Below are 103208 nucleotides of genomic sequence, written 5' to 3'. Positions count from 1 at the left end.
CTCTACAACAATTTTATCTCAAAATATGTTTTACTTCATATCATAATACTCATCATTAATATGACTTGTTAGGTTTGGGCCTTTATTTTATGTGGCTTAGCTGACTTGGGCTTTAGGTGAGCTAATATTAATAATATTATATATTTTTTGGGCTGGGCTAAAAATACCATAGTAATTAAAAAAAAAACTTGGGATGGGCTGGAGCCCAGCCCAGCCCTACACTGGATCCACCAGTGGTCTTAATCGAACTTTTTAATGTCTCGATCTATCAAACCCATGCAATATTCAATTGACATAGTTGCCAACCGTCCGAAGAAGAAAAAGCTCAAGGGCATCGATTGAAGGAACTAAGAGTTAGATCAACTGAAACATTTTTAACTCATAATTCAATTTCCTATTTGAGTTTAATTTATTTTCTTATAATATTATTATAGTCAATATTAAAATGTTTTTCAATAGAAAATACACCAATATATTTTATTATAGAATAGTTTTCTCATATTATTTTAGTTTACTTGGAAACAAGTTCTCAACTCGGATAATAAGTTTACTTGGAGACCAAAAACTTAATGTGGAATGTTCTCTATAAATATAAAGTCCGAAAATACAAGCCTAGAGTGCTTACGTTTCCGCGCGCAATCATTCTTGTTTTACGTATTTATTTATTTTTCCATAAGTGTTATGTGTGAGTGTTCGATTTGTGTGTATCATAAGAGAACCCGTGTAAGATATTATCTTCTGAGATTGAGTGCACCACACTAGATATATCATATCGTGTTCTTATATTATTCATTCATATCATTATACATTAGATATGGTGAATATGATGTTATTTTTGCGTTAATATTATTATTGTGGTATGTGTCATACAATGTCAATAATTCAAAGAAATACCTGGTAACTTTATATTGATGAAAATGATTTGAGAGTGATAAAAAACATGTCAACCATTTTAATGAAACTTTCGAAATAACAAACATGTCTTTTATATCTGAGAGAAAAAAAAAATGTCAACCGTGTTTTAAAAACAAACCGTTGAAAAAATCTCGAGTGATTCTCTCTCTTCTGAGATCTAAAGATGTTAAAAAATACAGTTCTCAAACGCTAACACATAAAGCCAAATGGAAATGATACTTTTCTTTTTCACTTATATAAAAGTGAAAGCAAAAGCTATGACTTACTTTTCTTTAATTTCTTTTCCTTCCATTTATTTCCAACCAGTTTGGACCTAGGTGTGAGAGAGAAATAAAAGAAAGTGATGAGAGAAAAGAAAAGAAGAAAATGATAGTGTTAACTTATAAGTGTGTTAGTTGATTAGCTAAAGCAAAGAAAGAAAAATATAATTACCATATAAGCTTCTATCATGCATGAAAAAGTTAACGAAAAGAAAAGAAATAATTGGTTTATTTGTAAAATTATAAATATATAATGTAAAATTAGAATTCACTTGTTATCAACTAGAACTTTTGTTTACTAATTTTTTGGACATCAAAATACAGGCGAGAAAAAAAAAAAAAAAAAAAATGGGTTGGGCTTAGCGTTTCAAATCAGATTGGGTTTGCCAACTTGAAAAGTTGGATTTTACAACCCATATAAATTGCTATTACTTGACCCAAGCCTCTTATTCCAACTCCAATGGTAAATTCAAACGAATTTATTTTCCGCCTTTGAGAGAGATAACTGAGAAGCGAGGAGAGATATAATAAGGCAAAGGACGAGAGAGAGAGAGAGAGAGAGAGAGAGAGAGAGAGAGAGAATGGAAATGAAGAGTCCTCCACCGTGCCCAAACACAGTGACTGTCCGGCGAAACCCTCCCCGGAAAGCGAGGGCCACACCGTCGACCTGTGTTCCCCTTCCGATACCACTCTCTTCTCCCTCAATCCCACAAGACATCCCTTCCTTTCCCATTCAAGATATTCTCTCAATCCAAGTCCCTCAAAACCCTAACATTCTCTCAATCCAAGTCCCTCAAAACCCTAATTCAGACCTCTCTACCGCCTCACAATCATCATTGTCCGAAGCTCCACTTTCCGAGAATTTCAAAGTTTTCTTGAGAATTCGACCCCTCACATCGAATCTGAGTTCTGAAAAGCATAGCAAGAAAGGAGCTCAAACTTGCAAGTCGCGTACTAAGAACGCTTGGCCTCAAAACCCTACAACGAGAAACGCCTCGAAGACGAAGATTAAGAAAAAAAGCGAAATTTGTGTCACAGTGAATGATTCCAACTCTGTGACACTTCGTCCTCCACCGGCTATGCAAGATGTTAAACGCATTAAATCTGAGGTTTATGAAGGGTTTTCTCATGTCTTCACAGCCAATTCGTCTCAGGTTATTGGCCTTTCTCTTCCGCCTTCCTTCATTGGAATTTGATTTAACAAAAGAATTATAATTTAAGTTTGATTGCAGGGTGAAGTGTACGTGAAAATGGTGAATCCGTTGGTTGAAGACTTTATGAGGGGTAAGAGTGGGATGTTGGCTGCAATGGGGCCAAGTGGCTCCGGCAAGACGCATACGGTTTTTGGGTGTCCGAGGGAGCCTGGTATGGTACCTCTGGCACTTCGTCGGATTTTTTCGCTGGCCCAGGACAGTGGAATTCAGTCGTCGAGGTAGTTGATGATATTTTGAACTCCTTCAAACTATTTTTGTTCCATTTGAAAGTCCTCAATGGCATTGTTAGGAATCGTTCATTGTGTAAATAAGGAAATGTAAAGAGTAGGAAAATTAAAGACTAGTAGCATAACTTATTTTGTTTTTGAATGAATGAAGTGCTCTCCTCATAATGTTATATATACAGGTCATTCTACCTATCAATGTTTGAAATATATTCGGAGGGAGGAAAAGCGGAGAGAATGGTCGATTTATCTCAGGACGGAGGTGATCTATGCTTGCAGCAATCGATGATCAAAGGGCTCCAAGAGGTTGACAATTGTTTCTTTTTTAGTCCTAAGTTTTTAGTTGTAATAGCATGCTTCTTCTTTTGATGTATATCTGAATGAGATACTGATGATTGTGCATGTACTTGGTACATTTATGCAGGTCATCATTTTTGATGTTCAGCAGGCTGAATCTTTAATTGCTCGTGGAATGTTAAAACGTGCCACAGCTATGACGAATTCAAACAACCAGTCCAGGTATATTGCAGCTAAACTACCATTTGTGTTTCCATAGCTATGATATTTATCAGTGATATAAAATATACACACACATTACTTATCAAAAAAATAAATAAATAAATAAAAACGCATACAAAATTTTTATTAGGGCATTCAACCATTAATTTAATGGATTTTGCAGGTTCCATTACGGGGTTAAGATTTATTTTGACGAGTGAGGATGTTTAAATCCGTTTAGCGAAGGCTTTTCTCTTGATAACGGCTTAGATGTTTTGAAGGATCTTAGTTTCATTGAATCATGGGTTTTCCCCCCTTCTCTTGATAACAACTTCTGCTTGTCATTGAATATTTTAAATGTCAGTTTGAAATTTGAATGGAAATATGAACTGCAAAATATGGCATTTATTTCTACACAGAATTAATTCAAACTCAACTATTACGGAAGTAGCAGCTCTGAACAGGACGTTGATTTAATTTATTTTGGCAAACCTGCCTAAGCTATCGATGCTTTGGGTTTTTTGGCTTTGCAATAAGTTTTCTTTTAGCTATACTTTTGTAACATTAGCCACTAGTTGAAGCCTGAACTTTGAACTAAGGGAAGAGTTGGTTGATTTTGCTATCATGTCTTGGCTTATTATTAAACAGTGAACTCTGTCCTAGGGGTTCATATTATATGTTCTGCACAATTTCTTTTTGAATTGATCTTCTATTATGAGATTGAGTGTAATAATATCTTATTATCTTTGACTTATAACTTTCATCTTCATAGAGTTTGAGAATACCTCTTGAAGGGGAAATCTTCTTAGTTTCCCAGACATTTTTTGATGCTGTTAACAGTTGTTAGAATTTTACATGTTGAAAGCAACGTCACAAAATGAAAAGTTTCTATGATTTTTTTTTTAATGTGCATAATCTACTGTTAGAATAAGTGGCTTTTCTTGCCATCCTCAAGGGAGAGGTGCAGGTTTCAAGTCTCTCTTGGGACAAGATATACGTGTCTTACTTACAAAAAATAATCTTAAATTATCATACTGGCTAAGTAAGTTAATCAATATTTCTCTGTTGGTTGTCATAAGTAGCACATCATACTTCATAAATGTCAATACTAATAATTAAGCTTGTAGTGGTGAACTTGAATAAAAAAGTTTAAAGCTTGTTTGGTTCAGTTAACTGAAAACAACCACAAAACACTGTTCTCTGACATTAGACTTTTTTTTAATGCAATTTTCAGAAAACAATTTAAAAAACTATCAACTACATGAATTCTTTACGGTTTTTTGTTATTTGGGAACAAAAAGCTATTCTCAGTAAATTGAACGAAGCAGGCCCTTAAGTGTACATCTACTCTTCAATTTATTATTATTATTAATTTTTTTTTTTTTTTTTTTAATGTTGCTATTAAGAAGTACATATAAATATTACTTATCAAAAAAAAAAGAAGTACATATAAATATCATATCTTTCTGTTTCTGTAAAAATTCTAGATACAATTTGTTTATCTTTAATGAACCATAGAGTTGTTTTTAATGGAAGTTGGATATATGTTCTTTTCTTTTCCTTTCTTGTTCGCTGCCTACATGATTCACTGCCCTTTAATGATGATTGATTTCCATGCAGTCGTTCACAATGCATCATTAACATCCACAGTTCTCCCAACAAGATGGATGGAGAAGTTGATGTTCAATCCCGAAGTGCTGTGTTGACTATTGTTGACCTTGCTGGAGCTGAAAGAGAAAAGAGAACTGGGAATCAGGTACGCGTCTTTTCTGTAATTTAACTGAATTGCGTTAATACTGTTAGTACTTGGAATATTCGTGGTTCATCAGCTTGGCACCTGAATTTTCTACAAGCGAAATGGATGCAAATATTTCATCAATATGTACTTTATGGCATTTGTGCAATGGACCGTGTCAATATGAAAAATTCTCATATATGCAGCTGTCCAAAAATTCATGTTCGAGGAAAGAACGTCATTTGAGGGTCAATGATTGGCATTTGTCCTCATGGGTTGTGCCTGATTTTTATCCCTATTGATGATAAATTTTTTTGATGTTGTTCTATGCTAATCTGAATTATGTAGCCTTAGTTTGAGTTGATTCTATTTCAGTGTGCCAAATCACATATAGGATTTAAATGAATTTATGTTGATTACTCAAAAAGACCTAATAGATTCTTTTCCAGCACATTATGAGAGAAACTTAAGATAGTCATATTTTTTTTATTGGGAAAATTACACTTACCTCTGACGATTAGTAAAGATACAGCTACCTCCCCCTTGTTTTTAGAAATTACGCTGAGATCCCCTGTTAGACTTGTCAGTTGACGATTTTAACAGATTCTGGGAATTTACTACTATAACCTCAAATTAAAATATAATATTTTGTTTGACTGTTCTGCTGTATACTGTTTGACTGTTATATCTATCATTCTGTATATACATGTATACATTCCCTATACCACACGCACACACACACATACATATATGTGCCTACATGCAAAGCATGTTGAACTCTGGTCCACAGCGAACCCTTCAGACCTTCCATGATTACCATGAGAGAGAGAGAGAGGCTGATTGCTGTAGTTTTTTGACACTCACATTAAGCTTACACTGTCATGATATTATTGTCCTTAAATGCTAAGCTGAATGTCATCATCAATGGCAAATATAAGGCCCAATCTATTCCTCTCTGCGAACATCGCCATTTTTTCTTCTTTGTCAAAATCTAATCTGTATGTACATAATTACGTCACCCTCTTCACTTTCCCCTTCTTGTACTTGTATGTTTCACAATATACTAATTGCAGAGGAGAATATAACAATTTCTACTGGAGAGACAATCGAAGGTTTGGACCATGTGGGGATTGTCGTGTGTGTTGTACTTCAGCTCACCCAAGATTTTGGAGCAGATCGGACCGCCCAGAGAGAAAATAGCTGAAGAAGGGAGAGACTGGGGTTTGGATTAGTATTATAGTCAATAGCAATTGGATAGAACAATGATCTATCCAGGTAGTCATCATTGGATGGATAATGTGAATGAAAGTCTCACTCTCCATTAATTCTCGTAAATTAAGTGCAATGGAGTGTTTGTATATCATTTGAAGGCTCTATTTAGATAGGCAGAAATTTTATTGGACTTTTTAATTAGAGAGTTCTGGAGAGAGTCTCAGACAAGTTTTAGAAAGTGCAAGTAGCTTGTTTGGGAAAATTTGCAGTCAATGGAAGGGTATAATAGTCTTTTTACTTTTTTGAAGGGAAAAATAGGTCTTTTAAAATGTTTGGATGCTGGTGTCATCCGTTTTAGATGGTAAAACCGTTTTACCATCATGGCAAGGGGTTCAATGTAATGCAAAAGTAAACGTTAGGGGGTTGTGGTGTAAATTTTGAAAACACAGGGAAACACAGTGTAATTTTCACTTTCGTGAGGGTTGGTGAGTGTAATTTTCCCTTCTTTATTTATATCGATTTCATTGTGGAATTAAGGTATCATTGAATATAATCCAGTCATTTTATTTTTACTTGAGTGAAGTTGTCAAAATAAATTGTTCTATCTTGTTTGAGTTATGTAAAGCTCTTAAACTTTGGAGATATTGTGTTTAGGAATCAAGCAATGAAGCAGAACTGCAAAGCAGAGGGATACAATTTGTGTTTCCGCTTTCCACTTTTCTCTTTTGGTTCTCCATTTCTCTTTTTGTTTCTTGGCTCTTCATCTCAGAATGTCCTTTTTTAGTTTCTGCTTGCTTGTAAGGATTCTTCTTGAAACTATGTAATGGACATCAATTTGTTTACAATTATATTGAAATACTAATATTAAAACCTCTAGAAATTTTATCGTTGAGATCCCTACCTTCTATAGGTTTTAGCATGATATATTGGCATGTATTTGCCAAAAACTTTAAAAAACTGAATTCATGATCTTGAAACAGTTAAAGACCATTAATTAAGGAAGTATGGCCATGTTCTAGGTGGTTGTTTTTTGACCTCAGGTGGCCCTTATTTGTGTGGTGCTTTTGCTTTCTCACATCTGGAACTGTCTGGTGAACATTTGACCCTTTTCTCCAAATCTTTATTGTTTCTGTAGTTGTGGTGTTATCTGAAAGTTGTGTTTTTCTAGTGCACTGACTCCATTTTATTGCATCAAATAATGTATTAGAGGAGTGTAGCACATTGCAAGGGAACATGCACATTCTTGCCTGTGTATGGTCACATTGCGATTTGCGATGGGTGTACAAGGTAACGTTGAAACAGTTTTGCTCTATGGTTTTTGTCTAATTTGGGCCAAACATGGACTGAAAATGTTTTATGGATATTCAAGAAGTTCAAGGAAGTTCCAATATGAATTAACTAATGTGATGTATTTAGTTTGCCAATTATCTTTGCTCGTATTGCTAGAATAGCCGTTCCAAAAGTTCTTCTCATTTTTTTTTTCCTTTCATTTATATCTTATATTGTAGATTCAATGAAATGAAAATTTTATACCTTGTTCATTTTGATGGAGGTTGTAATCTCTCACCTTTGAAATATACCTTTGATTTGTTTATTATTAATTTTTCCAAGTTGTGTTTCGTTTAAACTTTCCAGGATGAATGGGTGAAGAATTATCACAATTTTCCTAATTTATCGTTTGTAATCGAAGAAATCTTCTTTTCATGTTGCACATATCAAGGATGGTTTCATTGTTTTACAGGGGGCTAGATTGCTTGAGAGTAATTTCATCAACAACACATCAATGGTTTTCGGTCTGTGCTTGAGGGTATGTAGCTTAAAAATTGTATATGGATTCTGTAATGTTTGAGCAAAAAAAATATTTTCTTTATTTCTCACTTATGTTTCCTTTAGGTTAAGTCTCTCTCTCTCTCTCTCACTCTCTCTCTCTCACACACACACACACACGCACATTTGCATCTGTCTTTATGTTTTGATGTCCCACTGATTACTCTCTCCATTTTCAGTCATTGTTGGAGCACCAGAAGAACCCCAAGAAGCCATTGCAGAAGCACTTCCAAAGTTCCTTGGTGATGATGCCTTTCGTTTGGTCTTCTTGTTACTAGTCCTTTCTATTTTTCCTTTTCATTTCTCCCCCCCCCCCCTTGAGTATGTGGTACCCGTTGGTTGTTTCTTAGTACTGAGTTAATGCAACAATTCTTTTTAGATTATATATGTTCTTTTGAACTGATGTATTTTGTAGCGTATGTGGAAGAAAGACTTGACTTCAAATTTTTTGTTTGAACAGTTAACCAGATACTTACGAGACTATATGGAGGGCAAGAAGCGGATGTCTTTGGTATGCAGTTTTATTTCCTGTATAAATTTACTCATGATCAATATTTTACTCTCCGATTTGATGTCGAAATGAAACTCATATGAATCTTTGTGTTATTCCTACTCTCAACCATTTTACATTTTCTTTAATTTGTATAATATAATGAACATGTCATATTGGTTATTTACAATTTTTTTTTTTCCAGATCTTAACTGTTAAATCAGGAGAAGATGACTATGTTGATACATCCTTTTTGCTAAGACAGGCTTCACCTTATATGCAAATTAAGTATAGCATTCTTTTTTTCTTCTCTCTCCTTTCTTTTTCTTTTTCATTTTAACAGCCACTCAGCCAATATCCTTTAATTTCTGAGCATTATATACGACTTTCTGACAACATTATTCACTCATGTAGGTTTAATAATGTTGAAATGCTCGATTCACTTTGTAATAAGAGGCGCTTTCATACGTCTAAAAGGGAGCAGCTCAAAAGAATGAAGTTTAGTAGCCTCGAAGCGTGTGTGGTATTTTATTGTGCCCTTTTTTTAATACAAAATTTTTGTATGCTCCATCTCTTAGATCAAATATTCGGCTTTTTCGGCAGCAGTATTCTACTACGAGTAACTGAATTAGGAAATTTTTGTGTTGTCATTTTGTGTCATGTAACACTGCAAGTAACTGAATTAGGAAATTGTCTACTCAAATTTATGGTCACATACTGATACCGTTTAAGTTTTAACCAAAATAACAATCTATTAATTTTAAAAGTTTAGGAGGCGGAGCTCTTCAGTTTTTTAATGATCTTATATCATGTCATGTTTTGCAACAATTAAATTAGGTGAGTACCAAAACGATAATAAAGTTCTGTTCTAATGATTTGAGATTGGTCACAAAAGTCCTATTTCACCATTTCACACTGGCCATAACTTCAGTTAAACCATAGGTTGCTTATCTTTCTATACAATCTCAGATTTTCAGCGCCTATTACTTTTATCTTTCGCTTCCCCTGGAGTTACCCTCGACCTAGTGCTACTTCTTCTACAGGGGGAAGAATAGAGATAGACCTAACCTTCGATGTTATTTTTGAATGAAGTGGCCACTCAGACTCAAGTCAGTGTTCCGACAGTTGCCAGTTCAAGCTTTTCTTGCAGACTTGCACTAAGCAATACTGGTGGCTACTGAATAATCTCACTCTTTTTAATGGGTATTCATTATTATAGATAATATACCATTGTTAAGTCAATACAATTCACAATATTGTTCCTATCTTCAGATTCGTCTCCAACAGGCACCATCTCTTGCGTACCTATATGATTACTAAAGTTTCCTTAAATAACTTTTTAATTTTGCGGTGTTGTAATAAATCATCCATGTGTGTTCAAAGTGGTGTTCTAGACTTCTAGTGTGATCATCTAATCCTATTTGGGATGTATAAGCGCCAATCATATGTACTATATTTTCTTCCAATACAAATGTTATTAATATTATCTTATAAAGTCTCCTGTAGAAAATAAATGATCATTTGGTGGCCTTGAAATGTTTCATCCACGTGTTTCCAAAACCGTGCTTTAGCGTGTTCATCTAGTCTTTTTATTTTTTTATTTTATGTGTTAGTGCCAGTATTATGTAATATATTTTCTTCCAATATAAGTTTTATTAATGCTATGTTACACCCACCCCCCCTTCTTTTGTTATGATTAGAATTTGTTCTTTTAAATTCTTCTTAACTATTACACACACGTCCTTTCTATATCTATCTGTGTGTAGTAGAGTTTGTATCCTGTATTTATAATATTTTACTTTTGTTCTTGCTTAGTTTCTTGTAGGCATTACTATATTAACTCTCCTTATGATCAGTCTCTACCAACTATAATCCTTTACCCAACAATGTTAGTATATTTCATGGTTCCAACCTAAGTCTACTTTTTTGGACTACCTTCTTTACCTGTGCCTCTCTAGCATAGAGGAGAAATTGTTGTCTTCCATTGACTTGCCCATTTATCAAATCACCTGAAAGTTGATGCAACTTGTTGCTCAAGAGGAGTATTATTTAAACCCAAGCAACCCTCCTTTTTTTGAGGTTGGACGTGTTTGTTTTATAAGACTACATGTTGTAAAAATAACCTTTTATTTCTAAAAATAGGAGGTAAAGACAAGTTCAAAGCATAATGGTGTTTAATAAGAGGGGGAAATTATCTAATAGCTTATGCTGTTCCCCACATCCTGTGATGTTGTCCTCAAGGAGCCTTGTTAGTAGTGTAGACTTCCAATTCTTAAATTTAGTCCCCTGGTTGTGTTTCTGAGTGGATACATGTCATTACCCGAGCCAGACTGCCTTAATTTACTCCCCATCAGTGGTAGATACGCTTTCTTCTTTGTGAAAAGTTGAACTGGTTTGGTGAAAAACCTGCTATTCTGCAGTCCTTTTGGGCTGTCAAAATTTCTATGGACCACTTTAATCTCATCATTTTATCTAACCTAGTCAAAGGTACTCAACAAATTTGTATCTCAACAATTTCACCTTTCTATTGCCATGTTGCTTTATTTGAAGTTGCATTTTAACACTGAATTTTATCAATGCAAGTACTATTAAAATTTTTTGCCCTGCATTTGTTCCAAGCTGTACCGAGCAAGTGGCATTAGAATGTTTTTCTATAGACTAGTGCCAATACAAATAATGTTGCAATTTGTTAATATTGCGGACAACAGTTTATTTTCTTAGTCCTCTTTTTGTATATAATAGCTGCATCTTCCTCTAAAAATTTTATGTGCGCTCATGCACTATGTCTGGAATGGAAGTTATATGAAAGAACTATTTATTTCACTTATATGAAACAAGTGTTTAATTTTTATTATCCAGCTCTGTCATATGATATAAATTTGAAGTTTAATAATATATTTTAATCAATCTTGTGGTAAGCCGATGCGCTTCTAATTGTTAGTACAACAATGCTAAGCTGTAGACATATTTTCTCTGGTTTCAACTTTTTTATGCTAGTTGGCGATGCCATCTTGGCTATAATATGTATCTAATATGCTAGGTGGATTTTCCATTATGTATTCTCGTAGTAGCGTGTAAATGGGGAAAACATGTTTCATGTCTTATCATGACTTGTTCCCTTTGTCAAGTCAATTCTTTAACAACTGAATGGATTTCCCGCCATCTTAGAATACCACAGACTGCAATCTTTTACTCTGGTAATCTGTGTGACTCAAAATTGTTGGTTTTCGGTTTTGCAGATATCATTTTTGGTCGCTACAGTAGTTTTATGTGCATTCTTTCTCATTCATATTAATTTTATTCTTTTTCTTCAGATTGATGAAGGGAAGGATGCTGGAGACAAAAGCCAACTTCATGAAGAAGGTATTTAAAATTGTACCTATAGTTTTTGCCACATGCTTCTTCAGCTTTTACCACTTAGTCATTCTTTTACTTCTTTGGTTTCCAATAAGGGGAACACATCATATACTTTGCTTGATTGAAACAGAGCTAATTCCAGTTCAGATTAAGGAGGTTGAGCCTTCGAAAGTTTTGGATTATTTGCCAAGAGTTATTAATTTGGAAACAACTGATGGGGCATCCCTAGCGGAAGACTGTATTGAATTTGCAAAGAGGGATAGGGAAAATCAGATTATGCAAGGTTTTGCTAAAGCTTTGTGGAATGTCTTGAAGCAATATAAGAACAAACTCGAGGTAATGATTGGTGCTCATAGCCTCATACATATCTTGAGTTAAACCTTGTCATAAATTGACATTTTTTTTCCTTGCTGTATTTAAGTTTGTGTAAGGTGCCTTTCCTGATGCTTTGATATGGTTATGGACGTACTAGAAAATCAGAGAAATATATTAGATAACTTCGCATTTAAACAGGTGTCTGAAAATGAAATCCAGTCTCTCAGAAAAAGCCTTGCCAATGAAAAGGACAGGTGTTCTGATTTGGAAAATCAAATGAGGAATTTGAAGCCCTGCTGTTCACGTGGGAAGGAAGTTTCAGTGGAGGTGCCACTGGTTAAAGTTGATTCTAGAACTTATGCAACCCCAGAACTGGAACACTGCCAATCTACTGATGTGAATGAGGTATTGAAATGGCAATTTTCTCCAACAATAGGTTCCTGATCTTTTTCTTCTTCTTTTTATTTTATTTTATTTTTATAAATGGAAACATTCCTTTTTTTAATTGTTTGCTTCTTGTTACATTTAACTTACTTGTTTAGCTTATAATACTTGTATAGTTTTGTTCTATGAATTTGCTTATATTTTGGGATATTTATTTCTCACGCTTAGTAAATTGTGGGTGTTTTATGTCTCGACCTTCTGATATCTGCATGCAAGGTCAGCCTTGGAAAACATGATTCCATTATGGGCAGGAACTAAAGAAATTGTTTTTGCTGGTTCACATTTTAACCCAGAAAATTTCTTCTACTCTTACTCCCATTTATTCGAGTCCTTTCAATGCTATTACGGAAGGTTCTCCCAGTCAGTATGTTAAGTCAATTCTTCCTACTGCTATTATAAAAAATATGCAATGAGGTTGATTTTTCATGATTGTACATCAAAATAGACATTTAGACTATTATGTAATGAAGTATGATTTATACGTGGATGTGGTGATTAAAGTGCATAATTACAATAATGTCTCCTATTTGCTGCGTATGTGTAGTTTTTTGTTTGGATCTCTGTGCTCAATTCCTCTTTTAGTGGTATGTTAAATTGTACATTTTTTTAAGTTAGATTTCTGTTCAGGTAGGAGCAGGAGTATCTTCTATAAACCTTAAGAAATCAGAGTTCATTGACAGTGACCAAATATGTGATACCGCTGTAAGGCAGATACCTTCTTTCCTCTTCTGTTGGTTTGGAAGTACCCGTTATGAAAGTGCTGAGGATTTTTTTCCCTTAATGGTCAGGCAAGTAATTCTGATGTGGTTGCTGCTTCATGCCTTGGTGTTGAAAAGTTCGGGCAGGCCTATCAGGTACTTCATGAGGCTTGAACTCAGGAAATGGTTTATATTAATTAGATATATGTTTATGTAGAATTTGATGATTTAGGGTAAAAGTTGACTGAATGATTTCATTACCCAGAGTAGAGTATTTATCATTTTACAGAGTATGTACAAGTAAAGAATCACAAAAAAAGGTAAGAATTGTCCTAACTAAATTAATGCAGAGAATCAAGCCATGAATCAATCAGTAACGTCCTCCTTGAAATCTTCCTTCAAATCTGTTTGATTTTGAATACTTTCCTTTTCATTCCCCCGCAAAATTTTGGTGGGAAAACACAACAGTTTGGAGCAATGACGAAAGAAGGAAGTTTGTGGAAGTCCTTTGGTGATGATGTCAGCCACTTGTGAAGGGGAACGAACAAATTTAACTTGAAGCTCACGAGCAACAACTAAGTCACGAACAAAGTGGTAGTCAACTTCAATGTGCTTTGGACGCGCATGAAAAACTGGATTTGCAGCCATGTGAGTAGTGCTAAGGTTGTCGCAATGTAACACCATAGGAGATGTGTTGTCAGGGGCTTATTTGTAATTTCTGAAACTTGTTATTATAAATAGAATGTGGTGGAAGGATGAAAGGATTCTGAAGGAAAAAAAGGGTAAAGTAATCCCTTATTTCATTCATTCTGGAAACCGTAGGGTACAAAGAATTTATAGGAGAAAAATACAACTAACCTATAATTAAATCTCCTTAATTCTAGCAGCTAATTACAGGAAAGTAGATCAAATCTAATAACTAACAGATTTGAAAAGAAAAAAACCAAGTAACCAAATCTCCTACTTTCTATATTCACAAATTCAACTTAACTAAAATAAAAATCTCTTCCCTAGAAAATAGGGATCTAAATCCGGAAGTCAACAGATTCTTTCTCTCTTTCCCCATCTCTCTCTCTTTTTCTCTCATCCACTTTCTTATCTTTTTCTTCTTCTTCTTCTTTATCACTTACTCTTGATTTGATTATATCTTAAAGTCAACATGGTATCAGAGCATGGTTTGTAAAGCTGTAGGTGTGCACTTGAAACCCTAGGGCAAGTTTGTGTAGACCCTAGTGGGTGTGAAGGGTTTTGAAGAGATTATAAGATGGGATTTGTTTGCAAGGAAGTAGTGTTAATCACATCTACACGTACCACGGATCCAACTCTGCGGTGAGTTGGCTAGGGGGCAGCGTGCCGCTGCTCTGGGGCGAGGCCCCGAAATATTTTTTTTGGACCTATTTTTTTATCTATTGCAGTCTTGATTGGTGTTTCTTTTGTGTTTGCGAGGTTCTACAACATCGGCTTTTTCTTTGTCGTTCACGATTCTGGTACAGTCTACTTTTTTGCTTTCTAGGGTTTGTGTGGCGACTGTGTGGTCGCTTTTTTATGCGTCTCAGAAGACGGTAATCTTTCTAGTTAAAGTTTGTGTATTAGAGAGGTGGTTCTCTACGTATTTTGTTGCTGCTTTTGTTTCTGAGGATTATATACCTAGAAACTGTTTGATAAAATGTCTCGCTCAGAGGTGACTTCAAAAGAAGCTGGGTCTTCTCCCAGTCTGACTCCAGTATTGGGAGGTAGTAGTGATCACCATCCAAGCCTTTGTATTACGACTGTTAGGCTAGATGAGACAAACTATATGGAGTTGGCTCAATCTGCTCGTATGCATATCATTGGTCGTTGGATGATTGACTATATCGAAGGGACTGCCACGTATCCCTCCAAGAGTGATCCTGAATTCAAAGAGTGGAGTGCAAATAATGCACTAGTTATGACATGGTTGTTGCAGTCAATGCAGCCACAGATCAGCAAAGGGTTTCTGTTTGTGAAAACAGCTAAAGAGTTATGGACGGTTGTGGAAGAGACATATTCCTCGGTTGGTAATTTTGCAAAACTATATGAACTTTAACAATAGATTTCAAGATTCAAGCAGGAAAGCCAAACTCTTGCTACATATTACCATACTCTACGTGGTAAATGGGAAGAGCTAGATCACGACCAAGACTACATACCTGTGTGTGCAGCTGATGTTAAAGCATTTCATGCTATGGTAGAAAGGAATCGAATCTATGAGTTCTTGGGTGGTCTGCATCCGAGATACGAGCATGCCAGGGTTCAAGTGTTAGGCAGGTATCTTGCCCCTACTTTTGTTAGAGATGTGTTTTTCGTATATCCAGGCTGAGGAGAGTAGAATGAAGGCTATGTCTGCACCTATATACACTAAGCTTGAGCCAGAAGTACCATTGTCTGAGAGGTCTGCTCTTGCCACACAACAATGGAACAAGCCTAATCCTCTAAAAGGAGGGAAGCAGGATGATAAGAGCAAGTTGAGGTGTGATCACTGTGGGTGTACATGCCACACTAGGGAAACATGCTGGAATCTACACGGTCGCCCTACTCCAGCTCCTACTCATGCGAATGCTAGGCCATGGCCTGGTCTATTTAGGGGGTTATCTACGGCACATACTGTAGAGTGTGAGACTGCTTCTACTGGTCATGCCTCCTCAGGGCCACCAAGTTCTTTGTCTGGGGCTGAACTTAATGCTCTCCGACATCTATTAGTACAACATTCCTCCATTTCCACCTCTAACTTCGCTCAGACAGGTACCTCTCATTCGGTATATCAGGTTTCCACATTATCTGGTGGGCCACCCTAGATCATTGATTCAGGAGCCACTGATCACATGACTGGTATGACATCTGATTTTTCTTCGTGCAGTTTATGTTCTGGTAAGGATAAAGTTAGAGTGGCTGATGGCGCCTTCACCTCCATTGTGGGGAAGGGCACTGTTTTTGCCTCTCCTAATCTTACCTTATCCTCTGTTCTTCATGTCCCAAAGTTTACCAATAACCTTCTTTCTGTCAGTCACATTACAAAAGGCTTGAATTGTAGTGTAACATTTTTTCCATCTCACTGTGTGTGTCAGGACTTGGACACGAGGAAGATGATTGGATGTCGACGTGAGGATAATGGCTTGTATTTGCTGAACGCGAGGCCAACTTCTTTTTATGTTGCAAATCAATCTAGTGTTAGGAATAGTAATGTCAATAAAGATCTGTTAATGCGATGGCATAACAGACTAGGTCATTTACCTCTTCCTGTTTTGAAGCATGTGCTTCCCCAGTTTGTTCTGTTGAATTTTTTGAGTTAAATTGTGAAACATGTGTTCTTGCCAAACAATGTCGTGTTTCTTATCCTACTAGTATTAATAAAAGAACAGCTTCTTTGCAGCTTGTTCATTCTAATGTGTGGGGTCTTGAATCTACTACTTCGTTACTTGGTTTTCGCTACTTTGTTATGTTTGTTGATGACTTTAGTCGATATACTTGGTTTTATCTTATGAAAACCAAAGATGAAGTTCATTCCATTTTTAAAACCTTTTACAGGATGGTATGTACTCAGTTTGGTTGTCCCCTCAAAATCCTTCGATCTAATAATGGAGGAGAGTTTATGTATGGTGGTCTTGCCTCATTTTTTGTTGATAACGGGATTGTCCATCAAACCTCTTGTGTCGATACACCACAACAGAATAGTGTAGCTAAAAGAAAACACCGTCATATTACGGAGGTGATCCGTTTTCTACTAATTGGGATGGGAGTGCCTAAAAGTTATTGGGCTGATGCAACCTTAATAGCTACATACTTTATCAATCGCATGCCTTCTAAGGTTCTTGGCTATCAATCCCCCTTCTCTGTCTTACACCATGACATTGCTTTGTTTATTGTCCCTCCGAAATTGTTTGGTTGTGTTTGTTATGTTCACATTCATAATCGTAAGGACAAAATGGACCCTAAGGCAATCCGATGTGTCTTCCTTGGATACTCTGCCATTCAGAAAAGGTATCGGTGTTATAACCCTGCCATTCATCGTCGCTTTGTCTCCATGGATGTTACATTCTTTGAGTATGTTCCTTTTTTTTTCCACTGCTCGGGATTCTCTACAGGGGGAGACTACTATACAGGTAGAGAATCCGTTGTCCATTTAGAGTGAATGCCCCCTTCCTTTGCCTGTTCTCATTCAGGGGGAGCTTCTTATTGAGGTGCCCATGTCTAGTCCCAACACTAATGATTTGCAGCAGGGAAAGCAGCCAATTGTCTACACTAAGAGGGCAAAATATGTCATTGACTCACCCTAGGACCAAAAAGTCTCCCTTGATCTAGGTAATTCCTTAATTGACATTGATACTCCTGATTCTTTCCCCAATAGCATTCCTGTTGATATTGATGTCCCTATTGCCTATCGTAAGGGTGTTCGCAGTTGTACAAAACATCCCATATCTCAGTTTTTATCTTATGATGCCTTATCTCCAACGTATCGTGCTTTCACTTCGTGTATCTCCTCTGTTTAAGTTCTTTCTTGTGTTTCAGATGTTCTCAGTCAAACTCCATGGAAGAAAGCCATGCTTGAAGAAATGAAGGCCCTCGAGAAGAATGGTACTTGGGATATTGTTCCATTACCCAGGGGTAAGAAACCAGTAGGCTGCAAATGGGTCTACACAATAAAGTATCATGCAGATGAAACAATTGAGAGATATAAAGCTTGGTTAGTTGCAAAGGGCTTCACTCAGACCTATGGAATTGATTATCTGGAAACATTTGTTCCAGTTGCCAAGATGAACTCTATACGTGTTCTTCTTTCTTTGGCAGCTAATTTGAATTGGCCCTTACATCAGCTGGATGTAAAGAATGCTTTCCTTCATGGTGACTTGGAAGAAAAGGTGTATATGACTATGCCACCAGGGTTTAAGCTTGCCAATGGTAAGAATTTAGCTAAATAAAACTTTATATGGGTTATAACAGTCGCCACGTGCTTGGTTTAAGAGGTTCAGCACTGCTGTGAAAAGAGTAGGGTACACACAGAGTCAGGCAGATCATACTCTCTTTATCAAGAAGCACTAGGGCTGTACCACTGCCCTTATTATATATGTTAATGATATTGTTATCACTGGAAATGATCCAAAAGAGATTCGTCGAATGAAGTCATTCTTAGGGAAAGAGTTCGAGTTTAAAGACCTCGGATCATTGAGATACTTTGAGGTGTGTAGATTGAAGAAAGCAGTGTTCATTTCTCAACGGAAGTATGTGTTAGATTTGTTGGCTGAAACAAACAGGCTTGGAGCTAGACCTATTGATATTCCCATTGAGCAGAACCATAGACTTAATGATGTAGATGGAGACCCATTAGATGATGTGGGACAATTTCAGCGATTGGTTGGGAGACTGATTTACTTATCTCTCACGCGCCCGGATATTGCCTACGTTGTTAATGTGATTAGTTAGTTTATGTATGCTCCATGTACACCTCACCTTGAGGCAGCTCATCATGTTCTTCGCTACCTTAAGGGTTCACCTTGTAAGGGGATATTGTTTGGCAATCATGGCCACTTGCGTATTGAAGCCTATACTGATGCTGATTGGGCAGGGCTTGTGACAGATCAACGATCTACTTCAGGATATTGCACATTTGTTGGAGGTAATCTTGTTTCATGGCGAAGCAAGAAACAGTTTGTAGTAGCTAGATCTAGTGCAGAGGCTAAGTTTAGATCCATGGCACATGGAGTATGTGAGTTGTTTTGGCTACGTACGATGTTGGGTGAGTTGGGTTATCCTGTTCGCGAGTCAATGAAGTTGTATTATGACAACAAGGTTGCTATTAGCATTGCCCACAATCCAGTTCAACATGACAGGACAAAGCACATTGAAGTCGATCGACACTTCATCAAGGAAAAGCTTCGTCTTGGGCTGAGTTGTACTCCATACGTCAACACACACGATCAGGTTGCTGATGTTTTGACTAAGGGTGTGAGCAAGATTTTCTTGCAAAATATGTTAGTCAAGCTGGGCATGATAGATATCTTTGCACCAGTTTGAAGGGGGAGTGTTGTCAGGGGCTTATTTGTTATTACTTATATAATGTTGGGGCTTATGTGTAATTTCTGAAACTTGTTATTATAAATAGAATGTGGTGGAAGGATGAAATGATTCTTTCATTCTTTCTCTCTTTATCCATCTCTCTCTTTTTCTCTCATCCACTTTCTTCTCTTTTTCTTCTTCTTCTTTATTACTTACTCGTGATTTGATTATATCTTAAAGTCAACAAGATGATAGGGGACAATTAGGTTCCTTAAGGAGATAAGAAAGCCATAACATTTCAGAGGCAGTGATAGCTAAAGCTTTATATTCAGCTTCCGTGCTAGAACGAGAGACGGTTGGCTGCTTTTTAGAATAAAAGTTGACTTAATGATTTCATTACACAGAGTAGAGTATTTATCATTTTACAGAATATGTACAAGTAAAGAATCACACAACAAAGGTAAGAATAAATTACAATTGTCCAAACTAAATTAATGCAGAGAATCAAGCCATGAATCAATCAGTAACGTCCTCCTTGAAATCTTCCTTGAAATCTTTTTGATTTTGAATACTTTCCTTTTCAGTTTATTTTGTTTTTTCTTTTGGGATCTTTCAGAATGGCTCAGAAATAACACATATGTGCTACAATGTATTGATCAGAAACATAAAAAGTTTCATGGAAATGTTGATAATGCTGAAGTTTTGAAGAATACACTAGATATGGGAAGAGAGGATACTTGTATCAATGATGATGCAACAGGTCTGACTATACATTTTTGTGTTCTACGCTTTTATGATTGCTTGTTCTTCAATTAATTTTGTTTATTCAAAGAAATAATATATGCTGCTTCTTGTGTCAGAGGATCATTTATCTGTCAGGGTCTTATATTGTATATATATGTCTCCTAAATAGTATTAATGACACTTTGTTGACTTCATACTGCATTTATCTTTTAGACTATGTATTCTCTTATCTGTTAATTGTCAGATTCAAGCCATTCTGAGTCGGTGGTCAGCTCGAAGAATACACTAGATATGGGAAGAGAGGATACTTGTACCAATGATGATGCAGCAGGTCTGACTATACATTTTTGTGTTCTACGCTTTTATGATTGCTTGTTCTTCAATTAATTTTGTTTATTCAAAGAAATAATATATGGAACTGCTTCTTGTGTCACAGGCTCATTTTTCTGTCAGGGTCTTATATTGTATATATATGTCCTAAATAGTATTAATGACACTTTGTTGACTTCATACTGCATTTATCTTTTAGACTATGTATTCTCTTATCCGTTAATTGACAGATTCAAGCCATTCTGAGTCGGTGGTCAGCTCGAAGAATACACTAGATATGGGAAGAGAGGATACTTGTACCAATGATGATGCAACAGGTCTGACTAGACATTTTTGTGTTTTACGCTTTTATGATTGCTTGTTCTTCAATTAGTTTTGTTTATTCAAAGAAATAATATATGGAACTGCTTCTTGTGTCAGAGGATCATTTATCTGTCAGGGTCTTATATTGTATATATATGTCCCCTAAATAGTATTAATGACACTTTGTTGACTTCATACTGCATTTATCTTTTAGACTATGTATTCTCTTATATGTTAATTGACAGATTCAAGCCATTCTGAGTCGGTGATCAGCTCTTCCCAGTCACATGTCATGATTAGAGATGACAACTATTCCACGGTGGTGGAGAATCAATTGCAGGATGAAGAGGACAAGGTTAACTTTGATGTTTTTGTTTTGAATCATAACAATACTCTAATACTGGAGAACTTCATGAATATGTTTGTGTGTTTCCTTGTTTCTCTTTAATTATATGGTTGGCTTAGCTTCTGCTGTAAAATGTCCAAGCCGATCACATGATTTAGAAATTAATCTTTTTGGTTTGATACTACACTATGTGAATGAAAGAAATTTTTGGGATTTCTTTTCCAGCACACAAATAAAGCAAAATTGTAATGATTACAGATTATCTGGATATTTCACTATCAACAGATAACTCTTTCATGGCCTATACCAATACAAAGAAGGTTTGCTGACTCTGGCGCTGAATATCACTTCATAGAGTTTGCTGACTTGATCTTAGCATACCTCATGTCAATATGTATTTGTGTATCATATACACAAATGTTCTGATAGTAGAAACTGTCAAGCTAACATTTTATATAAGTTGATATGACAATTTAGTTTGCCTGTTGATTATGTAATAGACAAGGCCCCCTTTTATTGTACTTGATATATTTTGTAACTTGTCAGGAAGATACCTGTTAAATACAAGTCATAACAAACATAAGCATAGTGCTTTGTGTAACACCCTGGCCTTACATTTAACCATAATGGATATTACAACATTTTACTACACTAGTAAAAAGCTTGGGATGCCAAGTGTGCGAGTTTGAATCTAAGAGCAGTCATTCTGTGCAAATAATGACAGAGGTTAGGTTTTTATCCAGTCCACTCCTCTCAGCAACCTTGATTCATGGGGACCAGACTGTAATCACCCTTAGCGTTCACTAGTTCTATGTCCTTTCTTGCTATTCTTTTCCTTAATAGCTTACAATGGCTGGCACTCTTCAGTTCTTCAAATTGTTCAGTTTTTTATTTATTTATTTATTATTTATTTATTATTATTATTATTTATTTATTTATTATTATTATTTATCATAGGATTAATGTTCATATTGGTCATGACAAAGTTTTACGCTGGCTGTCAAGCTTCCTGACGCAACTCTCCTCCTTTATCCGGGCTTTGTTGTTGCTCTTATTTATTTATTTATCAATTACTACCTCTTACTCTCCACTATTCAGCTATTTGTTCCATTTAAGTTCATGGTTTTGTAAATGCCTCTCTCAATTAGTTTAATTAGAGAAAATTAGTCTCATATAACTACTAAGGCCCTTTTCTACTAAATGCAAACCCATTCAAAATCTGATGGCCGTCAATTCATCTGTTTGTAATGGATAAAGTGTCAAGGTACTAGTGTTAGAGGTAGTTGCTTTGAGGTATTTTTTGCCTTAGTTCATTCTCTAAGCAGTGGTCACACTTCAATTTAATCATATTCATAATTGCTAAATTGTTTAATTTGATTAGCAATGAAATGCACCTGGGTTCTGGTGTCTAATGTGGTTACCTATGCAAACTAAGGATGTACATGTGAGATGCTATGGTCCAGCATGACAGTATTCTCTTAACAGCTTAATTATTTTAACTTGCAGATTCAATCAGATGAAAGTACGATAGTGTTAATAGAGTATGACATCACTGCAGTCACCAGGCTCCTGGTTGCATGTTGACAGCTCTGTCATAATTGTGGAGTTATAGATTCGGTCTTTTACATTAATGATCAGCTACAGAGATGATAACTCTGTTTTGTACCTTTTCTTTTTAATCTGGGGAAAAATTTCATTTATGCTGAGACTCGGTCTATAGAATGGACAAAGTATCAATTCTGATTATTAACTTCTTGACTGGTGAAGATTATATGAAATGTATAATTTGGTGAAGAAAATCTGAGTTTCCATGGTTGAATAATAACACTGTTTCTCTAATGTTATTTAAATTTATAGCGTACGATTTTGAATACAATAGTTAACGGATTTGTTGTCTTCTCTCTTTCTCCTCTCCTCTCCTCTCCTCTCTCTCTGTGTCTCTCTCTCAATCTAGAAATGGTTGGATGAACCAGTATTGCTAAAGGAAGATTTAGCATTTGCCCAAGGATGTGATGACGGTAATGCACCAGAAAATGAGTCGAAGCTTCCTCAAGGATGTGACGGTAATGCACCATCTTTGGTGCCTCTTGATAACCCGAGTTCTTTTGTCTTATAGCTAGGTCTTATATTAGAGATAAATGTCCCCTAAATCAATGTGATTGGGATGTTATCAGACATCCTATTGTATTGCATCATTATATTTTGAAATGTCTATTGATTATATAGGGATATATGGTTTTCCTTTTTTTTTTTTAAAATCAGCATGTGAATCCTTTAGTTGGGCATCTCAAACTGCTGCAAGTTGGTATCATCTCCATATTTTTTGTCAAATTCTGACTGAATGTGTATAAATCATAGTATATCCCGAGTCAATGTGAATGAATGATGTCAAAAAAATTTAAATGATGTAAAAAATAGGAATATCATTGAATTACGTATTTTAAATTTTTTTTTTTTTTTTAATAGATCAGGATAGCACTTATATGAGTTGATTTTGGTAATGAATCTTTTAAGTTTTGGTTCTGAATATCTTTGGGAAGCCTTTTTTAGTGCTGTCCTGGTGGCTCCTAAGTCCCTCACTTGGAGCATGCATCTCAATGTTATGCCACTTTGTTGATGTCATGCTCCTAATGATCTTTTAAGACTATTTATTCTCTTATATGTTAATTTACAGATTCAGGGCATTCTGAGTCCGTGGTCAGCACTTCTCAGTCATTCGTCTTGATTAAAGATGACAGCTGGTCTTCAATGGTGGAGAATCAATTGCAGGATGAAGAGGACAAGGTTAACTTTGATGATTTTGTTTTGAATCATAACAACCCTTGTTTTTGTTCAATTTTATGGTTGGTCTAGCTACTCTTGCAAAATGTCCAAGCAGATCGCATGATTTAAAAATTACTCTTTTTGGTTTTATACTACACTATGTGCATGAAAGAAATTTTTAAGAGTTCTTTTCCAGCACATCAATCAAGGAAAAATTTTAGTAATTAAAGATTATCTGGATATCTGGGAGAATCCAGGAATTGTTAATGGGGGGGCTAATACTAAACAAGGGGGAATTAGGGATCGAAAGATTAAAGAGTTGGAAAATTTTAGAGGAAATAGGGTTAGACTTTAGAGGGAGAGAAGAAATGAGTGAGCTCTCTGATTTGTGCAAGATTAGGAATTTAGGAGTTCTGTGCTTTGGCTTAGTGATTGTTTAGGGCTTGTTTGGCTTAGTCCTATTTGGTTGGGCCTTTGTTTTACAATTGTGGCTTAGATATTGGGTTTGTTTGGATGAGTTAAAGTTAGGGGCTAATAGTACCACTAATTTTTTCTTTTTAAAAACATTGGGCTACTAAAATTTTTTTTTTTTTTTGTTTTTTTTTTGGGGGGGGGGGGGGGGGGGGTTCAAGCCCCCCGTTGGATCCGCCACTGGATATTTCTCTATCATCAGTTTACTCTTTCATGCTTCATACTAATACAAAGAAGGTTTAATACCCTGGCATTGAAGATCACTTTATAGAGTTTGCTGACTCATTGATCTCATCAGACCTTATGTTAATATGTATTTACATATCATATACATGAATGTTCTGCTAGTAGAAACTGTCAATCTAACATTTTATATAAGTTGATATGACAATTTAATTCACCTGTTTATCATATAATAGACATTGTTCCCTCTTTATGGATTCAATATATGTTGTAACTTGTCAGGACGAGAGTCTATTTGGATACCTGTTAAATAGTCGAAACAAACATAACTATAGTGCTTTGTGTAACACCAATCCGGCCTTCCATTTACAATTAATTTTACTACACTAGTAAAATTCTCAGGCTGTTAAGCATGATATGCGAGTTTGAATCCTGAGAACAGTCACTCTGTGCAAATTAGGTTTGTATCCAGTCCACTCCTCACCACCCTTGATTAATGGGACCACACCGTGTAATCACCCTTAGTGTTTCACTAATTCTATGTCCTTTCTTGCCATTCTTTCCCTCAATAGCCTACAATGGCTAGTGCTCTTTAATTCCTCAAATTGTTCATTTTTTATTTTATTTTATTTTATCAAATAATACTTTTTACTCTCTACTATTCAGCTATTTGTTCCATTTAAATATATGGTCTGGTAATTGCCTCTCTCAATTAGTTTAATTAAAGCAAATTAGTGTCTTATCACAAAGGCCCTTTTTTACTAAATGTAACTGAACCCATTCAAAATCTGATGGCCGTCAATTCTTCTGTTTGTAATGGAGAAGGTGCCAAGGTACTGCTTCTGCTAGAGGCATTGCTTTGAGGTATTTTTGGCCTCATCTCATTCTCTTAGCTAAGTAGTGGTCACAGTACCGTTTAATCAAATGCATAATTGTTCATTTTTTAAATTTGATTAACAAGGAAATGCGCCTGGGTTCTGGTGTCTAATATGGTGACCTATGCAACTAAGGACATAGATGTGAGATGCTATTTTCCAGCATGGCGGTATGCTCTTACCAGCCTAACTATTTTAACATGATGACAGATTCTATCAGATAAAAGTATGATAGTGCTAACTAGAGCTTTTGACATCACTGCAGTCTTTAGGCAACCGCCAGTCATATGCGAGTCAATTTTATTAAAAGCATCATTCTGGTTGCATGTTGACAGTTCTGACATAATTGTCGAGTTATAGACTGTCTTTTACATTAAGCTCAGCTACACATGATAACTTTGATTTGTACCTTTTCTTTTTAATTTAGGGAGAAATTTCATTCATTGCTCAGACTTTGTTTATAGAACGGTGTAATGGACAAATTATCAAGTTGACTTCTTTACCGGTGAAGATTATATAAAATGGATAATTTTGGTGAAGAAAATCTGAGTTTCCATGGTTGAATAATGTCCTTGTTTCTTTAATAATTTCGAAATTTACAGCATAAATTTTCGAATACAATAGTTAACGGCTTTGTTGTCTTCCTCTTTTTTTTTTTTTTTTTTTTTTTAAAAAAAAAAAAAAAATCTAGAAATGGTTGGATGAACCAGAAAATGAGTCAAAGCTTTCTCAAGGATGTGATGTCAGTAATGTGCCACGAAGTGAGCAAAAACTAATTTCTTGCAGCAAACCCCGGAAAGCAGAGAAACCCAAAAGGTTAGTGGGGGTGGATGTTAGTTTGGCTTGTCTTTCCCTTGGCTTTTAAAATTATATTATTAATCTTGAGTTCATTTTTGATGAATATCAGGAGACTTTTACCTGCTTCACCCTCCTTATTAAAGAATATTGTTGGTTCGGACTTCGAGGATGAGAGAGAGAAAGCAAAGGTGAATTTATTGTCCCTACAATTTTTACCGTTTTCCTTCTAATTAGTTCACCATAACATTCTTATACTAGTATATATTTGCCATTTTTATTGGACCAATCTGAAATGACTTGAAAAGTATCTTCTCATATTCTTTAATCCTGACTCACAACATGCATGGGCTTAATTCGATGGGATGTTTGGGAAATTCAAGAACTATGGAATAATCATGGCCTGCTTGGTTTGTCACTCAAAAAACAATTCTCAAGAACTCGAAACAGAAAACTGTTTTCAGATAACTACAAAAGACAGTTATTTGAAAACAGGCGTTCTATAACTGAGTTTTCATATAAAAAAAAAGTTAGTTTTCAGAAACTGGACCAGACAGTTTTTGTACAGTTTTTTGTGTGACAAACCAAGCAGGTCCTCAAGTTTACATTACAGCCAGCTCATTCGAATAAGCGGATTTCTGAACAGTAGGAACTCGATGGAGTTAAGGAACACTGGCTCCCCCTCCACCCTCTTCTATTTGGATGATGTTATTTTTTACTGTTCTTACAACACAATTAGGGGGTTTATTCAAGTGCTCACGGGGTGGGGGTGTTAGAGGGAAGATGACCAACTGCTCCATCTGCCTCCATCAAATGTTACTTAATGTGTCTATAGTTTTTTTAAGAACAAAAATGATTTGCAGGGAACAAAAGGAGAAAATAAATTTGCAGCAGCTGATGAAAGCAAGAGAACTCAGGGTAGCATCAATCTCCGTCATTTGCTTAAGACCAATCTTCATCCCCGGTAATGCACTTTTGACTGTTGTAAGTTTCATCTTTTGTAGGAGGGTTCTTTTTTGGAGTATGTGTGTACCTACAACAGTTATATGTACTACTTGGTACAACAAAGTGATGATTCCAGAGTTATTAGGTTGTCCATTGGTTCACTTGCTTTAGTGTGTAGGACTCACTTAACAGTTGTCCTCTATTTTCCTCTTTTTTGGGGTTGTATGCAGGGGAGGAATCCTTATGTTTAAATTTGAGAATGTAATTATATATATATACACACACACATTATAGTGAATACAATTGTGATTGTTGATGTGGAGGTGTATACTTTATAACATTTACATCTTATGGTGTCTCCCTTGATTGAACCTGAGTTCTTTTTTATGATAGCTCTTTACAGATGAAACTGTTCTGCCATAGTTGTGCAACCTCAAATTTTATAATCTGGAAGTAAAGGAAAAGTAATGTGCTAGGATGTGGCTCTTGGCCTTACATTTTCACTGTTTAGACTCTGACTAATTGGAAACTAATTCTGAGTCTCCTTCACTATGCCTGGTATTTATAACATGATGGGGATGGGGATGATGATGTATGATTATTTTAGATAGTAAGCTTTTGTCGAGTTTGAGATGATGTTGAACTGAATGAAAGTGCTGAACTTTATTGGAAAATGAGCAAATCAAATTACTAACATTTTTTGTTATTTGGACTTTTTTTCATTCTTAAGCCCAGATACCACTAGATCACAGGGCTTGGTTTGTTAAAGACCTATTATGGCTCTAATGGGCTAAAGGAGTTTAATTCACTGGACATAAGGAACAGACCTATAATGCTATTGACAGTTGGGTCTAGGATTTATATCAAAATATGGCCTAAAATCCATTCAAATATGTGAATTTGGGGCATCATCCAGTGACCTAGTTAGGAAAGCGTCTATCTTCTGAGTGGGCGTGCTTGTGTTTGAAATCTCCATCTCTCTAATTTTTCAGGATTAAAATAAAAAATAAAAAATTGAGAATGAAAAATAAAACCTTGTTTGTCTGTTGGCACAATAAATTGTCTCATAGATGGTGTGGTCAAGTGAGCCTGCGTGCTCCCTACCAAACACTTGTCTAATTCATTAACTCTAATCCCCATGGGCCCAACCCAGCTTCTCGTTAAGCCCTTTGCGAAAAAGTAAAATGACATTCCCAAGCATGCCCCAATCAACAAATGACAAATGAATCAGATGTACTGTTCCACTCATAGGTCACAATCCCTAGTTAATTCTCTAACTTGCCAGCCCAAATTTGTAGGTTTTGTTAGCTCCGATTTTAAAGGAATTACTTCTTGTTGTACCCATCATATCTTATTTTTCATTTATTATTCCTAATTATTATTTCTCATACGGATTGAGAAATTTACTAACATTATTGTTGATGTAGTTATTTCTCACACTGAAATATTACTGAAAAGGTGCTGGAACATCATGTGCCTCGTCAAACATAGTGGGATTTTGTACACATACAAAATATTAACATTTCCAACTTAACAATCATAACAACATTAAATGTTACTGTCCTACACTCTAAAAGGTACTACTATCACACTTTATTTAGTGAAAGAACAAATGTAATGTAAAAGTTTTTTTTGAGGGACAAGCGCGTCATTTACTGTAAAAAAATAAAAATAAAATAAAGAAAGAGGAAGAAAAAAATAATGGACTATGACAGTGCTCATAAAGAATGCGAAGATCACTCCTCAACAACAGATCATAATGTTTTGACATTGAATGATGGAAAATATTGAATGATAGTAATAAGTTTTTGGTGTTAGACGCCGAAATTGATGTTCTAATATCTTAACCCAAGTCAAGTCTAAGTTTGGGAATCTTTCCCATGGTATCTTAACCTGCATCATATCACATGAATTATATGAGTTTTTTTGAATTCTTTTAGTTATCCCAAATTGTAATTACTTACTGATAAATAAATACTAAAAAAATTAAAATATATATCATGTACACTTGACATAAAATAAAAGCAATATAAATTAACTAAACTATGTTATTAGAATTTGGAACCTCCTGAAACTTTGGTAAAATTTATTTTATTATAATTTGGAAAGAACCCAAATCTTATATTACATTTATTATTTTGTTTCCTTAACTAAAATTTAATACTATGACTGTTTTACTTTAAAATTTAAAGCAAATGTGTCTAAGTTAGGTGAACACCTACTATAAATATTAAATCATCTATTCAACGTATAATATTAAAAATATAAAAATTATACACTCTTTTTGTATTTCGGGTTGCTCGGGTTAGTGAAACCTTGTCCTATATCCCAACCAAAATAAATTTGGACTCTAAAGTTTAAAGTCAGTCCAGTTCCATGATCTCGAGTATCTTACTCACGCCCATAAAATTTTCGGACGAAACCTAAGTCCGAGCCCTACTTCTAACCTACTCCAACATCACAAAAATTAGCCTTTGTGAATAATTATAAATGTCATTGAAGGTTGTGGTTTAGTAATATTTTTTTTCATTTTCTAATTCGGAAGGTGATACGGGAAGGTATAGGTTCAAATTCCAGTATGTGAATTTTTTTGTCAATGATAATAAAATACTATAGACGTTGAAAAGGTTCACATGGAATGTGCTACCAAAATTTTTCAGTGTAAAAAGTAGGAGTGCATTAGATAGATATTTTCTCAATTGTTAATTAGAAAATCAAGCTTAACCGAAGCTTGAATAAAGAGTAGATATTTAATGATGGTACACACACATCAAACGTTACTGACCAATAAATTGATAGTACAATTAGCTAATCATTAGTTTAAAGACGTACACCTTAACCTTACTTGCTGAAATGTTTAATGATCTTCTCTCTGCTTTATTATTTTTTTAAAATTATTATTTATTTATTTCCATATTCTCTCTGCTTTTTTAGAATATTTAATTAATTAATTATTAATTTTTGCACTCTTGCACATAAGTATTTATTTTTGTGAGTTTTATTTAATGGAAATACATATGCAAACGTGTACTTTTATAATAATGCACATATGAATTGGGAATTGAGATTGCTAATTAAGCCGAGAAAAATAATTAGAAGTAAATAAAAAGAGTCCTTCTATTTGGCCGGATAAATAAAAATTTACTATTTTACTGAGCCTATGTGACTACTCATGTGTCAAATATAATAATCATTTGTAAATCTCATTCAACTTCAAAATCATGTAAAAAGAAGTCAATAACTTGACTTTCACAAAAAAAAAAATAATATTTTTTTGATATGACAAGAAACTCGTACGCTCATCATTTTTATTTTGAAAACCTCTATTTTTTATTCTAAAAAATAAAAAAATATCATGAAATAGACCTATAATTTAATTAACGATTGAAGTCTCATTTATCCACGTGAGACGACTTTGAATATAAAAGAGTAAACAAGGACCCTAAAAAATTTGACCAATTCTAAATTCAAACTAAGGGGTAAATCTTTATATAAAGCATTCCGAGTGATATGAAATTGATTGATTGGTTGCAATTGAGTTGTGGATAAGTTTCTTATTTCTTAGTTTTAATTTATGAGTCTTTTGAGTTGGTTGTGGAAATTTCTTTGATAAAAAAAAGAAAAAAAAAAAAAGAAAAAAAAAAAAAGACCTTTTTTTTTTTAGCACTGTTCATGTAATCTGCCTTTAAATCAAAATCCAAGCCATCAAAACCACATCAAATCAAATCATGATTCACTCAATGAGACGCTGAATTTCATTTTAGCTTTTCGAAAAAAAAAAAAAAAAAAATCACGTGTCACCCCACGTGAAAGGGATTGGAACACCAAGACAGTGACCACAATAAGCTCCTCTCCTTTTCATGGAAGACTACCCTTACCTTACCTTTTATTAAAATGTCATTATACAAAGCCCCCACACTGATTTGACTCTTTTTGGAGTATTTCCTTCTACTACGCCCCATATTTGTACTATATTTAAAGCAGTGTTGTGGACATTTTTCTCTACAAAAAAAAATTATTATTACAAAAACGTTTTAATGGGTACACTTACCACTCTTAAATTTAATATCTTATGTCGGTAGGAATTCAGAAGTAAGTTTTTGAAGTATCATTTTCGAATTACACTTCTGACTTGAATGGTACGTGTATTATGAGAATAATACAAAAACTTTTTAACAAATACATTTATCACTCTTGAATTAAGTATCTTATGTAAACGACACGATCCAACAATAACAAGAGTATCAATCACGTGATCTAAAAACAATGAGGGCACGAGCTTACTAAGGGCACCCTTCAGTTAGCTGGCACACTTAACACTCTTGGACTAAGTGTCTTACATCAGTCATGTGATCCAATGGTAAGGAAGGCGTCACTTGGGTGATCTAAAAATAATGAGGCCATGAACTTTTACTAAGGTAACTGGCACACTTATTACTTTTAAATTAAGTGTCTTACGTTAGTAACGTGATTCAACTATAACGAATGTGTTATTCATGTGATCGAAAAAGAACGGACAGTAAGGACACCCTCACGATACTACTCTTATTTGTATGTTCCTACTCCCCCCAAAACATTTTTATGTTGTTATATTTTCATGCTTTGTAATATAGATAATAACGACTCAGTGGTCGGAAAAATCCTTGCCATATTAGAAATGTACAAAGAATGGCATGTGAATCCCAAATTACAGTTATACCCTTCTACCATTTGTATAATATTCATATGAGTGATATACTACCATACAAGTTCAGATGGACCAAACATTTGCGACTAGAAGATAACCACTGTATAATATTTAAATAATGTGACTAGAAGATAATCAATAAATAATATTTATGTGAGCTTGTCATCTCTTTTTATTTTCCACTGCTAATCTTTCACACGCATTGAATTCATTGATATCTTCTTGTTCTTATTAAGGGCCTTTTTATGCCTGTCATCCTATCACAAAATTTTTCCTTTTTGGCAATGCACCCTAATGGATATGTGGGTTCATGCACCATTTTGTGTGTCACATGTGGTTTTTGTGCATAAAGGTGTAAGTTGCAATTACTTTTAATTTATGAAAGTGTTATCTCTACATAACATAATATTTGGTTATATATCATATAGACTTGAATCCTCTCTATATATGCATTATTTTCTATATCCATATATGCATTATTTTCTATATGACAATTTCTTGGGCTTTACTTAAACTTAAATTATTTAGTTTTCCTATCTTCTTTAAATACAATGAGAGAAAAGATCGACTTAGTTTCTTTTCTATATGCATTTTGTTTTTGGCTGAATAGTAATTTGTTTGGTAAAAATTATTTTGTTATGCACAACATTGAAACGTTTTGTGAATAGTGGTCAAAAATTAAAACAACAATTTGGACTTTCACTTTTGTATTTGCTCTCACTCCCGTACCCGCTTTATGTGAATTAGATTATAATTATTATAATAATAAATTAATACTTTCTATGCATAATAATAATAAATAATAAGTAGTTCAAAATTCTATGCCATTCTTTACTTACGTTAATATTGCTAAATTGCGATGCAGTGTTTGATGTCTCTAAAAAATCTTGTGGTGGGGGCATTATTCTTAGAGATCATCTTGGCCAGGCCATCAAGGTTGTAACGATTTTTCTTCCCAATGTTTGCGAAAGGTCTTGTCCTTAGGGAGTGTCGGGGTTACAAGAATGTGATTATTGAAGGAGACTGTCTGCCTGTTTTGAACCTTCATGCCTTGAGTCAAGCATTAATGGTAGTTTTTCATAATGTTTCTTTACTTCTTAACGCTTGTATAGGTTCTTCTTTACTATGGGTGCCTCGGAGAGGAAATGTTGTAACTCATTTTTGCACTAATGGAAGAAACTGATCCAGCCCAGTTGACCCGATATGTAAAAGTTCGACCCGTATTATTGGTTGTAAAAGTTTGAACCACATTCTTGTGTGTGTGCGCTGGCAGGCTGTGCAGGCAGCTTCGCGCGTGCGGCACGTGTAAATACCCAATTGCGTACTGAAAGCTGACCAGAAAATTGAGAAGAAAGAGAAAATTACAAAGGAAACGTTCTCTCTATCCCTCTCTGGTTCGAAAAGGCCACACAGAGGACAAAAGCGAGGGTTTTGTGAAGAGAGAGAAAATTCTCAGCTCACACAGAGAAGCCGATGCGAAATACACGAAGTTATCGGATTAAGATTGATTTCTAGAGAGAGAAAGTCTAGAGAGAGAGAGAGAGAGAGACAGAGGAGCTGTTTCGCTGTTGGGATCAAATTCGAGTCTCTCTCTTCCTCCAAAGCCTTTTCACTGCTAGGGTTTTCCTTTTATGGAGAGGTAAGATTACAAGTCACAAACTACTTATTATCTAATTCTTTTTCATATTTTATTATATACCCTTACCATATTTGGGATTTGCGTTTCAAATTTATAATTTATAATTTTGATGCATTAATTAGGCATAATCTTAATTAAATCCTTCATATCTGATTCTTCTTTATATACTTCACGCCTCGAAACTTAGGGTTTCGTAAAGTTTATCTCTTTCTGCTGAATTTCATTTTTAGGGCTCGATCTTCTCTCCATATGGTATTCACTCATCAGTAATTGTCCAAAATTAAGCTGTTTTTCCTTAGTTGTTGTGGGAAATTCCTAGATCAATTCATTGGTTTTTGCTTTTGTTTCGGAGTTTCTGTGTCAATTAGTGCATTTCCAGTTTCTCAAATGTTATTCAATTGAACTTTCTCTTTTGGGTGTTGTGATTTTACTGTTTTGGTTTATAAATTATAACTAGTTTATATGTGGCTCTAGAAAATGTCCCTTGTATTTTTTTTCCCCCAATTGTGTGTGTGTCTTTTGTAATTAGTGTATCTTCGGTTGTCTCAATGTTCTAAGTTTTGGGTTTCTTGTTTCGGATTTGATTTTACTGTTCTGTTTATGAATATTAAATTATATGCCTTTTCTTTTTCTATTTTCAGGAAGACGTGCTATTTATTTGGCTATTGTGATTATTAAATTTCAATCTTTGGTTTACATCTGAACTTGATCAAAGGCCCATTGAAGGAACTGGTAATTTAACTGCTGTTAACAGCTTCAGTCTTGTAATTTTTTCTATGCTTGCCCATGTGCTGTTGTCAGTTTTTGTTATCATCAACGTAATTTTTTTTTTTTAAAACCAGAACACTGATTTGTGTACATGGTTAGGGTTATTGCATGATAGTCTATTATAAGCAATAAAATATACCAATAAAGATTGGCAGTTGGCAATCTAAATTTGACAAAATCATTATGAGGTTGGGTAAATTTGAGAAACCTCAATATACATCAATAGTAGGCATCACAATGAGCTTTGTAAAATTTATTCTGATTGGATTAACATTTATTTGTTGAAAGGGTTTGATTACCTCATGAAGTTATTCTATTTATTTTCTGAAAACGTGAGATTCATCAACCCAATTCCTTTATATGTGACATTTTGTTTACCATTTAATTATTGTTCATTGTTAAAGTTGTTGAATTGTTGTTACTGTGAAATGTATGTAAGTATTCGATCAACTAGAAAACAGATCATCGCATGCATGTATGATTCTCATATTACAGCGTACCTTTAAATTCCTCAAACTTGTTGTACTGTAAATTAGTTAAGTGCGAGGAATTTGAAAAGACTTAAATAATTCATGGCAGAATTATAATTACATGAACTAAATTAATTGTGTTCTAAATTTTCTATAAGGACTCTATTTTAGCTTCTTTCTATGCTATGATGGACTGCTGGCACCTAGACTATATTGGCGCCCCAAATCATTCAAGTCTCTTTGAGGCCTTGTTTGACCTCTTGTTATACATGTTTCAACTTGATCAATTTTGAATGAGTATTAATATAAGACTCATCAGCTTAGGCAAGTTTCATCTCTGAATGCTTTTGTTTGACGTCTGGTTATACTTCTTTTGGACTTTTGCCTCTGAAAGTTCAAATTGTTTATGAAGAGTCTAGAAGTAGTTTTGAAAACGGTTGAACCTTTGCATTTTAGTCTCCAAGTTCGCAGCGAGCGGCACATCTTTTGTGTATAGAACTGCAGAAATAGTATATATCTAACTGAAAGCATCTACTTTCTGAAAGCTACATCATGTGGTTTCAGATTAGCGGAATATAAGTGCTTTATCTTTTTACTTTTTTATTTGATGGATCCATTTGGAAGGTGTAAATGAAGTACAACACTACATTGTTGTCATCGTTATTCTCATCATCATCAGCATCACCACCAGAACCGCGGCCGTCATTATTTGTGTCCGTATGACTGTTACAAGGCGATGTGTCTCCCTTTATATCTGCGTGTGTTTAGCTCATATCAGTGGAGTTTGCAATTTCACGTCATTAGATTCAAAAGAAACAATATTACAGTTGCTCTAGTTTTGGTTCATTTGTTTGATTTTTAATTTTTAATTTTATTTTTGAGACTGGATTAGCTTGGAGATCATTGCTTATAGCGTTCTCCTTATATTTCTCCAGTTGCTTGGGCAACTAGATCTCATAGGTTTTTTCTTTCTTTTTTGTCCATCTCTAAATAATCCATGAAAATTTCTTTTTGAAGATTGTTGAATAAATGTATATCTATTTATATATTTTCTTTTAATTGTTGTCTTGGCATGGTGTGGTTAGTGCTCATGTTAATCAAGGTTGTTAGGATCGGGATTCTATGTAGGATCGATGTGGGGCCCAAGGGATCAGAATCGTAGGATCAGATTGAAAATCGTAAGATTCTATAAAATTATTAGAAAAATATCTCAAACTTTCTAAATCAAATGTCTCCAATATTAAGTAGAAACTAGAAAGTAAGGCTAAACAACCAACATGTGACATTCTAACAATATCAATTAACATTAAAAGATTTCAAGTCATATGACAAACACTTAAAATCAGTTTTTTGATTCCTCTATACAAAAGGATTGGCATAACAATCAAGCAGAATCTCACAGAAGAAATCAAAGTAAAGCCTAAACAAATAGAAAAAGGGAAAAGAGAAACAAAGAGAGAAAAGTACATTTTACTTGCAAGTGTTTGAGCAATTTAGTTGAAAGGTGTACTTTTTGGTTCAAAAGAAGAACAAAACAGAGATATAAAGAACAACGGAAAAAAAAATGAAGCTTGTCTTTGATTTTGTTTCAGAATGGACAAAGAATAGGTGGAAAAATAGAGTTCTTTCTCTTTCTTGTTTTGAAAAATAAAGAAGAAAAGAGAAATTAAGAAGAATAAAGCAAAATAGAGGATTTGGTTTTTTAAAGGTTTGAGCCATACCTTTGAAATTCAGAGTTGAATCGTCTCTGCATTTGATGTTGGGTCTTTGATTATTGTTTTTCATTTTTATTTTTTAATGCACTTATGCTAAAGAGTTGGGCTTTATATTTAAAATGATTAAATTTATTTTCCCAAATGGGTTGTATGCTCAAATAAATCAAGAACACAAAACCACGATTTAGTAGGATCGTGCAATCCTATGCGATTCTATGATCCTACTTCTGACACTACCGATCCTAATGTGATTCTACTTCCCAGTGATTTTCGTGTGGTCGGGATTAATTTAGCAATTTGGGATTGTGGGATCGTAAGACTATCGTATTTTGATTTGACCTCTTTAATGAGATTTGTCTAAAGGATGGAACAAGCAAAATGGCCTGATGCTAATGTCAGTTGGACTTGGAAGCAAGTAATTTCTGATCAAGTTAAATAAATTTGGATAAATTCATTTACTAAGGCTACATTTAATTGGATGGAAAGTTCTTGAAAGTGTGGGAAATTGAAAACGTGGTCATATAAGAAAATATATATTCTCGTGAAAGTAGTGTTCTATTTTCAGTTATTCATTACATTTTGCACTACTTCTCTTCTCCATTATAGAAAATTGCAGGCATATTGGTAGTATGAAGTTCTTTATTATTTATTTTTTTTGGTATCTTTATGCAACTGAAATTTCAAGTGCATGGATGCTTTTTTTTTTTTCAAACTTGAGGACATCAAGCAGCATTTTGAAGATCCTCCTAATTTGTTATATTTTTTTTTATCCAAGGGACCAACCTACAAGAACTAATGGCACTAGAAACACGAATGAAATTTATTGAGAAAAATCAAACTGATTCAAACCATTCTATAACTTAGTTCAGATTAGGTTTTTTGGGTAAGTGGGATTGGTTTTGTTTTAGGTGATCCTCATTTTATTCTAATTTTCCCACTAAACCTTATCAAATGAAACCAGGTGCACCCTAGTTGGATGTCTTTGACCGCATGCTAAGAAAGCTTAGCTTCTTAGCAGCGTACGTATAAAAAAGTACTATAACAAAAAGCTCGGTCCAATTCATATTGGTCATATTCTGCTCTATCAAGGAGAAAACAGTGTTGAGGACCAACTTCTAAGTGCAAAAGCTTATTGAGGGGCTGAATTTGTTAAATTTTTAACTTTTTAGGAGGTCATTAAAATTTATTCGGGGTCTTTACTTTCTCTGTTTGATACAGATTATCTTTTACTGTATTCTATATATGTTATGATGTTTGGTCTGTCAGGTCAATGATTTTTCTTCCTTTTGATCCTAGAAGTTAACTAGGTTCAAGTACTTACTATATTAGAATTACTTGAGGGTTAAATTACTTTGGGGTGAAACAATTAGTAATTAAGGAGAGTCATTTTTGGGGGTGAAGTTACTTTTGGCTTGAATAACTTAATTCAAGGATTGAAGAAGTTGAAAAGCTTATATAAATGTTTATTGAATTTTTATACCTTTATTTATGACATGGAGATGCAGACACAGGATTTTTCTTCAAAAAAGATATGCTCTATGTGCCAAAAAGGGGATGATGGATAAAATATGCAATTCATGCTGCATTTGGCATGTAAATTTGCTGTGATAAAATTGATTATGGATATTATTGTCACAACGGATATTCAGAACATTTTTCTTTCTATGGAACTTCTTACATGTTCTTTAATGCAATCGATGTACAAAGGCACTTGCCCACAAAAGTGCACATTTATGGATTGTGCGCACACAGAAATACTCCAGGACATATTCTTCTCTCATGTACCATTACACCATATATACTTAAATTTGAACCCTGTTTAGCATGTGCTTATGGGATCAAAATCCTCTCCATACACCACTTCCTGAAATACCACGCTGGTGCTTCCAAATGGTGTCGTTTTGAAAAACTAATTTGGAATCCGTACACCACTTCCTGAATACCATGCCGGTGCTTCCAAACGGCGTCATTTTGAAAAACTAATTTGGAATCCGTACGCCACTTCTTGAATACCATGCCTGTGCTTCCAAACGACGCCGTTTTGAAAAACTAATTTGAAATTGCGTCAACTCTACTTCAAAATTGCACCAGCTGCACCTTTACTTTGAATTTGCACCACATTTTTGACTTCAAATTTGCACTATATTTACTTTGAAATTTCACCACAATTTCTTTGAACTTGCACCACCATTCTGAGCATAAAGTTTTATGCATCATTCTGACTGCTAAGTCTGCTATCTACTGGGCTTTTCAAATTATTATTGTTGTGTTGTTGATGATGATGATGATGTTGTTGTGATGTTTACAGCTGTAACCTGATCTATTGAATTTTATGGCTCATAATGATATAAAGGTGCCACCTAGCCTAGTTGGTCAAGTCTACAGGCTGTCTTACCAGAGACCTGAGATAAAATTCCATCTTCGGAATGGGGGTTGGGCCTGGTTATGGGGTATAGGGGAGGGTAAACCCCAATTGTGTATCCCAGTCATTTGACTGAAGAAGAGCGTTAAATAACTATGTATATTGGTTTAAAATTTGTAAATTTTCACAGCTTCTTAAAGGAAGAAATTGAATTTGAACTTGTTGAAAAACTGTCCTTACCTTAAAACACTCTCATGAACATCAGCTGATAAATTCCAAGTCTAGTTGTGGTTGAAGTTCTATCTCATTCCTCACCCCCCCTCCCCCCCCAGAAAATCATTTTTTTTTTTCCAATCACAAGTGAGAAAAAATTAATTATACGTCTCTTGGCTAATAGTTTGTACAATATATTTTGTCTGTCCTTGAGATTTATGCTTTATGATATGTGACTTTCTTCAAGTACTATATGTTTCATTTCATAAGAATCATAACATGATGTTTGCAGGATGCAGCGTGAATTGTTTCCTGAAACTTCTCTATAGTTTCTTGGGATGAAGGAATATGTATTAGCATGTGACAAGGACTTCTTTGGCGCTTGGAAGTCCTAAGTGGCATGTGAAGCACTATGACGCTTGAAGATTTCTTTACCCTGACTGAGATGAAAGATGGGCTCACCGCTCCTGCTCGAGTTAAGGAGCTGATCACTGTAATGCAGAAAGAGAAAGATTGTGTGGTGAATGTTGGTGATGCAACCAGGCAGTGGTCTACTGTTGCAAGCACTATAGCAGCTACTGAGAATAAAGAATGTCTTGATCTTTTTATTCAATTAGATGGACTCTGGTTTATTGATAGGTGGCTTAAGGATGCTCAGAAGTTTGGTAATGATACAAGTGACAGCTTTGTGGAAGAGTCAATCACTGCATTACTACGGGCGCTTAAAAAGCTGCATATAGACAATGAGAAGTCAGTTTCCTCTGGAATCTGGATGACTGTTAAGAATCTCCTTGGCCACAATAATTCTAGTGTTCAGGATAGGGCTAGAACTCTGTTTGATAGCTGGGAGCAAGACAGAGATAGAAATGCGAATTCCAAGGATGTTGAGAATGGTGGGGCAATTTGTGATGATGGGATAGTAAGTGCAAATATTGCTAATGAGAGTGGAAGCCTAGAATGTTCCGCCAGGGATATTTCTCCCTCCAGAGGACGTGAGAATGAAGAGAAACATGTTGAGCCTGCCAGAGATGAAAAGATGTCATCAGTTAGTTCAGACACTGTTCAATCAGAAAGGCATGATGTACAGATCCAAACATCTGATGAAATTTTGGACCATGCCATTAGCAAGGATGTGCCTGGGGATGCTGTGGGCTCCCCCATCATGTTAAAACCTAGTAAAGAAGACCTTTCTGTCAAGGAAGATCGCCCCATACATTGTTCAGAAGGAACCAACTTAATTGATACTTGTAGTTCTGTGGATCCAGTGCAAGATGTTGAAGGGAAGTCAGATGTTCCAAAGTTGGATGAAAACACTGATGATGGTAATCAGGTGCAAACGATCATAGGTTCCCTGGACCAATTTCGTGTAATGGACGTATCTTCTGTTTCCAATCTGTTGGAACCTGGAGCTCTTTCTTCAAGTGTCAATGCTACAAATGCTCCAAAATCTGCAATAGAAGATCACCTTCAAAACAATACTGATTCCAAAGATCAAGACTATAATCTAAAAGCTTCCTCTTTTGGTGATGTGAGAACAGTTGTGTTAAAGGGGAAGAGTGGGATGGATAACATTGGATCTATGGATCATTGCAGCACACAGCTGTTTAGAACTACAGATCAAGGTGGTGAATGTTATGGTAATATTTTACAGGATTCTTCTGGCAGTGAGTCTAAATTGGGGAAAACCAAGGATCCAGATACTTCTTTTTCCAAGGTAGAAGACCATGGTGCAGCTGATGAAGTCCAGGAGGATGCTAGTGATGAAGATGGGGATCTGGCAAATGATACGGAACCAGCAATGGAAGACAAAGATTCTGTTATCGAGAAGAGGTCGTCTGATTTCGACCTTGACTATGGCACTGTAGATGCTATAGAAGTTGCTCGGCTAGTTGCTATAGAAGTGGAAAGAGAGGTCGTGGATCGCATAGAGCAAAGTTGCAGCTCCTCTGAGAAGATATCAGAAGGTGGAATCAGACAGCCAGATAGCCCAGACTCTATAAATGGGAAAGAAAGCCAACCTGTTGAAGGCCCGCCTGATGATGTGCCAACTGGACTGGATCTGTGTGCCGAGTCTTCACCAAAGGGGGAGGAGCCCCTAATTAGTGTAGATAACCTGGACACCGAGCCAGAACTTTGCATGCACGATATGTCCTCTCAGGTTACTGAGGCGGCTCAAGAACCAGAAGGTCATGCGGAGAAAGGCCTCTGTGATTTTGATCTGAACCAAGAAGTCTGCTCAGAGGATATGAATCACCCAGTAAATCTAAGCTCGACCCCCATTTCTGTGGTTTCTGCTTCAAGGGCAGCAGCTGCTCCTGGTTTGCCTGTAGCACCTTTGCAGTTTGAGGGGGCTCTTGGTTGGAAGGGATCTGCTGCAACTAGTGCTTTTCGCCCAGCATCACCGCGCAGAATTAATGATAGTGACAGGAGTTTCTCTGTTGGGGGGAGTTGCAATAGTTCAAAGCAGCAGCATTACTGCCTTGATATTGATCTGAATGTGGCTGAGAGTGGTGATGATAAAATCGCAGATCTAGAGCCGGGAAAACAAATTATGTTATCATCTGGCCTGCCTTCTGGAGAATCTTCAGTGGAAGTGAGTCCAAGAAGATCAGAGAGGTTCAAGTTGGATCTTAACCGCATCAGTGATGAAGCTGATGGCTCATCAGATTGGAAGATGGAGGGAAGGCTCTTTCAGCTCAGGAACGGCCATGGCAGCCCATCTCCTTCTTCTTCATCATCATCAATGCAACCTGTCTTGAGGAACATTGATTTGAACGACCAGCCATCCTTTTATAATGATTCTTCAAATCAGCAGCCCTATGTTGGGAAGTCATTTCCTCTAATAAATCTAAATGTTACCGGAGGACTTAAATCAGATGACTCCACAATTTCCATCATGGGTACCAGAGTGGAGGTCAGTCGAAAAGATTTTGTTTCTAAAACTCTATCGTTACCAAATGGCAGGATTCCAGAGCCTGCAATCGATCTTAATTTGGCAACAACTGGAAGTGTTTTGGGGATGGGGGCCACAATGTCATTCACACATTCTCCTGTTTTCGGGTACAATGGCCTTACAACGGGGCCTACAATGCCCTTTTCCTCGGGTATCTATGGACCTGGTGGCCACATCCCTTACATGGTGGATTCTAGAGGAGCCCCTGTTGTATCTCAAATTGTGGGCTCTGCATCAACAGTTGCGGCCAACTTCTCCCAACCACCGTTCATTATGAGCATGACTAGCACATTTCCAGCATCAAACGGGGCTGGGCCTTCACGGCCTAGTTTTGATCTCAATTCCGGCTTAATGATGGAGGGGGGAAGTAGAGACTCAGGTAGTTTGAGGCAGCTTTTCAGTTCTGGTCCTGGCAGGTCAGTAGATGAGCACTTGAGGAGCAATTTGCAACCGTCTGTAAGTTCTGGTGTTGGTGGGAAGCGAAAGGAACCCGATGGTGGCTGGGAAACCTATCCGTTTAACTACAAACATCAGCAGCAACCGCCGTGGAAGTAGGTTTTTTATTTATCTTGGGATCAGTAGGGACTAAACAAGGGGTTTAATGCTTGCATAGCTGTAGATGAGCCAATTGGATTTAGTGGGAGAAGGATTAGTAGAACTGAGAAAAGACAGGGATTATGGATGTAACTTGACTCATGAGATCAACTGCCAGCAGAAAAGAAATTAGGTTTCATTGTTTCATATCTTATTTTCCTTTTTTTTTTTTTTTCTTTTTATTTCATAGAAGCCCATTGCTATCAAAAGAAGCTTGTTATTTATAAACTCTTTCCCATATATTTTTAAAGAAAACTTGGAGGAATGTCTCTTTTCTAGTCTCTTTCTGTGTATATGGTATTGATATTTGACAAAATAGTTTGGATCTAACTGATGTTTTATACAATAAGTTGTTTTGTTGTGTTTGTGTCATCATTATTATTTTTATTTTCTGTTCGTTTTATTACTTTTGTACGTTGCAGTTTTGTACTTGATAGGATGGAAATGGATCCTCCTCACTATCAGTTTTTTGCAAGTGTATTTAATGGACAATAATCACTTCAGTTTATATTGATGTGGTTCGTTGTTATTAACCGATCACGGGCAAAATGAAAGGGATTCGCGTTCTTTTGTGACTCTGTTGCGGTTTACTGAAAAGAGAATCAACAATTCAGGATCCTGTGTTTTTAACTCTTTTACTTACACACTGTATCATCTTTCCTCTTTTACTTGCCACATTTGGCAAGGCACCTGCTTTTTCTAATGTAGATTTTTACTCGTAGAAAAGAAATTGGAAGGGACTGATAGGACTTACCATGGTACGCATAAAAAACCCCAACGAAGAGAGAGAGAGACAGGTCGCATGGAATATCATATTCCTTTTCCTAATTTTATTTACATGTACATAAATATATTATTTAGCAAGTACTAGTAATATATATATATATGTATTCATATAAAGTAGGATAAAATAGACACACACACACATACACATACATATATTACACATCAGCATTGTTCAAACTTGGTCCGTTTATTAAACTAGCCTAAAAAATGAGGTCATTAATGAGTTCACAAATGATCCCAAACTGAGCTTTTAACGATCCAAGCAAAATTGTTTGTGCCGAAAAATGAGTTCATAAATGATCTCAAACCGAGCTTTTAACGATCCGAAAATAATTGTTTGTGAAAATAACCAAGTTCAATCTACAGTCCCAAATTGTTTGTGAGAACAACTAAGTTCAATCTTACGGTCCCAACTTCAGTATACTTTCTTCGATTCATATCTAATTGTTCTTGTTTTAACCAAATGGTTTAAAAGTTCAATTTGCAGTCCCAACTGCAGTATATTACTTGGTCATATCTAATATTTTTTGTTGTTTTAACCAAATGGCACGTTGACGTTTAAATTTTGCCCACAGCCCACACCAGAGCTTGAGCCCCTCCCCGAAGAAGGTTCTTCCATTAGACTAATTTTTATCATACCTGTGTTTCCTTACTGACAACTACAAAAGCAGAATGATCTTGTGGCCCAAAAAGCAAGATCAACCAGCAAGTCTTTTGTTTACTAATGAATGAAAATCTACATAAACTTCAAATGGCAGAACGAGGACACAAGGACCCTAAGCAAAAATGGACAGACAGTAATTTCATTAAATAACTTAATAACATGAGCATTTTAATATAAATTTCATTTGTTTGATTACAACTCTTGTAGAGGTACGTTGAAGGAAAGCTTGACCGATGCTGCTACCTCTGCTTTATAGAGGTACATTACCTCCACTTGATGCCGCTTGACAGTAAAGTTAGATCGGCTACTTGATGCTGCTACTTCCTCTTATAGCTGCAAATAAAAATTGAAATGGATTTGAGAAGGTACAATACATTAATGGGACACGGATTAACCAAAGGGCATGTAGCCCAATGGTATAACCTCCCCTCCTCTTGGGTTCAAGCCCGGGTGTGGGCAAAACGTGTGTGTGAGTGAGTGTGTTTTTTGCCAATGTAAAAATATATATATAATAATGAGACACGGATTCTAGCATGGATTTGGCCACAACTCCCATAAATGAACCTAAGGCGACCAAAAGGATTCATATTGCACAAACCCCCCAAATAGAAAAATAAGCTCTGTCCAATGATCTCACTATTAATTGAACAACAACACATAATGCCAGGTTTTAGCACCAAAAAAGTCGAAGAAAACAAGACAAACAGATTCATGTCACTTTGAATGAGGAAAACAAAGAATACCTTGAAAAATACAATTGGAGCTGAGAAAAAGGAATTTAGATTATTTCATACCGTGACTTGCTCTTGAACGACGACGTTTTCTTTCCACCACCACCACTACCACGAAGGGTTCTTTTCTGCTTTTTCTCACTCATGTCACTTTGGAACATCTCCCGCATCTCTTCTGTCCTCGATTGAGTTGTTCGTGGAGGATGCTTCGATTTCTTTTCTGTTTTTTTCACAATCTTGCCGGCATCTACTGCCTTCTTCTTAGCCTTTACAGCCTTTGCTCGACGATAAGCCAGGTCAACAAGTGAAATTCCAGTTTTTTCTTTTTTGTTTTTCCCACCCTCCTGAAAATTAAAATATTAATTACCGGAAACCACTGTATAATTCACATAATGCAAAGCCTGTTAGATCAAGCACGCAAAGAAAATATGCATTTTTTAGGTCAACAATCAACATTAGCACTTAAAAATATGAGAAGTGTTAACACAAACAGTGCTAACACAAACACATGGATACACAAACGGTCAGTCGCCCAACAGCACATGTTTATGAACTTCAATGCCCAATACTAAAAGCTCAGCAAACACAAGGTCTACAACAGACTGAAGGAGGGAGAGGGAAAGCTGCACACGCTCATATCATAATACTTCCTATTTTAAATTTAACGCCATCCATAACAGACCCCGCCAGACAGAGAAGCAGCGGCAGTATTTTGATAAGAAAGCATTTTACCCATAACCCTAGAATAATTCGTTAAATTGTCCAAACAGGTAATAAGCTACTGTTCCACCAATAATAAAGGCCATCACTTGGGGTGATCTCCTTCATCAAAGGTGCCAGTAGCAGAGACATGGAGAGAGAGCATAGTTGTACAAAGTGGCTGCCCTCATAACACATTCATCAATATGACAGCCCGAACATTAAAAAACACCATCTAATAGCCCTTGGTCCCATTAAATTCAGAATAAGAATCTGCCCAAACATAACTGATGATACACAGGCTATCTGATTGAACCAAGATTTGGTATTATAATTCTCCAAAATGATCTGGCTAATGACCTATGTGACTACAAATTTCCCATCAGACTCTGGGACTCTTTTGATTGAAGTGAATATGAGAGACAGATAAAGGGATAGACACATACTTCAAACTTTTCAATTTCATTTTCGTCATCCAATGTCTCCCTAGCTGCTTCCAGTTTCCTCCGTTTCTTCCTGGGCATATTTTTCTATCAACACCAAAGAGTGAGCATCACATCAATCAATTCGGCTAGAAGTTTTCTGATGGAAAAATATAAATCAAATGTAGGATATAATAATCACCTCACGCTCTCGCTTTCTCTTTTCCTTCATCTTAAGGTCTTCGGCTTGTTGGGCACTGACAAACTCATTTCCAGAACTTCTTCCACTATCCGCAGATGCCTGTCATTTCAGATGCCAAGTCAAACAGTTATTGAACTAATTTCTTAACATAAAAATTCTGGGCATGGTTAGGAAAAATTATGGGAGTTAATTACAATTTTATGTTTCATTCAAACACCATCAATAAAGATAACAATTACTAAAACATACTCGCTTTCGAAGATTGACTTCATATATCTAGGAGAATCAAAATTACAATAAGGTTAAGTAGGTATTTAGTTCAATATGAAATCTGCCTCCAAAATAAATTTTCACAGTTGGAAGCCGTTTCCCAAAAGCTGAAACTCATGTATGACTAAAGGCCAAAAGAACAGTTAAATAACACTACAATTTACAGAGTGTTATAAGGTCGCAAATACCACCAAGATGATCTTTCAGTTGCAATTCTTTAAGCTCAATTTGCAGACCCACTTTCAACCCCCCAAAAGGCTGCAGCCTGGAGCTGTGAAGATACAGATGCAAGCGAGAAGTGGGAATAGTTTCATGCTTAAAATTTTCCTCTTTCTTCTTGTGTGGTAATGGGCCTATTAGATATGATAAAGCTTCAAAAAGAAATATGAACAGATGATTGATTCAAGATTAATATAAATGAAGGAGCAATAGAATGTGGCTGTTTGTCCTATTCAGGATTTTTGTTATACAAAGATTCACTTTAAGGTCATTATCATTACCTAGTGATGTTCCAGGCAATGAAGGGCATTGGGCGAAGTGAACTGGACAAAGACCAAAACTTCGGCATTGCACAAATAAGACTGCTGTCCTTAGACTCAAACCCACGTTTTCTTACTTGACAATCGGAAATTCTATTATTGCGCTAAGCAATAGCCCCAATTCATTTTCCTTTCAAAGGAGTAAATTGTTAACAAAATTGATTTTGATAAAGCTTGATGTTGTTAAGCCATTGGAGTACAGTTAGCAAAATGACTAGCATATGAACAAGATGATACACTCATTCAATTAACTTTGCGCTTTACAAGAAAGGTCATCATTATGCTGAAACTTGATGTTCCAAAAAAATATGTATAATATATATATATATATAAATTATGAAGCTTCAACAACCTAATCAAGCAGAAACATTAGAGCAAAATAAACAATAACTGAATGAATTGCAAACAGCCACCTTATGACTTATGGCACTTCAAGCACTTACACTACTATATAAAACCATGCATATGGATTAACATCCATGAAGCAAAAAATATTACCATTGTTGCCTTGGCTACAAGCTTTTTCTCCTTTTCTGTTACAAACCAGGTTCTTTTGGGGCGTGAATAAATTTCATCTTTATGGGCAATCATATTTTCTGCCTGAGTGTCACAGAACAGAGTAAATCACATTAAAAAAAAATAAAGCTTCAAAAATAAGATTGCTTGATGAAGGATACTATTTCATGGCTACAAAGCATCCATGAAATCAGTTTTGTATGACAATATCAACCTTCTTGATGATGCCATTCTCCAACAAACCAATTACATAGATTTGAGTAATGGAGCGTAAAAAAAGTTTCAGTAGTATAGGCAACATATAAATGTAGAGATTAGGGCAGAAAACCTTTGTTGCTTCCATTTCAGCTTTTCTCAGTGCCATCTCTTCCCTGCATCAATTTTTAAAAAACAATTTTCTATGAAGGAAAAAAAAATTTAACAATTGTAATTGCCACTGTATACTTATAAAAGGGGGAAATTGAAAATGAAATATCATAAAAACCTCTATTCTCTCCTACCAGAGGAAAAAAAATTACAAAAAACAAACAAATTTACCTCTCTTCTTGCAGAATTGCAGCTACTTGATCCTCCATTTGCTCAATTATCTGAGACCACTTGGTAATTGATTGCTCCGCCACAATTCGGCTCTTCAGCTTTGAACCAGCTCTCTTTGCCTGTTATAATGTCCAATAAAATTATAATTGTGTCGCTTGAGAAGTATCACATATGTAAGAATTCATAATATTTTTTTTATCAGACTTGGATCATAATTGGATTGAATCTACCTAAAATCAAAATCAATTTGATTATAATTGAAACTCGCAATTTGAATTTTGATCCAAACCATTAGATCTCATTTCTTTCCACAATCGTTTAGAATCATGTTGGAATTGGATCTTCCTCCGACCTGTAACGGTCGTCACCGCCCTAACCCCACTCATGGCCTTCCTCACAACAAGTTGAACACAACCTCTTTCGAGTGAGAAACACTTGATCCAAACTAAGATTTATTGGCTTCGACAATTGTTGAATGAATGAAAAGTGCAGGAGTAAGATTCTGTAATGTTATATCAGTTCTCCTATTCATCATAACGTTACTAATGAATAATAATTGAGACAGATTTCAGAAGTCTTCGCTTTCAGGGATAGCCTAACATACATACTGAGAAAAGAAAAGAGGGGAGAGAGAGAGAGAGAACTGGAAATTAAAAAAAAAAAAAAAAAATGCTCACAATGGCTTTTAGAAGAGACCGGTCATTATCAGTGACAAATGTAACAGCATATCCTTCTCTGCCAGCTCTCGCTGTACGACCAACTCGATGAACATAACTGCAAGGAGGGGGAGGTGGGAGAGAGATACACAGAGAGAAGATTCCTCATGAATTCAAATTTCTTTGGACAAATGTCGATTTAAAGTAAAACTATCTGACCAAATAAATGGATGAAAAAAAAGCAGGCATACACACACAACAAGAGTAAGGGGTAAAACTCACAAGTATATAACCATTCAAGAACAGAGAAGCATAAAATGGGTGTGTGTGTTTGTGTTGTGTTGGGGGGGGCGGGGTGGTGGTGTTGGGGTTGTGGAGTTGGTATATACCTGGTAAGGTCACGGGGGCATGCAAAATTTATGACTGTTTGAACACCAACTATGTCAAGTCCCTGCAAAAGAGAATAAGATAACATCAACAATAATGGGGTTTATTATCAACCATTGTTGAACTTTTTTGCAAAATATGCATCAAAATCCAGAAGATATCAATTAAGTACATGATGGAAAGATCCTTCAAATTTGGCTCAAACAAGTGTTCGTGCTCATAAAAAACCTAATAGGATTTATTCAGCGGAAATTTGATTAAGAGAACAATTCATTTACTTTAGTCCAAAAATAATCCGCCCCCAGGGGAATCGGAGCATGCAAAGAAAATAAGTAAATGAATCGGTTAGACATCTTACACGAGCGGCAACATCAGTTGCAATTAGGAAATCCACTTGCTGCTTCCTGAAAATTTCCAAAGCCTAGACAGATATCCACCAAGCGAGAAAGTTGCAGCCCACGTAACATTGTAAGCTCGATGAACCAAAAAAATTAATGAAGATCTAAGGAGTTCTAGCATCTTGATAGGACTGTTCAAGTACTCTTTAATTAATGAATGAAACCTACAGAGCTCTGGAACTCACATCAAGACGCTGGACTTGGGTAAGATTTCCATGAAGCTCCGCAGCTTTAAAGCCGAGTAATCCAAATAAAATCTTCAACCTGTGTGCAGCCTGTTTTGTTCCACTGCCAATGAAATGTAAATTCATTAATGGAAGCCTCAAGATCAAATCTCTAGAAGGCAACAATATCGACAATGACCCTAGTGTTTTATTCCAACTCCAAATAACTTTCATCTAGTTTATAAATGAATTTTGCACAATATAAAAATAAAGGTTGTAATAGGGTTCAATTTTTTGGAGCTCCTAAAATAAATCTTCTTCAAACCACTTGACTATGTAAAACTAAATTAGTAGTAGGACTACTCCAATAACACAACGCTACAAATCCAAATCTGCATATTGTGCTAGAACAGCTTAAAAGAGTTTGACTAATAACTCATATTGTAAATTAAACATAATTCATTCAATCTAAGATTTTTTTTTTCTATTTAATCTATTCATAACTCAGATAGGATAATTGCAATTTAAAGAAACATGTATTATTAAATTCTGCAGAGAATCAATGAATACATCCTTAACATTAATAGAAACCTGAAAATAATCACTTTGGCGGTGAAGGTCTTAGAACACAGTGCAAGAAGAACTGCCTCCTGATTTACTTCACGCATCCGCCGTATCCTAACCACCCTGTACACAAGCAGTCTCAGTTATTGATAAGTTGGATGGTAAATGGTTCAACGTAAAAAAAATAATAAATTAATAGATAATAAGTAAAGAATTGTTGCTATAATAAATTAATTCCAATATGATGTTCAATTCTTCGTAAAATTTCAAAAGAAAAATAAAATCACAATATGTGATCAACATAATAAGTTTTTTTTATTATTTAAAAAAAAAAATCTGTAATAAGTTCTACCCAAACCCAAACTGCTAAGTTATAAAGGAATTACTCCTCAGTCAATGTTGCGGGCCGTTTAGTGGATGGGTCAGCTGAGAGCCGCAAAGGTCTGGTCAAAGAAAGCCTGATAAGCTCATCAATTTCTTCAGTCATGGTAGCCGAAAATAACATGGTCTGTCTCCGTTTAGGACAGAGTCTAACCTGCAAATAACCACAACAAATGACAAAATTACTAACATTTTCAAGATATTATACAGTAAAACAGCAAACACAACCAAAATACTTGCAATAACATAGAAGATCAATCAGTGATACATAGAAGATCAATCAGTGACTTGTTTGTTACTATCCCTTCCTCAGATTGAAAGACATGGAACTCTATCGAAGGCTGTTTTCATTTCAGGGAGCAGCTGCATTAAGTTGTTGAATTTCCTTTAACTGCTGTTTTAATGCAAATGTATTATACTGTTTTGGTTCATGTTCAAGTCTAGATGACGTAGATGCATTCGGTTATCTGGTCAAGCATAACATATATTTGAATGAAATTGGACGCTTAGTCAGGAAGCACTTGTAAAAAAAGCTAACCGTAAAAACCATCTCATAATTTGCTATAGAATTGAATGTTTCCTTCTCTTTATTGTGAAGAATGCAACTAATTTTTTTGGTAATTAAGAATGCCAACTATTGGAAACTCTAAACGTTAGTAAGGTGCTGTTCAATAACACCTCTTAATTGCTAAAAAACTAAAAGTTCTAGTAATTCCTCTATGCATTTGATAATGCATAACTACTTACCTTTTAAAAAGTAGTTTCCGCTTAAAAAGAATCTAAGAGGTATAGACTTGTTCACCAGTGGAATTTTCAGTATCGAAAATTCAGCACTAAAATTCAAATGCTAATTTTCAGTTTTATCAGATAGCAGTCCCTAAGGATGTTAGTCCCCTATCTCTTTTCTCCCATTTCTTTTTTCCCTTCTCTTATTCCATCTCCTATGTGCACTATTCAAGTGTACTAGAAGCATGAACATGGATACAGGATAGAAATACAACATGACATACATGGTCAAGCTGGCATGACACCTTAAAAATACCACAGCAAGAATATGGAGATAGAATGTGAATAAAATACATAATTTTATTATTTAAATATTATATTATATACTCCAAACATCACTGCATGAGAACTAAATCTAAATATTCTATGACTAGATGGATTTATAACACAGAAATAAAATAATCATAATTGCCCATCTCAAGATAGTAGTAAATAAGAACATAAAACATATTTGGTTGTTTGTGCATGTACATAAATATGTATTTGTATTTCCAAACACAAATTGATGGACTCCTCTATCTACTCTTACTCTCATGCCCACTGAAAAAAAGGTTATTGCCATTGCAAGCCCCGCCTACATAGGGAGCTAGGAAAGGGAACACTAGAAATAGACCTAACCTTTGACATTATTTTGCACAAAATGGCTGTTCTCAGAACCCATCCCTTTAATAAAAACAAGATTTTATCCTAAAATGAACTTTTATCCAATTTACAAGGTTTGTTTGCCACATACTCGTAAGTGTCCAAAATTATAACAATTACTTTTTCAATCATAGAAACGGTATCCAGAAGTGTCCAAATAGGGTCTGTACTTCTTAGATCTCCAGTGTCTTAGATAGCAATCAAAATAATAATCATCACCACCCTTGCCTTAATCCCATATGAACGGGGTCGGCCACATAAATTATCTTTTTTCAGTCTCTTTTATTACAAGCCATCTCTCTTATAATATTTAACATTTTAAAACATTCTTAATAGTTTCATCCAATGTTAATAGCAACCAAAACGTACACATGAACGTGAGGTGTCAATCACAACTCCTCCCTGAAAGTTGGCAATGCATACATTTTTTGTAATTTAAAGTGTTGCACACAGGACCATGAAACCACAAAGCACATGCAAAAGCCTATTGATTTTGAGTTTGTAGAGTAAGTAAATCATATACCATAAGATATTAAGAAAGAAATGATTGAATCATAATTAATGTAAGAGGTTCCTAATGCAGTTATTCTCCTCAAGCACATTTATAAAGCAAAGGCAGTTATATGAAAAACAAAAAAATATATATATATAAATTTCCCACAAAATATATATGTCAATTCACTCTGCATTTTCACTAATTAAATATGAGAAACAGATATTTCAGCATTCAAACTTGCCTAGAATGTAAAAGTAGCAATAGTTATTCAAGGCGAAAAACTAGAAGAATTAAAAGATACCAGCTCACGAATTTCAGCATTAAATCCAAGCTCCAAAAGGCGATCTGCCTCATCAAGAATCAAAACTGCAAGATCATCCAAATCTATAGACATAGAATTGCGCAAGTGATCTATCATACGTCCTGGAGTGGCCACCACAATATCAGGCCTTGATCTCAAGGCTGCCTCTTGGATCTAAAATAAGTAAGAGTCAAGGACACGATTTTGAAAGAAATACAGAGTAAGCTGATTGATTAACTTGATTTTATTCGGGGAAATGCCACATACAACATGAGTGAGGTGGCATGTGTTATAACTCACACATTTACCTCTTGTGCTTAAGGTCAATTGTTAAAATCTGTATGCCGCTTGGTTTTTTTTTTTGTTTTGGGGGGGGGGGGGGGGGGGGGGTGAGAAAAAGGAAAGAGATCATATATTTCCATGTCAATCCCCATGTTAAATTTATTTTGAGTTGCACTACCAACAAATTTATCCCCCTCCCATAAACCAAAATTCCTGACCCCATGTTAAATTCTATGTAATTATGACAGATATTTTGGGTTTCTAATTTGTCCACATGACATAGCAAGACAAAAGTCATGTTGGAACGTGCTTTCTGAAATCCCTTTTTTTTTTTAATTATTATTATAAGTAACGGATTCCTTTTCTTTTCTTCTCTTTTTTTTTTTTTTTTTTTCCCCTTTATGAAAATAATCTTAGCTTTCTGAAATCTGTAAGACATGAAAATCACATCCATCCTCCAAACTTTTATCATATTAAAAATTCCAAAGGATAATCATACTTGAATCATCAAGGAAATATTCAAAATCTCCGTGGAAAGACTGACTATTTATTCAACAACGAAACTAGATGCACAATCGACGGATTCCTTTTATTTCCTTTATGAGAATAACTCCTCCAAAACCAGGTTTACAATGAATAAGACACTGACAATTTGAAATTTTAGAAACAAACCTTTGTAGAGAGCCCACCGAGTACCAAACAACATCTGATATCTGTAAATTTAGCAAGCGTTTCTATCATACTATGAACCCTATAAGAAATAATTGAAACACAAAATCAGTTGACCAATAAAAAACATAAAAATTAAACAAGGTAATCCAAATGGAAAAAAAATTCATTGCAAGAAGATATTCTCCAAATTATATTTTTCTGAAATTACATTATCAAGTATCAATGGATACACATAGTTCGCGTTGTATCTGACAGGTCATGCATCCATAATCATAATAGCTTAGTTCCCCCTTTTCCATACAGCTTGAATAGGAAAAGGATAATCATTATAGTTTTAGCCAATCCTTGTAGTGCAAAATTTGTTTTAGATCTGGAGAAAAAAGCTATATGCATATTATAATTTTTCAGGCCACAAGCAAAAGTGAATTTCAAGTGTGAGTATTAATGCAAAAAAGCTTTGGATATAACTTCATCAGTACACATGCGCTTGACGTGTGTGTGTGTGTGTGTGTGTGTGTGTGGGAGAGAGAGAGAGAGAGGATTAGAAATTGATAGTTTAAAGTAAGGAGGAAAGGGGGATTGAAATCATTAAAAGAAGGGAAAATCAGTTTTCATATTAGAGCAGAGAAAACAACACAGAAGAAGACTAGTTAACTAAACAAAGCCTTAGCCAAACAATTTAAAATAGCATCAATCCATTTTAAGTCACTAGATCTTTTTAATGTATAAAGATTGAATTATGAATCATCAGATGACATAAACTACTTCTCGTCCTTCCTCTACTCTTGTAGTGCCTTCACATTGAAGTAAAATTCTTCTCCACTCTGACACAACTATTAACCTTCATTGCACATGTAGCATCTCAGCTGACTTCACAGGTTGTCTCCTTTCACATTCTTTTTAGTATATGCATTTGATTGTTTATCTTTAAATGTTTTAACATGTAAAATTAACCACTTTGGCTAAGCTAATTTATAGAAATGTTATACCATAAATCTATGACTACACATAATTACATACCATAATGCATGAATGGTACTATAGCTGCTTATAAAACTCTCCATTTAATTTAATAGTTATTCAATAATCGTGCATCCAACAAACAATCCTCCACTTCATCCATCACACACTTATTTCATATGGGATATCTACCATGAACACTCGCTCCTTATAAACAGCCACAATGATAAACAACACAGTTGCATATCTTGTCCCCATTTATTTCACTATTACCTCATTGTTCTTCCGAATCTTCCCATCTTAATGTTGCTTACACTCAGACATTCAGATTTCAAAGGATGCTTGCACAGTGCTAGTAAAGCGCTTACTCTTGTCTTGCCAACGGAAGTCATATCATAAAGAGTGGGAACTTGAGAGCTACTTAACGTTTTGTTGTTAGGAAAAAAGAAAACAAGTTAATCACAATTTAAAAAAGAAAAACAGAAAAATAAGCAAAAAAATGAACTAAACTGTTGTCTATGGATAATCCAACCTTGGATGGCATCAATCTTGGAAGATGCAAAGGAACTATTGTATTCATTAGGAACACAAGCAAGAATCTCCTAGCTTCCTAGCTCAATCTAGTGCCTGATATGTCAAATCTATCAACATCAAGGGTTGACAGTATCGTTTCGCAATTCCTATCATTATACCACGATGACTCAAGCTCAGACAACATTGTCTTACACAACATTCAAAAACCAAGTCAATCAGGCTTCTGGCACCCTTGTCCAGTTGCATCAAATATCACAAGATTATGGGTTTATTGAGCTTGATATTTGCGTTAACTCAATGAAATAAAAAATAGATGCTTCTCATTCGTTTCATGCTATTTAAATGTGACTGTCCATCACTTATAAATATATTATAAGATCCAGATGTCCACAGTAGAACTTTTAGATTGTATTTTATATTTCTTATTCCATTATTATGTAAAGTGGTATTATTTTGACCATGTTATACATGTTGATCCGTCTAGTTCATGACATGTGCATGTGCTCATAGGAGTGAGCATCTTTTTCATGTGCCAACTCAAAATTTAAAAGTACAAAACTCTTGTTAATCTCAACCAGATATAAACTGCCCCAATTCCGGCACACCACGTTGTAGAAGTTGGAAAGGGGTGCCATATCCCAAATGTACATTGTCACCATCACAATCAACATTTATTTTCCTTCTCATAACTCTATTCTTAACAATCAAGAGACCGTGATGAGATTGTTTTGTATAGGGATAGTACCAGACTGATCATTTCACTTATTGTGCAGCAATGATCAAAATGTAACTTTGTTGCTGACATGAATTAACTAAATAAACTTGACCAATCAGGCCAGCAGAATTAAACTACAATCGTCACTAATGGAGCTTCTGGAGAAAGAGAGTAAAGGCAAGTGCAAAATGGTGTAAAAGCCATGTCCAATGAAGCATAAATAGCTAACAAAAACATGCATATAACTATATAAGCATACATTTATGACACACGTATATGCATGATTGATACCAAATCGTTATAAAAGCAACATAAAACAACTTGAAGGAAACAAAACTTACTGAGCGGCCAACTCCCTGGTTGGGGTAAGAATTAGGACCCTAATTGCAGGCACGCGTTTCGGACGAAACATTAGTCTCTCCAGCGTAGGCAAGGCAAAAGCAGCAGTCTGTGTAAAAGAACAAAAACAAAAGCATTACTTCATGAACATTACCACTAAGTAAATGATTCAATTTTCTGCTTGCTCATGTCCATATATAATCTCGTCTTACTTTTAAAAAGAATAATTTACAAATTCAATATTTAGCGGCTAATTACAAATAGAATATGGTTTGCAACATGCCTTTCCGGAACCAGTAATGGCACTCCCGCAGATGTCTCGCCCCGATAACGCCAAAGGTATGCAGGCTGCCTATAAATTAAATTTAAAATTAGCTACATGCAGGACTGAATACAATACATAGAATATGTCAAAATTGATCTAGTAAATTAGAAAGAAATGAGTGTACAGATTTCGAAAAAAATGAAAAAAAACCTGAATTGGCGTGGGCTTAACGTAGCCAAGTGCTTCGCAAGCTCGAAGCAAAGGCCTAGAAAGGTTAAGCTCCATAAATGAATTCGCATGGAAGCAAGTTCCTTCGGACGAAGCAAAGAACGGCTTGCTAACAACTCCAACTGCATTAGTCTCGTCATCACCGTCTTCGGATCTATAATCCTCCTATATATAATTCAAAACAATCTTCAATTCTTTCTTCATATATATAATTTATAAATTTTACCTTCAATTTCAATTTTACATATATACGTATAAAGAGATAATGAAATGTAGAAAGGTACTTACTTGATGGTCTGGTTCGGAATCAGAGGCGTCTTCGTCTTCGGCGGTGGTGGAAACTGGGGTGGAGCGGTGTTGGAGGGCTTTGGAGATCTTAAAGTCGATGGAGGTGGTGCTACGACGGGCGTGCTCATCGGCGACTGATTCCGAGAAGGAAGCGAAGTCCCAGGGAGATTGCGATTTACCTAGGGTTTCTTCCTCTTCGTCTTCTTCTTCAGGATTGTATGATTCGTTATCGAGTTCTTCGTCGCTGGGAGCTTCGAAGAAGAAATCTGAACCCATGAGAGAGAAAACACAGTCGAGTTCCTGCTTTGCTCTGAGATACAAAAAGGGTTTAGAATTTTGTTCCAAGGGTTTTGGACGGGGGGACGATGGAAAATAACATATAAACGGCGTCGCAGCAAAGCAAGTTAGGAGTGTGCCCCCAAGATTTTTAACTTGGGTCTACTCCCTTATGGGTTGGCTCTGATCGGGTTGGGCCTGTCCACTCCTAGCCCAATCAGTTTTGGACTCTTGTGATTACCCATTTAGTATATACACACACAATTGCTTAAGCGTAAAAAAAGGATTGATGAAAATATTAAATTAAACAAAGGTGTCAGAAGCTTTTTGCGGGATTGGATATTTCTTTATTTATCCAGTAGAAATGTCATAAAATATTGTCTCTAACACAACTTGAAAAACACTTAATTTTTCTTAAAAACATGAGAGATAAAAGCATCTCCAGCGGTGTGTTAAAATAGTTTTTTATGTAAAATATGCATTGTCAATAATGATATGTAATTTTTTATTTTTATTTTTTATACAGCAGTCTGTTTAAGATACACAACTACGTCACAAATGTGTAAAATTATTATATATTTTAGAGCATTTCCAACCTTTGTGTATATTTTTTTTTTGTAAATCTAATGTGTCATGATGAATTTACACAAAAAATTTGGATTATTTAATTTTAACTCCGACGGTTGTTTTATACCTTTTGTATAAAAATATATCTCCCAATGACAATCAACCATATTTCATGCCAGGACCCCATATAACTTTTACAAACCTACTTAATATATGGTTGATTTTTTAATGGAACGAGAATGAGGAATGAGAAAGGAAAAATGTTAATCGTAGTATAAAAATGTTGTGTAAAATACACAACTCTTTTACACATTGGTGATATGGCAATGTATCTTAACAGACTGCTGAAGATGGAAAAAATTTACACATCATAGGTGGCAGTGTGTATTTACACAAAAGTATATTTTAACAGACCGCTGGAGATGCTCTTACATAACCTTTTTACGTCCACATCAGCATTTTTCTTTTTTCCTCCCTCTTTCTTATTCCCTATATTAAATAGGTTTGTAAAAATTATGTAGGACCCCTGCATCACACTGATTGGTTATTATTCGGGGATATATTTTTACACAAAATATATAAAACAACGTTGGAGCTAAAAATAAATAATCTAAATTTTTTGTGTAAATCTACTATGACACGTCGATTTACACAATATATATATATATATATATATAAACAACGGTTAGAGATGCTCTCGTAATATTCAAACTAATGTCTATTAGTACGAATTTACATATTCACTATTGTAAATTTAGTTCAGATATAATCCCGTGGTCAAAATAGTGTTATAACTTTGGGAAAATTTGCTGAAAAAAACTAAGTACTGAAGACAGTTCTCGAGCGCTATATCAATAAGGCTTGAGCGCTATTTTGGAAGAATGGCTAAGTGTTTGAAGGAATGACGCTTCAAAAAATTTCGGCAAAATTTTGGCTAAATATGGGATTAGGGCTTGAGCATGTGGGAGTAAAAATATTTGCGGGATAAGTGTAAAATAAGGCTTTTTTGGCTCCAGACGGCTTAGACGTCTCCAGAAGCTAAAAAACCCATTCAAGAGCAATTATGACTCAATTTCTCCTTAATTAAAAAAAAGACGAAAGGTTACAAATAAATCGCTCTTTTGTAGCAGTTCTTAGTGTTTTGAACAGTGAAGATTCCAATTAGTTGTCCATGGAGATGGCTTCTACACCAATAATGACGACATCCTTCTCTCTATGAGTAGCTAAAGCATTTCCTAGAGAATTGATGTAACCCTATTCCGAGTAGCATGGTTTAATTGTTCTTAACTTTAGGAATTTTTATATGTATATTGATCGCATGGTTTTGAGCAATTGACTTAGTTGTACTAAGCAATTGGATTTTAATAAAAATAATTGGTTTTTGATAAAATTGATCTCTTGTCTTAGAATGAATTTTGTTTAAATTAAATTCAAACTAATTTTTATTGTGAGAATTTGGCGGCTAAGGGCTTCTCTTATCGGTTTAAGTAGTGATCATGCACTGGTGCTTACACGAATATGTGAATGAATGTTTTGATAATTCATATCTAGGAAAGACGAGTTGTACTACACTCTAGATTAGAATAGTTAGGTAAACAATTCGTGCCAACCGAAAATGAGTTATGATTTAGTATTTATTCATATATATCTTTTTAATTGAATTGAAGTGTGCTTGTAGTAGTCACTTGATTCGGGAATATATATATATATATATATATATATATATATATATATATATATATATATATTTGAATTTCTCCATAGTTGAAGCAATTGACCATGTTATAAGGCTAGTGGTGAACTCAATCCTCAAGATCTTTTTCGCTTGATCTCAATAGTTGATAATTTAATTTTTTTTTTTTCAATTTTATTGTAATTTATAAATAGAAAACACCAAATCATCTTTGTTTGCTTGGTTAGTGCACTGATTAGTGATTTTTTCCCACCAATATTTGCTTGCAACTTACATTTTCAATGTGCATTGCCTGATGCATGAACAGTTTGGCTTAAGCGTACATTCTTGTCTCAGATCAGTGGAGTCTCCTGCTCTGTCACATGGACCTCATAAAATGTGTATTGTCCATGTTAGACATCATAGATGTGATTATATTTTTCATATGAAATTATCTATATCTCATCTTGGTTCTAAACTTTTTTACTAGTATGTTAGAGTGATTGTGGTCTCAGTGAAAAAAAAAAAGCTGTGTTGAAAATTGGGTTAAGCCATGGTAATATGGTCTCTTATGCGTGTAGGTATATTAGGATATAATTTTCTGGATCTCATCTTGGCTCTATCCTTTATTACTATTGTACTAGAGTTATTATGATCTTACTGGGAAAAGATTGCGGTGAGCCGGTGAATATAAGGTTAAGCCTTCTGTAAGATTGATATTAGGTTTGTTGTAAAATATAAACCCTGTCTACCTGATGATTGATTCTGTGAGAGAGGTTGGAGGACAGTTTCGTTGGGGGTAACATGTGTTATTCAAACTGTTGGCAAATTTAGTAGTTGCTTTTAGGTTAGGAAACTTTATACGAATCTCTCTTATAATTTGTCATAATTACTGGAACTTATCGTCTGATTTGAGAGTTTATTCGGACCTTCCCTAACTATGAAAATATTTTACACAAACCTCCTTTATGTATAATGGACGGTCAAATACACTAACGGGCCTGTCAAAATTACTGAAATACCCTCATGTTGCCATCTGAAATTACTAAAGTACCCATCTGGGCTCTCTACCGACGTTTGCTTCAAATGAATCTGCCGCCTCGAGGGGAAGTCAGATAGGAACAGTTCCAATCGTCGACGTGGCCGTCAACGGTATTACCTGGATCAATTCTTTGTTACAGTGAAGAGGCTTTTCCGTCAACAAGCGTCAATGCCTTCTTTAGCTGCTGTCAAAAGACCTACTTTCTTTCTCCTTAGACTTCTATCGACAGCGAATCAGAAGCTTTCTCAAAGTGTTGACCGAACTCCTTCGCAAAACCAGTCTTGATCCATCAACCGCTCGGAAACGTAATGATAACGCGGAAGTTTCGAGATGACGACGCGACTATCAGTCTCAGATCTTCGATCGTTACTGCGTATCAAGGGGGTTCGGGCATAGAACCCCATAAAGAGGGGACTGGTTATGAGGTAACCGACCACCGGGGAATGGAAGGCTTGGGTACGTTGTAGCGGAAGACCCCAGTTTGTTACTCGACGGCGAGGAATGGAAATTGTACGGTACGAGAAGGCTTGGGTTGCAACAGCAGGCGGCATCTCTCTCTCTAAATCAGACACTCTCTCTAAATCACACTATCTCTATGTGGTTTTAGTTCGGTGCAGTACTTGGTTTTTCTTATTTTTAAACTTTAGATTTTTTGTATTGGCCAAAAAAATAAATCGTGAGTGGAGGTTTTCGGCGACTACGATTGGAACAGATCAACCTGTATACATGATTCCATCTCCAGGAGGATGTATCACACGCCGATTGCAAGGCCGGTGACCGGTCCAACTGGTCAGGGATACTAAAATCATATATATATATATATATATATCAATCGATAACAACGAGGGTATTTTAAAAATTTTAGTAAATTTTGTACATGAGCCGTTTTTGACTCTAAGAAAAGGGAGGTAAGTGCGGAATATTTTCATTTTTAGAGAGGTTCAAGTAAATTCTTAAACCAAAATAAAGGTCCCAGTGGGTGTTTGTGTAAATTACCTTTAAGGTAATACCTTATTTTTCTGTTCATTGTCTCAGTCGGGGTATTTGATAGGGTGTTAAAAAATGAAATTTGTTTTTGGAAAGTCATTGAAGTTTAATAATTATTTTTTAAGGAACTGAATAATCCGATAAGAGGTGGAAAATCCCATATGTTGGAAGATCTATTTTGCTGGACTTGCACAGATAAATTTGTATCACTCAGTAAGTAAAAGAAATTACTGCCCGAAATCCAAATCCTCTTCCTTCCTTTCAAACAAAGTTGAACATGACAAAAGTTTTGGGTTAAATGGCTTGAGAGCATCATTTGGTACTGAATCTAACAACGTTTTGGTGTTGTCATGTACTGCTTGTTTGCTAGTTGGCAATGCATAACCTGAATTTTGTTGATACTGTAGATGAAGAGGGATTTGGTGGTGCAAGATATGGAACGCATTGTTGATGCTGCAAAGTCGGATATGGTTCTTCTGAATTAGGGGTTTTTAGGTTAGTTCTTACTACTCCTGATTTAGGGTTTTTATCCTTTTTCCTAACCAATTTGTGGCATTATCTTATCATTTTTCTATCTTTTACTTTCTTTATTTTCTTAGATTTACAAACATATTAACTTCTTTCCTGACTGATTTAGTGTTGAAATTAACCAAAAAATAAAAATCAAAAGAAAAGATTTTTCTATTAAAGAAAAAAATCTTGAAAATTCTCTATATGTGCACATCACTTCATATTTGGTAAAGGGGCTGACTGCACTATTGAATTCTAAGAAATCTGACTAAAACCCATGGCTGATTGCGCTATTGAATTCTAATAAATCTGACCAAAACTCCTATAAATTTGGTATGCAGTTTGAATTCTTCATACAATTGTTCTTTCCACTCAAAAGGTTGTAAAACTTTCTTTTGATGTCAAAATGGGGAAAAATAGGATTTGAAAGTTAAAAACTATTGTCGGAGGAGTGGGAGAGTGAGGTAGTGATTGAGGGATTAATATTTTATTATGGATAATCTATTTGTTGCGCAATCTTTACCCTTCCAAAAACTGCAGAAGACGCGGGAGGTGAATTGGCTAAATGTATGTTGGAAAACGAATTGAGGATGCTAAAATCTGAACATGAGAAGCTTATTTGAAAGAACACTTCTGAGGGTATCTATTGAAGCTTATTCCCATTTCAGAAACCGCAAAATTGTTCTCGTCCACTTTCAAGGTTCCTAAATTGAAGAATTCGTCTTCGTTAGTAACTTAACCTCCCTCTGGCGGGCCGCTATTCATGCGTGTATACATTTCACTGTATTTTTTGTATCTTGCATCTATCATGTAATTTATTATTGTTCGCGCGGTTTTTGTTCCTTACACCGGTCAATGGACTCTTCACGGGCGTGCCAGAGTATTTGTACAAAATACCCAAAATATGTAATTGAACACCAGCCTATCCCTTTTTCCGATGGCTGACTATCAGGCGATTGTGTGGGAGAGAGACTAGTAAGAACTCCCAGCAAGGTTCTTTTATGCCTTGTTTGTAGCAAGGACTTTTTAGAGTGTCTAAAGAAATGCAACGGCTGATGAATGTTCGAATGGATGGAATGGCAGAGTGAAGACAGGCGGCAAGAACTTAATCGATCGCCGGCCGAACGTGATGGCGAGAACTTAATCAATCGCCATTAGCCAAACACAATGGCAAGAATTTAATCGATCGCCACTGAAACGTGATAGCAAGAATTTAATCAATTGCCATCAGCCAAGTAATGACGAGAATTTAATCAATTGTCACTACAATTCAATGGCAAGAATTTAATCAATTGCCATTGAATTGAAAGCCTAACTAAAATTGCGTAATTAAAATTGGCATAATTGAAATTGAAAGAAAGTAAATGGCTGAATTGAAATAGTTGACAATGATCTAATCAATTGCCATTAAATTGAAATAAAGAAATTGATAGGAAAAAATGACGTAAAGTCAATTGAAAACATTTTTAGTTGAAATGCATGTTTTGTGGTGGTGCTGGACAAATTGGAATAGGAATACAATACTTCTATTTATAGAAGTTCTATCTCAACTTATTTTCCTAAGTTATTGCTAAAAAATCTCTCCTTCTTTGATTCTTTTTCTTCACAATTTGAACTCAGTCAAATCCTATTGTTATTCCGCTTCCTTTCTTGTTTTGTTTCAGTAGGAAATCTCTATAAAAACAACCTTCCTCGATTTAATCACATGTAAGTTGCCGAGATATTGCTAAAACGTTGCTAGAAAGTTGCTGAAAAGTTGCTAATTTTTAGCAACTCCCCTCCTTAAGTTTAGCAGCCCGTTTCATTCCCTTAAATGGCCTAATGGCCATTTGTAACTTTTGAACTTATACGGCTATTCCTTTCTTGTTGAAATTCCTACTTCATTGGGATTTAGTTATTTATTGTAACTAAATCTCTTAAGTCTTCTCTTTTGAATTGATGACATATTTGAATTGATTCAAATCTCTACAAATATATTTAGCAATAACCTTATCAACAAAGTGGCTGAAATATATTTGCCTAGATTTTCTCCTTTTGTCTCTCTATTGGCCGACTTCCCTTAAGACATAATAAACACTTGTCAATTTCTCATTGGTCCACGTCATCGCTGAGATGGCTGCCAGTTTTTGGTGCCAACAAATGCCCTCTGAATTTCAAATGTCTTATCGGCCACTCAGGCCGATAAGATTTTTGGAATTTTAAAATGTATTGAAAAGAAACTGGCAGCTTACGAGTTTCTAAACTTTATTTCTTCCGGGCCACCTCAAGTTGGTCTTTATTTTGCGTCAGCCAGAACTGGCCGATCCTGGTTCTTCCATTATTCCCTTAAAGCTGGCTGATACCCCTCAAAATATTGGCTATTTATAAACCCATGATAGACCTCACCATTGAAGTTTCCCAACTCTACTAGTAAGGCATGATCGTGATCGGCCGGGATCAAGCAGTTATGTAATGTCATTTGGGCCGATCTAACTGGCTTCTGTTTTGAAAGAACAAAATTCTGCCAGTATGGAGCTTTTCTGATGGCTGATCCTCTTGAATTTTTATACTCCCATGGAGCTTCTGAAAGTACGCTATCCCATGTTTTTGAATAGTCATTTTCTTTGATGACTTCAGCTATATCAGCCAAAAATACCAAGAATAGTATTTCTTTTGTGGCCGATTTTTTATCTGCCGGGGTAAGCTTTTAGAATGCCAGCGGCTATGGCCTGTCTCGTCCTTGATTTTTTATTTGGCACCTCAACAGCTGGCCGATGAAACATTATCTTCAGCCAAAATACCTTTCTGACTAACCTTTTAGAGTTAATATCAGCTAGACTTCTTTTCATTATGGCCGATATTGGTCGCCCTATTTTATTTTCTTCATGTAGCACTGCATCGGCCATGCAAAATTTTGCATTAATTGGCCGATTCATTTTCTTCCGCGAATTTCTTCTCCACTTAACCCTTTTTAGTTTCCATCCCCGCTTTCTTTTCTTGAAATTCGGTTGAGAACGACAGGCTAAAAGAATTCTCTTAGCCAATGATGATTCTGGCTGAGGATTAGATACCACTCTCGGCCAAGTATTATGGTAATCTAGCCGATTTAATTCTGAAATTCTTTTACCTTTCTCGTGTTGTATGAGAGCCTTAACATTCGGAATGGCTGATGGTGTACTCTCGGTAACCTTAGGCTGATTCCCTTCATCAACCTTCCTTTTGGGAGCCTGGCCGATCACATTACTACCTGGTATGAAAATATCATTGTCGACCTCCATGACTTCATCATCTGCTCCCTTTTTGGCAGATATGGTAGATGTTTGAGTGTCGGATGTGGCTGATTTTGGCTTTTTGTACATTGGTCGACCTATTCGCTTAAGGCCATTACCATATTCTTGCTTAATAGGATCAGCCAACTGAACCTTATCGACCGTCGCTGGCTGATTAAGATAATCAATGACCGGTCGATCTTAATTTACCACCAGTGGCTGATTATAATTCGGCCAACCTTCTGGCTGATTATAATTTAGCCAGCCTTCTGGCTTATCTTTGATCATTTTTTCAATGATCTCTATTAAAATTTTGTTTGAAGATTCGGCCTGGCCATTTGCTTGAGTATAGTATGGCGTAGAGGCTGACATATGAATATTCATGTTGTGGCCGAATTGTAGTACATCAGTTGCCCTAAATACTGTTGCATTGTCTGAAACAAGTGTTTCTGGAATCCCAAATCTGTGGATGATGTTTTGTTCCATGAAATTAATCACTGTTTGCTAATTAACCGCTTTGCAAGCCTTGGCCTCAACCCATTTAGCAAAATAATCTGTGGCAACAATCACCCAGTGATGGCCTTCGCTTGATGGTGGATTAATTTTACCAATAAGGTCAAGGCCCCAACCTCTGAATGGCCAAAGTTTGATTATTGGCTGTAATTCTTTTGCTGGTACATTTTGAATCGGCCTGTGTCTTTGACAAGCTTGACAACCTTTTGAGTAATTTATGCAATCTTTCCTCATCCTCGGCCAATAATATCCATACCTGCGAATCAACCATCTCATTTTAATCCCAGCTTGGTGAGCCCCACAGCTGCCCTCATGTACCTCGGCCATAACCTGAAGTGATTCCTCCTTGCTTATACATTGTAGTAAGAGCCCATCTTCTAACCCTTTTCTGTATAGATCCCCGTCTAGAAGCACAAAGTTGATCGTTTTTCTTTTAATACTTCTATCAGCCTTGATGTTTGGATTTCGAAGAAACATTATAAATGGTATCCTCCAGTCATCGTCGGCCAAATCTTCTACATCAATTGTCCAAGTATCAAACAACATAGTATTTCTCAATTCGGCCGATGGCAAAGATCTTCGTGTTATCTTTATTAACTGATCTTCTATTCCGGCTGGTACTCTTATTCTAGAGGCTACTTGGGCCATGCTGTTGGCCTCCTTATTCTGCCCTCTCGGCCAGAACTTAAGTTGAACATTATCAAATTGATTAATTAATGAAGTGGCCAGAGAATGAAACGGCCTTAATTGCCAACTTAGGCAATTAAAATCTTCAGAAATTTGGCTAAGGACTAAGTTTGAATCTCGCAAAATCTTTACATCTCTAACAGCCATTTCAATTAAAATCTCCAGGCCGATTATAAGCGCTTCATATTCGGCCTGATTATTTGAACATTTAAAATCTAAAAAGAAAGAGAATGAAGCCTTTCTGCCAGCTGGCGAAATAATAACAATACCTGCTCCTGCTCCATCAGCCGTGCTTGATCTATCAAACATCAAGATCCAAGGAGTTAAGAATATAGCTGATGACTCCAATTCATCATAAACCCATGGATCAATATCAGTTGAAGGATGATCGGCCAAAAAATCAGCCAGAACCCTTCCTTTTACTGATTTTTGTGGGACGAGACAAAATTGAATTCCATCAAAGCCAAAGCCCACTTACCTATTCGGCCAGTGATCAATGGCCTTGATAGCATATACTTGATCACGTTAGTCTGACAAAGAATGTAAACATCAACAGGCCGCATGTATACTATCAACTTCATGGCCGAATAGTACAAAGATAAACAAAGCTTCTCAATTGAGGAATATCTGTATTCTACATCAGTTAGTACTCTACTCAGGTAGTAGACAGCCTGCTCCTTTCCATGTTCATTGTCTTGTGCGAGCATACTACCAATTGATTCTTCTGCGGCTGATAAATAAAGCTTTAACGGCCACTTCTTTCTTGGAGGCATTACAACCGGGGGGTTTGCCAAATACTCTTTTATTTTGTCAAAGGCCTTCTGATGGGATTCGTCCCAATGAAATTTCTCATGTGACTTTAATTTCACTAAAGTCAAAAAGACATGCACTCGGCCAGCATGGTTAGAAATAAATCTTCTAAGAAAACCTACCTGGCCGAGGAACCTTTGCACTTGTTTTTTGTTGGCTGGGGCCCTAGCATTTATAATAGCTTTGACCTTATTCTGATCAACTTCAATACCTCGTTTATGTACCAAGAACCCCAAGAAATTCCCGGCTGAAACTCCAAATGCACACTTCAATGGGTTCATTTTCAATTGTGAATCCTCATCCTTTCAAAGGCCCTTTTCAAGTGTTCCAAATGCTGTCTCTTGGCCGATGATTTCACAACCACATCATCTATATAAATTTCCATGAATCGGCCAATCATATCATGAAAGATAGAATTCATTGCCCTTTGATAAGTAGCCCCAGCATTTTTTAGGCCAAATGGCATCACAATCCACTCAAAAGTACCAATTGACCCAGGACATCTAAAAGCCGTTTTATGAACATCCTCCTCGGCTAAATAGATTTGATTATAACCTGAATGGCCGTCCATAAAAGACAATATTTCATGCTTAGCGGCCGAATCAATAAGTTGATCGGCCACAGGCATTGGATATTCATCTTTTGGAGTGGCATTATTTAAATTGCGAAAATCCACACAAACTCTAAGTTTGCCATTCTTCTTTATTACAGGAACAACATTAGACAACCATTCAACATACCTATCTGTTCGAATAAATCCTGCCTTAAGAAGTCTCTCAATTTCTTCTTTAATTTTGAGCATTACTTCCGAAGACATCCTTCTTGGTGGTTGTTTATATGGCTGAAAATCTTTCTTAATCGGTAATCTATGTTCTACCAATTTTCTAGACAGGCCAGGCATCTCTTCATAACTCCAAGCAAAGCAATCCTTATATTCATTTAATAATTTAATCAAATCGGCCTGGAATTTAGGCTCAAGCAAAGCACTAACAAATAATGGCCGATTATCTTTTTTAGTACCAACATTTATTTCCAATAAAGGATCTTGCACCTCTGCTTTATTATCTTCCATCCTGGAAGGGGCTGACTCCAAATCTTCAAGTTGGATTGCATCCAGTTTTTCGAAACCTTCTTTAATTATATCGGCCGTGCTGGCCGATACCTCTTTATATAGTTGTTCTTCTTTGGCCAGTCTCTTCTCAGCCAGATATGCTTTCAGTCTGATGCAAGCGGCCCTGAAAGCTTGCCGCTTCTTGTCTTCATTGGTTTTGTGATCCATCAGTAACATCTTCAATGTCCTTGATGGTCGACCTGAAAATATCAATTTTCGGCCGAGCTGCTTCTGACAATAATTCTTTAATATCAGCATTAATTAAATTCTTCTTCATTGTTGCCGCTACTGGTCGTCCCATCCTGTTAATGCCAACAAATTTGATAGGTACAACAGTTTCATCATAAAGTGCAGCCTCAGCCGAATACACCCTAGCTATAAAGGGTTTGTTATCGGCCTCAACAATTTTTACCTCATTTTCGTCCCAAAAAATCAACATTTGATGCAAGGTTGATGGGATGCACATGTTAGGATGAATCCAATCTCGGCCTAAAAGGAGATTATAGGCCGCGGTTGAATCAATGATAAAGAAAACCGTAAAGGATGTCTTACCGCCAATAGTAATTTCCAAAGGTAAAATACCTTTGGTGTTACTAGATCCTCCATTAAAACCACTGATGGCCACGTCGGTTGGAACTACATCATCCATGGTTTTACCCAATTTCTTCAAAGTAGTTGATGGAATGACATTCACCACCGAACCATTGTCAACCAAAACCCTATTGATTGGCTGACCCTCAACCCATACTTTAACATACAACGGCCTCAACTGCTGTGTCATGGACAAAGGTGGTTTTTCAAAAATGATTTTATCGGCCTTAGATGGCTGATCCTGAGAGATCAATCCTATCCCAGCCGATGAACTTGTCAAATCGTTCTTAATTTCTGAAGATTCAGCCTTTTCTTCCTGCTTGGCTGACTCAACATCCCTGTTCACCGTTGGTTCTATCCTTGCTTCAAACACAGAAGGCAAAACAAATACCATGTTACAATTTACCTTATCCGGGAAGGAACCAAAACGAATTCTGTACTTGGCCGCATGCTTTGGATCCTGGTCGGGCTGATCATCTTTTTCTTTATAAAAGCATGCCTTATTCTCAAATGATGTAGCGACCTCCATGTCTTCAGCCACCACTGGTTCAATTTTCCTTTCTAGTTGATCATGGTCGATCTTGTCTTCTTTCCTTTTGAGTTCTGCATTTTTCCTTTGCATCCTCCTTTTTTGGGTACATGTAGGAGGCTGCTTAGGAAACTTTGGGTGACTTACTCGAGTCCATCTGCCATGGTCAACCAAAGGAGGTCTAACCGTTCTTACACGGCTAGATTCTTCTCCTTTTTGAACCCATATTTCTGACTGAATTGTTGGTTTCCTTTTGAAACTAGGATAAAAATGTTGTTCTGGCAGGACTCTATCGGCCACCGATGACCGAATGATTCTCACTGCCCTCGGCCCATTTTCTCTAAATATTGATCGATTGATTTCTTCGTGATTCTGTCTAGGCTGATGGCCTAACCTTTCATGGACACTGCGCTTTCTGGTTGATTGGAAATAGCCCCTCTTGTCTGAGTCATTCCTTCGGCCTTTGCAATTTGGACAACAACCATGGTTGATGAGGGCAATTTGAGCTTCTCTTAACTGAGTTTCCAAGTCCTTAACTTTCTGCTCATCATTACTGGCCGATGAACTACCAAGAACTTTTGGTAATCTTTCCTGTCTACCATTATCAGCGGCTTTTTCAGTTGCCAGGCTGATTACATTGGTACTGACAATATTAGGAAATGGATCGCCATCGACCCCCATTACATCTGGCTTCTTTTCAGGGAATTTCAATACACCTTCATCGATAGATTTCTGCAATACATTTCTAAATACATAACAATTGTTAGTAGTATGATTCCATGAATTATGAAATTTGCAGAACTCTCTTCCTTTTAAATCATTGGTCGATGTTATATTGTGTCCTTTTGGCAAAACGATTTGTTTGTCGGCCAACAAATGATCAAAAATTTGTTCTGTTTTGGCCAGATCAAACGTATAAACCTTACCAGTATCAGCCGTACCCTTCCTGGCCGATGAAGTCGATGGCTGAGTACCACTGGTGGATACATTTGGTTTTGTTAAAGCGTCACATACATAAGGTTTCTTTAGAATGACTTCGGCTAAATTAGCTTCAAAATCTTCCTCTTCAACCACATCAGTTGAATAAACTTCATAGTTGGGGTCCCTATAGTACGTACCTTTAGAGGAATTTTTTCGTTCTTTCTCCTCTTTGAGAACCAACTTATACCTGGTAGCTTTCTCGGCCAGGTCATACATGTCACGAAATGGAACTCCTTCAAACCTCTTCCGAAGTTCAAAATCAAGGCCGTTCAAAGCCAAACGAATGTACTCCTGTTCTGGAAGAGGTACACGACATCTTAATCTTGCTCTCCTGAATCTTGCAATGAATGTCTCGACCGATTCACTAGGCAATTGACTTAGCCTGGATAAATCGGCCAGAGTAGGTTCTGTCTCCGTACGGTAGAACTGATTGTGGAATAATTCCTCCATCTGTGGCCAATTAAAAACAGAGTTAGGAGGTAGACGAATATACCATGAAAAAGCTGCCCCTGTCAAAGAGTTAGGAAAAAGTCTCAATTTCAACCACGGGCTAACACTGGCCTCTCCACATTGAACCGTGAATCGGCCAATGTGTTCCACGGTCGATTGATTCCCCTCTCCACTAAAGGTTACAAAGTCAGGGACTTTATATCCTATAGGGAACTCAACTTGGTCTACCACTTCTGGATAAGGAGTTCTATAAATTGGTCGGCCGGCACCTCTAAGTTCCAGGCCATATTCTTCTGTGAGTAAATCAGCTAATTGTCTTCTATCTAACATGACTTGAGGTGGTTGATTTAATATTGGTGGTACCTGATTAAAAACTGGCGGCTGATTAGCCGCTGGTTGATAGCAATTCGGCCAATCATGTGGCTGATTAGCCATATTCTGCCCCCTGAGCCCTACCTGTGGCGGCACATGAGTATACAGCGGGTTCGGTGGCCTCCACCTGATTTGATTGCCCCCCAAGTTCAAAGGCATCCGAGGAGGGTTTGGTAGAATTACCTGTGGCTGCGAACCTACTACTGGTGGCTGATTAGAACCTGCCAACGTAGGCCGAGGATAGCTTTCTGCCCAGGTGAGTAGCGTATGAACCGGCTGACTTGATGTTGCACCTGGTTGGAGTGTCACTACTGGCGGCCATGGCTGTGATGTTTCAACAGCCCTCTCTGGTCGAACAGCTTGTGATAGATTCGGCTGAGAAGCCGATTCCTGATTGTTGGAGCTGCTAGCTTGAGTCGGCTTGTTCAAAATAAAGGCTGAGAGTTGGGACATATTTTCATGCAAGTCGTTGTAACGTGCTCCCATCCTTCCCATTGCATCTACCAAGGAGCTAACCTGTGCCTGAAGTACGGCTAACTCATCAGTAGGACCTGCTGCAGAGTTCTCAGCCTGTACTAGCTGATCGCCTTCCTCCAAATCTTCATCAGTAGCCACGGCCTTAGAATTTTTTGTGGGCCGCGGCATATTTGCCTCTTTTATAACACTCTAGTAGTGGTCCCACCGGGCGTGCCAAAACGTGTTCGCGCGGTTTTTGTTCCTTACGCCGGTCGATGGACTCTTCGCGGGCGTGCCAGAGTATTTGTACAAAATACCCAAAATATGTAATTGAACACCAGCCTATCCCTTTTTCCGATGGCTGACTATCAGGCGATTGTGTGGGAGAGAGACTAGTAAGAACTCACAGCAAGGTTCTTTTATGCCTTGTTTGTAGTAAGGACTTTTTAGAGTGTCTAAAGAAATGCAACGGCTGATGAATGTTCGAATGGATGGAATGGCCGAGTGAAGACAGGCGGCAAGAACTTAATCGATCGCCGGCCGAACGTGATGGCGAGAACTTAATCAATCGCCATCAGCCAAACACAATGGCAAGAATTTAATCGATCGCCACTGAAACGTGATTGCAAGAATTTAATCAATTGCCATCAGCCAAGTAATGACAAGAATTTAATCAATTGTCACTACGATTCAATGGCAAGAATTTAATCAATTGCCATTGAATTGAAAGCCTAACTAAAATTGCGTAATTAAAATTGGCATAATTGAAATTGAAAGAAAGTAAATGGCTGAATTGAAATAGTTAACAATGATCTAATCAATTACTATTAAATTGAAATAAAGAAATTGATAGGAAAAAATGACGTAGAGTCAATTGAAAACATTTTTAGTTGAAATGCATGTTTTGTGGTGGTGCTGGACAAATTGGAATAGGAATACAATACTTCTATTTATAGAAGTTCTATCTCAACTTATTTTCCTAAGTTATTGCTAAAAAATCTCTCCTTCTTTGATTCTTTTTCTTCACAATTTGAACTCAGTCAAATCCTATTGTTATTCCGCTTCCTTTCTTGTTTTGTTTCGGTAGGAAATCTCTATAAAAACAACCTTCCTCGATTTAATCACATGTAAGTTGCCGAAATATTGCTAAAACGTTGCTAGAAAGTTGCTGAAAAGTTGCTAATTTTTAGCAACTCCCCTCCTTAAGTTTAGGAGCCCATTTCATTCCCTTAAATGGCCTAATGGCCATTTGTAACTTTTGAACTTATACAGCTATTCCTTTCTTGTTGAAATTCCTACTTCATTGGGATTTAGTTATTTATTGTAACTAAATCTCTTAAGTCTTCTCTTTTGAATTGATGACATATTTGAATTGATTCAAATCTCTACAAATATATTAAGCAACAACCTTATCAACAAAGTGGCTGAAATATATTTGCCTAGATTTTCTCCTTTTGTCTCTCTATTGGCCGACTTCCCTTAAGACATAATAAACACTTGTCAATTTTTCATTGGTCCACGTCATCGCTGAGATGGCTGCCAGTTTTTGGTGCCAACAATTATGTATATGTTTCAGCACGTAATATGTTTTTCTATGTAATATATTTGATGGCAAGAATGATTACTCTTTTGTTGGATCTTGCTCTGATAAGAAGAGCTTTGAAATATTTTGACAATGGCATTCCAGTTTTATTAAATTCTACTAGTACTAATTAATATTGTAATAATTAAATACATGCATCATCAACGATAAACAACTATAATAGCAAAAGTATTAATGAAAACTATCATCACAAACTAAACTCATGATTATTAATAATAATAAACTCTAACAAATCAAAGTAGAAACTAATATTGTACTTCCTCTCCCTAGGGTACGTATCAAACATATATATCTCTATATAGATATGTATGTATGTATGCTCTTCGTGTACAGTAGTAGTATATGATGAACCATGCAAAATGTGATCTCTAAAGAAACCAAAACAATTCGGAATGTACAGAAGACTGAAAGGAGACCAAAATTGGAAGCAGCCCTACCACCAAGGCCAACCTCCAAGGGAATCCACCTGGTTGGTTTCGCTGATCACCGAGGACTCGAACCACAAACCTCCTGTTTAGCATGATTATTGATTGCGCGACAAGGATCAGCACCACAGGCAAGAGGAAGAGAAGTAGATTCAGTTTGATCTTGGTTTGCTCAATTTGCACCTTGTAGTCTGAGTAGGTTTGCAAAGACCATAAAAGAATGACTATGCCAAGGCAGGCTAGTAATGGCATGGAAGGTGCAGAAATTGAAGAAAGGGTGTACTCTGCCCAGCTTTGCTTCCATTGTGGCCCCCTTCTCTCTCTCAAGAACCAACCCATCACTCTCTATATATCTATCTATATCTATATCTATATCTATATGGTTATTAAAAGTACAAAAAGTTTCGATACATTATTGTAAAAAATATATATACATCTTACTAGAGTTTGTAAAAGTTATAGAAATTTTTAATTTTTTTTATTAATATAAGGTGTTTAGAAGAATTTCTATAAAACTCAAATGGAATTTTTTTTTAAACTCTATCACAAATTACCTAATTAGAAAAAGAAACACTTTAATATATAATATTTAATACATTTTCTTGTCTTTCTAATTATACAAGAAAATATGTAAAGAAAATATATAATTTAATCTTTCAAAAAGTTTCTATAAAACTCTATCGTAACACTTTAACATATAATATTTAATATATTTTCTTGTCTTTCTAATTAGATAAGAAAATATATAAAGAAAATAAATAATTTAGTCTCTCAAAAAATTTATCACAAATTACCTAATTAGAAGAAAAAAAAATCTAATTAGAAAAAGAAACACTTCAATATATAATATTTAATATATTTTCTTGTCTTTCTAATTAGACAAGAAATAATATAAAGGAAATATATAAAAAAAATAAATAATTTAGTCGTTCAAATTAGACAAAAAAATATATATTAAAGAAATATAAAAATATATATATAACAATTTAATATACTTTTCTAACTTTCAATTTAACACAAATTCTACTTATAAATAAATTTTTAAACAACTAGAATTTACCGTCCTACTTCCCCTAAAACCAAATCCCTCCTATCATATGTCTAGATTTTAATTTTTTAATATATGTTCTCCTATGCTGTGTGTAGATTTTAATTTTTCAATATTGGTTTCTTGTATAAAATTTGTAGTTTTAATGCTAAAGAAATTTACTCTCTGATAGTCAATAAGGAAATCTAATCAAGGAAAGAAAAAATATACTTTATTTCAATAAATACATAACAACAATTCGATATCAAAATATAGTAATAAAATTTTAAACTAAGAATTCTATATACAAAATGATTTTTATATTTAATTTTTTTATTTATACTTCATTTTAAATTTTTATAATGTTTTTATTTCAAAAAATAATATATTTTTATAATATTATTTATATATAATAAATCATAATGCAAAATCATTCTTCTACAATATATGTTTTTTATCATTCTGCTAAGTACAAAGAGTTTCACATTAATGTGTTTCATTCATTATTTTTTAATAATAAATTTATATGTTCAGTATGTACGTTTCTTTTTAGAATAACACAAATTACCTATCTATTATCCATTTAAAAAAAAAAAAATTAATATAAGGTGTTTAGAAGATGAGTTTTCTATTAAACTCAAATTACCTATTTATTATGATTTTTTTAATAAAAGGAAATATAATTAGATAAGGAAATATATATAGAAAATAAATAATTTAGTCTTTCTAATTATACAAGGAAATATATAAAAAAATATAAATAATTTACTCTATTTATAAAATTTAAATTACCTATTTATTATTGGTTTTTTTTTTTTTAATAAATCTAATTAGTTATGGAAATATATAAATAAAATAAATAATTTAAAAGAAAATATATAAAAATATAAATAATTTAGTCTATTTAGTCTCCACATCTTTTGTAATTTTATAAATAATATATAAATAATTTTCTAATATATAAATGAATAAATATCTATTTTTATTTTAAAAATAATATAAGGTGTTTAGAAGAGTTTCTATAAAACTCATATTACCAATTTATTATGAATTTTTTTTTAATAAAAAGAAATCTAATTAGATAAAGAAATATATAAAGAAAATAAATAATTTAATCTTTCTAATTAGTCAAGGAAATATAAATAAAAAAAATATAAATAGTTTAGTCTATTTATAAAACTCAAATTACCTATTTATTATGAGTTTTTTTTTTTTTTATATAAAAGTAAATGTAATTAGTTAAAGAAATATATAAAGAAAATAAATAATTTAGACTTTCTAATTAGATAAGGAAATATATAAAAAAATATAAAAAATTTAGTCTATTTAGTCTCCACATATTTTCTAATTTTATAAATAATATATAAAATAATTTTCTAATATATAAATAAATAAAATATTAGTTAATTGTAATAAAAAATAGTCTATTTTTTATATTATTTTAAGAGTTTGAAAATACATCTATCAATAATTCTCCTATTGTAAAGTTCAATTAAAAATTATATTTTTATCTCTTTTACTTTGTGTCAATTTTATGTTAATGGATATTTTAGAATTTATAATTATTTAATTACTTTATTAAATACTAATTTTAAATTAGATTTTACTCTCATGCAATATTATATTATTTTTTAATAATAAATTTATATGTTCGGTATGTAAGTTTCCTTTTAGAATAACACAAATTACTTATTTATTTTGAGTTTATATTTTAAAATTAATATAAATGGTTTAGAAGAGTTTCTATAAAACTCAAATTACCTATTTAGAATTTACCTATTTATTATGAGTTTTTTTTTTTAATAAAAGGAAATCTAATTAGATAAGGAAATGTTTATATAGAAAATAAATAATTTAGTCTTTCTAATTAGACAAGAAAATATATAAAGGAGCTATATAAAAATATATATATAATTTAGTGTATTTAGTGTACACTTCTTTTCTAGTTTTATAAATTATATATAAATAATTTTTTAATATATAAATAAATAAAATATTATTATATTGTAATAAAAAATAGTCTTAATTTTGATATTGTTTTAGGAGTTTGAAAATGCACCTATCAGTAATTGATTTCCTATTGTAAAGTTCAATTTAAACTTATATTTTTTTTATCTCTTTTACTTTGTGTCAATTTTATGTTTTAAAATTTACAATTTTTTAATTAATTTGTTAAATATTAATTTTTAATTTGACTTGCTTTATGGGTTGTATCAAAATTGCTATGGGAAGTTGGGAACGGCCCAATTTAATTCTTTTACAAATGAAATTGTGGCTAATTCATTTCAAAATTTTCTGTGTCCACACCATATCATGTGATATACAAAATTATAGAATGGTATGAGTCTGGTTCAACTATCTACCGTTAGATAAGAGTATAAAGATTGGTCGGATGGATGAACTAATGAGCTAATGAAACAACCTTCTTTAAATAATAAATATGTAGGAGGTTAAACGAGAGTAAAAAAAATTTAAATAGAAATATTATTATTCATAATCTATATAGTTCATCTCATATTTTATTTTATTTTTCACGAAAAAAGTAAATTAATTTTACAATTTTTAAAAAAATATTCGATTGAATAAAATTGGTGACTTGGAATAGTCTACAATTCCATGCAACCAAATACAAATATAGCTTAATATTGTTAATAATAAGCGATAATTTTATTTAATTTTCTAAAGGTTTTAAAAGTGGTCTTCATATTTGGATCTGGTCTTATGTTTCATCAAAAGTAAAAATTTTAGAAAGGAAAATGATATAATTGGCAACTTTAATATCCCGACTTAAAATTAAGTAACATAGAAAAGATGACATGGTTATTCTAAAATTTCAAATTTAAATGAAAATCATTACTACTCTTATTTGTTTCCATAAATTACGTCCCTATCCCTATCCGTATTCCTTTCCGTAGATGGAAATAAGCAAGAAAAGAAAAGAATTAAAAAGTGAAAGAAAAGTGAAGTGAACGAAAAGAGATTTTCTAACTTGCATTTGATTAACATGAAAATTTATCTAAAAAAATTGTATAAAAAAATTTGTTTGTTAATTTGAAGAATATGAATTATACATACCAAAATTACCCTCATGAAGTAAAATAATGAATTATTAAATTCAAATATATAATTGTTTATATTCATTTCTAATATTTTCTTAAGTAAAACTAATCATTAGTTTAAGATAAACAAATTAAAAAAAATAAAAAAATTAGAAATGAATTTTAGAAACAAACCTTTGTAGAGAGCCCACCGACTACCAAACAACATCTGATATCTGTAAACCGAGCAAGCTTTTCTATCATACTATGAACCCTATAAGAAATAATTGAAACACGTACAAAATCAGTTGACCAATAAAAAACATAAAAATTAAACAAGGTAATCCAGAGATATTCTCCAAATTATATTTTTCTGAAAATACATTATCAAGTATCAATGGATACGCATAGTTCGTGTTGTATCTGACAGGTCATGTATCCGTATTCATAATGGCTTAGTTCCCACTTTTCCATACAGCTTGAATAGGAAAAGGATAATCATTATAGTTTTAGCCAATCCTTGTACTGCAAAATTTGTTTTAGATCTGGAGAAAAAAGCTATATATGCATATTATAATTTTCCAGGCCACAAGCAAAAGTGAATTTCTAGCGTGAGGATTAATGCAAAAAAGCTTTGGATATAACTTCATCAGTATACACGTGCTTGACGTGCTCGTGTGTGTGTGTGAGAGAGAGAGAGAGAGGATTAGAACTTGATAGTTTAAAGTAATGAGGAAAAGGGTATTGAAATCACTAAAAGAAGGGAAAATCAGTTTTCATATTAGAGCAGAGGAAACAATGCAGCAGAAGACTAATTAACTAAACAAAGCCTTAGCCAAACAATTTAAAATAGCATCAATCCAATTTAAGTCACTAGATCTTTTTAATGTACAAAGATTGAATTATGAATCATCACGCGACATCTCATAAACTTCTTCTCGTCCTTCCTCTACTCTTGTAGTGCCTTCACATTGAAGTTAAATTCTTCTCCACTCTGACACAACTATTAACCTTCATTGCACGTGTGGCATTCAGCTGACTTCACTGGTTGTCTCCTTTCACATTCTTTTTAGCAAATGCATTTCATTGTTTATCTTTACACGTTTTAACATGTAAAATTAACCACTTAGGCTAAGCTAATTTATAGAAATGATATACCATAAATCTATGACTACACATAATTACATACCATAATGCATGAATGGTACTATAGCCGCTTATAAAACTCCATTTAATTTAATAGTTATTCAATAATCGTGCATCCAACAAACAATCCTCCACTTCATATCCATCACACTTATTTCATATGGGATATCTACCATGAACACTCCCTCCTTATAAACAGCCACAATGACAAACAACACGGTTGCATATCTTGTCGCCATTTATTTCACTATCACCTCATTGTTCTTTCTATCTTAATGTTGCTTACGCTTAGACGTTCAAATTTCAAAGGATGCTTGCACAGTGCTAGTAAAGCGCTTACTCTTGTCTTGCCAACGGAAGTCATATCATAAAGAGTGGGAACTTGAGAGCTACTTAACGTTTTGTTGTTAGGAAAAAAGCAAACAAGTTAATTAATCACAATTTAAAAAAGAAAAACAGAAAAATAAGCCAAAAAATGAACTAAACTGTTGTCTATGGTCCATAGACTATGGAAAATCCAACCTTGGATGGCATCTATCTTGGAGGATGCAAAGGAACTATTGTATTCATTAGGAACACAAGCGAGAATCTCCTAGCTTCCTAGCTCAATCTAGTGCCTGATATGTCAATCTATCAACTTTAAGGGTTGACAATATCGTTTCGCAATTCCTATCATTATACCACGATGACTCAAGCTCAGACAACATTGTCTTACACAACATTCAAAAACCAAGTCAATCAGGCTTCTGGCACCCTTGTCCAGTTGCATCAAATGTCACAAGATTATGGGTTTATTGAGCTTGATATTTGCGTTAACTCAATGAAATAAAAGAGAGATGCTTCTCATTCGTTTCATGCTTTTTAAATGCGATTGTCCATCACTTATAAATATATTACAAGATCCAGATGTCCATGGTAGAATTTTTAACTTGGGTCTCCTCCCTTATGGGTTGGCTATGATCGGGTTGGGCCTGTCCACTCCTAGCCCAATCAGTTTTTGGACTCTTGTGATTACCCATTTAATACATACATATATATATATATATATATATATATATATATATATATATAACACACAATTGCTTAAGGGTAAAATAAGATTGATGAAAATATTAAATTAAAAAAGGCATCAGAAGCTTTTTGCGGGATTCGATATTTTTTTTATTTATCCAGTAAAAATGTCATAGAATATTGTCTAGAGGACTTGAAAAACACTTAATTTTTCTTAAAAAATGAGAGATCATATCATTTCTAGCAGTATGTTAAAATATTTTTTTGTGTAAAATATACAATGTCACCTATGATGAGTAATTTTATTTTTTATTTTATTTATTTATTTATTTTTTTATGTTTAGCAGTCTGTTAAGATACACGGCCACGTCACCAATATGTAAAATTGTCTTGTATTTTACCTAACCTGTTTACACCGCCATATCAACATATTTCATTTTTCCTCCCTCTTTCTTATTCCCTAAAATAAGTATTTTTGTAAAAATTATGTGAGGTTCACGCATCACACTAATTGGTTATGGAATATATTTTTACACAAAATGTATAAAACAACCGCTGGAGTTAAAAATAAATAATCCAATTTTTTTGTATAAATATATTATGACATATCAAATTTACAAATATATATATATATATATATATATATATATACACAATGGTTCGAGATGCTCTCATAATATTCAAGCTAATGTCTATTAGTACGAATTTGCATATTCACTATTGTAAAATTAGTTCAAATATAATCCCATTGTCAAAATAGCATTATAACTTCGGAAAAATTTGCTAAAAAAAACTAAGTGCTGAAAGCAGCGCTTAAGCGCTATACCAATAGGGCTAAAGCGCTATTTTGGAAAAATGGCTAAGTATTTGAAGGAATGACACTTCGAAAAATTTCGGCGAAAATTTGACCAAGTATGGGATTAGGGCTCGAGCGCTATTTTGCCTGGGAGTTAAAATATTTAAGGGATAAGTGTAAAATCAGGCGTTTTTGACTCCAGACGGGTCCAGATGTCTCCAGAAGTTAAAAAGCCCATTCAAGAGCAATCCAGACTCAATTTTTCCTATAAAAGAAGATGAAAGGTTACAAAGAAATCTTTCTTTCACTTTCTCAATTTTTAGATCTCGTAGCGGCTTTTAGGGTTTTGAGGATTGAAGATTCCACTTGGCGGTCCACGGAGATAACTTATACACCAATAATGATGATATCATTCATCTCCACGAGTAGCTAAAGCATTCGTTAGGGAATTAATGTAACCCTATTCCGAGTAGCATGGTTGATTGTTCATAACTTTAAGGATTTTTATATGTATATTGATTGCATGGCTTTGAGCAATTGACTTAGTTGTACTAAGTAATTGGGTTTTAATAAAAATAATTGGTTTTTGATGAAATTGATCTCTTGTTTTAGAATGAATTTTGCTTAAATCAAATTCAAACTATTTTTATTGTGAGGGATTGGTGGCTAAGGGCTTATCTTAACGGTTTAAGTAGTGATCATGCAATGGTGCCTACATGAATATGTGAATGAATGTTTTAATAATTCATGCCTAGGGAAGACGAATTGTACTGCACCCTATATTAGAGTAGTTAGGTAGACAATTCGTGCCAACCAAAGAAGAGTTATGGCTTAGTATTTTTTTTTCATATATATCTTTTTAATTGAATTGAAGTGTGGTTATAGTAGCCACTTGAATCCTAAATATACATATGTGAATTTCCCCATAGTTGAAGCAATTGACCGTGTTATGAGGTTAGTGGTGAAGTCAATCCCTAAGATCTTCTTCTTTTGATCTCAATACTTGATTTTTTTTTTTCACTTTTATTGCAATTTAGAAATAAAAAAAATACCAAATCATCTTTCTGTTGAATTAAATTAGGATTAGTTTTAAACTTGACAATCCACCATAATCCTTGAGGTTTGACACCCTCAACATAGCCCTATCCTAACTATAAAGATTCGTTTTATTGCGAGTGGTTTTTATCATTGATATAACACACATCAATTTTTGGCACCGTTGCCAGGGAATGTGTAATGGTTATTGTTGAGTTAAAAATTAATTCTAGTTTAATTTGTAGTTTAGGAATCTATGTCTCCTCATCTTATTTCTTTTTCTTTTCAAGTGCAGAAATTTAGGTGCAAGAGCCATAGAGCTTAAGGAAAATAAGTTAATAGTTTCAGGATCTTTTGTGAGTTCTAATGACTTTATTTCTTTACTTGGAATTTTATTTTTATTTATTTTCTTTCTTGCCATTGAACTTAGCACATGTTAGGTTGTCGTTCCTAGTCATTCTCACTAATTAATTACGACTCAGAAATTGAAAGGACTCTTAATCAACTTAGAAATCTTAAACAGAATTCTAAAGACTTATGAGAATCTTCTAATCCAAACATGGCTAATAATGATGGTAATGATCCATTGAAGGCAGTTGCTCCACCTGCTCCCGCTCTCACACATTTAAAGGACCATTATATTCCAACATCTTATGCATCTCCCTCATGCTTTCAATTCCCGGATGCTAATGCAACCTACTTTGAGATCAAACCAGTTATAATCCAAATGCTTCATTCATTCCATGGGTATGTTAATGAGTGTCCCTATAAGTACTTAGATGAGTTCTTAGAACTATGTTCAACCACCAAACTCGCAAATTTATCTAATGATGCTTTTAGGATGCGTTTTTTTTCCAATTTTCTCTCAAAGATAAAAACAAGAACTTAATTGCATTCCTTTCCAAATAATTCAATTGGAACTTGGAACAAACTGCAATAAGAATTTCTAAAAATATATTACACCATGGGTAAAACCACCCAAATAAGAAGAGAAATCTTGGCGTTCTCTCAAATCCAGGGGGAAAAACTCCATGACGCTTGGGAAATATATAATGATCTTCTGAGAAAGTGTCCACACCATGATATTAAAAAATGTCACTTGGTGCAAGTCTTTTATGATAGGTTAGCTTAGCCTCATAGGAACATGATTGATGCTTCTAGTAGTGGTGCGTTCCTTCACAAAAGAACAGATGACGCTTGAGTACTCTTTGAGGCCTTGAGCGAGAATTTTGTTTAACATGCTTCTTCTTCGAGGTCTAGGTTTACTTTTGGTATCCATAAGGTAGAAAGTCTATTTGAAGTCGAGAAAACTCGAGAGTTAGGTACTCAAATAGAAGCATTAAGCCAAATATTTGACTAAGTCTTAGCAGCGGGTTATATTCCTATTCTTTCTTCGCACTCCTCCATACCATATGAGGTGTGCTCAATTTGCTCCAGTTCTTCACATCTTGCCAGAAATTGTCCTCCAACGGGGCAATCTTCTGAATTTCTTAAAAAGAGCAGGCCAATGCCACATTCTCTAGACCAAGTTATAATCCATATTCTAATACTTATAACCCGGGATGGAGAGATCACCCAAATCTATCATGGCAGAATCAAGGCCAAGAAAGTTCAGTCCCACAATCTCAGGGGAAATTTCAAAATCAGTTCACTCCTCTTCCAAAAAATAATTCTTTCAATCTGTCATCTAACTATCGTCCTCCTCCACAAGTTCAAAATCAATTCAATCGTTTTCCACCTCCTAGAAATTCTGCATTCCAAGAGAAGGTTTTAGCTACACTTAGCACACTTGAGTCTAACGCTCAATTGTTACATTCTCATTCCCAATCCATAACAAAGTTAGAAACTCAAGTTGGGCAAATAGCTAAAGTGTTGAATCAAAGAGAGGAATTGCCAAGTCAGTCCATTGCAAATCCGAAAGGGCAAACTTACATGATTGATGAGACTAGTCATTTAAGTACTCATCATGAGCAAGTTAATGCCATTACCACACTCAGGAGTGGCAGAGTGATTGACAACAAAGTTGAGGAGAAGAGGGAAGAGAAGAGTGAAATTCATAGGATTTCAAATCTAAAAATTTCAAATCTATTAGAATTTTATTTGAATCCAAATCTATCACCAAAGGAGTAAGGAATGAAGTCACTTCTTTATCCACTCCTATCCTTCAGACGCCATATGAGCCACAAGCTCCATTCCCTCAATGTCTCAAGAAGCCTTCCTACTTTGGCAAACAAGGGGAGAAAATTCAAGACAAGATGGAGGTCTTCAAGCAAGTAAAAGTTAATATTCCTCTCCTTGAAACTATCAAACAAATCCTGGCCTATGCAAAATTTCTAAAAGACTTGTGCACCCAAAAGAGAAAATAAAAAAAGCCAAGTCTCTAAGAAAATCTGTCTTACCGAGCAAGTGAGTGCAATAATCCAACACAACACTGCTCCGAAGCTGTGTTGATGCATAGTGTGAATCTTTAACCACTCCATCCTTTTATGTTGTATCGTGATCAGTTCTTTTTGCATGAACCGATATTAACAACTATGGTAGACACTAAACTACCTGCAAACTTTTCCTTACAAATAACGCTTGTCACTATGTAAGACGATACCTCTACTGCAAGCTCTAAAATTACGAGCTATTTCATCAAGCTAATGCATCACAACTTCTGAATAAATGGACCGCGGTATGCTATCTGCCATGTAAAGCTTTGCCAAATTTTTCTGATGTAATACCAATGTGATTATAGAGGAAAAATAAGTTAATTTAGTCAAACAGTCAATAATGACCCAAATGAAATTATGACCCTTGAGTTGCGTCAACAATCTCTTAACAAATCAATAGAAACTCTTCTCATTTCCACTTTAATTTAGGAAATATCTACAAAGAATTTGGCAGTCCCCGATGATTGGTCTTGACCATCATGGTATACACTACATTTGGTGATAGAAATGGATTATGTTCCTTTTTCTGCTTGCCTGTCAACATTGCCGCTTCATATTTTGATGCATCGTACCTCCACTTGGATGGATAGAGAAATAGGGAGTTGCGAACTCCAGTTGTCACATCCTCCCTCAAATCGTCTGTAGAAAAAATACCACTAGTCGTTCTTGGTACTACAAGCCTCCGTCTGCTCCCACTGTTTAAATTGGAGCATTTCCAAAAGCTACTCCACAACTACACCAATGCACCATTGATCTGCGACAGACTTACCGATAATGAAAGTCAACTGGTATGTCAACTAATCAAGAATCAACTAACTATGATCATTTCATACACACTGTGCACATCTTCTTATTATATTGGTCTCAAAATCTTGTTTTTGACACACCCTGTTTCAATAATTCAAACAAGTGTCAATCAAATTTCTTATCTAACTTCAAAGGAATATGGAACATCTCCATTCATCAAAAAAGTCAACAATTTCCTAGCAGCAGCTCTTTGTTGCCAATCATTTCCCACGCGCAACACCGTCAATTTCCTTCTAATGACATGCTTCTGTGAATGAATTCCTAATTAAGAATAGACTGATAAAATTATTCAATCCCCCTTCCTCACATGACATCATTTTAGTAAGTACCTGAGCAATAAACGAGGTACCTAAACCAATATGAAGTCTTTTTTCTAACTTGATCACAACTCTTGAATTTTCCGAAAGATGTGTTGCAATTTATGCTCCTCTGATAACCCATAGTGACGTTATAGTGGTATTTATTTGAACCACACCCTCACGAATACAAAAAAAAAAAAAAAAAAAAAAAAAAAAAAAAGAAGAAGAAGAAGAAGAAGAAGAAGAAAGAAAGAAGAAGAAGAAGCATTACCAATCACCATTATATTATGGCATTGTAACAAGTTATGTATCCTGACCTAACGCAAAAATATCCAACTAATCGTAACATATTAACTAGCTCATAGCGATGGTTTAACTATCCCTTCCCAAATAATATACTATACTATTGCATGTCCAGGTCCAATAGATTGGCTAGAAGTATATATATCTACCAAATCCTATGATTACATGCTCACAACCTAAATGTACAGTAGCGCTAACACCATGGGGTGTAGAAATATCAGGTGGTTGATCACATACTTGTGTCACCACCTAAATCACATACCCAAAATCTTGAACACCACTAAAATACATAAAACATACAAAAATAACATGTAATGTAATTATACTTAAGACATCGTTCTTTCTAGAGAATATCTCCTCTGAAACTAAACTTACAAAATCGATTTCCAAGAGCTTCTTTTATAAACTCAGTGGTAATCGTCCCATCTTAACACAACATAACTAAAGGCAAGATTTGTTTGTCTATCCCCGTACTATTGCTCGACCGTGAATCTTCTGTTTTTAACAATGTACGATTCTTATCATGGCTTGATAAAACCAAATCTACGAATAATGCTTAACATCTCAGAAAATCCACTTGAGATTAAATCAAATAGTTCGCATTATTTAGAACCACTTTAAACAATAAACTTTGAAAGAATATTCAACATATATCTCCTTAAATATAAGATAAAACTAATGCACGTGGATTTAACAGTACCACGCTTCTAATAATACTTCCACTACTACTAGCAATAAATATCACTCTTAAAAGAGTGTTCATCCTTGAGCTCCAGTACCCTCCCTCTTGGATGCTCCGGTAACTCTTCCATCGGAATCTCCTTCGGAGTCCACCTCTTCTCTTTTTACCGCTTCAAAAACCACTGACGTTGTGTTGGGTCCACAATATGGTGGCCAATCACGTACACTTGAGATTTTTCTTGGCTTATACTTTGAAATAGCACTTATCGATAACAAACCCTTGGTCTCCACTTCTGCCTTCTAGATCTCCTCTGGCATTACTTCATATATTTTTTATGGATATATTAGTTTCTCTTCCTCTTGCCTGTGATGGTGATCCTTGTCACGCAATCAATAATCATGCTAAACAAGAGGTTTATATTTCAAGTCCTCGGTGATCCGCGAAACCGAGCAGGTGGATTCCCTTGGGGTTTGGTCTTGGCGGTAGGGCTGCTTCTGGTTTTGGTCTCCTATCAATCCTCAATACATTCCAAATTGTTTAGGTTTCTTTAGGGCCTGTTTAGTAATAGGAATTAATTCTTACTTTCTACTGTCAATTCTAAAAAAGAAAAAATAAAATTAAAATCACGTTTATTAAATTTTCACTTTTTTTCATTTTGAGGAAGTAATTTCTAAATTTGTGAAGAGAAGAGAAAGTAAGATTTTCTCACTCTCTCTACTTTTTGTACTATGCGGAGAAAGTAATTTTGACACTGTAGCATGAAGTAAAAACACTGTAGCACTAAAAACCTAAAACCCGTCCTCGTTTATATCATCATCTCAACATCGCAACCTTAGCCTCTCGCCCTCATATTTGCTTCAAGAAACTTCTACGAAGATGATCGTCATCCCTTATCTACGACCGTCGATCGGCAACGGAGACTCAACGGCTGACCAATAACAACACCTGTAAATTCGCCCTTTCTTCTCAGATTCTCTCTCTTCTCAGATTCTCTCTCTCCTCGTATATGAAGATTTTGCCCTAGAATCTGCAATTTCTCTTCCTGAATCATTTTGCAAATGGCTTGATGGGTTGTCGCCCTAAGGTGAGAGCTATACAGAGTAAACTTTTGGTGAATTTTGGATCTGTGATGCATAATAGAGCTCTTATATATTTCATGGGCTTTGGTTTGGCCACACTTCACAAGCTGATAGTTGTTTCTATTTGATTGGCTTTTGAAACTTTTTCCATTTGAACATTTTCATGAAATTCATTTGGTCTTTCTTTATTTAATTTTTTAATTTGAAAATTCTACCTAAAATTTCGTCCATTTTTGGTTGACCATGTAAAAAGGAGAATATGAATAATCCTGTTGCTTGGGCTAGTTCCGTGTTGTATATTTCTGCAGGATATAATTTCCATGACAAAACAGAGGCTTTTCTTAGGTATTGGTATTTGGAATTTTCAATTGACTAATTATGAGTGAAATATTTGTATTTCTCTTTATATTTATTAGATCTACAAGCATTTTGACAATTCATGGAGTTACAATTATTAAAATTTATACTCCATTCCTTATGTCCTCATAAGAGGGATAAATAATGTATTTATTTAGGTTCTCATTCTTCCATTCTTTTTGTCACAAAAATTGAGATGCTGATGGTAAAGTGAAACATCCCTTTGAATTAATGACAAATGAAAGAAATTTTTATGAGATTTTTTTCATAAAGAACTGGAGAATCTTGTGTCTGGAACTTCCTACTGTACATTGGCTTAAGGCACAAGGACATATGAACTTAATTATCATTATTTTAATTATAAGTATCCTCTTAAGATTATTGTTGTTTAGTTACTGTAATATAGAGATTTTGTTCGTTATATTATTTTATAGTATTATATGTTCTTGTGGAATCACTGTGAATGTTAGGTTGTTTGTTCATTTATTTTATTTTGATCTAATAAGTTGTAGAAGTGTGTTAATTGTTATAGTTATGGATCAAAGTACTCAATTAAGTTGTGTTAGCAACTTTGGTATATAGTAATTGTTCACATAGTATTAATTATTGTAATGATGGATCAAAGTACTCAATTATTGGATGGGGATAATGTGGCCGAGGATCAAAGTTCTCAATTTCTATGGAGTGAAAAAATGAAGAGATCTTAATAACTTCGATGGAAGAAGAAAAAAAGAATGGAAATCGGAAAGGCACCACATTTTCTATCGAAGGATGAAAAAATTTAGAAGAAAGGATGTTAAGGTTGATTAAAGAAAAGTATACGGATCTACAATTGAGAAATAAATTCAATGGGTTGAGAGACAGATATAAAGCATACAAAAAATTTATATCCAACACTGGTTTATCATAGGACCCTGTAACTGGTCAGGTCACACTTACAGATGCCTAATGGGAGGAGATGAAAAAGTTTAGTTGGAATATATTATTTGTAATATTATCTATTGTTTAATATAAATTAACAATAATATATAATTGCAGCAAGTCAAGTATGCCAAGCGGTTTCGGAAAAAAGGGTGCAAACATTATGATCTGCTTAGTAACTTATTTGGTAATACATATGCAACTGGTAATCGTGCTCACCTTTCAAATAGAAGCCTATGTATTAGTGGTGATGAGGGAGATGAAAATCCTAATAAGATCAATGAAGTGGTGGATACTTCTCGTCATAGGAGTCGGTCTCCTGACCTTGCTCGTACAAAATCAACTAAAGAGAGCTTTCAAAAGACAATTTCCTCTGCTATGAGTGGATTTGGCGAATATTTTAAGAAAAAAGGCAGATGCACTAGACAAGGGTGGAGGCTCAAGTGGTATGTCTCAAGTTGATCAAGACTCCGCTAAAATTACTGAATGCTTGCAAATCTTAGAAGACATGGGACCAATTGATGGCGACACATTTTTCAAGACCCTAAAACAATTTCGTAATAATCCGCTCTGAGCTAGAATATTTGTTAAACTTAGTGATGAGAAGAAGTGGGAATGGCTTGAAAGGCTGCAACTGGGACTAGATTGATAGGTTGCAACATTATGTGTTGATGGGTTGCAATTGTTGTGTTTGTTTGAGACAATTTTTTTTCTTTTGGTGTTTGTAATTTCTATTTGGGATTTGTTTAAGTTAGTAAACTTATATCTGTGATTTAAAACTAGTACACTTACCTTTTAACAATGTTTTGCTAATGTTTATCATTTCTTTGTTTTAATTTATGTCCTTTTTATTGTGTTAATCTGAGATATTATATATGTCATTTGAAGATGAAGTCATTTTTTCCCCTAACTTTTATTGATTGCATTATCATTTTATGCATCTCATGTTTCATTGCATTAGGTTTATCATTATGGATCCATTTTGTTTGCCTACTTTAATTGATGATGATGAAGAAGATGAAGAAGAGGAAATGGGGGTGTGTTTGTTGTTTATTTACATGGTTATAGAGTACATGGAACATTATATGCTTCCACCAAGACCATGTATGACTTATATGCTTTAAGGTCATAACTATATACTTGAACTAGTAAATGGCCACCCTATTAGGTGTTATCGACTCTTTAGGATGGATAAATATGTATTTAGAAATTTATGTGAACTGTTAAAGGGATTGGGCTTGGAAAATTCTAGGTACTTAACTGTATAAGAACAAGTTGCAATGTTCTTCTATACTTTAGCACACAATGAGAGTGTTCGAGTGGTGGCAGAAAGATATCAACATTCTACGGGGATTGTGCATAATATTTCCATCGAGTTTTTAAGTATGTTTGCAAATTAGGGAAGAGTATAATATGTCCACCAAATATGAACGAGGTACCCTTAAAGATTCAACATAATGATAAATACTTTCCATTCTTTCAGGTAGTTTTTTTAAAAAAAGATATTTTTACTTAATTAATTGGTATTGTGAATTTATATTTACTAACAAAATAATGTGTTGTAGAATTGCATTAGTGCAATTGATGGTACACACATCCATGCAAATGTCCCAGCATCTTCACAAATTCCTTATTGTGGAAGGAAATCAGACACAACACAAAATGTAATGGCTATTTGTTCTTTCGACATGAAATTTACATATGTGGTGGCAGATTGGGAAGGCTCCGCGAATGACTCAAGAGTGTTATTGGAAACTATTTTTGATCCTACAATGAATTTTCCGTTGCCACCCGAAGGTATTAAATTAAGATATCATATGTTTAAGATATCATATTAAATTAGAAAAAAAATAATTATTTTTTGTTTGTGCAGGTAAGTATTATCTTGTGGATTTTGGGTATACCAATATAAGGTACTTCTTAGCATTTTATCGTAGCGAAAGATATCATTTACAGGAATATAGGGGGAGACGAATAAGGGTTCCTCATAAACTATTCATCTATAGGCAGTTGTCACTGAGAAATGTGATAGAACATTGTTTTGGTATATTAGAAATGTGCTGGCCGATCCTTAAGTTGATGCCTCTTTACAAACTGAGTGTACAAGCACTCATCGTTATTGCTTGTTGCACATTACATAATTTTATTCGTGACGAAGCCCGTTTAGATCGTCTTTTTGATGAATATGGGGATAAGAATGCTAATCTTCAAGAAAAAGAAGTGGAGTTAGGTGGTACTTCTCATAGAGTAAATGTTACACAAGAGCTAATTCAAGAGATGAGTGAAACCCGTGATGCAGTTGCAAATGAGTTGTGCAACAACTATCGTGATAGATGAATCACTTCTATTTACTCATCATAATATTGTCACTTTTATTAGGATTATTTTTATATTTGAATATTGTAATATTGTCACTTTTATTAGGATTAATTTTCTATTTGGATATTATAATATTGTCACTTTTACTTGGATTAATTTTCTATTTGAATATTGCAATATTGTCACTTTTATTTAAATTAATTTTGTATCTAAATGCCATTTAAATTCATGTTATAATCTATATGCTTTTGATATTATGTGTATGCTGGACTGAAAAATTAGAATTATGTTTTACTTGTTACTATACGTGCCCCTTGTTATTTGGTAAGCTTGAAATCCTTGGACCTCTCTCGTAATAATCTTTCTGGTGTCCGTCATCCATCCCCAAGTCATTGGGCAAACTTCTAGATCTTAAATAGCTGAATGTTTCTTTAATCAATAAGATGACCTTTTGCAAACTTCACTGCTGATTGAGACTTTGATGCAAAATAATGCACTGTGTGGAGCACCTCAATTGCATGTCAAAATCATAGAAAAAGCAGAGAAGATTCATATTGTCCTAAACTTCATTATACCATCCATGGTGGTAGTTGGAATAAGTGTCCTAAATTTGTGGCTACGTTTCCAAAACAAAAGAGGCAAATTCCAGTTCAAGTTGATACACCAATTAGAGCACAATACACAAAAGAATTTCATATCAAGAGATTCTTAATGCAACAAACCATTTTAGTGAAGGCAATTTGATTGAATTGGGAAGGGAAACATTGGCACAATTAATATACAAAGGCATGATGGGATGATAAGAGTGAATTGGGTACAACCTAACTTTTGGCCAATATACAAAGGTATGTTATTTTCTGATATTTGATATTTGTCCAATTCAAGAACCAAAAGCAAAAATAGAAATTTATTATTTTACTAAACACACTTTATGTATTTTGCTTTCAAATTTCAAAAGTAGACCAATTTACTAAACACACTTTCTGTGTTTTGCTTTCAAATTTCAAAAATAGCTCGCAGTTTACTAAACATAATTTTACTTTCTATTTCATCTTAAAGAAATCAAAATCATGATTTTACTTTTCGAGAAAGCGAAAGTAAGAAAGTAAAAGCGTATAAACGGGCCCCTTAGAGATCACATTTTGTATGGTTCATCATATACTACTACTGTACACGAAGAGCATACATACATATATATATATATATATATATATATGTTTGGTATCTTAGGGAGAGGAAGTACAATATTAGTTTCTTGAGTTGGTTCATTTTTAGATAATCAGTGGCAGTCTGAGATATTATTAATTCCATACAATTGGTTTCAATTATAACTTGCAAAGAATTTTTCTGTTTTATATTTTTTATGTTGAAATATGTTTGCAGAATTTTTTTATTTGCTGGTAAAACTTTGTTAGCTTGGTTAGTGCACTGATTACTGGTTTTTTCCCCCCAAGATTTGTTTGCAACTTACATTTTGAATGTGTATTGCCTGATGCATGAACAGTTTGGCTTAAGCTTACATTCTTGTCTCAGATCAGTGGAGTCTCCTGCTCTATCACATGGACCACATAAACGTCTTTTTTGCTATTATGTTAGAGTGATTGTGGTCTTACTTAAATAAAAATAAATAAAAGAAAAAGAAAAAGAAAAAGAAAAAAAGTATTGAAACTCAAGTTAAATATTTTTAAATTTTGGATAGATAGAAAGACAAATCTAATGAAAAAATTAGTTTTCATTTTCCCTCAAAAAAATTTCACCAAAAAATAACCAATCTATTTGCAGTTCCCAGTAACTACTAAATCGAGTTCTCTCCAAAACAACTTTTCTCAAGTAAGTTCTCTCCAAAACAACTTTTCTCAAGTAAGTTCTCTACAAAACTTCTATTCTAAGATAAGTTCGCAACGCAAATTATAAATTTATGTAGAATATAATTTGTATAAATTTCCTCAAAAAAAATCATGTTTCTAAATAAATTTTTTATTTTTTTTTTAATTATCTGTTCAATATTGCAATTCTAACCACTCAAAATCCGTATGTATGTATGTATATATATATATATATATATATATATATATATATATATTTATATGGTGAAATATTTAATTTTTCTCCCAAACAGTAATATTGCCTCTTCATCTCTAATTTTTTTATTTTTTTTTGATTTGTTTATCTTAAACTAATAATTAGTTTTACAAAATATTATGAAGCCTTATTCTAACTATAAATAATAGAAATGAAAATAAACAATTATATATTTGAATTTAATAATCCATCATTTAATATTACAAATTTTGACATTCATAATCACTTTCTTTTCACTTTCATAATATCCAAACTAATAATTAAATTTTTTCCACAATTAATGTATGCTAGAAAAGAAAATCTCTTTTCATTTCATTCAGTTCACTTTTATTTTTCTCTCACTTCCTATTTTCTTAGTGTCAGCTACATCTTTCCTCATCCTCTTCTTTGTTTTCATGGCACTGAAATACCAAAGGCTGTAATGCTTTTCAATTTTTCTTCTTTAAATTCCTCCTACTTGTTTTTGTTTATAAGAGTTAGATAAATCACGCGCGCACACACATATAATATGAGAGATACACAATCTAATTATATATAATATATATATTAAGATTTTATGGTGATTCAAACTTTAGTTGCCAACAAAGAATTAATATTAAAAAGAATAGTAAGATGATTTTTTTTTTTTTTTTTTTACTTTTAATAATAAATAAATAAAAACTATTCTTTTGGCAAATAGATAAATGTTAAATTCCAACAAAAAAAAAAAAAAAACCCCGAAAACGAGAATGGTAGAAATTAAAAAGTCCGTTAATAAGTTACAATATAGCAGACATATAAAATAAACCATTGACTAGCCGGCTACATATATTTGAACGCCATAGTTTATGAACATAAAATACCAAGTCCAATGATGAACATAAAATAATAGAAAGAATACTTGGAATAGCACCTATTAATGAAATCCTCCAAGTAAACAAAATGCAACCTGAACTTTAAAAGAATAATGGAAAATGTATTAACTGCCTAGCAAAAAAATAATATAAGAATAATTGGAATAGCATCTATTAATGAAAGCCTCCAACTGAACAAAATGCGACCTAAACTTCAAAAGAATAATGGAAACTGTAGGGCTTGTTTGGTCCAGTTCCCTAAAAATAGTTCTCAAGAAGATAATTGCATCCAGAGAACCGAAAACATACATTTTTTTAACTGACTTCTCAGAAACCTGCAACCAACTAAATTTTCATACAGTTTTCTAATTTTCAAACTGTTGTTAGAAAACTGAATCAAACAGGATCCTTGTTTTTCTAACTACAGAATCCTTGGTCATTATTTGCTAATACGCTGGTGGTTAACTTGACAAAGGAGTGCAACAGCAACAGCGAGTTTAAATACACACACACACACACACACACACACACACACACACACATTACTCAGTTCAGGCCCAAACCCCTAAATAATCTGTGAGCATCAAATCTCTTTTCACCATTATAATTTTCTTTCCAGTTTGACGGGTATACTTCTACAGTTATACTCAGAATTACTACCCTAGTACCACACCCCCAGCCCACACTACCACCAGAAAAACAAAGAAGAGTAAGGGGAAAAGATAACTACGCAGCAATGACACCACACGTTTTTTAAAATGCAAAAACTAACAAAGATGAACATGCATTTTAGGTGCTTGGGACTAATAACTAATAAGGAGGGACATGCATCAACATTTGGAACTAACTAGAATTCTAATGGAATTGCACAGGAATCAAAGTGAAAGTTGTTGAATCTCTCTTTGATTGATCAATGTGTAATATTCCGAATCCTCATTCAGTGTCCAAAGCTTCAAGCAAAGAAATTAAGAATACATTAATCTTACTTATATAAATAAATGGAGCTCATATGATGTCAAAAGTGCTATAATGACTCTCAATACTTTATCCAATCTCCATAAATGGAGACCGAACTTCCTCTGCCCCATAATCCCCAACTAGAACACCACATATTTTGAATTGCGAAGAAGAACATATCATCAGATTGAGCAAATTATTATTATTTACATTCAGAAGAAAAGGAAACAAATCACAATTCCTTGATCTAATTCACAAACACCCACAAGTGCAAAGCATGAAGGAAATTGAGTCTTAACCAAGTGGGGGAAAAAAAAAAGGCAAAAAGAAAATCAAACAGAAATTGCATTCATATCAAGAGGAATCAATCCAATCCAGGAATATAACCACCAGAACTCAAGGAACCGCCAAAGTTTGCTTGACTAGCCAGTATTCTGAAAAAGTAACCAAGGCCTAATAGAAATTGAACTTTCATTGACCTAATGAGCCTTCTGAAATTGAAAAAATACAGTTGGGTGGATGTTGATTCAACCAAAGATCAAAATTCTTTTCCAATCCAAATTTTTAGCACAAGAAAGTATCAAACTAAAAGCAATTGTATAGATTAAAATGTAAAGATGCTTCAGGCCCCAATATTGTATGAAGTTGTATCATAGAAAGGATTACCCTTTGAAAGCATAAGGCATCTCATCAACCAAGGGAGGATGCATTATCCTTACTTCTATATTCAGAAGGCAGACAAGATCACAGTCACCATCAATCAATAATAGATTTCTTTTCGAGTTAGCATAAGATTAGAATTACCATTGTAAGCTTAGATACAAAAACGTATGGCAGATGAGAAATAAAGCAGGATAATTGTTGAGCAGCAGGAAGTAAACGCCATTGCATAACCTCGCTGTTTTGGAATCATCATCAAATACAGAAGAAAACCTCGCAAATACAGATTAGAACTTAAACTCCCTACAACCTCCTCTTACTATTTATACATGGCATACATTTGGATGGTAGAACAACTAATAAATAACAAAAAGATACTTTTGATCAATAGGCTTTTAACATGTCACTCTAGGCAATTGGATTTTAGTTTTTCATATCCCAAGCTTTCAGAGATCTTATGGAACATGCTCCAGGACAAGAAGCAACAACCCTAATGTAGTTGTGTTCCAATAGGGTAAGAACAACCTTCTGAGTAAGTTGTAACAAAAAGAAGTACAGCCTTCACAGTACTAAGTTAGTGTGTTATTAACTTCCACATTCCATGGGTCTACAGCTCCTTTTGCAGTATGGTATCCTCAATCTTTTGATGAAACAAGCAGGAGGTCACAACAATATGCTTGATGATGCATCCTCTTAACTGCCTAGCAGAAGAAAAAAAAAAATAGAGGAATACTTGGTATAGCACCTATCTATTAGTGAAAGCCTCGAAGTAAACAATGCAACCTAGGCTTCAGAAGAATAATGGAAAATGTGTAGGTTTACTTCGCTTTCTTTTGGTTTGGGGCAACAGCCTTCAGTTCAGTTTAACTACATACTTCTCGGTCATTATTTGCCAATGAGCTGGTGGTTACAATTACCAATCATCATTTTTACATTTCCCACTCCTGAGTAATGATTTATATCTTGAGATTCTTTTTCATTAATAATAACAATCGAATCAGCCTGTTGTAAGGTGACACTGTCTTAACTGCAATTGCTAGGCTACTCACATACCCACCTAAGCACTAACTATGAGAGCAAGTTGACGTAGGACTGCAACAGCAACATGGAGTACATTAAATTTCATATAATAAGGATCATATTACCTAGTATCGCCCTAAGCCCCCCGCTACCAAAAGAAAAATAAAGAAGATAAATGTAGGGCGAAAAGATAATTACCCAGCAATTACGCTACACTTATAAAAATTCCAAAAAGAAAGTCAAAAACTAACAAAGTCAGACATGAATTCAAGGTGCTTGGGACTAATAACTAGTAAGGATCGACATGCATCAACATTTGAACTAACAAGAATTCTGGGGGAATGCACAGGCTCTGTAAAGGTTTTGACTGCTATGTCAACCTATCTTCACACACAACTACACAAGGAGAGAACCAAAGTGGACAGTGTCTTAAGCTTTCAAACAAAGAAAATAAACATACATTAATCTTACTTTTATAAATAAATGAAGCTCAAATGATGTAAAAAACAGTATAATGACTCTCAATACTTTGTTCAACCAACTTAAAAGGTGCTGGAACTTCCCCTACCCAATAATCCCCTACTAGAACACCACATACTTTGAAAATAACGTTCATTAATGCAAATTGCCAAGAAGAGCATATCATCAGATTGACTAAATTATTATTATTTACATTCCGAAGAAAGGGAAACAAATCACAATTCCTTCATCTAATTCACAAACACCCAAAAGTGCAAAGCAGGAAGGAAATTGAGTCTAAAGCAGGTTAAAAAAAAAGAAAGAAAAGAAAGCACAAGGAAAAAAAATGAAATTGCATTCGTACCATGAGGAATCAATCAAACCCAGGAATATACTCACCAGTACTCGAAGAACCGCCATCAGCATTGGCTGCCAATCTCTTCTTTCTCTCCTCCTCATACTCGGGATCATCTGTAGGCAACTCGTACCTACAAACAGGGCAAGAATTTCTCGCACCCAGCCAGGGCAAGATACAATCCCCATGATATCCATGTCCACAAGGCATTTTCTTCGCAATGTCTCCAACATTCACTAGATCTTTACAAATCGCGCACACCAAGCACTCCTTTTCCGACTTGATCTCGATAGTGGGTAATACTGATACGGCCGATTTCGCCGCTGGCGGAGCTCCTCTCCTTCCACTGCTTTCACCCTCCGCCAAATTTTGCAACAACGCCTCGTATCCAGCTGCGTCAACGTAATCCTCCGGATTGCCCACATAGTCATCGCCATCAGGAACTTGCAATCGCAACTCAATGGAGTGATCTTCAAGTCCCATCAGGATCTCCGCCCAATCGAGAACCCGGTTCCTCCGATTCGCCGCACGAGAGGCGAATTCTCGCAGCCGAAGCCTAATCACCTCGCGCCGCCTTCTGCTGAGCTCTTCTTCATCGCTCTCCTCATGATTCTCGTTCTCGTCATCGGAGCGATCTTCTCCTCCTTCATTTCTGACATCAACCTCGTTCGCGTCGTCATCGTCGTCATCGTCGTTGTCCCATCCGTCGAGTTCGATTCGGAGAAAGTCATCTCCGGACGGATCTGCGTGTTCCGGAGGCGGTGGAGGTGGCTCATCGCCTTCACGCGCCGCCTGGGCGATGAGTCGAAGTACTTGGAGGAAGTGGCCGCTGAGAGAGGGTTCGTCGATCTGATCGGAGGTAAGAGACGGTGGCGTGGAAGGAAGAGGAGTGGTGGGTGTGATGGATTCGACGAAGCCGTTCTTGCACTCGAAGCAGATCACGTCCGGTAGGTTTTCTAGGGTTTCGATGGAAACTCGCTTCTCGCAGTGGTGACACCAGTACTGTAACGAATCGGAGTCCGATACGGACTGTGTCTGTGTGGGTGTTTGCTGCGACGAGGTTTCGGCCATTTAGGGTTTCGGGTTGCTCCGACGAGAGTGAGGAAGACCCCGCACGAAGTGGTGGAGACTTGGGGGGAGGGAGAAAGCGTGTATGTGTGTGTGAAAGAGAGAAGAAAAGAGAAGAGCCAAAGAGAACAAAGACCTGAGATATCATGAACTTTATAGTGAGTGTTTTGCTTGATGAACGCCGTTGGATGGTAATCAAGTTGGGTGATGTCAACTCAGGGAGACTATCTGACGGTTAATAACATTAGAGACCCACACTAGTTTGGAGTATGTGTTTGCATCAAAAGTCTTCAGTTGAAGGGTAAAATTGTCAATTCAATACTAAATGTTACGCCACTCCTTTGCTTAGTAATGCAGTTCCGTTTAGATGCAATTCAAAGTGCAAATAAAAATCTATTCGATGGAATAAAAATTTATTACACAACTAAACTTATGAAATGCTTATTCTATTCTCAAGTAATTTTTTTAAAAAATATTAACTTCCCAATAAACTCTCACATTCTAAGTCCAAAAACCACCATTACATTCCACCACAACCACCTCCGCCTTACACCACCACCATTGACTTTCATCACCACCACCACCACCACCACCATTGACTTTCACCACCACCACCACCACTGTCGCCACCGACTTTCGCCACCGCCTATCGTTTTCCACCACCATTGCCGCCACCACCTTTCACCACTGCTACCACCTTCCACCACCACCACCGACGCCACTGTCTTTCACCACCGCTACCTTTCACCACCGCCACCGCCTTTCCACCCATATCACCTTCTACCACCACCGCCACTGCCATTACCACCTCCTTTCACCACCATTACCACATTCCACCAGCACCATCATCTTCCATCACAACCATCGTCGCTGCCTTCCACCACCATTACCGCCGTCACTCTCTTTCACCACCACTACTGTCACCGCCTTCCACCGCCACCATCCTCACCATCAACGACTTTTACCACCCGTGATACCCCTCGATTCCAAAACACAGGTTGATCAGGTCCGCGCACAACACTGGGGAAATATCAAGCAATTAAGGTAATAAACAAACATGGAATACAAAAGATAATAAGAATAAATAATAAAGCTGAAAAGAAAACTAAATAATAATTCCTCCAACAATTATAATCCAATAAAATAATCTTCCAATAAACATCTAAATACTCGGATACCAATAATCCTCTACATTACAACTCGAGAATCCATAATGTGGACCCCTAATAAAATCCCAACTGAAAGTAAATCCGAAACAACTATCTAAAATGAAAACATAAATAGAATCATACGTAAAATCGAAAGAGTGATGAAGACTAGTCTCTGCTCTGCACGAACAATCTCCACACCTGACGAACACCTGAAAAATAATAGTGGGTCAGGCCGACGAACAAGTTCTACTCTACTACATTCAAAATAGAAACTCGATACACAAATACATCATAATCCAACTCGATCCGTAATCATAAAAGGATCGATAAAACACGACGACAACTTCCCTTTCTTTCCAAAGTGCATTACTCCCTTTATAGGAGACACTTTGAGCAAAACCTGATTTCCAACCTGAAACTCCAATGCACGAGTACGAAAATCTGCATAACTCTTCCGCTTACTCTGGGCAGTGCGCATATGATCCCTAATAAGAGCGATCTTCTCAAAGGTATCCTTAATGAACTCAGGACCCAAAAATCTACTATCTCCAACCTCCAGCCAACAAACATGAGATCTACATGGTTGACCATATAATGCCTCAAGTAGTGCCATACCAATAGTCTTCAGGAAGTTATTGTTGTATGCAAACTCTACAAGTGGCAAATAATCCTCCCAATGACCCTTAAAGTCAAGGACACAAGAACGAAGCATATCCTCCACGATCTCTCAGTTTGTCCATCAGTTTGAGGATGATAAGCAGTGCTAAGATGCAACTCTGTACCCAAAGCCTATTGAAAGCTCTTCCAAAACCCTGACACAAAACTCAAATCCCTATCCTACACAATGGATAACGGTATGCCATGTAATTTCACAATATCTATAATTTAAAGTCTCACCAATTGTTCTGAAGTGAATTCAGTGCGAATAGACAAGAAATAAACTGATTTAGTCAACCTATCAACAATGACCCAAATGGAATTGTGATCTTTAATTGAATTAGGCAATCCCTCCACAAAATCTATAGAAATACTCTCCCATTTATACTCTGGTATAGGTAATGGTTGCAAAGAACCTGGCGGTCTCTGATGATCAATCTTGACCATCTGGCAAGTACTACACTTAGAGACAAAAATGGCAATGTCCTTCTTTATACCTGCCTACCAAAATTGCCATTTTATATCCTGATACATCTTATCTCCTCCTGGATGGATCGAAAACTCAGATTTGTGAACCTTAGTCATCACATCCTTCCTCAAATCATTAGCAGAAGGTACTACTAAATGCCCCTTATACCTCAAGCTTCCATCAATCCCATCATAATAAAATGGAACATCTCCAGTAGCTAACTGTGCAACTTTATCAATGCACTCCTGATCTGTGAGTTGTGCCTTAAGTGCCTTGTGAATGATAGAGGGTGTAACTATCATGCACGCTATAAAAGCATCGGATAACTCATCAACTGTCTTTAAAGCATTCCACTCAGTGGCGAATAATGTAGAAATACTAACATAGGGTCGACAACTGAGTGAATCTGCCACCACATTCGCTTTCTCTGTATGGTACTGTATAGAGAAATGATAGTTTTTAACAAATTCTAACCATCTGCGCTGTCTCATATTCAACTCCCGCTAAGTGAACAAATATTGCAGACTCTTGTGATCATTAAATAGTCTGAATGACTCTCACAACAGATAATGCCTCCAAATGCCTAAGGCAAAGACCACAGTTGATAACTCCAAATCGTGTGTCGGATAATTAAGCTCATAAGGCTTAAGCTTACGAGATCCATATGAAACTGGTTGCTCCTCCTGCATTAAAACACACCTAAGACCTTGAAAAGAAGTATCTGTATAGACAAGATACTCTATCCCACTCTGTGGAGTAAACAGAATAGGTGCAGAAGTTAACTTGCTCTTTAGCTCATCAAAGCTTTCTGATAGTATTCATCCCATACGAATGACACACCTTTCTTAGTTAGATACGTAAGTGGTCCTACTATCTTTGAGAACCCCTGAATGAACCTACGATAATATCCTGCCAATCCCAGAAAACACCGAATTTCCAAAGTTAAAGTAAGTTTTCCCCACTCTAACATGCTGAGACTTTGGCTAGATCTATTGTTATCCCTTTCTTTGATACCATGTAACCCAGAAACTTCACTTCTCGCTGCCAAAATTCATATTTTTCAAACTTGGCATATAACTAATGTTCACGAAGCATCTGAAACACTGTGCGAAGATGTCTAGCATAATCAGTAGACCAAAACATCATCATTGAATACGATGATAAACTGATCTAAATAAGCCCTAAACACCCTATTCATCAAATCCATAAAGATTGTTGGTGCGTTCGTCAACCCAAAAGGCATGACACGTAACTCATAAGAGTTATATCTAGTGAGAAATGTTGTTTTAGGAATATCTTGCTCCTAACCCAAAGTTAATGATATCCAAAACGTAAATCAATCTTAAATACATAAGTAGCTCCCTTCAATTGATTGAAAAGATCATTGATTCTGGGCAAAGGATACTTGTTACGAATAGTAACCTAATTACTCCCTGTAATCTATACACAGGCGAAGTGAACCATCATTCTTCTTCACAAACAAAATTGGCGCTCCCCAGGGTGAAGTACTCCTATGAATGAAATCCTGACTGAGTAATTGCTAAATTTGATCCCTCAGCTTTCGTATTTCCATTGGTGCCATCCTGTATAATGCCTTAGCAATAGGTGTAGTGCCTGGAAGTAAGTCAATCACAAAGTCTATCTCTCAACTTTGTGGCAACCCTAGAATCTCTTGAAATACATCCGAAAATTCCTGTACAACTGGTATGCTATCAAGTGAAACAGTAATCTCCTCCTCGATCTCCTCTTCGATGTAGAACATATATGTGCTAGAAGCCCCGTTAGAACGTGGCATAGCGACGACGTACATATCTTGACTTGGTATAACAAACACAATAGACCTATCATAACAATTAACTTGAGCATGATAGTGAGATAACAAATCCATCCCAAGAATCAGATCATAAAAATGCATGTTCAGGACCAATAGATTGGCTAAAAATCTAAGTCTACCAATATCTAGTGTCACGGGCCCAACACTCTCATGCAAAATAGTAGTATCACATATAGGTGTAGCAATACTATGAGGTCTATTACATAACTATATCGACATCCCAGATAATGCAACAAATAAACTAGACACGAATGAATGTGTAACACCCGTATTAAACAAAACACAATCATGAGTACAGTGAATATAAAACATACCTTCAATAGCTTAAGGTGCTTGAATGTCCTGTGGTATATGGTTATACACCCTGCCATAATGCAACTGCTGTGGTGTCTGTCCTTGCGGCGACGGCGGTGCTAGTAAAGCTGGGAATGTCTATCCCGGAATACGTGAAATCTGTGTAATAGGTAAAAGTAACAGTGCCCTATGTCCTTGCTGCACCTTTTGTCCCTGTCTGGTCATAGGACACTGCGTGAAAGTGTGTTCAAGCTCTCCACAATTATAACAATTACCCCTGAAGGTGCCAAATTGCCTCCTTTGTTGGTTAGCCTGTGGCTGACCCTGTCATGCTTGTGGTGCCCTATTCTGTTGTCTCTGAATAGATGTTCCGTCTCTCAGAGCATCTGAACCACCCTTGTGCTTCTTCCAAGGCTACTTCCCTAGAATTTTCCTTTTTCACTATGTTTGTGCCTATTGTTATTCCCTTTCTCAGCTGGCTGATTAGCAGAGTCTTGTCACCCCAT

The 103208-nt window shown here is 35.2% G+C and overlaps 5 protein-coding genes across 7 annotated transcripts; 2 read left to right on the top strand and 3 right to left on the bottom strand.

The window, feature by feature from the left end:
• The first annotated feature begins 1670 nt into the window (after positions 1–1670).
• LOC132278601 (kinesin-like protein KIN-6) lies at positions 1671–27269 on the top strand. Its single transcript, XM_059780429.1, has 24 exons — positions 1671–2329; positions 2408–2607; positions 2796–2919; positions 3038–3132; positions 4732–4867; positions 7800–7865; positions 8065–8127; positions 8346–8396; positions 8581–8663; positions 8790–8898; positions 11690–11738; positions 11863–12068; positions 12246–12452; positions 13119–13193; positions 13280–13345; positions 19859–19958; positions 20187–20273; positions 20503–20589; positions 20821–20930; positions 22876–22984; positions 23596–23705; positions 25905–26029; positions 26121–26199; positions 26872–27269. Exons 1-24 carry the CDS (start codon positions 1757–1759, stop codon positions 26974–26976), a joined length of 3015 nt encoding a protein of 1004 aa, XP_059636412.1. The 5' UTR covers positions 1671–1756; the 3' UTR covers positions 26977–27269.
• A 5703-nt stretch (positions 27270–32972) lies between these two features.
• On the top strand, positions 32973–42635 carry LOC132280067 (uncharacterized). Of its 3 annotated transcripts, none has more exons than XM_059782183.1 (3): positions 32973–33279; positions 33921–34011; positions 39107–42635. In XM_059782183.1, exon 3 carries the CDS (start codon positions 39220–39222, stop codon positions 42313–42315), a length of 3096 nt encoding a protein of 1031 aa, XP_059638166.1. In that variant the 5' UTR covers positions 32973–33279; positions 33921–34011; positions 39107–39219; the 3' UTR covers positions 42316–42635. The 3 variants fall into 3 exon arrangements, with proteins under 3 accessions (XP_059638166.1, XP_059638164.1, XP_059638167.1); XM_059782181.1 differs by having other exon boundaries at positions 39100–42635; XM_059782184.1 differs by lacking the exon at positions 33921–34011 and having other exon boundaries at positions 39100–42635.
• Positions 42636–43917: 1282 nt separating this feature from the next.
• Positions 43918–57144, bottom strand: LOC132276953 (DEAD-box ATP-dependent RNA helicase 28). Its single transcript, XM_059778607.1, has 19 exons — positions 56779–57144; positions 56473–56655; positions 56281–56349; positions 56000–56106; positions 53450–53528; positions 52496–52669; positions 50276–50424; positions 49917–50012; positions 49347–49449; positions 49122–49184; positions 48766–48827; positions 48398–48494; positions 47721–47839; positions 47512–47554; positions 47166–47267; positions 45859–45957; positions 45681–45764; positions 44599–44879; positions 43918–44137 (listed from the first exon to the last, which is right to left on the bottom strand). Exons 1-19 carry the CDS (start codon positions 57052–57054, stop codon positions 44122–44124), a joined length of 2202 nt encoding a protein of 733 aa, XP_059634590.1. The 5' UTR covers positions 57055–57144; the 3' UTR covers positions 43918–44121.
• A 7005-nt stretch (positions 57145–64149) lies between these two features.
• Positions 64150–67371, bottom strand: LOC132277883 (uncharacterized). The gene is made up of 4 exons (XM_059779726.1): positions 66759–67371; positions 65594–66702; positions 64939–65251; positions 64150–64448 (listed from the first exon to the last, which is right to left on the bottom strand). Exons 1-4 carry the CDS (start codon positions 67369–67371, stop codon positions 64150–64152), a joined length of 2334 nt encoding a protein of 777 aa, XP_059635709.1.
• A 29659-nt stretch (positions 67372–97030) lies between these two features.
• Positions 97031–98434, bottom strand: LOC132276565 (E3 ubiquitin-protein ligase CIP8). The gene has a single exon (XM_059778045.1). It carries the CDS (start codon positions 98298–98300, stop codon positions 97248–97250), a length of 1053 nt encoding a protein of 350 aa, XP_059634028.1. The 5' UTR covers positions 98301–98434; the 3' UTR covers positions 97031–97247.
• Between the last annotated feature and the right edge of the window lie 4774 nt (positions 98435–103208).

Source organism: Cornus florida, unplaced genomic scaffold (assembly GCF_030987335.1).
Source record: "Cornus florida cultivar Cherokee Brave unplaced genomic scaffold, ASM3098733v1 CherokeeBrave_3.0.0_Hap2_Chr10, whole genome shotgun sequence".
Taxonomy (NCBI): Eukaryota; Viridiplantae; Streptophyta; class Magnoliopsida; order Cornales; family Cornaceae; genus Cornus; species Cornus florida.
The sequence above is the reverse complement of the archived record's forward strand: the minus strand, read 5'-3'. Positions and strand labels throughout refer to the sequence as shown.

Coding starts and splice junctions, on each gene's coding strand:
- LOC132276953 (XM_059778607.1), bottom strand. CDS start 57,054: ATGGGTTCAGATTTCTTCTTCGAAGCTCCCAGCGACGAAGAACTCGAT. Junction 53,529..55,999: donor ACCAGGGAGTTGGCCGCTCA/GTAAGTTTTGTT, acceptor TATTTCTTATAG/GGTTCATAGTATGATAGAAA. Junction 48,495..48,765: donor TGCCCCCGTGACCTTACCAG/GTATATACCAAC, acceptor CCCTCCTTGCAG/TTATGTTCATCGAGTTGGTC.
- LOC132276565 (XM_059778045.1), bottom strand. CDS start 98,300: ATGGCCGAAACCTCGTCGCAGCAAACACCCACACAGACACAGTCCGTA.
- LOC132277883 (XM_059779726.1), bottom strand. CDS start 67,371: ATGAACCCATTGAAGTGTGCATTTGGAGTTTCAGCCGGGAATTTCTTG. Junction 66,703..66,758: donor ATTGATCACTGGCCGAATAG/GTAAGTGGGCTT, acceptor CACAAAAATCAG/TAAAAGGAAGGGTTCTGGCT. Junction 64,449..64,938: donor TCTCATACAACACGAGAAAG/GTAAAAGAATTT, acceptor TGGCTGATATAG/CTGAAGTCATCAAAGAAAAT.
- LOC132280067 (XM_059782184.1), top strand. CDS start 39,220: ATGACGCTTGAAGATTTCTTTACCCTGACTGAGATGAAAGATGGGCTC.
- LOC132278601 (XM_059780429.1), top strand. CDS start 1,757: ATGGAAATGAAGAGTCCTCCACCGTGCCCAAACACAGTGACTGTCCGG. Junction 2,920..3,037: donor TGATCAAAGGGCTCCAAGAG/GTTGACAATTGT, acceptor ACATTTATGCAG/GTCATCATTTTTGATGTTCA. Junction 20,590..20,820: donor TACCAATGATGATGCAACAG/GTCTGACTAGAC, acceptor GTTAATTGACAG/ATTCAAGCCATTCTGAGTCG.